The sequence below is a fragment of the Falco cherrug genome, chromosome 11 (assembly GCF_023634085.1).
Source record: "Falco cherrug isolate bFalChe1 chromosome 11, bFalChe1.pri, whole genome shotgun sequence".
Classification (NCBI taxonomy): Eukaryota; Metazoa; Chordata; class Aves; order Falconiformes; family Falconidae; genus Falco; species Falco cherrug.
Genome location: NC_073707.1, coordinates 10,709,615 through 10,815,470, shown reverse-complemented (window position 1 = coordinate 10,815,470; position 105,856 = coordinate 10,709,615). Strand labels below are relative to the sequence as shown.

General features: G+C 42.9%; 2 protein-coding genes across 10 annotated transcripts; one reads left to right on the top strand and one right to left on the bottom strand.

Annotated features, from left to right (window-relative positions):
- Positions 1-19,583: 19,583 nt before the first annotated feature.
- Positions 19,584-70,924, top strand: PER2 (period circadian regulator 2). 8 transcript variants are annotated; one of them, XM_055723518.1, is made up of 27 exons: positions 19,584-19,671; positions 27,358-27,414; positions 28,453-28,506; positions 30,618-30,784; positions 36,099-36,200; positions 37,483-37,957; positions 38,508-38,576; positions 41,721-41,875; positions 42,404-42,525; positions 44,134-44,335; positions 45,957-46,008; positions 47,408-47,550; positions 47,889-47,967; positions 52,665-52,771; positions 53,382-53,535; positions 53,960-54,068; positions 54,443-54,574; positions 56,449-56,545; positions 57,490-57,646; positions 57,729-57,856; positions 59,506-59,679; positions 59,935-60,195; positions 61,558-62,405; positions 64,883-65,069; positions 65,585-65,777; positions 67,426-67,576; positions 68,465-70,924. In XM_055723518.1, exons 6-27 carry the CDS (start codon positions 37,584-37,586, stop codon positions 68,612-68,614), a joined length of 4,044 nt encoding a protein of 1,347 aa, XP_055579493.1. In that variant the 5' UTR covers positions 19,584-19,671; positions 27,358-27,414; positions 28,453-28,506; positions 30,618-30,784; positions 36,099-36,200; positions 37,483-37,583; the 3' UTR covers positions 68,615-70,924. The 8 variants fall into 8 exon arrangements, with proteins under 8 accessions (XP_055579493.1, XP_055579492.1, XP_055579496.1 ...); XM_055723517.1 differs by having other exon boundaries at positions 30,532-30,784; XM_055723521.1 differs by lacking the exon at positions 36,099-36,200 and having other exon boundaries at positions 30,624-30,784; positions 37,690-37,957.
- Positions 70,925-85,397: 14,473 nt separating this feature from the next.
- On the bottom strand, positions 85,398-87,115 carry LOC129737080 (transcription cofactor HES-6-like). Of its 2 annotated transcripts, XM_055723992.1 has the most exons (4): positions 86,988-87,115; positions 86,822-86,908; positions 86,665-86,746; positions 85,398-86,580 (listed from the first exon to the last, which is right to left on the bottom strand). In XM_055723992.1, exons 1-4 carry the CDS (start codon positions 87,066-87,068, stop codon positions 86,141-86,143), a joined length of 690 nt encoding a protein of 229 aa, XP_055579967.1. In that variant the 5' UTR covers positions 87,069-87,115; the 3' UTR covers positions 85,398-86,140. The 2 variants fall into 2 exon arrangements, with proteins under 2 accessions (XP_055579967.1, XP_055579966.1); XM_055723991.1 differs by having other exon boundaries at positions 85,398-86,746.
- Positions 87,116-105,856: the final 18,741 nt, after the last annotated feature.

Here is a 105,856-nt window from a genome sequence, read left to right as displayed (position 1 = left end):
CATCTTACAATAAAGCAGAAAAACTGTGGCAGTCCGGTTACATGCAGTTTTGGTGGAGTAAACACTTGATTATTCAACAATGAGTCATTTCTGCAGTAACCTCATTCTGTCATGACTGTATCACATCTACTAACTCTCCAAAGCAAAAATCATAACCTGTACTGGTTTAAAACATGAATACAGCCTCGTGGTTCATACATAACACTCTATTCAACCAAAGAAACCATGCACTATAAGTTTAAAAGGGCAAAGTACTTGTTCTCAAAGAGAAAATATCATCGAGAACAACAAAGGTATTTATGAAAAAAGCTTCTCCATTCTTCAGTTCTTCTCACAGTGTCTGGCTTCTCCATTATTCTTGAAGTCTCTCTTCATTCTCTTAGAAAGCCTTTTTGTTTTGGAGCGTAGTGTATTTGGAACATAGCATATTGGGGCTAGGGTTGTTCTGCTGCCCTCTGAGCTGACCCCTGCCTTCTGCCGTATGGTTCTTGTTAACCCCAATCAGAGCTGAGGCAGGCCTGAGTGGAGCTGAATCTCCTCCCCGTAATGCCCTGCTGTCCACAAACCAGCCTCCACCGATGGGACGAGAACACTGGAGGCAGGATATAGCTCCTGGATCTTCAGTTGTTTCAAAATGATGTAATACAAAAGAAGGCTCCTTGACTGCTAGACAACAGCATTTTTGCTACACTACTTCAGCTGCAACACTGGACTTTTAAAGTATTTAGCATTTCTTGTAAAAGATGTTTCATCAAATTTGATGGAAAAGAGAGGATGTGACAAATAAGGATAAGCGTGATAATGACAAGATAGTAAATTGGGAAACAGTTTATGTGAAATGTAGCCAACATCCAGTAAACTAATTTTTATAAGTGTCTATACCTAAGAGCACTTTTCGTACATTAAAACTAAGCAGTGCTAGTGTATTGAAGTGCATATGGACTACTACTTAAAATGAACTATGACAAACAGCTGAATTTACTTCCTTTCACTTTTCTCTTGGAAACACAGGAGAGAGATGCAGGAAGGATGAGCTAGTATTTTTTGCGGAGTGCACCATTTGGGGTATACCATCCAAAGACATTCTGCTGTTGTCAGCTGCAGAAGTGGTCGAGGACTTCAAGTCAAATACGGGCTCCAGCATGCTTGCTGCAGTAAAGATATATGCCAAATGCTGGCTTTCTTGTATAGCATTTTGGTCTCAGTAACAAAATCTTGACGCAGCATCATTGTTTCACTTACCCTTGTTCCACTCTAGCATCTAAGTATCTCATATCTGAATGGTCTAAGGAGAGGATGGAAAATCCATTACATTCCTGTCGTGTATATGTGAACACACGGTGGTGGTCTGAGCTTTTATAATGAAAATAGTTTAAAAGAATTGAGGTCTCAGTATTTTAGTCTATTCTTTAAAATTAGTTTCTCCCCCTGATAAGCTGTTTAAAGGGTCTATTTTAAATAAGAGTAAATAATGGCAGCTGCTGCTGTTTTCTCTGTAACATCAGCGTTTGAGATAGTGCATGTAATGGAGCTATAAATTCATAGATGCACAATGCATAACTAATTTCAGAAGTTCAGCTATTAATACTTACAGTTTGACCTGACCGTTTGCAACAATTTCTCCATTAGTCATACTAGTGTTGGCTGAACCTGAAATTCAGTGGTCAGCGTGGCTACCGTGCAGCCAGCAAGATACAGTGTACTAAATAATGAAAGTTCAGCCTTTCATGAAACTTAAATGGAAAAAAGATTCTGAATAGCAGTAGAAATATATAGTAAGGGCCATGGGTATACAGTTTAACCATTCCTTATTAAAGTATTATTTATCTATTATTTAAGTGATTAGCAGCTATACAAATAGTTGAATAATTAGCTTCCAAAGCCTATTTATTGATGAAAGAATGTTTTTTTCTCATTAGAAATGCTAAGTTCAATCTATGTTCCATTTGCTTTTTCCCCAGATTGGAAATAAAATAAAATGCTATTGTAGCTAAGACACACAGGTCTGCACAATAAAATGTTACTGATAGCCCACCACTTGTCATGAAAAATATCATTACTTTGTCATGGAAATGAAAAGTCTTCCCTCCCCCAACCACATACGTGGTAAAATATTAGTCACATTATGTATATCAGCAGCACTGAAAGATTAGAAATTAGTACCTCCTACTTAAGAGCGGGGCTTAAAAACATCCTTTGTTGCAAAAATACATTTTGAGGGGGAAACACCAACTGTTGTAGAGGTTAGATTTTTATTTGACAATTCCTGTTCTCTTTTCTTCCCCCTTTCCAAAAGAAGTGATTATATACATAGACATTCATTTGCCATTTGGGTGATACGTTCTATTTCCAAGTATGAAAGAGATAAAACATAGCCAGTATCTACTGTGAGCAACCTTTAGTTTGTTTTGCAGCATAAGAAGTTCTCTTACTGGCAACATATGAACTCTTATTATAAACTTGTTTTAGTCATTGCAGGAAATGAGTTTGTAGCCAGGTAATTAGTACTTTCCTTAATGACTTATGCTTGCGTCTTAACACAGAAGACCAGCCTCTGGAGGTGCTATCCAATCAGTTCAGCACTGTAGACTTAAAATGAACAGATGGTTAAGTATTTCACACTCTCCAGCCCAGAGTGAAGAGCAAAGCACACCCTGTTCGGGAAGCGACTTCAACATGTGCCTAAGTATATAGAGAATTTCCATTTTCTGAGTAGAACAACAAAACCCTCCTCATTTGTCCTTACTAAATCCAGGCCCGATATGGAATCTGTGCTGTGTTCTAATTCAAGAAAGGAAAAGCCTTTTCTTTGAATGACACAAAAATTAGGTTGAAAAGAACTCCTGGGGTTTATCTAGCCCAATCTCCTGCACAAAGCAGGGCCACCTTTGATGTTGGATCAGGTTGCACATCATTTGTTTCGATGAATTTTGAAAATCACCAAGGCTGGTGATTCCACAGTGAATTTTGCCATTGGATATATTCTCTGCCCTACCAAGGCTGATAAAAGTGCATTGCATCTTCATAAATGCATGCAGTTTATGGTTTTGCCTTTATTTTTTTCATTCACTGATCTTAGAGTCAAATTAAGAGCTAGTGGGATTATGTGCAACCCCCATTTTTCAAAGAGCTTCCTTGACATCAAGAATTTTTCTTTTTTTCTTATTTACACTGGAGTAAGCCAGATCTGATCAAGCTGAGGGTATCAGTGCATTCTCTCCCCTCTGTGCATGTGAAACTGGCTCCTCTGACACTGAAGACTGGTACAGGATCAGATTCAGGACATCTAGTAAAGTCTAGTTCTGAGGTGAGTGTCAAAATCTTGATTGGCTACTAAGTTACTAGACTGGCCCCAAATAAAGAAGCGGATTTACTGAGATCACTATTTCTCCTCACAAGCAATGCCACCCCTCTTTCAAAAGGTGCTGGAATGGCAATACAAACAAAACTCTTCCCTCTACCTCTTTCCTTTTAATTCTTTAAGCTTTACTTCCTCTAATAGGAATAACCAGAAGTAAGTTTTCAGTTGCCCTTTTAAAAAGTAAACTCCAGATCAAGTCTTTAATTGCATCCTTTTAAAGGCCACACAACAGTGTTAAGCTATGTAGTAATGCACTCAGGACCTGAAAGTCTGTGCTGAGAACAGCACCTCTCACCTCATAGACTCAGCTGTACTAAGCAAGAAATTGTGAGTTGTGCCTCTACAGAAAACATTCCATTTGTATCATATTAGAGATACCTGGGGAGGAAAAATAATGTGGAGACCAGGAAATTTCTTCAAGTGCTTTCTTTACCTGGAGGTCAGTGGAATTCCATTTATAAATAATGAATGCATGCATTTTGATGCGAAAATTGTGATGACTTACACAGTTTGATATTACTGTACTTTTCTGTGGACAGTGATTTTTTTTGAAGTGGTGAACATATTTTCCAAGAATATCATAGACATTTGTAACATGTATGTTTGTGCCAATAAATCTTGTTTTAAGAAGTTGCTTTTTGTATCATATCTGTTCCCAATACACACAGTTTAAGGACAGTGAAGCAGCTTTCATTCCCTCTCTGTGTAACGTGCTAAAGACTTCTGGAAAAAAAAAGATTTTCTAATTCACACTGAGTTTTTACATATTCAGTCCAATAGAACAGAAAAAAACCACTTCAGTTGTATAAACAACAATGAACTCCCTACAAAAAGGCAAGAGGAGACAGTGGTACAACGATTAAAGAACTATGAAGAGGAGCAGATGGGAGAATGTTTAGTGCATTTGACCTTATTTTTAACTTTCCTAATGGTAACACAGGAAAGGAAATTTTCCGTTTAATAGGGCACAGTTAACTCAGGGAACTCATCGCCACAAGATACTGTTAAGTCACAAATTTGGTGTACTTTGGACACATCTTTTAAATGAAGAAGGATTCTTTGTGAGAGGGGATACAGACTCTCTTGTGGAGTCATCTGCCTCAACTTTAAACAGCTGATACTGGCCACTGGTGTCATGGCTTAATGGGGCTTGGTAACTGCTGTGAACATTATTCCTAATAAGTAATTAAGCTCACCGAAGGGACAAGGGTTGGAAGCTGCTTTTCTTCCCCTCCTAGTGACTACACCTACATTTTTAAATACATAAGCATCACAGTAACTCCTGACTAGCTCTGCACCTTCATGTATATGAGGTTTCATACATTTCAACAGCTCTTCTAATTTTGTTGCAAATCAACTCTTGGCACATATAAAGGGTGCTATATCATATCTCCCCACCCAAGCACACCAAAACCAGGTAATGTCAAGATACTTTCTTGTATGACAGTGCTTTATTAGTAAGAGTATAGATTTTTCCTTGGTAATTCTTAGCATACTTGGCAATAAACTGGGGGCAATTTGAGTCTATAAGGAGAAGCTGGGAAAAAGCAATTATTGATTTAATACAGTGCATATTCTGGTCTATGTAAAATAGCAAATAAAAGACTAAGTGAGAGGGTGAATTAGGTTGATAGGCGCATATGAATGTGATATTGAAGAACACAGGAAACTGATCAAAGCCAAAATGAGGCTTATGCTAATAATTAAGAGAGCACAATGGGCTAATACGCTGTTGGCACTCTTACAGCCAGGTTGCGTAGTTAGCTCTGTTTTGTTGAAACAGAATGTCCTGGTTCCTGACTTTCAAGCTTACAAAGAATTCTAGCAAATTATAAAACCAAGTTAAAAAGAAATTATGTGTAATGTAATGGAGAGATTAACGTGGACATGGCAGAATCGGTAAGATTACATGACAAAACTAATGTATTTTTGCATGCTGTTCAGATAGCAGATTTGCATAATTCATGGAAGTTCAGGGAGCAAAAAGAAGGACGGCTGCTTAGGAGTTACCAGATTATGTGGAGTGAAGAGCTCTGGGAATATGCTTTGGAAAATCAACAGGAGATAGTTCAAAGACAAAAAACCTTGACGTGGCTGTCTATATACTTTGCTTTGTGAGCTGAAGTACACAGAGGTAAGTGAATGAATAAGATGCTTTTAAGTGCTCCTGACAGATGTAAAATTTCAAAAAAATGTCTCGGATGACTGAAGATGGTCAGAACTGCATTCTGAGAAGCAAAGCAGGTAATCTTGAGACTGCTAGAGCTCTACATGAGAGAGAGCTAGGCAGTGATGATGACTACTATAAAACCAAACCACCATTTTTTGCTTTCCCAGTTATTTCAAATCTAGAGGAACACAACTTTGTAACACCACCTGTGGTTTGAGCAGCTATCATCAAAAGCTCTTACCATGAAGTGGTAGACAAATGCATGTTACTATAGAATCATTCAGGTTGGAGTGAGAATTTCCTGGTACCAAATGCACTGAGTTATTACACATTTAAGCAGCTTTTAGAATGATCCTGCAGAAATAACACCCTTGCCTTCTCCCTTAGCATCTGAACAGTCTTAATTATAATTTAACAGCCATTAGCTGAACTGCTTTACAAAGGCAAGTAAGCCTGGCTTTTCTACCTTCTGTTGGCCGTAATGCAGCTTTACTATGTTGAATGTAGTAAGTGGATTTGATAATTAAAGTTGTAGTGCTTATCTAGTAACTGGCAGGTTGTTCTTTTTACTAGAAGATGTACAATATAGTCATGTTATTTACATATTCTCTGAGTTAGCCTAGAAAACACCTGCTCTATAGTCCAGCTTCACCAGGGACCTGGAAAGGCTTCCCAACACCACACAGTGCATGCTCCTGTGATATAATCTGTAGTGAGCCATAAAGACAGTGCACTGAAAGAGCTGGATGGATCAAGGGTGTCACCAGCATCATACAGCCCTGCAGCAGCCCAGGCTTTGTTAAACTTCCTTCCTAGTGATCCAAGAAAACTACAGAGGAGAAAAAAACCCCAAAATTCTCCCTAGTTTATGTCAAATGACCAGGGGGGTGGGGAGGAGTTCCTTTTCTCAGCTCAGAATCCAGTGAGTTAGTGTGAATAGGATGCAGAAAGGAAGCGTCTGAAATTAATGCCACAGGGAATACTAGGTTAATAGCACCTGAGTAGCTGGAAAAGTAAACCAGTTTTATATAGCTTTCTAGACAAAGGAAGCCTTGAAATACAGGGTTATTAAAGTGTGCATGTTGTACTGGCAAAGAACTCCTTTCAAACCACTTTGGAGACACCTACACATTCCAGTGACACAGTGCAATTTGGTTTTTGTCACCAGGAACTGTCTGGATTAGTTTTGCCATCCTTTTGCCTGCTTCTCAGGCACCATGTGATAACTGCATACACTCTTGGCCCCCCTTCAGTCCTCTAGAAAGCTCGATCTGAACTTCATTCCTGAGCTGGCTAGAAAACCCTTTCTCATGTCCTGGTTACTATTTGGGAACCATGTATAGTTCTTACTCTTTTGTTTGCTATTTTTATTCAGTTTGAGTAGCCCATGTCCTCCTTAATCATCCTGACAGTCCATCTCTGCACAGTTTCCCCATTCCATTGCTTATGACCAGAGTGGCAGCCAATGCTCGGGTCCACGTAAAGGCTTGCCAAATGCTGAATGTGGTGGCACGAACATATTGTTGTCTGTATTAAAGAAACCTGAAACATCCTACTACCATATTAGTATTTCTCACAACTGCATTTACCCTCCCATCCCCACAGCAGTCATGCAACATCATCCTGTGTTACACCTTTTGCTTTTTTTGATCATTCTCTTATCTCTATAGTTTAGGACCCAAAATATTATCATTGGTGCAACAATAGTAAGGAATATCCTCAAGGATGAATTTGATCCAAATTCTCCTGCCTCTACCACCAAAACAAATCCTATTGATACCTCCAGTGCCTAGCCAGATGACAGCTAGGTGGCCTGAGACACCGCCTATGTCAGGCAATCAATAGTTTCATGTCAGAGTCTTGTTTAAATTAGAATTCTCAAAGTTTGAGTATTTTTCCCCCCCAGAGGTGTTAATATACCAAAATAAAACTCTTGCTTACTGCACTCACCAGCTTAAGCATTTTTTGACTACCCAGACATCTCTGTTCTCGTTGAACACAAATACCAGTTGAAAGCCTATTATTTTTGAGATGCCTAGGGTTGGCAGCTAGGTGGAAAAAATATAGTAGCCGTCTTTGCTGAGGAGAAAAGGTGTCTGTGGGGAGCTGTAAGTAAAAGCAGTATTCTCAAGGTCTGTCTTTAGATGAAGAGCCAGCCCTCACGTTCTTCTACAGCTGAGCCTAGAACTTGAAGCCCTATGGAGTGAGAAAGCCAAGCTGGCTTTATAAAGCAGCATTGCTGCATTTTGGTGATGCTGTGCCCATTATGAGCTTCCCTTGGCTATATGTAGACTTATCAGCCCTCATGTAAGATATTGAAGTGATTTCTGATGCCATTAAGACAATGCCATCTTACAGGTATCCCTGTGTCTGGATATTATTTAAAAAATGGTCTTTGGGCAGTTAGGTCATTAATACATGATTAAGTGCAGTGTGAACTGTTCTTCAGCCTTGTATAGCTGTACAACATATCAGAGACCATGATACGTCTCTGAAAGAGAGAAGAAGCAAAAAGACACAGAATCATTGAAAGGGAGCCTGTCAGCATGTAACTTGTCTGCTCCTATTTGACCCAGACACAAGGGAAGAATCAAACCTCAGCCCACTCAAACTAGCAGCTTCTATTCCTGATTTGTTTTCTCTTTGCAGACCATTGCAGAACCTGTGGGAGCTTCTAGTAGAGATTTGCGAAACCACTCTCCCCTCCTGAAAATGTGTTGACAAGAGTGGGCACATGCCAAAGTATCTGTGATGCCAGAAAGCAGGTTGTCTTTTGAACTTTGTTTTCTCTTAATAAGTAAATACTTGAAAAGAAATCTTGCCTTGCTTTTAAAACCACCTTAATCGGGGTGGTGAAGACATGTTTTCAGGTTTTAGGTCGCCAGCCCTGCAGCTGCCTGCCTGCTGCAGTGCCTGGAAGTGAGGTTGTGCCAGGCTCAGGAGGCATCTGGCCAGCTGAGCTGCGACCACCCTGCGGTATGCAGCCTGGGGAATGTCAAACAATGGCAGCCGATGTAGGAGGCATCATCCTGCAACAGCATGGGCACCATCAGTCAATGCTTATCATTCTAGTGAATTTATTCTACAAATGATGCTAACATAGACCAAGTGTCAGACTCAACCTCAAATGTAAAACAAATTTGGTGACAATTTGTCTACATGGGGTTAAACTGCATTGTCCATCCTTCGGGTTAGCCATTCTGCTGTAACTGGCATTCATTTTAACAGTTTCTCAGATCTCTTTTTTTTTTTTTTTTGTCTCCTGTACATCAGTTACTTTAGCCCAGGCTTCAAATTTCTCAGGCATTCTCAACACATTTCTTGTTGTGGTTTTGGCGTTGTCTCATTCTCCCTCTCTGCTTCATCCCACCTGTTCTCTGTTTCATGGTGCTGAATGAAATATTGTTCTCCCTCTTGTCTACAAGGGCTATTACTTCTCAAGTAATTTCATTGAACTCTTACGTTCCCCACTTTCTCTATGGAAAAAAAGAAATGAGAAGATTTGTGTCTAGCCACAACAGTTGTGCACTTGGACTAAGCCACTAAGGTCTTTGTATTCTCCTGATGCTTCCAGGGCTGCTTCCCACACACTGGCATTCTCCAGTTTGGCGTTGCTCAGAGCGGCTGATCACGTTGTCTCATTTGTCCCTAATAAACTCTTACAACTCTTGTTTAAAAAACAAGTATACAATAGAAATGCACCTTTGTCTTAGAAGGAAAGGCTCTAAGTTTCTCATGTGTTTTAGGTCTTTGTTGTACTTTTGCAAGTATCAGAACACACGGCATCAATGTGGAGAAGTCCCTGTTGATGCCTCCATGGAACATCTCTTAAGTCAGGAGCCTACATGAAGCACGTTGCCTGCAGCTGTCTGTACAAAGGCTCTCTGTGTCATGTGCTGCATGGGAATGACCTCACCGGTTGAATAGAGCTACTGAACCAGTTACAGATGTAGTCTGACAGTCATAGAACAAACATGACTCATTTAAGAACATTCCCTACCTTTCCTTTTAATAACTGGTTTTACCAAAGTCAGTAAACTAGAACTGAAGGGAGAACAAAGAGTTCTTCAGTCTGCTCTGCACAGCGTTCTCACACACTACTTGCTCTGCTGCAGGAGCATGTTTGAAACAACTGTCCCTCCACAATTAAGTCTTCTCTGATGATGTCCGAGCTCTCACAATGAAATCACCTCCAGCAGCAGATACCGACATGCCAATACTAACAATACTAATACCAGTACTAACAAACGAACAGTTCTATGTCCTGGACTTAAAACCAAAAAGCTTTAAAAATGCAAAATGTCAGTGTGCTGAGACATCATCATCTGTGATTATGATAATAGTAATTGTGTTGAGATGAGCACAGGGTTCCGCAAATAGGAGATTTATGTGGAGTTTGACCAAGCCATCAAGGCTTGGTTGTGTGACGTCACACCCAAGAATGCTCAACTTCCACACTCAGTTTTCTTAACAAGGTGCTAAGAAATTAATTCCTGCTATGCCTTTTCTTCTCCGCTTTGTGGTATATCAATACTCACTTCGATAAAGCTCTTTTTGAGAAAGTAGATAATAGAAATTATAACATGTCAGTGTTATATTGAAAATATTGAAAATGTGAACTTTTTTTGTGAAATATGTTTAGTATTACTAAATCCTAACTCCACTGATAACAACAAGATCTCAATCATACAAGTGGAACTGAGGCTTCACCTCAGATTAAGCTATTGCAGCATGCAAAAAGCAGCATAATTTTGTGAATGTACAATACATTAGTTTTCATACTAAGTCTTCTCCTGTTGTTTCAATTTGATTGTAGTGGACTGACCCTACATAATTAACTTGCAGTGGCATCCTAAGCTGGAAATAATGGAGTGCATTCACTTATTCAAAAGCCACCAGTAATGGCTGTGTCCAGATGGGCACAGTGCAATTTTCAAGTATATTTTGTTACTGGTCTCCCTATACAATTTGTTGTACTGTAATCCACCACATGGCTGGGGAAAAAGTTTGTCTAAATAGATTTGGCTCCTGTAACTGACATTCACATGAACTCAGTGTGAACTACAAGATGCTCCACCTCAAGATCTAAGGCACGGTTACTTCTAACAGCCTCATGACTTTGTGGAGTGCCATGTCTCTGGTCTGGAGCACTGATCTGCATTTCTGAGGGACCTGAGTCCAAGCTCTAATGATCAAAGCTTGCAGTGAGATAATGGCTTTTAGATAGTGACACAATGCACTTTGACTGTGTTTTAGAGCTTGAGGAGATGTTGTCTCAGCAGCCAGTTAGTGTATGACAAGAACAGTTGATTCATTGGTTATTGGGTTCCAGTGAACTATAAAATCTGTCATTTTTAAAACTCCCTTTTTTGGTTTGCTTTCTGAAGTGCCTTGAAGAGTAGCACATGTCCTCTCTGACTAGGCCAAAACACCTCAAATTCTGCTGGTGTTCAGACCTACCTTGCTCCTTCTACAGGTAAAGCAAGCAAAGGCTTAAATTGGCCTGACTGATTTTTACATTCTTTGACTTGCAGGTAAGGGCAAACTGATGGCTTGGTTTGAAAATTATTCATTTTTTAGTTTTGATAAAGTTGCTTGAATGTCACAGGAGGGAAATTACCATATATATACTATGCAGGGGGGGTGGTGGTGGTGGTAGGAATTCTGCTGAAACTCAGATTTGCCTTCCATGCTGTAAGAAGAGATGTGCACATGCCTTGGGCTAATTCAGGTTGAGAGCAGCGATGATAAAACTTAGCAACTAACTTTGGTTAACAGTTGAAGTAGATAAGTAGATGAGCCTAGTGTTTAAATACAAGCTATTAAGTTTAGTCAAAACATGTTTTATCACTCTTCTTGACACAGTGAGGTAACTCTGCTAGTGAATCTCAGTTAGGACCATATGCAGACTAAAAAAGGCATGATGTTTTTTTGCAGAGGGAAATTATGCTCCTTCTAGTAGTCACATGAGCAGGAGAACACATAAGGAAATACTTCAGCAAACTTGTTAGGCACCAGCACTCAGAAGGATACCAGCTGCAAGGGCTGCAGTAGAGAGCAGTCTGCTCAAACCTGCTATGTGCTAACCAGCTGGAGGAACGCCCTAGCAGAATGGGTTAAGTGCCTCGGCACTGACTAGGCCCCTTGGGTGGGCTTTGCATCCACAGAGCCCTGGATCTATCCAGGGAGTTTCCACGATTTTAAAGCTGGCTTGAATATGCCTCCATAGGCTATCCCTACAGTGCAGATGTACTCTAAGGCTGCCCCAAGTCACTGTTTTCCCTGCACTGTGTTCATTTAAAAAAGAACAAGAATGCTATTACTGCATGAGAGGAATTGGCCTCCCTAACTAAGCGCTGCTTTCTGCAGTGTTAAATGAAGCCAGCAAAAGCTACTAGCATTATTAACAACAATAGCTGGTTAGTAAAGCACAGTGAAAGAGCAGGGCTGGGGACACAAAATAATAATTGTAAATTACCCAGATCGATAAAAGGGCTGAAAGGCAGCTAGATATGTTTTTCAGACCCACTAGAAAAAAAGAAACCCTGATGCTTACCCAGCTTTCTACCCAGACACCAAGGAAACCATGAGCCATACAGCATTGTCACAATTGCTTACAGGAGGCATATCTCATGGCTCTGTTTTTTGGCAAGGTAAGATTTCTTTCAAAATTGTTGTTTTGCTTTAACTAACCTTTTTTTTTTTTTTTTCATCAAATGTATTTCCTTACCTTTCCGGTAGCACAGTTCTTTAAGATGACAACAGCTTTTCCTCTAATGAGCCACAATTAGCTAATATTACTTAGGATTACTAGTTCCTGCTTCCCTTTTATGCCCTTTAACCTTTCTCTTTTAAGGAGTGTAAGGGGTGTTTTTTCCCCCTTTTGACTGAATTAAATCACTTGTTTATTTTATTGTGTAGTTACACAACAGAAGCATTGAATTCCAAAGTTCTCCTACCACAGTATCGCATGTTACAAGTGGATAGAATGTGTCTCATTATGACAATAAGTACTATATTTTAGTGGTTTTCTATGGAAGTAAGGCTTATGTGATCACTTTGATTCTTTCTGCTGGCATGCTTCTCCCCATTCACCTAATAATTTTAAATTTATTGGCTGCTGTCTACAGATGTGACAGACAGGTAGAAGTCCCAAGGATATTTCAGCTACACAATTTCCAAGAAATTATATACCTGGGAAACCAGGTGGATGAGGAAAGTCTTCCTAGAGCTGCACTGAGGAAAGAGCTGTAGTTAAGCTCATACCAATTAAATACCAGCTAATGCACAAAGATGGGAAAGATTTCTGCCCTCTTTGTTTCAGTCACTGTCTCCTTTAGAGCAAGTTCCCAAAGGTATTTAAATCAAAGGGAGTTATCCTAATAGAATTTGTATCAATCCTTCACTCTTTGGTGCGGTGTATCAACAAAGTGAGCTTCCTTTCTCTTTTTCTTTTATTAAAATTAGAAGAATTTCTGATTGCTTATCAGAAATTTCTAATTTATTTATGAACAATCTGTGAAACTTTATTTACTGAAATATCTTGAATTGACTTAGTCTACAGGGGACTTCTGCAGTGCCTGAAAGACTTATTAAAATCCCTACTTTGTTTTCCAGTAGTGTAGCCGGGTATGTCAGGCTTCTCTTGCTGAAGCAAACTCAGCCGGTCAGCATACACCCTCTCCTGAAAACAAGACCAAGCTTCCACTGACTTCAGTAGCAGCAATGTTCAGTTCAGAACAGCTTATGTGTGAACTAACGCTGGAAAACTAATTGAGGCAGAACAGTAATGGGAAACTGAATCTGAAAATGAAGTGGTTTTAATTAAGAGACACTTCAGAATTATACAGAAAGAGGCTCTTTCTCATTTAAAATTTAGCTCTTCCTTCCTTACCAACTATAAATCACTGATCTATAATTAGTATTCTTGGTAGAAGCAATGCCTGATTGTCTGGCTTAAGTTAGGCCTATGGCTGCGATGGGGAGAGCTGTAGGTGTGCTGGAACAGATTCTAGCTAGTCTGCTACTTAGCATCCAATTTCTTACGAATGTTTCTGTTATAATCTGTTAATGTTATAATCCGTTTCTTAAAAATGAGAACAAATTAAGGCAAAAGTATGCCTCTAGATTCCTAGTAGCTAAGACCAGCAGTATGACTCTGTGGCACGATGACTGGGAGCTTAACTGGAAGGAAGAAAAGAGTCCAGCTCAAATCCCATGCCAAGACCTAGTGCAACATTTTATGTACTGACTGTTTAATAAAAAAAGCATAAATGCTCACTGGTGGGGAAGCCAGTACCCAGATCTTCTCTCTCTGTCCTTATTCTATTTTTAAAGGAAGGTGTGACTCTTACTCCATTTTGTAAGAGACTGATAACACTTCACCGAAGTAGGTCTAAAAGGAGATCATAAATGCAATGGAGGACAGTAAACTGACTCTGGTCAGCAAATATGGAGCTTAAACCAATACCAAAAGCATGCATTGGTGGTTGTGGGGAGTCAAGGGGTGGGATACATAGTGTTACTGGCCCAGCACGAGGTCATAGGCCCGGCTGCTTAGGTGCTTGAGGAGTCCGGGCGTCTCAAGCTATGTGTGGCCATGTTTAATCCAGAAAGCAGTGGAATCCATCAAAAGGTGTGGAAATATTATTCATTGTATCATTGCCTTCAAAAGAGCTTTCCCATGCCCTGTCCATGCTATGCATGGACTTGGAAGCGTACTTTCTCACCAAGGGATCATTCAGTTGCTTGGCAGGCAGGAAACGAACTCAGAAAGCTTTCTGACAGATTGACAAATCAAACTGCTGACCGAGAGGCCAAGTAACTAGCAGCGTGGGCAAAAGGGAGGATTGAGACCATGTAACCATGAGTATGTGGTAGCAAGGTGGTAGTGGTGGCAGGGATAGTGTCCCTGAGCAGCACTGCCCCCCTCTTGATGAAAGCAAAATGTTAGATCAGCTCAGAAGCCTTGTGAAAGCTGCCTTTGTCCTCTAAGTCTGGATAGTTTTGAAATGTGAACCACTTTCTTTCAGGGCAGAAGAGGTTGTATAAATCCAACGCAGGAGGCAGGAATGAAGATGTAATTTTCCACTTGGCACCTTTACCAGCTCTCTTATGCTAGTCTAATGACATGCAAATTTCATTTTAAATGACTGTCATTCCATGTACAACAGGTCATGGACCCTTGCTGCAACCCAAAACCTATTCTTCCATCCTATTTTGTTTTGACTTCTGTGCTCCTGCAGCTGTGATGTGATCCAACCAAAAACTTATTTCATGGGATGTTTTCACTCAAATCAGTTTCCTAATCTGGTTGACAGTACAGTTGCATAATCTCAAGTTTTTAACCTGGTGGACGTGGTAGGACTGTTCCTTTTGGTGAATGTTTAAGGTCTTTGATCACCTTAGGTAGGCTGCAAAATCACAAACTAGCACTCTCCGAGTTATACAAGAAGCTTAAAATCCCTTTTCAGCACTGTGGATTCAACTTCAGGCTCTCTTCAGCCTTCCATGAGGCTGACTGTAGAAAATGAGTTGCTAATAACATTAAACAGCAGGATCCCGGATCTGGAGTGCTTAGAGCTGTATTTTGCTTCTGAACGGACTTGAGGATCAGCATGTGTAGTTACAGTGATGAGATACACCCCTTCCATTTGTATCCTTCTAGTTGTTTTAAAACAGAGCAATTTAGGGCTCCTTTATGTGTCACTTTTCAAGACATTTAGAACTTAAAATTACCTTGAAGTTGCCAACAGAAACTGAATTTAATAAAAATAACTCGAAAACAGTAAGAACAAGGACAGAATGAAAAACTACATTCCCCAGAACGCCTTATGGAAGGTTTTCTGGCTGGGCACAGCTGTACACTTTTGCAAAGGTCACCTGAGCTGCAGCATTCTTCAAGAACTTGCTACTTGAGTTGGAGTTATCATGTTTCCTACGCTCCTTTACATTCAAATTTTTCAAGACTGTATGGATACTGCTATCTTTCTGCTTTTTATAGTTGGTTCCTACACTTCGTAATGCTTTTAGAAAAAACTGTCCATATAGTCACTGGTAATGAGGAAAGTGGTTTATTTCTTTCCCTCATGCTTCGCCTCTACAGAGAGTAACAGTGATGCCTTTTGCTCATTAGCAAAAAAGCCTTTCCGGATCTTTGCAAGAATCAATGACTGTCAGCGTCACTCTAAGTGATGAGTAATTAGACTCAGGAAATGAAAAATTAGATGTGGGCTCCAGCTGCAAAATATTGATTTTTTAAATTTTTTTTAAACAATATACAGTTCCATCAGTGCTGTGATACAACTTACAACAGGTAACTTCTGCAAGAGGACAAGTGGGTAGGGAAGCATAGTTACTTGAAAAACATGAGCCCTATTTCTTTAACAGTAGCAAACCCAAGCAAGAAGTCCTCAGGTAGCTCTTCAGGAAGTCTCAAATTCTCATTTTTTTTTCTTTACATTAAAAGACTTGATTATTTTTTTCTCCCCAAGAAAATGTTGATACTGCCAATATGTTGCTGCTTATCAGAACTGATTGAAATACTTTTGTTAAGCAAAACCTCTTTTTTTTCCAAGTATGCTGGGAAAAGTTTTAGCATTTTCTCTGTGCGGGGATGAAGTCTCATAATATTGGAAAGTGGGAGAAGCAGGGGGAGTTTCATAGAAAAAGCTTTTCTAAATGACTTTTCCCCATGTAAAATCCTTGCAGTAAAAAAAAAAAAACAAGAAAAAGAAAAAAAGACATGAAAAGGCCTAGTTCTACCAATTCATCTTTTGTGATTTCAGAAAGATACTGTGCTGGAAAAAAAGCTAGGCAAGGAGGATATTCAATAGCACGTGGAAACTACATATTAGCAGTGCAGTTTGAGCAATGCTAGTTGTGCAGTTAAGAGAAAACAGCAAGGCCCAAACCTGCCTGCTTATGGATGGACTCTACCTAACAAGGCCTGCTATCTTCCATGGTGTTTCATGGAAACCTTTGCCTTGCAAAACCAAATAAGGGAGCCAAGTACAACTTAAAGCAAGCCAGTGCCCCACATCACCAACTGCTTTGGATGAAGGTTAGTGTGAGATGTGATGTTACATGGTGAAACAGATGTATATAAAGGGCTTTGCCTTATATATGAATGACTTGTTCTCACCATGCTCCAAGAGCTACAACTGAACACAAACCCGTAAACAAAGCTGGAAAAAACCCCCACAACCACGTTGTTTTTGTTACAATCTTTGTGTTCTTTAAAACTTTTTGTCTACGCACACAAAAATGCCTTTTACTCATGCTGCTATTAAAATCCTTATGCCACATCCACTTTACTAGAGTGACCTTAAAATCAAAACAATATTGTCCTGTAGTGTTTTGCAACCGTTTTCTTTTGTCTTGTTTCTTAGCAGATGAGCCACTGAGTCAGTAGTAATAATCACTCCTCTAGAAGCCAAGTGCCTGCCGCCTTCTTATTTCATATTGGTGTTGCCTGGAGTAACTTGAGTCTCTATACACAATTGCAACTTTCAGAAAATGGGCATAACAGTAAAATTAGGACTGAACTGGTTCAAGATGTGCAATCCAATTTGAATAACACTTGCTTCTCTTGTTTTCTAGAAAATTAAATAGAAAGTTGTAAACACTAAAAGGTGGCAGGAATAGAACTTTAAAATTATTCCTGTAAGCTTGATGAAAATAAATGTTTAGTATCCCTTTAAAAGAAGCAGAACTCAAGTAATGCCTCTGGTAGTTACTAGGAAGGAAAAGGCTGTTTCTGGTGGTGGTGATTACTGTTTGCCTGCTAGAACTGGCATGCTCTGCTACAGTGATGAATGTGTCTCCTCTTCTGTTTGTTCTGGAAACTCATCCAGCTCTAGTGCAGTGCCATAGTTTGCATCCAGCTCCTCGTGCTTGTGCTCTGATGGGGCGGGGTGGTGGTGGAAATCCTCAAACTTTTGCCTTGGTTGAAGTGTCTTATTTCTAATCTGTGGTAAGAGGTATAGATAGCCCTTAGCACACAGCCAGAGACTATTTCTGGCACATAAGGTAACAAAAAACATCCCATGGAAACCAAGAATGTCATTTTATGTCCTTCCAACCCAATCAACCCTAAAGCAGAGAACTTAAACAGAAAAGATGATGAAATTTTGGATGTGAAGTCCTAACAGCAACAGCAAGTTGACCAAACTGTACCAAGAATATCTAATTAGGATTAGCCTTTAAATTAGACCCCTCAGAGGAGCGCAAACTAAGAATGGGATCCTGATAAGCTGACTTGTGCATCACAACAAATCCAGTTGAAGAATCTGGTCCTAATGCTTCCGCTGCCCACCCCCTCTCCTCTCCAGCAGTTAAATACTCCACCGTACTTCACTTACGGGCTGTTTCTGTAACAGTCATAGCTTAAATATCTATGTACCTAATGGACTTATCCCTAACACCACAGAGAGGGAGGCAAGCGGCATTAACCTCATTTTGCAGATAAACAGTGGAAGCCCTGATGGCTCTCTACTGCGTTACATCCTATGGAACAATTGCACATACGCAGCAAGTGTAAAAACGCTGTTACACCAGGCTGCTGTATTCACACCAAGACTGGCTGAGCTTCAGCATGTCCTCTGTTCCTTCTTTGCACAGCCACGTATGACTATGAAGATAAATGAAGTTCAGAAGGTGGATAAGTTATCATAAATTTCTCAGCTACTGATTGCTCAGCTTTGGAAGATGTGGAGACTAGGAGAGTGCCACTCGAGGTGCTGAACTGTTCACAGTGGGTAATCTCACTGCTGAACTGGAGCAACTCGAATCTCAGGTTCTCTCCCACCACAAGTCAGGATGGCACAGGGGGCTGAGCAAAACGCTGTGTGACCAATGTGACAAGAAATGTAAAAAGAAGTATTTTTTTTTACTGTAAGAGGGAAACGTCAATACTCTGAATATTCTCCCTGAACAGATGGGGAAAGGGTTGGGGTTTTTTTGAATAAATATGAAAAATTGTTTCTTATACATTTGGAATGGGAAATAATCGTATGGTAACGAGCTTGTCAGAAGCTGGTTTTCGACAAGAGAACAGTACATACCTGCAATGCCTTGGAAACTCAGTCTAACCCTTTTTGCAGTTACTCAGGCTGATGCTAACTGGAGGGTGCTGGCGGGAGGTGGGGCGCCGCTCGCCTCGCCTGCCCTTTGCTTTGTGACCCGGCAACCCCCGAACCTACACGGGAGCAGTTTCGAAACTTCGGGGCGTGCACCCAGCGCGGGCGGCGACACCAGGAAACGGGATACGGCCGCTCCTGCCTTATGTAAGCGAGCCGGGCCCCCGCAGGCCACGGGCCGGCCCCAGCACGGCAGGCTCCGGCGGGCCCAGCTGCGGCCACCGCCAGCGCGTCGATGGCCCCTCAGCGGGGGCGCGGGGCTGCCCCATTTCCCCTTTGCCGCGCTCCGGGCCCCACCCGCCGGTGGCGGCGCTCAGGCCGCGCAAGAGCCTCTGCCCGAGCGGCCTTTTCCTGCCGGCGGGGGCGGCCGCCCCTCACCGGGGCCACGGGCCACGCGCCCCGCCCGGCCCTCGCTCCCCTCAGCGGGGCCGAGCGCGCGCCCCGAGCCGTTGGCGCCCGGGCCGCGCGCACGCTGGCTCGCTAGCTGAGGCGGGGCGGGGCGGGGCGCGCGGCCGGCCGCCAACGCTCACCCGCGCGCCGAGCCAGCGGGCGGGCGCGCGCTGACGTCACGGGCGGCTCCGAGGGGGAGGGGCGGGAGCCGCTTCCCTCAGGCGTGATGTAACCTCTGCCCTCCCGGCCCGGCGGCGGAGGGGCAGCGGGGCGGCGGGCGGCGGTGAGCGCTCCGGTGGCCGCGCGCGGCCGCGGCCGCATCGGCGGTGGGGCGGGGGAGGGGCGGGCCGGGCCGGCGGGGCAGGCTCGGAGGCGATCGTGGCTGCCGGTGGAAACATGGTGCCACACGTGAGGCTTATGTAAAATGAGCGGCGTCCGGCGCCGCCAATGGGGGACGCGCGCGCCCCGCCCCCGCCCCCGTCCCCCGCCGGCGTCACGCGGCCGCGGCCAATGGCCGTGCGGGCGGGGCGGGCGCTCCGGGCTCAGTCACGTTTCTGCCTGTATGAAGTCGGTGCCGGGCTGCGCCGGGCTGGGCGGACGCGGTGCGCGCGGTGAGTGGGGCTCCGCCGGGCGCTCTCCCCGCGGCCGGCCGGGGCTGGGGGGTGCTCCGCGAGCGCACCGGCGGGGATGGCGCGGGGCGGCGAGCGGCGGCCGCGGGGGGCAGGGGGGCTCCTCGTCCTCCCCCTCCTCCCCCGCCCGCTGGGCCGAGGTTACGTAACCCCCGCGCGCCGGGGCTCTCCCGTTGCCGGGGAGACGGGACGGGGCCGCCGGTGGGGCGGGCGGCACTGCGGGGGTCCGGCCCTCTGCCCCCGCTGGGCAGGGGGGCGAGGGGGGCTCCCTTCAAACCGGGGAGGGGGCGGCCGTGACACGCCTCCCCCCCCCCGCCCCCATCTCAGACCGTAGCGGGGGAAGGGGGTGCCGGCGGCTCGGACTCGCTGCTCGGAGCGGGGCGGGGGGCTCCGGGGGCGCGTGTGGTACGGCTCCCGCCCGCCTCGGAGCTCGAGGGGGCGTCCGGGGGTGGTGGGGGCACACGCACCCCCCGTCCCGCAGCCGAGGCCGGGGCGGGAGCTGGGGGCTCCGAGGGGTGCTGTCCCGCGTTCCCCCAGCCGTGCGGAGCTGGGGCAGCGGGTCCCCGCTCAGCGCGGGGCGGCAGTGCCCCCGCGGGCCGGGGCGGGGGGGCCACCGCTTCCCCGCCCCGCGGCCGGTGGGGGCCCGGGGGCGGCGGGGCCGGGCCCGCGGGGCTCCGGTCGGGCGGCCCTGGCGGTTGCGGGGCGCGGGCTGCGGCCGCGTCTGTGCCAAAGGTCAGCGGCGGGGCCCGGCGGGAGCGCGGAGCAGCGCGGGCAGCTCGCCTGTCCCGCCCGCTGCGCATGGGCCGCCGCCCCCTCCGAGGGGACCGCGCTGTCCGCGGCTGGAGGGTGGCTTTTCTCACGTGCGGGGCGGCGTGGCACCAAGTAACAGCCTCAGCTCGCTGCTGGCTGTGAGCGCTACAGGTAGAGTGGGCAACAGGTGCCTTGGATTTCTTTTTTTTTTGCTTTGCCTGTAGTTGCAAGGACACTTTGTTCCTTGAGACCTTGTGGTTGTGCTGCTGTTGACATTAGTAGTGTGCTATTACATGCGTGATTACAAAACACTTTATGTAAGTACAGTTTCATGCAAATAAGTGAGCAGTATGGTAACAGTGAAGCTGACACTTCGTGACGTTTTGTAATAGGTTAGGGTGGGATATGGCATTTCTCTGGGTACCGTGGGAGCTCAAAAAGCCCCCGGTGAGGCTAGCGTGAGGCCTCTGGTACTTGGAAATTGAAGCACTTTGAAATTGTATTCCAGTAAAACAGTAACTAGCTTTGAGATTGTGCATATGCCTTCATGTTGGTTTATGATTTTAGGCTGTGAGATGTCTGTTGTCTTTTCGAAATGTAAGACTCCGAGGTTTACAGTGTTGTACGTCAGAGACTGAATAGCTGCAGCTCATATACTTGCAAGGGGGAAAGGTGGAAATTCTGTAATGATTCTAGTGGTAAGATTGTCTGGTCAAGTCAAAAGTAGAGTAAAAAAACCCTGATTTAGTATAGTGAGAAACTGTTTCAAGTTGTCAGTATTGTTTTAACCACAGAATTTGTTTGCTGGTAGCAGTTAATGTCAGTTAACATTTTTCAAAACTGCAGCTATGTTTTGGAGAGTTGCCTTTTGGTGGTTTTTAAATTAAAATCTACATTAATCTCGGTGATGGCAGAGAGGAATATCTACTTGAATGCGAATGGTTGGTTTTGATAATGCAGGGTTGTTGGTAAAACTTAAGGATGTCAAGGTGACAGCTAAGGCCTCGATGGTGTGGCCCCATTCCGCAAACAGATCCTATTCTATATTAGTTAGTTTTGGGGCGTTGAACTTCATGCAACTTAAACTTCTCATACCTTCTAGGGTGCCTCAGTGTCTGTGTGTGTCCTTGATCTTCTCAGCCTTGGGCACCGTGTTGTGTTTGCACTTTACACAGTGGCTCTTAAATACAAAATCTGGGAGCAGGGCCTAGAATTTGATTCACGTTAGGGAGGGTGCCCGCATCGTTGTGCTGTAACTTCATCCCTTCTTGCTTATGCTTGTGTGTGTTTGCATGTTCTTGTGATCTTTCTTTTTGCTCTTTCTTGCTGAAACTTGCATTATTTCTGTGAAGTGAGGAAGTTTCAGTGGAGAAGTGGGCCATGTCCTTGCTACATCCAAGGCTTGCTGTTAGCCTTGTGATTAGGACACTGTTCTGAAGTGTAGAGTCCTTATTCTGGACTGTGGAGGGTTCTTGCCTACCTCTCTAGTAAGGCCTGAGGGAAAGAGAGGGCTTTTGGCCTAGAGTAGAAGAAAAAAAGTAATATCCTTCAGTTTTGATAGATTTTTGTCTGTTTCAGTTGTTTATGTCAAGGTAGAAAGGAGAATGCTTTAGTTGGGTAGTTGGTATAAGTGTCCAACACTGCGCAGTGAAGCAGCGTGGCCTGTCCTGTGCTGTGAAGAAACGTACTTTGACTTGATCTAGTCCAGAAGGTAAAGGTATGGAAAGCAGGATTGTGGCTTTCGTGCACTTTCTGGTTTCGTTTATGATCCAGAGACTACATGGTTTTGGTGGGCTTTTTGTGTATTTGTTAGTTGGTAGGACTTGTCGTAGGCTTCCTATACTTGTCTTAACACATGAATGTTATCTGTGAAAATCCAAGTAATCTTAATTTGTACAGTTTACTCTTGCTCCTTTTAGATTTCCGTACAGAGGTTTTAAAGGGAGCATATTGTGGCAGCTCTTGGCGTAATACCCTACTTCACTCTTGCTTCCCTCTGCCCGCTGGTCATAAGGTTAAAATATGGAATGACTTAGTTTATCAAGTAAACTTACTTGAGCCTGTCCCTGGAAGAATCACCCTGTGAAGAATCGTGTTTTTCACATAAACTGAGATTTTGATGGTGTTTAGCCATAGTATGGGAATAGAGAGAAAAGTGGAAACTGATTGGAAGTAAAGTTACAGATTTTCCTTCTATCTCAGACTTTATTATGACCAGGAAGTGTTTGGTTTAGATAGACTGATAAACCAAGTTTCTTTTTCCTGGGGTCTTTCCTCACCTGTATTTCTCCAACGTCTTTACAATATTAAAACGTGTTTTATGGCTTTCTTTAAGAAAAGCTTTTTTTAACCCCTTAAAGTTGCTCATGAGCAAGTGACAGTGGGATGAGGTACAATTGGTGTGGTTTAAAAGCAAGTAGAGTGCTAATAGCCAGTAGAACAAGTAAATTATCACTAGCCTAGATCAACTGTAGTGTTTTATGTAGGGTTGCTATGGCTGGCCTATGTTAAAAGGGAACATCGTGTTCTTAGTAAGGCGTTGTGTAATATTTGGCATGAATGTCCTGTAGACACTTTATTATAATGTTACCACATCATAATTACTAGGTGATCAGGTGTTCTGAAAAGGAATTTTTGTGTCCGGTTTTGGTTGCGTGGCCTAAAATTCCTCTATGAGGATGGTGGGTTACAGCAATTTTTAGCAGGGTTGTCTTGCTGCATTCATACTTTCTGCATCCAGTTATATCCCTGTTGTGCAAGTTTTTAAACTGCTTGAATATTTATTATGTTAACCTAGCTTGTCAAGCACGGAACAGCAAATGGCTCAATATCTGTATTATTATTTGTGATTTAGTTTTATTACTCTGAAGGGCTTCAACTTGCACTTTTGGGTACACATGAAGTTGGATGCAGAAAATGTTGGTCTTGAAAGTAATACCACTGATGTTTTGTGTACTGTGCAAAAGGAGTCTGTCCCCTCCTGCTTTAACTGCTGCCTTAAACTTAACCACTGCTGTAGTCATGGGCTAGGCTGTTAATGTTTCATGTGTTGCTGTAGTAAGGCAAAACTTCTGCTTGCTAGTTGTTGGTTAGTAAAGAATGACCTCGCCTTCTGATGTTTTAGAAGAGGTTTTTGGGGGTTGTTTCTTTTTTAGCTACAGGTAACATACTTCCTTCTGTGAAATATGTTTAAAGGGCATGGGAAAAGAGAAGGCAGCATTCAAAAACACACTTCATGGGCTAATGGTTTTGTGATCTGTTGCTGAGATTTCTTGTGGCCCCAGGCCACTTTTGCAAAATAATATTGCAGAGAAGACCAAAATGAGGAAGGGTCAGATGGTTTGGGGATGTCTGCAAAGGCTACAGAGAGGCTCTGAAGCTGCTCTTTAGAGCACGTTCTGTTCAGGCTGACAGTGAGCTAGCAGCCATATGTAGTAGGAAAGCCCCGAACACATGGGAATCCACATGCCTGAGCATATGCACAGTGATCTGGCACTCTAGTAAGTGGCTTAGTAGATCACCAGGCGTGCTCGTGCAGCCTGCTTGTACTCTGCCTGCCAGCAGGGCTGGAACATGGGCAGATCAGGCTTCTGTGCTTCTATTTTGTATTTCTGAAGTTACCCTTTATGTGTAGACAGGGTCTTTATATCTGAATGCCTGCACTGGACCTGTATGAAGTCCAGTAGAGTCCTGTTACTTGGTTCTCTGGCCTTGAAGATTGTGCTGCTACAGTCCTGCAGGGCCTAAGTTTCATGTGAGTTGCACAGGCAGTGGTTTTGAAGAGTGTGCTTTTCCTTGCTTATCCACATATGTGAGAAATTTTTGTGTGTGTGAAAGCTATTGTAAGGTCAAGAAAAGATTTTGTACAGGTGTTTTCAGCTGTGGCTGAAGTACTGTCTGGTGGTCCTAGAGGAGCCTTCTGATTTCACTGACTTTTTTTTTGGTAGTCTGATTTAGACATCTTTGCTGGTAGGACACAGTAAAAAGTGAGGCTAAACGTATCATCCTCGAGATACGTAATTGTGGAGTATGATCCCCCTGCCCCCTTCATTTTCTCCCAATAGAAAGCAAAATTTTATTGGGGGTGCTGAAGGGGTAGAGACTCAACGTGCTGCTTACATGACAAAGTGAACTGAAATACACAGGGAATGTGTTTCTTGGGGCAAGAGTACAAGGTTATTCTGAGAATTATGTGAGCAGGCTGCAGAAATTCAGTGCAAGCCGTACTGATGTTCATCCTGAATAGATGTGATAGTGGGAGAGAGTGCTCTTTTGAACATCAAAATCTCTGGGAGACACTTTGGGGTTTGGCTTCCAGCTGTTTTGAGTGTACTATAGTAATTCTTAATGCTTGATTTTTTCCTATAGATATAATTGTTAGATATTTCCTTACCTAGATGGCTTTTAAAAGTAGAACTGGCTTTTTGAAAGTAGAACCAAAGCTGTACTGGCTTTCAAGCATCCTGTCCTAAAACAGAGGCACTTGACTGTTAATTAACACCTGTAATTTTTCATAATTGAAGCTTAGGGAGACAAGATGAAGTGGTGAGGATGTCCAGTACTTCTCCTTTTGTTGACCTTGCTTCCTGTGCTCCTTATTCCTTGCAGCTTTTGTATCTTAGTATGCTTTTTGTGCTTGACCTTATTACATGTGCTTTTATGTTTCTGCTACTTAGTGTCTTTAATTGTACAAAGATCTTCACTATAGAAAGCGCTTCTTTGATTTTAATTACATCTCTACCATGGGTTCCTCTTGTGACTTCAGCTCTTATTTCAGTACTAATATAGCCAATTCACAGGGCAAGTACGCTGTGTTTGTTAGGTTGCCACACTTTGTGGAGTGTATTACTGAAGGCAGTGGGGCTGTATTAGTAATAGTCAGAGAATTAACTTGGCATAGAGCCTTCCAGAATGGGACTTTCATTCTGACTGAAATCGTTAACTGGGTATGAACTGCAGCGATGTCTAAAGAGCAGCATTAGCGTGGAACTTTGGTAAATGTAATACCCCATGGTGAAATTCTGCCCCTTTTTTAAGGGAAGGGAACAGTAGGTGTGCAAATATACTCTTTAATGGAGATATCAACAAATATTAAAAGTTGGAATACAATGTTGTAGATATCTTGGATCTAGTTTCACATATAATAAAGGTCAAATATGTGACTGCATGGTGGGGTGTGACAATTTTTCCCTCCTTTTTGTGACAACACTTCCTCAAATGTATCCTTTTTGTTACTTAAAAGGACAGGAGTTCGCATATGCAAATATTAAAGAGTTCTGACTACTGATCTCCTGCTCAGTAATTTCTCCAGTTCCACTTAAGAGGAGAATAGTGTTTTCTGTTTACAATCAAATGTCTTTTTAAATTCACACTTAATACAAAGAATTTTAGTTCATGTTTAGGAAGGGACCTGTTGTAAGACTGGAAGGAAGTACATCTAGAAGTTTTCATGGGGCAGGTAAAGGAGACAGTGTTTAGTTTCTTCACAAGATGTTTTGGCACAGGCTGTAATAATCTTGTCTGTCAGGGGTGGTTTTTTTCCTCTATGGCAAGTACCCAGCCTGCTGGCAATTAAACTTGGCTCTGGACCATGGCTTATTATTCAAGGTGAAGGAATAAACTTGAGAGAGACAGTTTCTCTTGGCTCCTGGGGGTGATCAGTCCACATCCACTGTGGAGATGTGAGCCCAGGTGGTGGGCTTAGCAGAACAAGGAATAATATACATGAAAGGGTAAAATAAGTGCTTCTAATCTGGCAGAAAAGAGAACAATTCCTGCCAGATAATGGAGGGGTGGCTCTGATTGCTTTTTTTGTGGTGGTGGTGTGGCAAGAGGCTACACTAGTACGTGGCTTCTTATGGTTACAGGAAAGCAAATGATGAATCAGGAGCTAGCCCAGGTTGGTCAGCACAGCACAGGTGAGACTGACCCTCCACGAAGTGAGGTTAAGTTCAACCATGTGCTGGTACTGTGCTATTCATAGTAGAACTGAGTTGACTTTGTCCTGTTACCTCGGGCTAACTTACAGCTATTAGTTACTCCACAGGGAGAATAAGCTGCTTTAAAAACAACAAAACCAATCTAAAACCGGAAATTAAATCATAGCGGTGCCATGGCTGCTTCAGGAATAGAAGTGACTGGTGACATAAGCTTAGGTCCATTTAGGAATCATCGCTTGAGGACCGAGGGATTTATTTTTTCCTGTTTGGCCCTCTGGGACATAGCTAAGGAAGCTTCTTTCTGTGATTTTTTTTTTCTTTTCTTTTTCTTCTTTAAACAGATGAAAGAAGCATAAGTTTCAGTAAGCTGCAAACACCTTTTGCTTTAAGAGTGCATACTTGTATTTTGGAATATGGAACTAGTCTTGGTCATTATGTCAGTACTTTAACTCAGTTGACTTAGCTGTCTGGGGAGTTTTTTTCATCTCCGAAGGCTAATTTGGAATTTGTGTTTTGGTGGTGAAATGTTTTAAGATTGTAATCTGTGGAAAAAGAAACATAACTTGAATTCAAACATGTGATCTCAAATTTTGTGCTAGATAATACTCATTCTTCTGCTTGGATGTGTTCAGTTGAGTGAGTGGTTGATTTTGAAATACTGTGTTCATCTTGGTATTATCTAAATGTTCTAACAATAAATGAAGATCATGGAGATGGAATTTTGGGGGGTGTCATGTTTATAAAGGGAACAGAATTCAGTGAACAGTTATTCTGTGCATTGCTCAAGGAACCAATTTAGAAGTAATGTTTTTAATCAGTAAGATTTCTTGCATTTCCTCCCATTTTGTATTTGTAGTATTTATAACTGTTCTTCATCTGCATTTTACAAGACGAGACTTGTATTGCATTGTTAGATGGACTTGATTGATGTTTCATAAATTTTTGTCTTATAAAACTTGGTGTGTTTTTTTTTTAATAGGAATATATTGATGACACTTTCAGACTTGGAAAGATAACGATTAGTACCTTCATTAAGGTGAGTGTCTGATGCTGTCCCCAAGAAAGTGATTTATAGTGTCGGTTCTTTCTCAGTGAGTCTGAACTGTTTTTTTGTTTTTACTTTGTATGCTTCCTTTGAGCTGTAATGTCAGAGTGACGAAAAATAAAAGATGTTCAGAGCATTAAATTTGTAATGACCTGTTGTACAACTCATGGAAGCACATGGAAGTTCTGCTAAATCTCTAAATCTTCAGGAAACAAATTTAGTGTAGCATCCAGTATCAGGTGCTACATCTGCATTGCTTGCTGTGCAGAAGTTTTTAATACCTTCCCGTCTTTTGATTGCTCTTGCAGGTGTCATCAGAAATTTGAATGATGGTGAAAATGTTGGGGTCCAGAAAACAAAGTAGCTGGTGTTAGATAATCAGGGTGATAGCTCAGGAGAGAAAGGAAAATGTTATGCTTCTAAGGTTTGATTTAGAAAGCAGGTCATAGGTCCAACGGTATTTTTTGGTCAGTTGTGCTCTACTTTCTAACAGGCTGATACTATTCTAATCTCTGAGAAGTTGGACACGGCATCAGAGATACTGACTTATGCATGTTTGTGTGATGTGTGAGAAGCTGACAAAGAAAAAGCTCACTACAACTCAGGTGGGATGTGTGGTGGATTAAGAAAGCAGAATAGATAGTCAGAATTATGGACATATTTTGAAAAGGAAGAGAAGTTGATGGTTATTGGAGCAAAAAAAGGAAACAGCTGAGAGCTTAAAGGAGATCAGTGGAGGCAAATAATCTGTGATGCAAAGAAAACCTATTAAATAGATTTTGTTACGTATGTGATCTGATGATGGGACAACATTGGCCCAAGAGAGGAAAGGAAAGCATAGCAGTTATGGACAGTACTGTAATACTGCACAAAGATGAAATTCTGACTGAGATTTTGAGGGTTAATACTGTACTGTCTGATTAGTCTAAATGATTGGGGGGAAAAAACCCCATACTGTGTTTCTAAAGCTACAAAATGTGATCTGAATAGGTTGTTAAAGCTGACAACATTCTCTTTTCAACGGTGTAGGTGTGACTTCAGTTCTCTACAGAAAATGAACTTGGTTGGGCTCCTGTTACACAGGTGTGTTCCCTAAAGCACCTTATTTATTCTTTTCTAATATTTGAAGTCTTCAATGCTTAGAATAGATATATTTCAATATCAAAGGAAATGTTGTTACGAGCTCTATATTCTTTGTATACTGATGAAATTAAACTTCCTTTTGTGGAAAAGACCTCCTTGAGATGCCATACACGAATAAATTCTTCTGGTTCTTTGGGATTTGGGCACACTCAGTTACCTGTAAGTTTCCTCTGATAACTAATAGAAAACCAGAAGATTAGATTTAACTGACTCTAATTCTAATCAAACTGATAAAATACCTGGTTTGAAGGACTTGTATTTAGTTTCAGATAAAAATCCTTTTGTAGTAGATTTGTTTTAGCTTTCAGTTAAAATGTAGAAAGGCTTACGAGAATTTTAAGTAGTTTGCAAGAAGTTTTTTTTTCTTAATGTTTTCCAAAATGCCTAAGTAGGTGAAGCCAATGTAACACCCAATTAAAATGGTACATACTGCTGCTGCAAATATCCTCTTCAAACCTAGACTCTGTTAAAACTTTTTTCACCTATGAAAATGTCATGATGGAGGTCAGCAAACTAGAGAAGTGCTATGTCACTTCATAAATAGTCAGGCAAGACGTTGTGGCTAATTACTTGTAGATCTTGATTAGCGAAGGCAGAAACTTTACACTATTGAGGAAATACAGACTACAGGGAGATGATGTAGTGTAAGGGAATTGGAAGAGCTGTCTTTAAATCAGGATTTAACTAGTGTTGAAAGACATTCCACATTTTCAGTGTCTAAGCTCAAAACTGAAATCTGCAAATAGCTCCAGATATGGCAATTTCTAACAGCTCTTGTGGTCAGAGATAGAGAGCTTATAATTTAAATCCTGTTTTATCAATTTATGATAAAGATTGGTTCTTTAAATGTTTTGCCTCTATGTACACAGATTTTTATCATAATCTGAGATTTGTAGAACTTGTAGCAGCTCTGCAACATTATACAGAATGGAATGTTGTGAATAAATTCTTCCTTAGGTCTGGCCAACACAAATGTACTTTTAACAGTTGGTAGACGTGCAGCATTTTAAATTAAGGCATGTTAACATGGGCTGTCTTCCAAAATGGTTAGCTTGGGATTTGAACACTGTTCCAAACATTTTTGTTCCAAACATTCCTTCTGCCTATTCAAATGAAGCATTTAAACTGACATAATTGTTTGCCATACAAATGTTGATCTTCTGGTTTTTGTTCTACTGTTTCTTTGTGTTACATGTCAGTGGCATGTACCAACAGACTTAGTTTCCTAGACTTAATAAAATAGGTTTCAGATTTTCTTTCTCCTGTTGAAGTTCCCAGTGTCTTTCTTGGGAAAGTTTATTAGGAAGAATAGTAATGTTGATGGACATTGCTAGTACAGACTTCTAAATGTAGTCACTTTTTTTTAAACTGTGAAGGTGACTGAGCATTAGCACAGGTTGCCCAGAGAGGCTGTGGAACCTCCATCCTTGGAGGTATTCAGAAGTCATCTGGAGGTGATCCTGGGCAGGCTGCTCTTGCTCAGTGACCCTGCCTGAACAGGGCATTGGACAAGATGACTTGCAGAGGTCCCTTGGGACCTCAACTTTCTGTGAATTTAAACTTTGTAACTGCCTAGTAAACTCCTTAATGCTCGTACCAAGCCTACAGCTATGTAGATGAGTTTAGATCAGGTGTTAAAATGGTGTTCTAACGAAACTTCTTAAGCACTTGGAGCTCCTATTGACCACATGAGGCATTTTGCTCTATTATCTACTGGAGAGGTTGGCCCTTCGTTCTTGGTGGCTGTGTCAACCCATGCAGACTATGTACATACTACACATGTACACAGCATGATACCATACCGACAGTGAATCGGAAGGGTTATTTTTTTCTGGTGTAGAAGATTCTGTTATTTTAAAGCTCTGTAAGACCTTATTTTAGAACAAAAGTGTTTAAAATGTAGACTTGTATCTGATTCTTCTGCTGGCTGACAGTTTCATGTTTAACCAACATTTATCTGCATAGGCATGGCATAACTCTGAGCATCTCTCTGGTATCTGTTTGAAGAGGACACTGTTGGGGGGCCCAGGTATTTCTTTTATATTTTATAGTTGTAGAGGTGTCCGGACTCTGTAATGGTCAAAGATTTCCAGTGGAAGAGGATGAGACAAGAATTAAATGCATGTGGGAGACTCTGGACCTAGAGACTTCATGCTTTTGATGCTAGCTGGGAGGGAGCTTGATAAACACTTTAACCAACTTTTCATAGAAAAAACAGGTAAGAAACATGCATAACTGTTAAAATTCACGTTAGTAGAAAGGTGCTTTCCCTCCTGCCCCCTCCTAGAGCTTATGTAGAAAACAGATTGTTCTGTGTTTATCTTAGAACTGTGGTTTCAGTCATATATACAAATTCAGAACTATTTTTTGGGTATAAACTGGGAGTTACCTGATTTAAAGGTGAAACATTTTTAGTCTAAAACCGTACTTATTTTATAATTCAGATTTGTTTTTTGTTTGTGTGGGGGTTTTTGTGGTGGTTTTTTTTTTTTTTTCTTACTGAGGTAACAATCTGGTTGGAAGTATCCTGACTTATGGATGCAATGGCCCTGGCCTGGTGCTTATGCTGACCTCTTCCTGTATAGGTCTGCTGTAAATTCAGGATGGTGCTTGGATGGCTCTGGACCAGGGCTATGTTTTGATCAGTTCCTCTTGTAAAGTGGCAGCTGTAAGCAGTGGTTAATTAGGATCACCATTATAAAGATATGGCTAACTTTTACTTAAATAAGAGTCCTGTGCTCAGGATTGAACTGAATGGTAAATTCTTATCAAAAATTGTGAAATCAATGCTGCAAAATTCACATTTTATGGAAGCACTGGTGATATTCTAGGTGTTATTGATATAAATAGAAAACTGAGTTATACCTCATGCCTTGTTAAGAAAAAGAACAAAACCTGTTTATGATGATTTGCAGTGAGATGAGGACTCTATTAAAAAAACCTTTCTTTTTTCATCCAAAAAGTCTTGCAGGAAATTAAGCATCTTTTGTGGTGCTTTTTTTTTGTTTTTTATTTTTTTTCCTCCCCCTTAAAGTGAAGTCTGGGAATACTGCCACACTCCCCCCCCCCCCCCCCCCCCCAACATGTCTTAGCGAAGATACTCTGTTAATTGTTCCATCTCCTGCCACAAAGCAAAGCTCTCTGTTATTGCTGGTGAAGTTGTGCAGTTAGACAAGTCACTTCTTGGGTTATTGTTTGTTTTTCCACATTTTTTTCCTAATGTTTTGCTACTACCAAGCATTTAATTATTGTCTAATTGCACAGGGAGCGTACATTCATTGTAGATGTTAATTTTCAGTTTCTCTGAAATTGCATGATATGATTAAACCCCTGCTAGTTGTTTGTCATACAAATGAGAAAACTTGTACCATTTTTTAAAGCAACCATCCAGAGGACATGTGGAAAGTCTTATTGTTAATAAGATCTTTAGTAAAATTGAATCCTGACCCTTAGGAGTGGCACCTATTCATGCTAGTACAGTTAAGAGTCCCCAAATATTCACCTGTCTAGAGTCATAAACTGTGGTGTGCCTCTTGCTTAATTTGGGAATATTATTAAGTTCATATTAGTTGCAGATTTAGACTTAAATCTTCAGATGTTCACCTGTTATTCAGTTATTGAACTAGGTAATTTTCACTCTGGATTAGTTTTTCATTCTTTAAATGCCAATACTAGGCATATTTTTTTGGTATGAAATCTGGAGAAATATCTGTTTTCTGAATGTAACCAGATCTCTGATGAAATAAGATTTTTGAGTTTAAATACTGTAATTTCAAAAGAAATTTGCCTCCTTGGTATTCTCAGTCCTTCTTAAGAGGGTTTTTCAAAAGCATAAACTTGTTAGTTCTTCAAAAGTTTGTCCATACATATTTTGGTGTGTTTTTTCTGGGGATGCTGAAGTTCAGGCATTTAGGAATTAAAGTTCCATTGTTTTACGGCAGGATAAAGGAGCTGCTGTAGCTAATGAATAACCAGAAGACATTTTCTGCGTATCTAACCCGGCATATTAATGCCTACTTTTGTCCTTCGTGCTCAGTGGAAATACGTCGCCTTTTTCTTACACTGCATCAGGATCTTAAAGGTTTCTGGTCTTTGCCAGAGTGACTTTGGGAGGCTTGCTCTGTCTAGAAGAGCAGAATGGCTTTTGTGAGCCAGTTGCCTTAAAATCAAGTTTAACTGGTGCCAGTTTAAGATTTAAAAGGAAGTTTTTATTTACAGAGTCAAAATAGGCAACATCCCTTAAAAATTTGGAAAGATGGAGCAGAAAATAAAGACAGACTGGCTTAATGGACTTCTCTGAAGATGAAACCTAAAAGAGCTAGCTCTTCCTTTGTTTCCACGTGACTGTCTGCACTTGCTTATTGAACTTGGTATACAATGCAGTTACCTTCCTCAGACTGTGGTCACAGGAGAGAACCTCAGACTGGGAAAGCATGCTAGCTTTTACCTTTTCATTCTTGATTGGAAATTTATTCATGCGTATAAGTGAGATGAATATTTGCAATTTATTATGGCATTTTGACTCGCATTAGTTTCAATGCTAATGAATTTCTCTGGGATGACTGACCCTCTGTGCTCCTGAAGTGTTTGCATGGTGCTTGCATATGCATGCAGATGTTCCACTTAAGGTTGTCTTCTGTTTGAGAGTAAAGTCTAGCTAGATGCATTCGTTCTTATCTAAAATTACAGACGCAGAGCATGGTGTAGGGTAATTGCCAGTCTGTTCTTTTTCCACAGTTATTCCAATCTCTTCCTAGAAAAATCTCTCTGAACTTATGGCATGTCTTAATAATATTGCTGCTTTGGGAGACCTTGGGTTTTTTATTTATTATACAAGCTCTCGTTTTAGAAATGCTCCTCTTCCTTCTTTTCCTAGAAGCTCTTAGAAGTCTGCCATAATGTTTCCCCTATTCCTTCCTATTTATTCTTCCTGTATTCCTTACTCTGGTATGTGCCTCTGAGGCTTTTGAGATTTTGAAACAGAAGACATTTTGTGCAAGACCGACTTTCAGTGACATTAATCTTCCAGTCCTGCCTAAGAACACCATTCCATCTCAAGGAGTTGAGGCAATTGTTTTTGAAATATACCTTTAAAAAGGTCAAAATTGTATCATCTCCATTACTGGGATACTTATTTTTGGTTTTGGCATTGTTGTCTTTGGGCTCCAAATTGTAGTCACTGTAACGTAGTTATGTAGGAACCGCATAGATGCTTACTGCGGGCAAAGCTGCAGAAGCACTGGCATGTTGCTAGAGACAGAAATAATGCAACTTAAGCATTTTGTGGGCACAAGTTCCTGCCAGGTATCAAGAGGAAGAAAATTTACATGGTATCTTCTGTAGGTCAGTACATATTTCTCTTCCGTTGGCAATTCTCTTAATTTGAACTCACTGCTTAATATAAAAATAATTTTAACCTCCCTGAAATCTTGACTGTTGTTGAGTTACTCAACTCTTGTTCAAGGAGGCACAGGGAAGCCCTGAAAAGTTATTGGACAGTTTATATATCTGTCTATCTATCTATATATATATGAAATTATTCTCTCCCACATAAGGAAGCACTCTTGAACTTTCCTACAAATACCTGGTAGAAGCTACCCTAGGTGCCAGGGAAAGAACAGAGGAGACAATAAGTGATACTTGGAGGTGGAAAAAATTCCTCATTAGTTGTTCAGAATTTCAAACTGTAAGACTCTACGTGCTAGCAATGGCACAATTTCAATGACACTTAAACTTTCAAAGTTTACAAAAAAGACTGGGGAAATAATTTCCCAAGTAAACATTGTTCCAAACAATATTTGTTGACAACTCTTGAGGCTAAAAAATACTATGGCATATGTCATACTCTTTGGCTTCAGAATTCAGCAGAAGAGGTTTCTCACACTTACAGACTGAAATAAGAAATGTTTGCATTCGAAGTAAGAAAGCTGTGGAGCTGTTAATTGCTCCTCCCATAAATAGCACAATTTTCCTGATACATGTGTTACTGCAATGTTGGGCTAATTATTTAGAGAATTTGGGGCTACGCTAAGAGTCTGTCTTCTGCCAGTTAATGCTTATGATCCTATCAATAGTGATTTATATGATTTTCTTTAAGGGATTTAAGTATAGCAGCCTAGAGTTGGTCTGTGGGTTTTTTGGTTTGGGTCTGTTTGGTTTTTGTGGGTTTTCTTGAGAGCTTTTTCTTTACCTCTAAGGAAATTATATAGCATAGTTCACTAGCAGATAATGTTGTTTCAGTTATGGCAGTATGTTTTTCTCTTGTATCTAAAGCTCTTTCTGAGTAGCATTTGGTTAGAAAAATAGGAGGAAACCCCTGCCTTGGGCACAGAATATAGCATGAAGAATATTAATTTTCACCTTAAAATTCCTACATGTCAGACTTCCTTTTCAGGTGGCTGTCTTTTTTTTCCCAAAAGCTTCATTTTAATCGTAATGGGGTTAATTGGTGTAATTTTGGTATGCATAGGATATTTATTTGAAGTGGGTAAAATGCTGTAGATGATCTCCAAGGTTAGCTTTAACCTTCTAAGGGTAGGTAAAAAGCCGTCCTGTTGCTAGCTGAGTAGTTTGCTGGAGTACCTTTACTCACTGAATCCTCTATACAATACTATAATCTCAGTGCCCTCTCGAGAAACAATAGTGCAGATGACATGAGAAATGGCTTCTTGAGGGTGGGCTCAGTTATTTAACTAGATAGATGCTCTTATTTCTGCAATACTTGAAGTAGTGGTAAGAGCCTTTCCTGTGTGAGAATGTATTACATTTTAAAAATGCTCCTTACCTTTACAGTAACAGGAGGCTTGTCTCATATGCTGTCCGTGTAGGTATTCCCAGTGCCACCTTGAGTCTCCTGAGCCCTTTGATGTTTTTGGTCACTGTCAGACAGAATGAGATGTGGCTAGTCCAGCGTTGTTAAGCACGGGCCATGATGCTGCAGATAGTAGCATGGGTACCACTAACCAGTTGGGCTCGTTAGGAGCATGTGTGGTGAGAGTAGACTATATGCAGGGACAGAGCTTCATTAAAATGTCTCACTAAGTAAAGCAAGTGAAAGTGCAAGCTCTATCTGCCAGAGAGATTAAATTGGAGATGAACTGTCTGATCTAGTTAATCCTTGGCCGCCAGAGTATGTGCCATTATGAAATAATACTATAATTTCATCTAAAAGTAAATATTTTGTTGCATGTTCCAGTTATGTAATTTTAAAGACAGAAGTGGCTTCCTTAGTGCAGAAAAAAACTTCATTAGAGCTACTAAAGTGTAATTTACTGCCTTTATACTGCTGTTCAATACAACAGCGTAACAGGAGGTCTGTTTAGTCTGGATTAGACTACTTGAAGTGAATACATGCGGAAGTGAAATGTTGTTACTTTTTACTCTTCCCAAAGGGGTATTTTTTATGATTACCTATAGTGAATTACTAGTGAATAATCTTGTAAGGAAAACAAATATTTATTTATTTATATACCATTACTGATGGCTTTAAATGAATGTCCTTAAACTACACTTCCTCTTTCAAATGAAAACAGATATCTTGCGTATTACTCTGGCCAAACGAGGAGACGAGTAGTATTTTCTTCTGAAAAACTCAAAATAAATGTAAAATGTCTGGAAAAACAGCAATTAGGAGGGTAAGAAAATAGTTTCAATGTTTTTTCTGGAGGGGGGGAAGTTGAATCATAGTGTGTTTTAAATGAGTATTAAGTTAATGTTTTCTGTTACAGGCTTTGTAAAAAAATTTCTAAAAAAAATTGTGTTTAAAAGGAAGCTGTTGCAGTTAATATTAGCTGAACTTAGTTGCAGACTTTCTCATTGACTTTGTCATTCCAGTCAGGGGTTTATTAGTCAACAATTGTGATCTTGAATATTTTAAAGGAACAAAGAAGGAAGAACAAACATGGTACTGTTCTTTTACGAACAATCCTTTTTTTTTTTCCTGATGATGCATTAAATTGTTCGAGAGTCTTGATTCATGGTTTTGAGGTATTGGTGTCTGTGGATTGCTGAAATATAGAGCAAATGAGTCAGATTGAGTATCTCTTTTTTTTGTTTATGAAGTTGAACTGCTCTCTAGTACTTCTCCTTTGATGGGTCTTCATTATTAGTCTGTTCTTAGCTCATTTCTGTATACACTGATTTTTTTGGGGCCTGGTGCATTGGAATTTGCTTTAAAAGCAGGGGTATTTTTGTTTTGTTTTAAGATTACTTTTTTAAACAATGCAGAATATCCCCCCACAATTAGTGGTAATCAGTAGATAAAATTATTCTTAGGCTTATTTGTTGATAAATAGGTGGGTTTGTGTACTTAGTTTCCCTGTTCCTGATATGTGTTCAGTCTACCTACCTATGTAGCATACAAAAAAGAAAGTGAAGAATTTGGTCAAAATGGCAGAACAGCTCTTAAAAGAAAAAAAATCAAGACTATGTATTAAAAAAAAGACAACAAAAACTCCAAAAAGCCCCCCCCCAAAAAAAAACCCAAACAAAAAACCTCCAAACCAAGTAAGAAATCCTCTGATGTCTGAATGGAATTTTTTTGTTTGTCAGGGTAAACTGGAAGACAGGGGAATACTTTCGCTGAAAGTAATAATAGCTATTGTTCAAATTGAGGCAGTAAAATTGTCAAGTATTAAGTAGGAGAATAGAAAACAAGGATTTAACTTTTAAGGAGTTATTCATGTTTATTCCACTTTTTGTGTGGGTTTTTACCAAAAAATAAATACCTTTTCTACGGTAAAACACTATTAGGTGTGCAATTATGTTTAACTTAAACTTTTCACTGTTCAAATGCTGAATATATTAACCATGAATATCACTTATGACTCTTAATTTCATCAGTCAGTGAGAATTCCAGTTTGTCAGCAAAAGCAAACAAGGAAATTAATTTTTTCCCCTCCTTTCCTTCTTCCTCAGATTCGTGGGTCTCTATGTCCAAACAGAATTTGTAGAGAGAGAAAATTCTGAATATGGCTTGATTTGCTCTTGATCTTCGTGGTGTTTCTAATGAGTCTCCCATGGACTCTATCAAGTTCAGGGGGTTCTACTCTAGCACTGAGGAGCAGAACCCTGAGCAGCAACCTGGTATCAGTGAAAACATTTCTTTGGCGTTCTCTTTAAAAGAGCAACAGAAAATGAGCGATTATTCTGGACTTGCAAAAAGCCATAGCCAGATGATTGCAGAAGATTCAGAAATTCAGACAAAGCCTGAACACTCTCACGAAGTTCTTCAGGAAGATATTGAAATGAGCAGTGGATCCAGTGGAAATGACTTCAGTGGAAATGACACAAATGAAAACTACTCAAGTGGGCACGATTCTCATGGCCATGAATCTGATGAAAATGGGAAAGATTCAGCGATGCTCATGGAAACTTCAGACTGTCATAAGAGGTAGTAGCTAATATTAAATAAATTTCACTTATTTTTGTCATAAAAGTGTTTTCCATTTGAATATAATTTTTGAGTAGCAACTATGCTATAAAGCATATCTTCAGATTGAAGCTGAGTGTTCTAGTTAACTTGTAGTCTTGTATGGTGTAAATTGTGTAATACGTTATAATTCATAAAGAATTACAGTGTTCTGCAGGGCCACTCAATTTGAGTCTTCTCATCATTTCGTAGTTAAGTGGCCTTACTTATATACTTTGTTGTAAACCAACTTCTATAATTGTATATAAAAAGTGTCAGTCTAATCTTATACATAAGGATGCAATTGTGCTATTTAATCTTTTAAATAATAGCTTAGTGTACAGAGCAAAGCTGCAACAAGAAGAATCTTAGACAAACATGTAACAACTATAGTTCTTATTGTGCCAGGCAGCTTTTAAAGTAGTCTTTTCTTCTGGATAGCCAGTCATGAATAGGAAAATACAAAGCTAAAATGAACCAGAAGTTGTTAGGTTTACTAATATTAATCTCTTTCTATTTTTCCTTATTCTAGTTCAAGCTCAAACGCATTCAGTCTGATGATTGCAAACTCTGAACACAATCAGTCTAGCAGTGGGTGCAGGTAAACTAATGCGCATATACTTTCAGTAATTTGCATGTATGTAATGCTAAATGCTGAAAACTAAATAGTGTTGTATTTTGATTTTTTTGTTTTGTTTTGGCTAAACCTGGAGGAGTATGCAAGAAATGCTATTTTTTACTCTCTTCCTGTCCATAATCAGTAGTGTGTCCTATTAACCACTTGCATGGAACAGCAACAAAAAGCTCTAATTCAATCAAGTTATGTGATAACCTTTCAAGTCATCTTACTTTGATTTGGTAGCTTAACTCCGTAGTTTTGTGTCATTCACTTTGAATATTGCTTCAGCCCTAGTGGTTCGTGGTTTGGTTGGTTTGTTGTTGTTTGGTTGTTTGGTTTTTTTTTTTGAAGCTTTGCTTCAGATTTTCTGCTCTTCAGAATTTAGTCTGAAGACCTTGCCTGGGGACAACCTTAGTAGTGTGTTTAACATCAGAATTCACCCATTGATTTGGATGTGTTCTGATGTCCAGCAGCCATATCATCTACCTCTCCTGTGTTCCATTCGCCAGGATTCAAGCCTCAAGTCTAAGGATAAACCAGCATCAGCTGCAGGAAACCCTCTGTATGAACTCTGCTTCTGACCCTGATAGCCTTGAGAAACCTGGTGGCACTGAAGGCTCAAATCTGGACACTTCAGAGTGCCCTACTGTACTTGTTGGGTTTTTTTTAAGTCAGCTTTTGATCAGGAGACCAAAACCTGATCCTGAGCAGGTCAGGGATATTTAGCTATAGCATACTGATGTTAAGACCTCTATCTACATGTACCTACCTGAAAGTGTTTCTACCTGATGCCATTCCTAGAGAAGTGGTAAAATAAAATTACGCCTTTGCACCATTTGGTGCTTGGTGAACTTTTTTTCTGTCTGCCTTGCAGGCACCTGGAGATTTTGGTCTATGCTGTATTTTTCGATTGGAAATTGTGTTCTGGATTTCGTGTTGCTTAGTGTGAAAGACAGAGTGAACCAAAGGCGTTTCTTAATCTTCCTCTCCCATTGATGCAGTATTGTTCACTGCAGGATTTTTGGGGGATTACTTATTACAGTTTTTCTGATGCCTCTTTATTTTAAATTTCATTAATAGCTCTCTGCTCAGAAATGAAGAAGAACCCAGATAGTACAGTGTCTTCCCCAACTGTCAGGCACAGTGCTGGAGGGTTACAGAGCAGAATTTGATCATCTTTTGGGAATGAGGGTATCTAGAGAACGATCTTCAAAGACAAGGCTAAAATAGGTTGATAAGCTATAGGTTTAGTCTTTAATTCAAAGACTACTGGGCTTTGGATTCACTATTGGTACCAACTGCCTATCAGTTTAGTATCTGTAGGTACTTTCCTAGTTAACTCTCCATATAAAGCATAATGGAATGCTCCTCTCTTTATAGAACTGGCTTATTCTGTCCTCTGCAAGTCATGCCTTGCCTGTAGTTTTGGCTACTGTGCCTGATGCTACTGACCTTTGGAAAAACATTTTGGAGTTGTATAACCTATTTTCCAAGGAGGCCCATCTTCTATATTTGCGGCTGCTGTAGACTAATTTGGAAAGGTTTCTTTTCTTGCACGAGTCCGCTTTCAGGAAGCATACTCCGAGAGTACAAAGACAGCAGTATGCTTGGTTACTTCATAATCTTTTTCTTCTCTCTTTTTCCCTACTGCCAGCATAGGGGGTTCTTTGTTAACAAGGCCCTGTTAGATTGCATCAGTCCAAACTGTCAAGCCACATTGTAGATGTGGTTTTAATATACAGCATGAACATAATGTTTCCCCAGGGAGTACTATACTCTTTTTGTCTTATCCCTGGCCATTATTTCTCAGTACAAAATGACCACTGATGAAGTGAATGCTAGGTTTCGCGTAGTAAGTTGTGATGTAAGCAAGAACAATGTGTATTCTCTAGTACAAGCCAGCTTTGTCACTTTGCAAGCATTTTTGGTGAAATATGCCCAACACCTGTCAGATGATTGATCTACCAGAAGAACTTTTCAAACTTGTCAGAAAAATGTTCAGAATCAGTCTTGAAAATTACCTGCAAGTGGAAGCCACTTTACTGAGCACTTCAGACAGTACAGAGCAGTTTCCAAATTTATTGTTTCTACAGTGGTTCTTAGGGTTGCAGCTTAAGAGACTAACAGCTATGACAATCAGGTGGTAAGAGAAAACCTGCCTTTTGATGGAAAAGAATTTATTTTCAGGAAGGTTTATGTAAAGCTCTAGAACCCTTTTGATTGTTGGGACTGATTAGCTTTTAAAATCTACTACAATGAGAAAGACGAGGTGATTTTTTCCATTTTAACTGCTTCCTACCCACCTGCCACCCATCTTTGTCATCCTCCTCCTCCCTTCACTCCTTTTCTCTTCCTCTTTGGTTTTGTCAGTGCCTCTTAATAATGGGGAGAGATACAAGGAACTGCAAAGGCAGGCAATAATTCTCTGATGTTGGCACTAATAATCTCTGTAGTTTGACCTTCTACACTGAGATAACGCTCCTGAACATGCACCTGGGAAATGTCAATGTAGTTTGTCTCCAGCCTCCTCTGATTTATCCCCACCCCACCCCCACCCCATATTTAGTCAAGTTTCTTTATCCTTTCTAATGTATTGCCATGCTTAACTGGGATACGTTGTTCCAAGGATTTCTCCATTTGTTTTGTTAACTTGATGCTCTCCCACTGCCATTCCCTTTTCAGGGACCTTTCTTATGAGAACCTGCTTGAACAGGAGGTGAAGACTTGAATGGACCTCCTGCTTCTCTCCTTTGAAGTCCATGAACATTTCTATTCGTTTGAATTTGAAAGAAACTAAGGAAAATACCACTAAAAAGGGAGGCGGGAGACTGGCAAAAACCCCTAAATATTATCTGGTGCTTGGATATATGTACTGTTGTACATGCAGAGTACATTTTACAATAAGACTTCAGGTGGTGGTAAATCTTTCATTTCAAATGGTTCTAGCTAATTTAAGAATGATTGTAAGTTCTGAATATTGATATGAAGTGCTGGAAGGGTTAATGTGGCTAGCTGTATGAATTCAGGTATGTGACAAGTGTCAGAGTATATTTGGGTTTCTATGAGGATTGTATGTCTCTTCAAGCATTCAAGTGACATTTTTGTTTTTTGTCTTTAATCTTACAGTAGTGAGCAGTCCACGAAAGCCAAAACACAAAAGGAATTGATGAAAACATTACAAGAGCTGAAAGCTCACCTTCCTTCTGAGAAGAGAATTAAAGGCAAATCTAGTGTCCTAACGACATTGAAATATGCCCTTAAAAGCATTAAACAAGTTAAAGGTAATCAAGTATGATACTACCTTAGATAATGCCAACCACGATAAAATTAAATTTAAAATAGGAATCTAAATGTGGTTGTCTGTGTAAAGCTACATTTGTTATGCTTGAAAACATCTCTAAACAGATGTTTTCATGGTGTTCCCATTTGTTGGCTCTGTTAACTTGTGTTCCTTTGGGAATTAAAGCAGCTCTCTAGTTGCTTGACGTTTTACTGATTTTTTTTTTTTTTTTTTTTTAGTTAGAAAATTAATTTGAAAACAATTTACAATTTCATATTATTTGAACTGTCAAACAGACCAAAATTTACAATCGTGCACATATGGGTTTATTAAGATGAGTTGATTTGTTTGGCTTACTGATGAGAAAACTCTACCAAGGAAAAACTAATTTGGAGTGCTACCTAGATTTACAAGCTCCCTGTTCTGTGCTCATGCCAGAAAAGATTGTGACCATTTACTACTCCCAGGCTGGATGTTTATTGATGAAATTTTTAATTCTGCATATAATTTGTTTAATGTTCACATGTAGCCAATGAGGAGTATTACCAATTGCTGATGATAAATGAATCTCAGCCTGCTGGACTCAATGTGTCATCTTACACGGTGGAAGAGGTTGAGACTATAACCTCAGAATACATCATGAAAAATGCGGTGAGTATGGTGACCCAAGTCTACAGTGTGTATTGAAAATGTTTTCTAGAACTGGAATTCTTAGACATGTCTTAAACTTTCTTACCCAAGGTAAGGGTTGGTAGCTAGGCCAACAAGCTGAAGAAGTTGGCTTTTGCCTTCCAGGGGGTGTTGAAACTGAGCCTTTGCAGACTTTGCCAATAGCAGCTGGCTCTAAACATTTTTTTCTGACAGTTAGGTAGAAAATAAGTAGTCTAAACTCCTTGGTCCTCTGAATTTTATTTTGTGTGTAGAGACAATGGTGTGACGTATCTCAACATCTGTGTGAAATAATGCACTGAGAGACAGTTTTCATTTTAGAATAACCTCTAAAGTTTGAGAGTAACTCTTTACAAATTTTAGTTGAGGCATGCTGTGAATCGCTTCAGCTTGCCATTATCAGAAGGGGTTATTTGATGTTTCACTAGTTCGTTGTGTTAGTGTGACTAAAAAGTGATGAAAGTGTTGGAATTAGTGTTGTGCCTTCTTCTATGGTATTTGTCTAGTTCTTGTAGCTGGTATAGGCTTACTGTGTGATCCAGTGATACTGTGTCTTCTTGCCCAGATAAGAATAGCTGTGATGATCAGCATAGTTTTTAGCAGTAAAATGTTATGGTGAATGATTTTTTTTACTTATTCTCCACATTCCTGGTACTTTAGGTATATATTATGGAGTATTCAAAAAATAATTGCATCCAAATTTATTAGACTACCTTCCACTGTTTGGTTTGGGTTTTTTTTTTCCCTGAAGCCTCTGCCTGAATGTATGAAGTTCTGAAATCAATAACATAATGTCATGATGGGGGGTGTTCCTTAGCTTGAAGTAGGTGGGTTTTGTTGTATCTGTGAATAGTAAACGTTGCCCATAAGGTAAAACAAGTAAGAAGTCTAGAGTACAACTGAGAACTTCAGCCACATATCATAAACGTTGCTCAGTTGATTTGAAGCATCTGAGTGTTTCAAACTGGTGTTCTGATGACAGCTCCTAAGTTTGTGTATATGGTTGTGTTAGTGGATGGAGCACTAAAGGTTATGACGCAGGAATCTCTTTTGTGTCAAGAAGAAAACCAACATGAAACAACACAGGTGGGAGCGTGTATGGTAGTGTGGGACTTCTCCCCACCCCCACCTGCCTAGTCATTATTTTACCAAGTGGTTTAGAGCACTTTTTTGATTTTTGCAGTGGATGAACAACGTAAACAGCCTTTTACAAAACAGTTGAATTGCATAAATGTAAAATATGCCTGTAACAAGCACAAGGAAAATGGGCAGTTTTATAGCTAGAAGCTCTTTAGTTCTTAATTTGTTAATTCGTTCTGCATCATAAAATTTTAGGCAGTGATATTTAGGGCTTGTAACCTGGTAAGGTGCTAGTGTGTTATTGCATATTTCAAAAAGTGTACTGTCTCTGTCTACTTCAAAACCAGATTAATTTTATTGCTCCCTAAACAGATGCAATTTAACACTATTTCCTTAAAATTTGTTTTAAACTTATTAATGCTTTTACATCTTCAGTGCTTTTCTAATACATACATACATACTGGATTGAAGAATGTTTTCAACTAAGTAACTTGAGATTTTTGTTTTTAGGATATGTTTGCTGTAGCTGTTTCTTTGATTACTGGGAAAATTTTGTACATCTCTGATCAAGCTGCTTCTATTCTCCGCTGTAAGAAGGGTTATTTTAAAAATGCCAAATTTGTGGAGTTCTTGGCACCTCAGGATGTCAGTGTGTTCTATACTTCTACTACACCATACAGGCTACCATCATGGAATATTTGCAATAGAGCTGGTGAGTAGTCTCAACAGCAGATATTCTCTGACCTTCTTTCAGTCATGCAAATAATTGAAGATTTTTTTTTTTTAATATTCTATCCTTCTCCATCACTTTTTGAGGGTATAACGCAGATGCATTATTAGAACATCTCTGAACCATACATGTACACTTCTATAAATCAGCAAGGATTGTCTGTTGGCTAAAAGCCTATGAATGTCATTGTTTGTTGGTTCTCATGCCCCTTTCATCCAGATAATGAATGAAAACCAAGTAGGTATTCATGATGAATAGTGGGTTTGCTTTCCACTTTTACAAGCAATCAAATGACCACCGTTTTTCTTTAGAATGTCTTTCCTTCAGTTGTAAGGGGGATAATTTTCTGCCTCCTTCCTTTTAAACAGGTTATGATTTGAATACTGGACACCTTGAATACAGTGTAGAAAGATGTACTTCAGCCACCACTACTGTGCACTCACCAAGTGTAATCATGTCTCTGTTCTTTTAGCCTTAGAAAAATTGTTAGGCATGCTAATGGTGAGAATCAAATGTCTTGGGGCTCTTGACATTTGTTTGTGGAAGGATTGTTTTACTAGTGTAGCTACAGCTGTTAGGAATTAAGAGGTAGCTGCCAACTATTTTAACTAAACACTTGAAATCTGAGGTCTGCTCTAAATATTTGAAATTCCAATCCATTGTATACTAAGTCTATAAAGTCAGTGTGAACCATATTTAATCTGAAAAAAGAATTAGCAATTAGTATATACTAAGTAGTGTGTGTATCGAGCAGATCGGAAGGGATCTTGTGAGGTCTGTAGTCCAACCTCTGGCTCAAAGCAGGGTCAGTGGTGTGAATTCTGACCATGTGGTCCAAATTACAGGTACTATTCAGTTATGCATTTTTTTCTGAAATATTTTCCGTAGTTTAATTATGTTTCTGTATAGCTTCAAACTTCAAAAATGCAGTCATTAGAGCCATGTACGCTGTTCCATATATCAGGTGCCATAGATTATAATATCCAAAAGTATTGCGTGCTGAGGCCTTTGAAAGACCAGAGCTTGCCTTGAAAATCAGCCAGTGGCTACTCCGGAAAAGGAGGGAAATAAGCTTAAAAGGTGAGGGGCAGCCTTCATGAAAAATACTACTTTATTTTTTTCTTTTTTTTTTTTTTTCCTGGAGGTAGGTGAAGGGATGGGAAGTGGATTTGATGGTCTAGCTGTCCTAGTGCCTTTCTAGGGAAAAGGTCAGATTTTGAGGTCCCAGATAATAAAACATTTTTGGTCAACATGGTCAACACTATAGAGTACACTTGGGAAAAACTACTAAGACTGAACAGCTCAAACTGAAGAACTGTTTAGGTATGTTTTTGGCAAAAGGCTGCCATGTTTAGATATGTTTTTGCCAAAAAGGCAAAAGGCAAAAAATCATAAGCAAGCAGCTGTGATTCACATGCCAGCCTCGGAATCTGAGTGGTATTCAGATTTAGTTGCCTCTGAAATATATGGTTTAGTAAATAAATGTGGAGACTTCAGGGATCACAAAGAATTCAGCCTTATCATCAAGGAAGAATTCCTGTTTTAAATATCATATTCTCATCGCAATTTGTAACTTGTTATGAAATATGTTTAATATTTCTAGAGTCTTCCACCCAGGATTGCATGGAAGAGAAATCTTTTTTCTGTCGCATCAGGTAAGACAACAATATTGTAAAGCTTAGTATTGTATTATGAAAGCATGCGTTACAAAATATTTGACTTTTATAAGAACCATATGGTGTGTAAGTTTCTTACTTATCCATAATGTGAACGTAAGGCAAAACATATGCATGTCCTCTAGTTGATTAACTCCTAGAAGCTACAGAGAAAACTGCGAAGTGATCTCGGGAAGCTGCACCTTGGAAGTTAATCAGTGTGAATGTTGACCTTTGCGCCATAGAGGAAGCTGATTTGTTGTCTCCCACTGCTAAGGAAAGACTTCAGTCCATGCTAACTGGACCGTGCTGTTCAGCACCTGCTAGCGTCCCTTTCCTTCTAGAAGACAAATGTCTAATCTTTCTCTATGGGACACTTGAGATGAATTTACATGAGGGTAGCTTGACTTGTCTCTCTTGCAGTTACTAGATGACACACTTCCTTTTGGTTTTGTGTTTTTTCCCTTCTTTGCCTGCCCCCACACCCTGTAGTTGCTTTTGTTTAGGAAATGCTGGCAACTTATTCCATGTTCTTTCTTGCGCAATTTGTTCTTGCTGCTATATTACCTCTGCAAGCATATCTGAAAACAAAATATCATGGATCCTATTACTTAACTACTTCTGGAGTAAATGAATATTTATCATTAAGGTAGTATGAGTGGCCTTAAACCAAAATAAAGACAATGTGCTCACCACTCCAAAGCGCTGAATTGAATGTACTGTAAAAGTGCTGCTGATGTTATTGCAGACTTTTTTTTTTAAATCCAACTAACATTGGTTCCAAAAGCTTTAGTTTTGTAAAGCTTTGCTGTTATAAACTTAGTACAACTGAAATATATATATATTTATATTTTTTTGGTCATTGTGTGAATGGTGGTTATTTTCATTACGATGCTTTTGATTCTTAAGCAAACAACTATTACTTTAGTCAAGAATTTCTGAGTCGTCTTTCTTTTTAAATCAGGATAAATATTGAGTAAAAAAAGGTCTTTATGTTAACTGAGGGCATAGAGCAGTTCATAAAATACAACTTTAAATTCATCCATCTAAAGGGTCTAATATCACAAATTAAGGTTATAGGATCAACAAAATAACTTAGTCTGTCATAGGAGGTGGGTTTTTCTTTTTCCATCGGATTTCCATTTAAAGCAATTGTGGATCTTTTTATTTCAGGCAGTTGAGAGGACAATGTATTCTTTATTGCACTTAGTATGCAAAGGATGCCATCAGAATTGGCTTCTCTTCTACCAAAAAAAAAAAAAGAAATCAGAAATTTAAGTTCTTGGGTGCTATTTTAGGAGCTATCATGCAGTTATTGTCATGAGGGAATTACAATAGATAAAACTTTGTTTAGCATAAGATGAATCTGTTGAAACAATTAACTCTGTTTAATTATTAGTGCGGGAAAGGAGCGTGAAAATGAGATTTGCTATCACCCATTTCGGATGACTCCTTACCTTATCAAAGTGCAAGATCCGGAAATTGCAGAGGACCAGCTTTGCTGTGTGCTGCTTGCAGAAAAAGTACATTCTGGTTATGAAGGTAATCCTTTGAATGCACAAAAATCACTTTGGTTTCCTGAAAGTAGGACCTGTTCTATGTTCTGCTACAGGAAATTCCATGTGGTGTAGCGCAAGTGAATTTCAGACTAAGAAAGCCAACTATATGAATTACTGTCAGTGATCTCAAGTTTTATTAAAGTGAAGGATAATTGGTTCTGTTCTCTGCCCTTGCTGAGGAGCTGTGGGCTGGCAAGCTATTCTGTATGCTCTTAGGCAGACTTCTAGGCTTTGCTCAGTATTGAACAGGAACATGTAGCTTGAAGTGCTTTATATATGCAAAAACCCCAACTTGTTGATCTGCTTTTATCTTTCTCTCAGCACCCAGAATTCCTCCTGACAAAAGAATTTTTACAACTACGCACACACCAACCTGTCTGTTCCAGGATGTAGATGAAAGGTAACTTAAAAAAATACTTTTTTTTTTCAATTTGCTGATAAGCAAGCTATCCAGTATCTTCACAGGTATTTTTAGAACTTAAGATATCTGTGTAGGGTTAAAAAATTATGTGACTCCGGAAGAGGGTTTAACCCAAGCAAAGTACATCCCCCAATATTGACTAAGCATGAAGACACATTGTGGTATTTTAAGTGGAAAACTATCTGTCTGCTAACAACTTCTTCCATTTTCCTCCCATCTGGGGCAAATCTAGACATAAACTCAATGAATGAAACCCATGGTCAGGAAAATTCAGGTGTTAACAACCATTACCAGCATGAGATTTATAGTTTTTAAAGTTCGATCTGATTAATAAGAAACAATATGCTGCTTTCCCAGATACAACTAGAGGTGTGTCTTTTAAATGCAACATTAGGTCTTAAAAAAAAAAATAAAAAATTGTGTTCTCAGTTCAAACCACACTCTTCATAGTTCTTGCTGTTGTTTGTATACCAAAACTGCTCAAATTCTACTTGCTGAAGACTTCGCATGGCTTTGACAGTCGTGGAAGCTGATTAAGTGTTCACATTTCAGATCTGCTGCCTGTGATCTTGCTTCAAGAACTAAGGTGTAAACCAAGCTTTCCTTTAGTCTTCTGGACTGCTTTCGCCTGAGGCCTTTCAGGGAGTGTTAGGTGATGAAGAGGCGAAGTCTATGGAAAGGAGGGAAGATAATCCTTCAGAGTTAGGAGTGTACTTGACTAAGGAGGATTTAATAATCTCAACAACAGGAATGCACTCTGGAATATCGCCGGATTTTGAAGACTTGACTTAACAAGAGAATTCACTTATTCCTGAGTTGAAAACAAAGGCTACCTTTTCCCAGTCTTTCTTTTCCCTTGTTTTACTTGATATTTTCTTCATAATATTTTCTGATGTGCCATATGTGGCATTTTTTTCTTTTTTTTTTTTTTTCCCTCCTTAGTGAAAACTAAGTTTGCTGCAATAGCAGCATCTGTATTCTGAGATTCTCCACGCCTCTTGTTTTTAAGCATTCTAAGAATGCTAGAATTTTCTTTGTAGGTCTAGACGGGGGGAGGGTGTCTGCAGATAGAGTGGCGATACAATGAATAATTTTGGAATTCTGTAGTATCTTTTGTGAAGGAATCTTCTTGTTTCTGAAGAAACATGCTGTTCATGGCAAAATCTTTGCAGAAGAGGAAGGGATTAGGGGAAAGGAGGTTACTGGGAAGCTTGGCTAAGCTGAAGTTCATAAGGCAAAAAAAATTACTGTTGCTTCTGAGGCAGTTTATCTGCAGAGAGGTCAGACACATCAGTGTTACTGCAGCAAACATTTTTTTTTATTAAATGAGAATTGCAAAAGGTAGCTGTTGGAGATCACTATAGAAGAAGACTATGGCTAATCAGTGAGGGGTAAATTTGGACTTTAAGGTACAGCTGGTTTGGGCTAACTTGTGTGGACATTGTAGCTTGGCATGAAGAGTTCCCACAGGATAGAAGACAATGTAATGCTGACAAACAGAATTTCCATGGTGTAATTTATACAGTCTCTCTAAACAGTTTCAGTTGACAAAAGAAGTGCTTAGTCCAGTATAGTTCTGTCATCTTCACGGATTTTTCTCCCTCCCTCATTCTCACACGTGCTCCAAGCCAACTGCTGCTTTGCAGGGTAGGTTTATAGTCTCAGATAGGCTAATGGCACAATGCAAAGCTTCCCTTCCTCCATGCAGCCCAGTGTGTTTATTTCCAGTAGTCACTTAACAGAAATGGCAAGATTACTGAACGGAAAACTTTGCCCTTATTCTTGGGCTTGAGTGGAGTGAGTACAGTAAATCCTTTCTCGATGACTACTATGGAAGCTTCTTTCCAGTTAGGCTGGTGTTGTCACTTATTCTCAGATATGATTTTTGAACATTCACAGTGAGGGTTGATTACATCTTGGTCTGATATTAGGACTTTCTTTCATCTGTTTCTGTCTTCTGATATATGTGGTTGATTTTGCTTATTTAACTCCTGAGAGCATTGGCAGCCAGATAAACATTTACCGAGATAGGCATATGTAGTTTATTACTCTTAAGCTCTCCAGGGTTAGGTGGAATACACAAAAATAGATTCTTGGAGAAAGTGGAGTCTAATATTTAAAAATATACAACTGAACACCTGCTGCCGAGTGAGAATTGTTCATAATACAACACTGAAACTGTTGCCTGACTTGCATAAAATAAATTCTGTAATCTGTATGTGTTAATGGGTTGGAAAACTGCTTATTTGTCCTAAGTCTGCAAGTGGATCTCTGCATAGAGTATGTTAAGTACAAATAATTTCCCCAAAATTAAATGGATCATTCCTGTATATATTTGTCTTTGAAATGTATTTGATACTTGATGTGCATGATGGTTGTAAGGAGTTCTCTATAGTTCACAGTGGAGTGAGTGATCTTAGTAAATGAATTTAAAGCAGTTTCCTGTTTAGCTTGCAATCATATAAAGAGACTTCCTATTCATGTTGTTCTGACACTTAAAATGTAATTGTATAAAACACTAACCAAACTTGCTGCCTCTCCTCATCAGCTGTTCTTTTGCCATATGTGCATTTGCCTTCATAATATGAGTTTAACAACTTAAACTCTTGAGTTATTTTTCAGTTATTCATTATGAGGAAGCATAATGATGCTGAAGTACTGCCACTAGTAGATAGTAAATTAAGTATTCTCAAATACAATACTGTATAATCACAAAAATGCTGGTTGGAAGGGACTGCTGGAGGTCACTGTTCCATCCTTGTGCTTGAGATGGAACCATTGCCCAGTTCTAGGTTAGGGCAGCTGTGACCTTGTCTCAGTAATGCCTGAAAACCTCTTAAGGACGGAGATCACACAACCTGTATGGGAAACTGTTCCTGTGTTGAACTTCTTGTTCTGTTAAGAAACTCTTCCTAACATCCAACATAAGCTTTCTGGGCTGCAGTCTGAGGCTGCTGCCCATAGTTTTATTGGCTGGCATCACCAAGAAAACTTAACTCCATCTTTGTAAGTCCTCTTTCCAGTAGATGTGGGAAGCTCCTGGATCATTCATTGTTCTCCTCTGCGTCAGAACAGATGAGCCCAGCTCAGTGTCTACTCATTGGTCTTATATTCTAGATGCTTGACTCTTCCAGTGATCTTCGTATCTGTATAAAAATGCATAGGGGACTTCTTACTTTTAATAGAAGTGACTGAATTTGCATCTTTCTTTACAGCTAGGTTAATAAATAACAGTTTAAAGTTTTATCCCTTTTACGGTAGGTGTTCTGTCGAAACTCAAACGTAAAGTTTGCCAGGCTTTAATTAAGCAGGTGGCAAAGAATAGGAACAGTGCTGAACAAAACATCATGTTTTCTTCTACTTCTTACAATGTTATTTGAAGTCCTAATTGAAGTCGTTCAGAGCTGATTTGTTATTTGTAGCTATTGCTACTCCTCTAGTAGCATAACTTTCCTTATGCGCTTTGAATTGGGCAGCTTTTCTAAATGTCGGTGTGTCAAAATTATATCAATTGGTATTTCAGCTTTGTGAAGTCATTTGCTTTAGATCATCCACAAGCTTTTAAGACTCCTTAACTAGTTGATAGCAACCGATGCCTTACTGAAGGATCATTTCCCCCTGAATATGTCAGCCTCTTTGCCAGAAGGGGATGTTTGGGGAGCTGATCTAATTCCAGTGGGTTGTTTGGAAGTGCGATATTGAAGCGTTTGTCCCATAACGCTTTAGAGTTGCAATGCGACACAGGTTCTGTGTCTGTGGTGCACTGCAGCCAAGTTCTTTGTTAAAGCTGGTCAGACACTTGCTTTCTGCTCCTGGGTGGGCCTTTGTCATTGAATGGGGCTGTGGGGGAAGTTGTACCGCACTCTGAGTTTACAAGGTGACTTGGTGGCATCTGGCAACTTCTCAAACATTACTGAGTGGTGTTGGCTTACACCTCGGAAAAAAATAATGCATTGGTTTTGGCAGTTAGCTTGCAGGGTAAGGTGCAAGCTAACACTCGTGAACTTTCACTCTTTCTACTTTAGTGTGAATGCTTTAAGTGATCAATGAAAATCACTTCATCACAAAAATTAGTCATTCACATTGTTAGAGGTAATAATGTGCAGGAATTTGGTAACATTATTTTTAATTCACTGTTTTAATTAATAAGCTTGCTTCCTTGCAGCTCCGTTATGAGTTGAACTCTTAACCTGCCTGTGAGAGAGTTTTCTGGAGTCCTAGTCAGCTGTCCTGTTGCTAGTTCAGCTGTAGTAATCCTGTGATCCTTAGCCTTGGCTTGCAGCCCGTAGATTGGGGTACTATTTCCCTTCACAGGAGCTTTAACAGATTAAACTTTATTAATGCTCTTTTAAAATTAGGGTAAGTATTTATCCTGTAGAGCTAGGTAGCATAGAAAAGACAGAACTGCTGTAGCAGACTCCTTGATTTGGTCTGGTGGTGTACTTTTGTAAAATTACTAAAAAATCACAACCATGCCACAAACAAACAAAACCCCTCTTCTTCAAAGAGTACTACTGATATCAAGTTGGCCCTGCTATTTCCCCAAATTTAAGCTTAAACTTACTCATTCTCTTTTTCCTGTAAAGAGCAAATAAACTGAATGGAAACATTTTAAAGTTTAAATATGCTTTTATTCAATTTGATTTTAATTTTTTTTCATTTTTTTCTTTCTCCAGAGCAGTACCTCTGTTGGGATACCTACCTCAGGACTTGATAGGAACACCAGTCTTGGTGCATCTTCACCCAAATGACAGACCCTTAATGCTAGCAATTCACAAAAAAAGTATGTAATCTCTTACTGTGCAGAAATATAATTTTTCTAAAAGAGGAAAGTGACTACAAAGACCTCAGCAAGTAGGAGGTGAAAATTAATTGTGACTGAATTTTTCTGCAAGTAAATAATGAGTCCTTTATTCTACAACTTGGTTCTTGATGCAAGTAGATGAAAATGAGAAATCGCTCAATGTCATTTTTCATAGGAAGCTTATGTGTCTGCTGTAAACAAATTGACTGTAAATGAATATTTGAGACATAAAGAAAATTTTCTTGGGAATGCAGTGATAGAAGTTGTCATACGTTAAACGTAGTTTTCTTATTTCATAAAGGAGAAAATAGGAGCGATCCTGGCAATGTTCATTTATTAAACTTTGCAAATGTAAAGGTGTTTCTTCAGTCATCGTTAGCTTGTATTCTGAAGGTGATTTTCTTAACGTAGTCCAGTAAATAATGAAGGTCCGCTTATTCTGGTAGCACAGTATTTCTAAATGTACAGACACGTCTGGTATTTTTTCCTTCAAATATCATTTTCCTTTGCAATGCATTGTGAAATCCTGAATCATTAAGTAGCGTTGTGCAAACATTGATCTGACTCTTTTTTTAACTGTTCCCTGCAGTACTGCAGTATGGAGGACAGCCTTTTGACTATTCGCCAATCAGGTTTTGCACTAGAAATGGAGATTATATAACCATGGATACTAGCTGGTCCAGTTTCATCAACCCTTGGAGTCGAAAAGTTTCATTTATTATCGGAAGACACAAAGTTAGGACGTAAGTCAACAAACTGTTGGACTTTAACATCTTTCTTTATTATATTTTCCCTCTCCTTGAGTTTATATAGTGATCCTTAGGAAAGACATAAAGGATTGCCGGGGGGGGCAGGGCAGGAACTACACATAAAAATTACATCCTTTTAAAATTGGATTTTGTGATGTACTCACTGATTTAAAAAAAAATTAAAGTCCTTCAAATGCTGCTAGTACTGTGAAGAGTTGCTTCAGAAGAGGGAAGTCATGGTCAAAGTGAGTTAAGGGTATGTATTCTAGATATGTATTTTATATAAAGGTTGTAGATGCAATAGAATCAGAATCAGTTTCTGTTGACTGTATATAGAGATGGTAACTTGAAGTTGTCGTCTCTCTGTGATGGAAGTACTTGCATTGGTAATGAATTGGCTTATGTTTGGTTTATGCAGTGGTCCCTTGAACGAAGATGTCTTTGCCGCTCCCAACTATACAGAGGATAGAATCCTTCATCCCAGCGTTCAGGAAATCACTGAGCAAATATATCGGCTATTATTGCAGGTACAGCATGTGCTTTAATGTTACCCTTTTCATTTCCCACTGAAGAAAGGTCATTTATCTTTGTGTGATGTTTTGGTTAGCTCTCCACTCTTGTAGTCGAATTTGTGGCTATAATCCTGGAAATTACTTTACACTCGTGATAACCAGACAAGACTTAATGAAGTATCTTAAAGCTCCAGTTATTATTTTAAGGATTTTATGCAGCTATGGAGTCCTCACAAAATAAATAAAAAAACAAAAACAAAAACAAACAATTAAAAATATCCTAAAATAAATCTTTTCCTCAGATGGAATTGCTGGTAACAATTTCAGTTTTGTTTAAAGCTGGTTTGCTGAGAAATATGTGTTTATATATATTTTGTTGTTGTTAACAGCCTGTACACAACAGTGGATCCAGTGGCTATGGAAGTCTGGGTAGCAATGGTTCACATGAGCACTTAATGAGCGTGGCATCCTCCAGTGACAGCACAGGAAATAATAATGAAGACACTCATAAGGATAAACCAGTAGGTTTGGTTTTTCTTATTCAAGTGTGTGGCACAAAACAAATGTGTAAAAGTGGGCTTTTTTTACTTTTAGCATAACTCTTTCAAATTAGAGATGGAAGACTGTATAAGGAAAAAGTGATCTATTTTTCGCTTAATATGGACAAAATCTGTCTAGGGGAATAAACACTTCTGATGTAGATGAAGTCTCAGGATACTGAAGCATAGTTATAGGTGTGAGAGTTGGTGTGCCTAAAGAATTTAAACCTGTACAGTATGTTAACTTACTCTTATGTCCATTATATGCGATATGCTGTGTTTCTGGGAAAAACAGCTGGATATTTGAAAGAAGTTCCTTTTGGGAGGGGAAAGTCTAATTACTATTTTCCCACATGAAACTAAAGATAAAATAGTCATACATGCATAGCCAAGTGATAGCTTGACCTTGATTGCTTTTTATGTTGCAAAATCACACTATATAATATGGAATTAAATAAATGGAATGCAATAAAATAAGGGGTTTTTTCCAGCTTAAAACTTACCTTTACCATAGATTGGGCCATTGCTACATGTAGTTGATAGGGAGATGTAACTTTTTTAGCTCCATTAGTCTGAACTAAAGAGCAGCGTTAAATTTGTGCCTGTGCTTAACAGAACTATTCCATAGGCAAAGTAAATCAGATGGATGGTAACGTACTGAATGTGGATGTAGTCAAAGGAACCGCACCTTTTAACATCTCGAGTCATTTTGGCTTTCCTGTCGTTCTTGGCAGATTTGCTGTAAGCTCATTGAGTTGCATTTAATTCTGAAAACCAGAATTCCTTTACTTAGTTATATTGCTTGTAGGATAATTCTCCAAAATCTGTTTTCTGCTTTTGTGATCAGGCATGGCAGACTGCTGCTCTTGCCAAGGTGGTCATCTTCCTGGCTTTCAGTCCCTAAACACTGGTGGCTTAAGCAGATGAAGTGTCTGGATTTTTTGTTTAACAGATAACTCGTTGTATTTCAGAGCTATGCAGAAAAGTAATGTTTAAGGAGATCTTGGTTTTGAGGAAAATAGTGAAGATGGTTATCTATACAGACAGTGAATACTGTTACAGTATAGTTCTATTAACATCCTGTCAGTGCTTGGTTAAACTTCTAGCACAAAAAGTTCTGGGTCTTAGGAGCAGGTTTTTTTTTTACCAAGCGATGCTCCTTTTTTTTTTTTTCTTTTTTTTTTTTTTTTTTTTCCTCTTGGAGTCTTCTTTGTAGTGTATCCTTATATTTTCCTATCCAAGCTATTCAACCATATGAAACAAAATACCGAGTAATTGTCTACAAAGAACATGCTTTAAATTTATTCTTTCCAATTCCTGAAATTCTGCTGCTGCACAATAAAATTCTATACATCAGGATTTCTCCCATGATCAGACTAATTGTAAAATAAGAGATTAACTAAGACTAGATTTAGTCTACTGAGGAATCGCTATGCATGAAGAGAAGGCTCTGGGGAGACCTTGTAGCAGCCTCCCGGTACCTAAAGGGGACCTACAAGAAAGCTGGGGAAGGACTTTTCACAAGGGTGTGTAGCAATAGGACAAGGGGGAATGGCTGGAAGCTGAAGGAGGGCACATTTACATTAGATATGAGGAAGAAATTCTTCCCTGTGAGGGTGGTGAGACACTGGCACAGATTGCCCAGAGCAGCTGTGGGTGCCCCATCCCTGGAAGCGTTCAGGGCCAGGCTGGATGGGGCTGGGAGCAACCTGGTCTAGTGGATGGTGTCCCTGCCCATGGCAGGGGGGTTGGAACTCTATGATCTTTAAGGTCTTTTCCAACCCAAACCATTCTATGATTCTATGATGATTTATGTCAGAATTTTGTAATAACTCTTTTCAATTATCTGCTTTCAGGAAGTTTGTCAAGATGCGCGTAAGGTCAAAAATAAAGGACAGCGTATTTTTACCGACAATAGAGCAAAACTGGAACATAAGAGAGAGTCTTTTGCAGGTAAGACATTAGGAAGTTAATTATTAGTTTGTTGTGCTGGTGTCTCGTAGAATATGATAGTAGGATTTCTTCTAGTTTAGTTCTATTCAATGCATAAAGACAGCATTTTTATGAATTAAAACTATAGACTTGTGTGTCTCCACTGTGTTCAGGAAAATATTGTGCTCAGCTATATCTGAATTGGTAACGGTGTAATACAGAGTTAAGGCATGTCCTAAAGCTGTTGTTCTGAAGTACCTTAACTGTAGTTTGTTTGACTTTGAAAACATTTTTCTTTACTGTGAGGATGGCAAGATGCTGGCGCAGGTTGCCCAGAGCAGCTGTGGGTGCCCCATCCCTGGCAGTGCCCAAGGCCAGGCTGGACGGGGCTGGGAGCAACCTGGGCTCGTGCGGGGTGTCCCTGCCCATGGCAGGGGGGCTGGGAATGGATGATCTTTATTTTCCTCCATCTAACAGAAAATCCTAGAATCGTAGAACGATTTGGGTTGGAAAGGACCTTAAAGTTATGTATGTCATCTTTCCTGTTTGTTGTAACCTCAGGAATTTTTAAGTTCATAAATGAAAATCTTGCTAATGAGATTTTAATTCTGCATACATTAATGTATTGTTCTAATAACTTTTTATAACTTAATGCACTGGAGTTGTCCTCATAATGAGTGTGTTTCAACTCTAATGATATCTATTCTGTTATAGCTGTAACGTCTGTTCCCTTTGAACCCATATGCATCAACTGAATTAAACTTCACGCCTCCAAGAATCCATAAGGACAGGAAAATATTTACAGAATATTCATCTGTTAGTGTGGAAACCTCTCACTTGCTTTACAGTGGTTAACTTGTGACTGTTAAGAAATATGTTTAAATGAGAAATTTTACTGTTGCTCTTAGGGGAATTTGCAAGGTTTTAACGCCTTAATTGCATAATAGCCGTGTTTCTCTTCACAGAAAAACAAAGTGTTCCTGGTGGTCAGGTGAAAGACGTAGTGGGAAAAGATACTGCAGTAACAGCCGCTCCTAAAAACGTGACTACTGAAGAGTTGGCTTGGAAAGAACAACCTGTATATTCTTATCAACAGATTAGCTGTTTGGACAGTGTCATCAGGTAAGCAACAAGTGTGTAAATTACTCTTGATCTCCGGACTTAAGACTTCTGTATCTAACATTACTAAATTATTATGTTTTAGGTACTTGGAGAGTTGTAATGTGCCTGGTACAGCAAAAAGAAAATGTGAACCTTCATCAAGTGTTGCATCACTGAATTCTGGAGTTCATGAACAAAAACCAGCTGATAACGCTGTACAGCCCTTGGGAGGTATCTCTACATCACAGCTTTTTTCTTGATTTTTGCTAGCAGCCGGTTGGGTTTTATTTCTTTGCAGAATAATGATAAGTGTAGCTTAAGCATGACCTCATAGCCCATTGCTCAGTGTTAGATGTTGGGGATCTAACTCTTACAATAAAAATCTTCCCTACAATCAAACTACTGAGTAGTTGATACAATATCAACATTGATACAAAAGTTGATACAAAATCAAAAATTGTAGATGCAATAAGTTTATTTGTACTATACAAAATACAGCAGAATTTTGAGTTCTAGGACTTGAATTCTTATAAAACATAACAAGTTTGCTTCACAGTTGGGATTTTTAAGAACAACCAGATGAGGAACTTGGTTGAACCTGAAGAACCTAGACAGCTAATTAATTGCAACAAAAATATGCATATGACACTTCTGTTTCTTTTTGTGGACATTAAAAAAATATAAGGGAACAAGAGAGGGTAAAATGCAGCATCGGACTGCTCTGTGCTGTGTTAGGCACAAGAACCCATAGGAAAGCAATGTCCAGCCATGAAAATAAAAGATGGGGATTACTGGGGATAGCTATCTAAAAAGTCTGCTGTAGGCAAAACCATTAACTTGATTTGTTAGGACTTAGGGACTGTCAAATGCTACACTTGTCTGGGTGGGGAGCTAAGGTGAAGAACATAACTGTTTTGTTTTTTTCAGTACAAGAACTGAGAGATTGTTAAATTGGATATGCAAATGAGAGACATGCTGATTCAGCCTTGCCGTTGTATGAGGCTGAAGGGGAAGCGTGTAGTGGAGTTGCTCAAAAATTGGTTTTGGGAATGATCTTGTCTATATTTCCTTTTGATGAGCTTCAAGAAAAAGTTCGAATGCAGCTTTTAGAATCAAAGTGTAACGTATCAGCATAGATAGGAACAATGTCCTGTAGAAGGAACTGAAAATGCCTCGAGAACTAGAGAGGAAGAAATGGTGGAGCTAGCATCATGCAGTTGGGAACATAATTTCTGCTGTCATTTGGAGTCCATGCAGTTATGGAGGTGTGGAGTCACTAGCTTTTTGGTGCAGTCATGACTGACAACGACAAAACTACCAGCATACTCTAGTCAGGAAAACACGAAACTTTAGGTCTTAGATATGTATTATGCCAAGTATTCCTACTAGAGAAGGAATGTTTTAATACTGTTTTGTGAGGCAGTGGTATGATCTCTGGTAGATTGTTGTGTTTAGCTTTCAGGTGAGAGAATTAAGTAGAAGGATGCTTAGAAGCAAAGCTGTTAGGATGAGCAGCTAATGACATAGATTAGTGTACAACAACATGGGAGCTAGGTGGGACTTAATCTTAGGCTGGAAGAGGCTAGAAACTTCTTTCCAAAATTGTGCCATGAAAGAAGAGTGAAGACCAGAAAAGAGCAAGAAGTCCTTCGTTGGAAAGATTTGGTTTGGCTCTGTGTGAAAGTAGAGGATTGGATTTGGTTGCTTAGAAGTCATTCTATTCCTAAAATGTTCTTGGTGGAATGCATTAAGTAAAGTAGCATGTTAATCTTGTGTCTTGTCAAGCACAGTTTAGCCTCTACTGTTTTGCAACCATAGCAGCATATAACTTGTATTTGCTCTTGTTTATGTTCATAAACTACAACTTTGTCATTTAATAGATCCTGCTGTGTTGAAGGCATCTGGTAAATCAAGTGGTCCCCCGGTGGTTGGTGCTCACTTAACATCTTTGGCTTTACCTGGCAAGCCTGAAAGTGTTGTGTCTCTCACAAGTCAATGCAGCTACAGTAGCACCATTGTTCACGTTGGAGACAAAAAACCACAACCTGAATTGGGTATGATTATTTTTTTTTGCTAAAATTTTCTCCAAAATGGCGATTGCAAGCAAGTGTAAACTTCAGACATGTGAACAGCTAGCTTCTGCTTGTAATCTGTATTTTTCTTACAGCTAAAATGTTCCTATGGAAATGGAATAAATAGGGACAGAATGTATATCTTAAACTTGCAGCAGAATTATTACAGGATTGTCGTAGCTTAAATGCATATACAGAGCTTTCTTCACTTTATTTTTTTTCCTCCTGTTTCTGTAGAAATGATAGAAGATGGTCCAAGTGGAGCAGAACTCTTAGATGGCCAACTTCTTGCCCCTCCATCCAGCTCTGCACATGTAAATCAAGAAAAGGAGCCATTTAAAAAACTGGGACTTACAAAGGAAGTCCTTGCAGTGCATACACAAAAAGAAGAGCAGAGCTTTTTGAATAAGTTTAAACAAATAAAGAGCTTTAATATTTTTCAGTCCCACTGCAGTTACTACTTGCAAGATAAACCAAAAGGACGGCCTGGTGAACGAGGTACTGCAATAGTTTTCACAATAAAACTTTTATTTATATAGGAAGTAAATCCTGTTGAGAGAGCATTTCCATAGTGACAGTTGCATGCTATTTTTAAAGTCCACAGAAGAATTCTTTCTGATAAGTTTTGCTCGAAGATTGAGAGTAGAACATAGCTTTTAATGTAATAACTGACACTTTAGTTACTAATGTTCTGATTTTTCTGTTTACTATATTATTACTGTTATGCATCCATTTTCAAGAGACAAAAACCATGCTTTAGCATGTTTGCTTTATTGCATCTATGCTTTATTCCCCTGCTTTTCTTTCTGTCTTTCCATCTGTTTTTTCAGGTTTGTGATTTTGTTTGTTTTCAGCCCCTTCACTTTACATCCAGCGTCCCCCATTCCACTATTATGTAACTGGTGAAACAATCTAATAGTTGTTTGGCTGCCTTTAAGTTAATAATGTGATCAGTGGGATGGAAATGGCACAGGCTAGCTGTAATGGTGAGGTGGTTTTGTTAATTAGGACTAGGAGCTCCAGTGGCATTTTCAGAAGTGCTTGATACTGATCTGACTTTGTTCCTGTTTCAGTCTTGACCTGACTTGGGACAGAAGTTAGACACTGCTAAGCATTTTTTGCAGACTCTTATCTTTCATTTTTTATTTAAATATTTATGCAGGTCCTTGATTTAGGAAACCTGTTCTGGAACCCTTTAGTCCCCTTGCATTCTTTATACTCTATAAGCTTTCAGCCTATCTAAATAAGCTTTAGACAAACTAAAAATTTGAGCAGCTTTTGGTGCCAGAGGTATTTTATGGATTTTTGTCATATCTGTAATCAGATGAACTGACAGGCCTTTACCTAGGGAGGAGTCATTTGGTGAAGGTTTCTCCTAAAATAAGGTTGCAAAGGTAGCATGCTTTTTGCCCCTCAGATTTTTTTTTCTTTCAGTACTTCATCTCCTTCTGCTTTTTTTTACTCACCTTTTTCAATTACAGACCTGCATGACCTTAACACTCTAGAAATGCTTTCAGTCATGTCCCATACTGCTTTCGTTGTAATTGCTGGAGTAATTAGAAGTCTGACCCTCTGGGAGCCACTCTTTTGCAGCTTTGTGCTGTTTGGGTGACACACATTTGAGCCTGAATTGATCCGTTGCTGCTGTCTTCCACGGTGTGTCAGCGTGGTTTTGATTGCCCAGTTAGCTCAGCTCCTGTGCTAGAGGTAAAATGAACCTGACCCCTTCCCAAATGCTTCCATTTAGGTCCAGAGCTGCAGTTCTGAGCAACTTCTATGGTTGACAAGGTAAAAGGAATCCAGACTGCAAGTAGAATCCTTCCTGATGCCTGCATTTATTTTTATTTTTTTTTTCCACAGGTGGCCGTGGACAGAGAAACGGCACTTCTGGAATGGATCAGCCTTGGAAGAAAAGTGGAAAGAACAGGAAATCCAAGCGCATTAAACCACAGGAGTCTTCAGACAGTACAACTTCTGGAACTAAACTCCCCCATCGGTTCCCCCTTCAAGGTTTAAATACTACTGCCTGGTCACCATCAGACACTTCGCAAGCGAGCTATTCCGCGATGTCTTTTCCCACGGTTATGCCTGCATACCCGCTTCCTGTTTTTCCAGCAACAGGGACTGTGCCACCAGCTCCTGAGACTTCACTGTCTGGTTTTAATCAGTTGCCAGAATCTGGAAATACTTGCCCTATGCAACCACCCCAATTCTCTGCGCCCCTCATGACACCTCTTGTAGCTCTTGTGCTCCCCAACTATGTCTACCCAGAGATGAACCATAACTTACCTCAGACGCTTTACCACAGCCAGCCCACCTTCCCTGCCCATTCCACGTTCTCTTCACAGACAGTATTTCCGACACAGCCAACATTTGCTACACCCAGCCCTTTCCCACAACAGGCGTTTTTTCCAACGCAGCCATTCCATTATAATCCGCCAGCAGAGTGTGAAAAGGTTCCTGTCGCAGAGCCACGAAATGAGCCATCCCGTTCTTGCACTCCACAGTCAGTGGGTCCTCAAGAGCAGGCTTCACCACCTCTGTTCCAGTCAAGGTGCAGTTCTCCTCTGAATCTTCTACAGTTAGAAGAAACCACAAAAACGGCAGAAAGTGGAGTTCCTGCAGGTTTACATGGAGCTTTAAGTGAAGAAGGAGCCATAGGCAAAATCGTGACAACTGATAACTGTAGTGGAAAGGGATCCTTACCAGTAAGTGTGCTGATGGGTTCGGTGGTGTTTGGTTTTTTTAAGTATTCACATTCTTGAATGTATCTGAAGTTGTTAATATGCATAGATACCTAAAATAGATAACTTCCCCCCCACCCCACCCCTCAACCTTTCCTGTCTCTGCTACATCATCTTCAGTTCTTTCACTTGTGGGACCTGCTTATTAATGATAGACAGTAATTGGTCAATATAATGCCAGGAGATGGATTCACAACTGTAGTTAGTAAATTCAAACTTGAGCAGCCTGAATAAACCATTAAATCCAATCCTTAGAATGGTCTTAACTTTCAAAAAATTAAAACCACCTTGTTCTTCTAAAGTTACTTTAGGAAGCTTGGAAATACATCCTGAGACAGTTTTGTTCCAGTTTTTAAAAAAACTATGGATAAGCCCATTGAAAAGCAGTGAAATAGCTTTAAAATAATAAGACCATTTTAATTTTTAGCAAAAAGTTTTGGGGTAGTGAATTCGTGTGGAAGGAGGAAATAATCCTTAAGTGGTCTGAAAGAAGCTGACTTAAAATAAAATCACATCTTTGTTTACAAGCAAGCAAGCAAAGTAAAGGAAGAATGGATTGTTACTTGCAGACCATAACTTTTTTTGTTTGGTGCACTAAAACTGTGCCGAGCTATTTGGTAACTTCAGGGTTTTTTAATTTTCTGGCTCATTCAAATTTGTGGAATCCGTTCAACAGATAACCTTACAGAACCTTCAGCTGGAGCAATATGTCCTAAAGGTTAATGTGACAGAAATATATAGTCTAATATTAGTGATTTTTAAAGGCAGTACAGCATGTCTTTATAAACGCCAAGTCACTGATGGGATGGAGTTGTCTAAACCTTTTAGACTGGCTCCTTTCTCCCTCCTGCTTTTCTTGTGCTGTGGTTTGTAACTGGTCTCTGCACCTAATGGTACAGTTACAAAGTAAAACTTGCATTTACTGATGATTTAAAAAAAAAAAAAAAAAAGGCAGGCGTTGGAAGGTGGGGGTGGCTTTTACTTTTAGGAGTGCCTGAGAACTAAGTTAATCTTAAGTAATCAGTAAAAAGCATTGTTAGTGTTGATGCTAGCAGCTGATTAGATTACTTTCTTTGCGCAGTGAGTTATAAGCATGTATCTACATTAGAAGTTATAAAGGAAGAGGAAGGAAAAAATTCTGAAAAAGCTTGTTCCTCACGCTGTGGGGAGCATTTAATCTCCATGTTAAACTTTTCTCCCAGGATATTTTCCAGATTATTTATTTTACCTATTATTCTTGATAGTGATCCTTAAGGGGGACGAATAGAGGGAGAACAGAGAGAAATGGATTTTTGTTATATCTATACTTTGCTAGAGAAGCTTCCAAACTTGTTTGATACAGTACAAAACCTTGTCATATTCTGTTATTACAAGCTTGTTATCTTATGATCTTGAGAGCAAATACATCTGGCTTTCATTTTAAAAAATTCTCTAGCATACTAGTTGTGCAAATGTCACTTATGGAGAAATTTCCAAGGATATATGCCTCCGGTGCCATATTTGGACTAATGTATTCTGTGCCCTACGTAACAGCTCTGGAATCTTGACTAAAAAAACTTTTGACTTGCCCTGTGGTATCGCAGTGTGTCTGTGACAGCCTGTAACTTATCTGAGATGCCTCAGCTGGAATAAAAAGAGGCTTGATAACAAAACTTAACAGTAACAGTTTTGCTGGCAATTTCTTTTGAATTTCCTTGAACTGTTAGTTCCCATAATTTACAATCCTGCAAAATGTAGCTTTCTCCAATTTCCTCATCACTTACTGGAAAATGAAGACAATATGGGTATTTGTTCAGGAATGTGTTAAGGGTAAAGCTAGTGCTTTCCATTATTATGTATTTTGCTAAGTTCTGTCAAGCTTAATTTCTAATATTTAGTCTTCAAACTGACTTGCAGTGAGGTTTTGCTTGTGTTAGAAGTCAGTGTAGTTAATGCTTTTTCCCTTAAAAACATATAAATATATTATCTTGCCTAGGAAGCTTGCATCTGGGAACACCTTCCTTCTCATCATGCTTTGAGAGTAGTAACAGTGATTGGACCACTGGTGCAAATCTCTTTGAAGTAGATTATAGTAGGAGCAACTGCTTGTCTTGGGTGGCTTGGATAAATTCTGACTTGTCCAGGGTAGCAGGGGCTGTCAAAACTGAATAGCAAACACCATCCTTACATCCTCACTAAATGATTTTTTTTTTCTTATTTTAAGATAAATTGAATTCAAATCTCGTTATTAGTGGAAGACCACTTGTCTGCCTATCAGTCCACTTCATTATTTCTCAGTTGGTCTTAGCACATGTTATTGGTGACAGTCTTTGAATAACTGTGTAAATATATTAGAATATAAAGTGAATTGGATTAAAACTAAGTGTAAATGATTAGTAACGAAATAGCCTTGATATTTTTTTTCATTATTCCCCCCCCCCCCCCCCCCTCCTCACTACTAGGCTGAATCTCCAATGGATGCTCAAAATAGTGATGAACTCTCAATGTCTAGTGTCCTGCTTGACATTTTACTTCAAGAAGATGCGTGTTCAGGCACTGGTTCAGCTTCTTCAGGGAGTGGTGTGTCTGCAGCTGCTGAATCTCTGGGGTCTGGATCCAATGGCTGTGGCATGTCAGGGAGCAGAACAGGTAACACTGGCAGCAAGTACCGTCTTTGGAAGAGTTGGAGCGTGAGGGATTGCAGACACCACTTGAATATCAAGTGCTTTATGAAAAAACTTCATTATCTTTAATCTTCATTGTATAGTTTATTCTTTCTTTTTTACTACATAACAGGAAAATGTTTGTTGTTGCACTTGATTTACAATATAGAACCATTAAGTGTGTGTAAAATAGCCATTAATATATTATTATTCTGCCATACCTAAATGAAAATAGCTTACTCCATGTCTCACTTCAGAGTTTTTAATTAAGCAAGCTAATCATTCTGTTGAAATGTAGTGCAGACTTATCTCGAGGATTTGAGTTTTAAAAATATTAGTGCAGTTACTTAGGGTTAGAAATTCCCTCTGATTAAAAAGCGAAATAAAATAGTGGTTGTATTTACACTTTCAGTTTTCTTTAATCATATTTACTTTCAAAAGCATTCAGATCATTTATGTATTTGACAGTTTATAATGAAACTTTGAATTTCCTTTTTAAAGGTAGTAGTGAAACTAGTCATACCAGCAAATACTTTGGGAGTATTGATTCCTCAGAAAATCATCATAAAACCAAAATGAAGGCAGAAATGGAAGAAAGTGAGCACTTCATTAAATATGTCCTTCAGGATCCTATATGGCTTTTGATGGCAAACACAGATGACACTGTTATGATGACTTACCAGATACCTTCACGGTAATTCCAATGTTGTAGTCCTTCATGAACTGCATTTGTGTTGGGGGGAGCAGGGTGAACAGAAATAAAAATATATTTGAATCTCTGTCTCAATAGAAGTAAATAGGTTTTAATGTTCAGCTTGGTGTCAAGAAGAGCTCTTGCTTTCTTTGTATCTTTTGTATATTACACAAGAAGCTTGCAAAAAGTAAAAATTATTTCATTAAGCTTACCTGTATTTTTAGATCAATTACCTGAGTTGAAATTAACTGTGTATATTTTTTGAAGCTGTTTTACAATTAGTGATTTGTAACTGCTTGCCTAGAAATCCTTGTAGCCTGATTAATAGATCCTGGCAAGTCTGCCTAGATCTCATGATGGTCTGTAGTGTGGAAAATCTGTACACCCTGGCAGTTGTCCTTGAGATGCCACGTTCAGTTGCATGCTGCTTTCTGTGCCTTGTGGCTTGGTGGTTTTTTTCCCCTGAGTTATTAACATGTTCATTCTTCTCCATAATTTCCCATCCAAATATAATAGGGAAGCAGAAGGTAAAAATCGTAAGGCTTCTAATAGGAAAAACTTTATTAAAAAAAAAATTATTCCTTGCTTCAGTAGCGAAGACAGATAGGGGGAGAGGTGGTGACAAGTATGCGTATTTTTTTTATAATCTTGTTTATATTTCTTGGGAGCAGTGAATGGTATTTTGGAAGGAATAGGAAGTTTCAGTGAAGATGCCTTTTGGAAGGGAAGGAAAACAAGCTTTTGAAATACGGAAGCACAGGAATGATGGGGGAAAAAATAAAGAACATGTAAGAACTTCAGAACTTTTCCCTAGACTTAAAAGTACCTTGGCATTTCTAGGTTTTTGAAGCCTTAATAGTTGACAGCTATAGATGGAAATTCCAGTAGACTGTAAGAGTAGCAAAGCCTGCCAAGGAGAAAATAATGAAAACAGGATATTGTGATAAGAAGAGTTAAGCTTACTGTCAGTGTGATGCCCAAGGAGAGAGGTGGAAAGCCAACCTGTCTTAGGTCTGTTGTAAGGAGCAGAAATAGTACTGGGTTTCTTGGAACATGCTTTTTATTGTCATCTTTTGTAGAGGTATACAGCTTGTAAATATTTTGTGTGGTGTGGGTGGGTTTTTTTAACTTTCTGAATCAAGGTGTGGCACCAAGGGGGGAAGAGAGCTTTGACTACTGAAATAGAGCAGTATTTTGTAAATCTCTCCCTCTCAGTCCTGAAATTTAATCCTTTCCTGATGACCTTCTTAAACATATCTTATTACTTCTGCTTTATTATCTCATACGTGCGTATAGCGTCCATTTTGGGTTGTCCTCCTAGTGAGAGGGAACTTGGAACTTGGTGCAGCAGCAGCAGAGGGAAACAAGTTCATGGTTTCACCAGTGGTGCTGCCTGAAGAGCTCTAAGGAAACTGTTTTCACTGATGGGATTTGAAAAGACAAGGAGCCAACAGATGTGTTAAAGCTGTCTGCAAATGCAGAAAGCTGCTGAAATAACCACACTTAATTTTCTTCCAATATGATTTGTAAGCTTAACATTCCAGAACAAAAATAGTCTTTAAAAATGTCAGTGTTTGACTGTGTAACCTTATATAGGCATAAAGCCCAGAAACTGTTGAACTCAATTTCTAAATACATTTCATTTTAGAGATTTGGAAACAGTTTTAAAAGAAGATAAGCAGAAATTAAAGCAAATGCAGAAACTACAGCCAAAATTTACAGAAGAACAAAAAAGAGAGCTTATTGAAGTTCATCCATGGATACAGCAAGGTGGACTGCCAAAAACTGTTGCTAATTCCGTAAGTTTAAATGAGTTGGTTATTTTGCGTTGCTTAAATTATTAGCTGCCTATGTTAGATTTTTCCACTCCTGTTTCTATGAAAGCTTGGTCAATTATGCAGAGAAAAAAAATTAATTCAAGCTTCCATGCAGTGTTTTCTGGCTTGATTTAATTTACCATAAGCCTTCTTTCCAATAGGAGTTTAAAGTAGTGATGAATACAACACAAGAAATTTCCTTCCTATTTCTAAATTTTTGTGTATGTTTGAAATCCTTTATCAACACAGCCAGAAATTTCACTACATAAAAATCTGTATTTTGTGCACAGAAATTTATGCCTGTTGCTTTCTAGGAAGTACAAAATTAATGGGAATATGCTGGTCCTTTTTTATATCAGACTTCTCACGTAGGATCATCTCTTGCTTTAATTCTAGAAATAGATTAATGGCTAGAAAATAAAAAAAGAAAAGAGAAAACCAAACCAAAACAAAGCCTCCTGGCAGTTTTATTTGTTGTCTGTTTTACTTATTCACACACAAACACCTGATGGCATCAGTCTCTTCAGCACTGCAACTGACATGAGCATAGTACTGCAGGGTTAGTAATCAAATGGAGGAAAAGGTGATTGGAAGTGCATGTAAAATGTCAGCGCTGTAAATGCTCTCCGACAGAACTGCTTCCAGTAGAGTTCTCAAGTACTTGCATTGATTCACTACACGTTATAAAATGATTTTGTGGGGGAAAAGTCGGGGAGTGGAATATATCTGGTAGTTGCAGCATGGATGTAAAGGCTCCCTTGGAATCGGGGATCATATGCAAGTGGGCTGTTGTTTGGAAAAGCTTTCTTGCTTTTTTTTTTTCCTTCCTTTGACTTATGAGTGTCTTTTTTTTTTTTTTCTTCTTTTTAGGAATGTATTTTTTGTGAGGACAATATACAGAACAATTTTTATACATCGTATGATGAAGAAATCCATGAAATGGACCTTAATGAAATGATTGAAGACAGTGGGGAAAACAACTTGGTTTCCCTGAGTCAAGTCAGCGAAGAACAAGCATAGCCTTGGAGCCTGTTGTTTTCAAAGCTGCTTCAAAACTACAGTGATGATCCATAAAGGTTTTAATCTTGCGTCCAGCGAGATGAATCCGGTTCATAAAAACAAATGTGTGTTTTTTCTTGCTCTAGAAGAGTCACTTGTGAATGAATCTCTTCTTAAATGGTGGCAATCTCTTCCCAGTAAGGACATTGTTGAAGATGGTATAGCTTTTCTTTAAAAAAGACTCATATTTTGCACTTATATGCCTCAAGTATTTCTTTATAAACTATAGAAACTGTCATTGATGCCTACTGGTTTTTGCAGAGTGGGTTAATGAGTACTGAAAATCCCCCTACATACATACAGTTCTTCAATTCTCCTTTTGATAATGATTCAGCATTATAAATTGTTCTAGCAGTTTTGCTTAGTGGCTCTTTAGCATTGTTCTTTAATATTTGAAGTGGTCCAGTGTAGTTGTAGAAATAACCTTCAAACAAATCAATTCACATTTTGCCCTTCTCATACCAGTTGATCTCATCCTCTTTGTTTGTTTCCTGTATAGTTTTGAATGTAAGAACCTTTTCTGTCCAAGAGAAATGTTGAACTAATTTTGAAAGATGGTCTTGGGTTAAAATACTTAATGTGAATGTGTAAGTATAGATGAGTGCTGACAACTTTGTAGCCTTTTATTTAAATGGACGCTGCAATACTATGAACTGTTTATTACCTTGAAGCATCATTTCTGAGAATTTATACACAAGAAATCTTTATGCTTAAAGATTTTAAAAACTAAGACCACAGAGGATGACTGCATATGCTCCAGTGACTGTTAAACAAAGCTTGGTACAACTTTAACCTTTATTTCTGATTTGTTCTGTCAGGAGATTGGCCATCAGTTTTTCCTGTGTAGCTAAGCAAGCATCAAACTTGCATGTGGCAAGAGAAGGTTAGACATTTCTTGTCACTTGAAGATAGTTCTTATGAAAAAGTGATTTTGAGAATAGTGTTGACTTTCACTATATTTGAATTGCATAATCTAAAAAACTTAGCGTGGCTGGAATCCTTTGCTGTCAAGGATTTAATTTTAATGCCTCTGAGATTGTATTGACTTGAGTATGTGTACTTCATGTTCTTGTGCTGTTTATATGTGTTGGATGTGGGAAGAGAACACAAAAGAGCAACTTTTAATATATTGGTTAGTTAAAGGACATTTAGTTGCAGTAGTGCTAGATGTCAGCTGTAGGTCTTGGGGTGAAAAACATACGGAGAAATTCAAATAACTTTGATCTGTTTGTCTTGAAATATTTTTCATGGAAAGCATTTCCTTTTTTTATTGAGGTAAAATTTCTATTCACTGAAACTTAAGGTTATTTTCATTCTATAAAAATACTTCTCTTTGCATACAAAGAGGATGCAAAGTTAGATCGGACACCACCAAAAACATGCAGAAGTGGCTGGTATTTGCTTAGTGAAAGAAATAATTTGTGTAAAGCAATTAGTTATTAATTGGACAGTGTCATGACGAAATTTCCATTGGAGACAGGTTCTGCAGATAGCAGAGTGTGTGAACTTGTGAAACAAGTAGAATCACAATGTAAAAAGTATCTTAAATGTAGTGTGAAGCACTACCCAGCAAGATCTGATTCCTGTCTTTAATAGCTTAGCAAAGTCAAACTTAAATATATGTAAATATAAACTGAATGAGAAATTTTAAAATGTTGGTGTTCAAGTATGATGTATTAAATGTTTTAATCATAAATGGAACAGTGCAGCTATACCAACATTAAACATATTCCGTTTTTACATGTAAACACGAATAGTTTTAATTGGACCAGGGTTTGGGAAAAGTAAAAGCTTTATATAAAAGGAGTGCATCACAATTATACAAATTATTTTCAGGGACTTCTCAACCACTTTGAACTTCTTTGCTTTAGCATGCTTTTTTTATTTGTTCTCATTTCATATTTTTTTTTTTTTTTGATGACCATCTTGTAACCATAACTTAGTGAAAGGAAGAGAAAAGTATATTTAGAGCATTTTGTGGATGTGCTTACCTACAGACTTAATCTTGCATCCTTAAAGTGTTTGCATTTACAGGGTGGTATTAAAATATTTTCCTGTAACTTTAAATCTACATGCCTCCATTTATAGATAAGATTCTGAAGCTGTAATTTTTCCAAACTGTTGTAAAAGGATTTATTTGTGATGACACTTTGTCAACATGTCAACAATGTTTTCTGTACACTGTGCAATATATTTTGGTTTTGCCACTTGTGACTAATTTTTATGACTTTGCTTTTTAGAAAACTGGTAAATAAAACAGATATATTTTTAGTTGCCTTTTTGTTCCTTGAGGCTTCTACTCCATATAAGAAGCAAAAAATATATGCATTACTGGAAAACATGTGCAAATGTACTACCTGAAAGAGCATATGTAGCTGGTTTCTCTGTGTGTTGTTCAAAACCACCAGAAGATGTGTCGTCCTTTTTGTTTTGTTTATTGTCAGTTATGGATACCTTTTCTCCTGCAGCTCTCTGGTTTTATACTGGTAGATTAGAGGTAGAGAATTCCAGTTATTGCCCTTGAATTTGCTTTGTATGATGATGATTACTCCTCTGTTGTGAAGTGTCGTGTCTTCTGAAGGTTGCTGAAACTCATCAAGCTAGTGTACTTTCTTGTTGATGTTCTTGTTTCATACTCTGATGAGTGGAGAAAGCAGGGAGGCTTATTGCTGTTCTCTCACTTTGAGCAGAGATGTAGTTTAGTGGATATGGGATGCTACTACTTTGGACCGCCCCTCCAGTTTAGGATACTCAAGTTATGAGACCCTCATTTGGTCTTTTCTTCCATGACTCTGTTTTGAGAGGTTTGAGGTTTTTTTAAAACAGAACAAGCTGGTGTAAACCCTAGTTTTTGGTCATGGGGCGGGGTACCCAGGTATTTGTGAGCTGCAAAATCGAGGCGTTTCTGTACTGCAAAACAGTTCACCACACAGGTGAATTGCCTTCACACAGAGGGTAGAATTGTAGTGTTGTGCACGCTGTTGCAGAGAGATGCATTTTAAAGCATGCTTGTTCAACACATCATCCAAGCGCCTTTGAAGTCTTCCGAATGGACCCTAAATACATGAGCAGTTCTGTGTATGTGAAGTCTGAAAACACTTTTGCCCTAACAGCACCTTGGTTCCTTGCTTAGCCAAACATGCAGGGGAGAGATGTTTTGATGAAGCAGTTTACAGAACTGCCAATCTGAGCATCATGCACGTACACGTGCTACCTGTGCAGCTCGGCAGAGAAGATACGGCGCTAGCATTTGGATGTAAGCTTTGGTAAGGAACATGTAACGTTGGGAGAGCTGAAGTGCTGCTGATGCAATAAATTACCAGGTGATATTTCACAGTTATTTCTGTTTCTGGTAATTTTTTTGTAATTGTAAATGTAATAAGAGCACGAGTTAAATGTGACTTCAGGTGTTCATGTTCTCCTCCTTGCTGATGTGCGTATGTCAGCACTCGGACAATGCTTGCTTTATTTACACTGCAGAGCTTGTTGGGTGTTGGCTTTGTCAGAGTTTCTCACAGCTCAGTAGCCCCTAGGTGTCACTGGTGTCCTGTGATTGTAGTTGCCAGGTTGGCCACCCTATTTTTACTCTTCATGTATTTGGGGGGTGTAGAGTTTACTGTGACATTGTTTGATGTAAAGGGAAAGATCTGTAGCTTGAATTTCAAATAAGGTGATGAGAAAATTCACAGGGAAGAGTTGTTGGCCCAATGATAGTGAATGTAAATACAGGCCCTTTGCTTGGAAAAGGGGAATGGGCTATGGAAAAGCATCAGATTTTAGTCCGCTTAAGAGTTGTCATGAATTTGGAGGGGGAGGGGGGAAAAAACTCTCCTTCCTGAAAACCAAGATCCTTGATTGTTCTTTCGTCTCTCTGACAAGGTTGGAAAGAACGTAACGCATTGACAAGCCTCTGACTCAAAGAACATGGTGAAATGAGTTGCGTGCGTCTGGCGAAGTGACAGACAGATGGCTTAAAAGGAGATTAATGTTTGTAGGAAGTTCCAGAAATTCCAGTGTTTACTTGTTCACAAGTGGCTAGGAACATGATTCAATCTACGAGGTAATGAACAACTTATCAGCTCTTTATTTTTTTTTCTTGAGGCTGTGGAAGAGGACAGTATTTTTAGGGGTGGTATGCAAGGCTGTAATAACTTTGTCGGTGTGCTTCGTTGGTGCGACTTTAAAAATAACCCACAAAACCCCAACTTATTCTAAGTTTCTACCCAGTATTAACCTTCTTTTTCCACTTAGGAAGCCAACACAACTGAACTCTTAATCACGTGTATTTCTCTTGGAATCTGCTGAAAGATCTGAGGTGCATCAGGCTACTATGTGCAATAGGAGTGTGTGTGATGGGGCTTCATTGTAGTGTATTTCTGGCTCTGGATTATAGCTAGTAGTTGCAGACAAAAAGAAGCTGCTGTGGCAGCACATGGATACTGGTTAAACCTTAGTGGATAAACGAAAGCATGGTAACACTTGCTGTTCATTAATAAAGTGAGTTTTAGCTGAGGCACTGGGTTTTGTGAGGCACTGGGAAAGAGCAGTTCAGGTGGCAGGCCCTTTGCTTCTGGTGTTGCTCACAGGACATGTGTTTACATCTTTTAAAAAAACCCAAACAAACAAACCAACCAGAAACCCCCCAACAAAACAACCCAAACCAACCAAAAAACCCACACACGACACCCCCACAACAACACCACCACAAACCAACCCCCTGAACAGCTGTTGTCAGCACTGGATTTACCCAGCTGAGCAGGTGCGTGGCAGGCTGTGATGCGTTTCCAGTGGTGGGTACAATGATTTCTGTGTAATACAATGTGGGGAAATGCAGTAATGAGACAGTTCTTGAGCACCTGCCATGGCTGGGGCGTGGCTCAGTGGGGGAGCCCTCACGCCATCAGCCTGAGGGCTGTGCTGCTTTGCTCTGAACTGGGTAAAAAGAGACAAATCTAAGGATGGATCAAAGTTCCTGGGTATTCCAGGGTCTGTCAAGGTGTACTCTCTGTGGTCTGTGTATTAATACAGTAAGACAGAATATAGTGACTTTATTACCTTCTCTACACTGTTACAATGGTCTTAAAAGTAAATGGCTCGCGTTGCTGTTGCACTGTCAATTTCAAAATTTGTACTTCCATCCAAGAAAAATACTGGCTGTATTTTTTTTAAATTTATTTGGCCATTGCTTATCTAAAGTAAGGTCTGCTGCTTTCCCTTCTGTTGTCACCAGCTGACTCCCTTTGGAATCTCCTGTGGCCTTTTCGCCTAAGGCAAACAAAAGAAAACCAGACCTAGAAACCAGAAAACCCAGGAACCCGATCATAAAAGTGCTGGATAAATTTAGGAAATGCATTTCTCTAGTTGGCTTTAATCTTTTAATTTTCTGAGCTGCAGGAAGCAGAAGAAGGTTTGAGTGCCCTGCCCTTCACTCTGTTCCAGTTTAGATGAGCGGTAGGACTGGAGCGGCCGGCGCCCTGGCGAGACAGACTCCGTCCTTTCAACTTTCCAGGTAAGAGCCACGTCCGTGGTGTGGGTTGGACACAGGTATTTATACTAATAATTTAATGTGAACCCTCTGTCTGTTCTGTGTGCTGTGACTTGGGCTCCTGCCGACTGCACCTCTCTGGCTTTGAAGTGTTTGCAGTTTTGTTGGGGGCATATACAGAATTCCTGCAGCGTATAAAGACTGAAGCTGATACTTAAATTGGCCTCAGCACTGTTCTTATGCTGGTGTTAATAAACTTTTCCCACCTCTCTTTAACTTTCGGTTTGAATTTTGAACACTGAGAAATCTGCCTTGCCGTATTTTGGAAAACTCTTTTTCTCGTGGTTTCTAAATTTAATTAGATTGCAGACCAGCTTCTTTGTGCGAAGCAATTAAGAGTGAAAACACCTGCAATGCAGAGGTACTATTGCTTCTAGAGTCCTAAAATACGTAGTTTGTTTCTGGAGCAATAGAGAATCCTAAGAAATAATGTCTTATTTTAATTTTGCAGTGACAGAACATGTGAATTTGTTATGCTAACTAGTATAGTTTAGTATTAGGTGGTATTTAAGTGAACTTTGTTGCGTTCTTTTTGTTGTGTAACGTAACAGCTATCTGCTAGAATTATTTCTATTCTTGTTTGGGTGAAATGAGGTTTTAAAAAATAAAAATCTCCAGGAAATAATGGAGCTGAAGAAAAATACGTGTCAGCATCAGGGCATGGAAAACCCAAGAATGACCTGAAACTACTCTGGCTGTAAGGTGGTCTCTGGAGCGGTGTAAAGGACCAGCCCTCCAGCTGAGCTCTGCGAGCCTTCAGGCCCTCCTGCAGAGCCTGGCTTACCAGCCTGGGGCCAGCAGTAGCCTCTGAAGGATTGCAATTTGTGCGTTGAAACAAGCATATGGTGTGACACAATGCAGAAGGAAGGGACAATGTGAAGAAGGTGACCACCGGGAGTTCTTCCCAATGTCTATACGCAGTTGTCTTTGCAAGCCCCTCCTGGTTTTGTGTTCTGAAGAGCTGCTGCCTGCCTGTGAATAGAGCAGACTTTGACCCAGCTGCTGAGGGCAGGGGAGAGGGGAGGATGAGGAGGAGTGAGTGCCTTCTGTTGTGGTCTGATGCCTAGGAAGATGCATACCTCTTCGGAAACCCCACCTCCCTGCGGCGGCTGAAGGCTGGGAGACTTTTGTTCGCTGTTAGTTGCTTTGAAGTTCTCTTTTGCCTCCCCTCCTTTCAGAGGCAAATCCAAATATAAATACATATATTTTACCATTTGTAAATTTGTGACAGCTGATATCGCACGACAACAATAAAGGATTGCTGCATCGCGTAAGGAAATGGGAAATTCCTCCATTGCCTTTAGCTACATGTGTACAGAAAGATGGTTACCAAACCACTTCAAATGAAGGCTCCTAAAGCTGTGGATGTAGTCAGGAAGTGTATTTAATGTTCTTTTAATAATAACTACAATAATATGATAATTTAAATGAGATCAACTACAAAGACCTGATTACAAAAGCACACACAGCGTTGTGCTGTCAGTCCTGCCAGTCCACCAAAAATCCCTTCCCTGTCCGTGCTCTGCTGCTGTGGGGTGATGCTCAAGTCTTAACGAACAGAAGTTTCAGGGATTTCTGAGGAAAATCTGCTTGCTTGTTTGTTTTTTGGTTTTTTTAATAAAGTTTGTCTGATAGTCTGCTAGCTAATAGATTAGCAAAATAAAGGTGTCGGTATCCTTATCTGAGCAAACAGCTTATAGCCTTGGATCGATTTCACAGCAGAATGATACAAATGGAACTAGGCTGTGTACTGTAAATGGTTTTACAGATTTCGCTTACTGACAGAATTAGTTTGACGAAGTGATATATGACTACCTTTGTCACCTAATTTAGCATTCATAGGCCTGTGAAGTTTATGGCGTTAACTTTTACTCATTACGCTGCCAGCAGTGGCTTTACAGGTAGGGTCTTTTTGAATGTATTTGACAGGATCAAAGGGTCCAAATGCTCAGGAAGTTGTTGAGCAGCGAGGCTGCCCGTAGTGCCTCCGAGGGGACAAACTGAAGCCATGCAGGGGAAGGCTGGCGTATCTTGGCCACCGTAATGTAAATCCTCCCTGTGTCTGAATGAGCCGGCAGTGCATTAGGTCCGGGAAGCGTAGCGCTGTGTTCAGATTTGTTTTAAGAAAGGTCTCTAAATGGAGATGGTATTTATCACCTAGTCGATTTATACAGTCTTACTCAGCCTTCTCCAAAGAAGACTCTTCAAACATTCTGATATATAGAATTTGTTTCTCAATGGAGAGAGAAAAATCCCCGTTGTTCTGCAGGGCTCTCCTCACGTGGATGGATGCGAACAGCCTTCCCCAGGCTTTGCAGGCTTTACCGACTGGCATAGTGACGGCAGGCTGACTGCCAGAACTTACTGCGAGTCAATTGCTGCAATTAAACGTACCCACAGCCTTCCGAGCGTTGTGTGTTGCCATACCTCTGAGCCTGTTAGATAAGGCTGGGGTTGAACGGCGACACCTGGGCTATATATAGAAGGTGACAGTTTGCTGCTCTGGAAACATTTGGGTGGTTGCGCTCTGGTTTGTGACTTTCGTGAAAGAATTGGAGGAAGAGGATACTAACGCGGTTCCAAAGGGCACTGCCTCTTCTTTGAAATCACGTAATGCTACTTTCTTAAAACTAGTTTTATCAACGGCAAAACACAATTTTATCTTTCTCTGGGCGAGATGTAGCAGTTCCTTCTCAGAGAAAGAATTTGAGAAAGAGACGAAGCCAAATGTCTCTTGAGCCATGTGGATATTTGGACCTTTAGAAACAGTTTAGTTGAACGGAGATGGGGAGTTGTTAAAATACAGAGACAAAAGGCAGGCACAGGGTTAAACCTGTGTGCCCCCATGAGCTGCGACCACAGCAAATGAGAAAGTTGTCAAAACGGGGAAGGTTGGAATTGCCCTGTCTAGACAAAAAGAAGGAGATTTTTATTTTTTTTTTCAGGAGGAGAGAGAAAAGTGATGTTTAGAGCTTTTGGTAAAAGAAGCTCCAGCTGCAGAACCCAACCCCACAAAGGGCTGTGTCCACCCGGGTTCTCTGCTAAGCTACGTTCCCAATTTGTCAGAATCTCAATACAGATCTGGGCTCAAAGGTAACGTTTATAAACTGAGCTAAATCAAAATGATGTGTCTGGACACTTCAGGTGTCTTTGAAAACCAAAACCCAAATAAGTAATTGGGCCACTCGGATCCGTGTATGGCTTTAATCAGAGCAACGTGTAAGATAATTTTGTCTGAACAGTTTCTGAGTGTTGAATGTTCTCTAAAACCAAGACCAGTAAGTACAAAACATGTAAAAAATTACACTCTTTTTGTTTCAGGGGAAGCGCAGGGGAAGTGGAAGCCCTTCCGCTTTTGAAGGTGTGCGGTTTTTATTTCTCGCTGCTCAGATGCCATGGTTACAAGCACTACGGAAAACAGGCTGCTGATACCAGGTGGGCTCCCCTGCTATTCTCCAGCAGTCAGGATTTTTTTTTTTCTGCCCATTAGTGGGTTTCTAACAGCAAATGGAGCGAGGCTGGACACTGATGCATTTCAGCAATGGAAAGGGCCAGATGTCAAAAACTTCTGATTCGGGCCAGAGCGCCGAACCCTCCCCATTGCCCTGTTGGATTCTGCTACATTTCTAAGGGATGTGTCTTGTGAGCAACAGTTTTGTTTGGGTTTTTCCCCAATGAGAAATGAAGGAAAGGTGAAGGCAACACACTTAGCTGGAGGCTTGCCCACAAACTGATGGCTTTTCCCAGAAGTGGTGAAATGAACTGGGATCCACAGCTGAATTCCTTACTTCTTGCTTGGCCAGGACCTGTTTGTTACAGGTGATTAATGTGTTGAATGACTCTGTTCTGGCGCTGGCTATATATGCTGGACTGTAAAAGTAACTAACAGAAGGATCGCCAGACTAAAGAGGCCACCTGTGTGCATAGACAAGATGTAAAAGTACTCGGTGTAGCATCTAATGTATTCAAGGAAAGGGGGGTAATGCTTGAGAATTCCCTTGGTGTCACCAGCGCTGCGGGGATCCATTTTCCCAAAGCAGGCAGGCAATATGCTGCAAGCACACTATTCGGGGGCAAAAAGGGAAGAATAAAAAATGCACAACCAAACCAAACAACGCTTGAATGCACGGAGCATTTATTCATTCCTGATCTACTGATTTTACACCACGCTGATTATGTTGGCTTGCATATTTCATTTCTCATCTGGCCTGTGTCACTTACATCTATTTTACATGCACATGTGTGGCAGAGTCAGAGTGGTCAGTGCAAGGATGGCCCGGGAGAACTTGTCTCTGAAGTGTTCAGGGTTGGATGGGACTTCCAAAACCTGTTTGGATGACCAAACACAGCAAGAAGATGGAGTGTATGCATCTGTCATGCCCCCTAGATATGACAACACTTGCTATTTATGCAAAGGCTAAAGGTTTTTTGCCCAATACCTGAGTCTTACAATATTATAATCATAGGAGACTTCAGAACATAACTTTTTAGGAGGCTTTTTTCAGCTGAATTGGCTAGTTAGGCAATAAAAGCCCTACCTTGAGAAAGAGGTGAGCAATTTTTCATTCATTAGTTCTGGAGTTAAATCCAAACCACATGAATAGAGAATAGAGGGGAGGAGTGTCCGGCAGCAGACTCCATCCTAGGAAATGGAGAAGCCTTTGCTTGCTTTGAGTGTATTTACTTGAATTTCATGCATAAGACAAATTAAAGCACAAGAAGTCGTTGACTACATTCAACAGCAGTCACTGCTGTGACTGGCAGGAAGAACCTTTATTTCAGGGACGACTTGACAGTTTTTAGAGATGAGGAAACGCTCTGGCCTTGCAGGTTCGATCTCCCTCTTCATCTAAATAGAGAGTCCTTCACTGTAGCCCCCTTCCCTTGTTCCTCTGGCAAATAAGAAAGCTTTCTCATCAGCACCTTTGCAGGGTTTCTCCTCTTGTAGCTGTGCTATAAAATCATTGATTGTAACAGCTGTAAATTGGTGTGTAACTGTATAAGCCCACGAAAGACACAGGTTGGCAAATTCTCTTTTTATTTCCTCTTTCCCCCTCAAAAAGCCCTGAGATAATACTTCTCCCTTCTTTGTGAAGCCTTGCTAGAACTGTACAAGAGCAAAATGTCATTGGTGGTTGCAGCAACTGGCATATCAGTATAATATTTTTGCTGCATCTTTTAAACTTCAAAAGAATTAAATAAATCCCAAGGTGTTAAGGCAAGCAGATGGATATTACTACTTGTCCTCTTTGGAAGTGCAGCTAATAGACCTTCTAGCAAAAAGCCAAGAGGTAAGAATCTGGCTGGTGTTCTTTGGTTTGGGTTTGTTCTGTTTTGTTTTATAAAGGGGTTCAGGGAGTAGATTATAATTTCACAAATAGAGGAGTGGTGCTTCTGGGAAGGAACCGGGGTGGGAACAGACTCCTGAGTAAGCACAGAGCATCAGGATCTTGGGATTTTGCATTGTATTTTGAAGAATCCCCTTGTCACTGGAGTTTTCTAGCCTTGCAGTGACACTCTGGTTTGGTGTTGGCTGGAAGGATGTGAATCATTTTTCCTGCTTCCTGCAGCAGCTGAAAGCACGGTCTGTCCGGGTGTTCTTGAGTCACCCCAGCTGGTGTGCTCCGTGGCAGCCTGCGTGGCCACCACTACGCAGTGAGGTGCTGCTGGTAGCACACACAGCAGAGGGGTAGCTGCACGGGCCTGTGGGTTGCCGTGGTTGTCCCTCCTGTGCATGGGACAGTGCTGCCCTGGTGTGGTTGTCCCTCCTGTGCATGGGACAGTGCTGCCCTGGGCAGCTGCTCCTGTGCACCCCCCTATGATGTGGGGAGTAGATGTGCCTGTTGGGTCTTAACCTTCTTTTTAAGACCAAGCACATTCAGGAGCTTTGCAAATTATGTGCCACTTCATATGAAGCTTTCCAGGAACTAGAGGATGTCCTGGGTGCTCGGTACAGGCACCCCAAAGCTCCTGAGGAGCATGTCATTGCTCACTTGTAGGCTGCGGTTGTGGAATTCACTGAGAACCTGGGTCAACTTATTAAGAAACTGCTGGTTGAATGGAGGGGTAACAAGGCTTGCAGCTGCTGTGAGAGTAGCAACTACTCGGTGGAGATTTACTCCAGAATCCCAGATTTTGGTAAGAAGCTGTGCACTCCCTCTGCCTGGACGAGGGGGGTCACAGTTGTTTTCTGCCCGGTTCATCTGCCTCTGTGAAGGACAGAAGGAACCTGGACAAGCCTCAGGTGTGTGTAACGCAGTCATAGACTCCTGGTACTCTGCAGGCATCTCTTGAGGGTCCGTTGGGTGGGAAAGGAACCTGTGCATGTTGTTTTGGAAAGGGGCGATGTGTAGGTAGGTACCACCCGTGTTAGGGGTCAGCTGCGAGTAATGAAGACACCCTTGCTTTATGAAAGCTGGTCACAAACACCAAATAGCATCTGCAGGCCCAAAGGAGGTGAATTTGCTAGAAACTGGTGTGATTCAGACCTTGGTGAGGCACGTGGGTGCTGTGAAGAACCTCTGCCAGTTGGTGGAAAAGCTTGATGGGGCTGGTGGAAGAGCTGATGTGTGTCTTCTGGGCTTTCCCCCCCTTCTCAGCCTGTGGAACACCAACTGCAAGGGCTGTTGCATGGTGACAGTGGAAGGTGTTTTATAGTGACTGCTTGGCACGGGTTGGTTCTGGTGAGCTCGGTTTAGGGTGAGGAGAATGAAATTCCGAAGCTATACTGGTGTGCCCGAGTCACGGACGGTGCAAAGCCCAACACACAGCGAGGCTTCCACAGTGGGGGCCGCTGGCAGCTGAACCCCATTTGGAAACCCACCTCTGGGTGGGTGTTCAGGCTCTGCCTGGTGCCCGGGAGTTTCCTCTCAACAGGCACATCATTTTGAAGAATACTTGCCTCTTGGGTGATTTTATCATGAGGCTGCTTTACTTTGTACTTAGATGGCCCAGGAAAGCAGAGTTCAGCTGAGGGTGAACAAACCTGGGCAATTCCTGAAGCTGTCTGCAAACACGTGCTTGAAGATACCTTAGCTCTGCACTTCCTCAGGGGCAAAGAAAACTACTCGCTGTGCTTTCAACCTATATTTTAGCCTGAGATCAATGTAAAAACCAAAAAACCACAAACTGAGGTAATTTTAGACTTAAGAACTAAGGCCAGAAGGGATCATCTAATGTAATTGCCCTATGTTGTTGTTTTACTAAGGAGTTTTTGTTTGCAACCAAAGCAACTTGTATTTGCTCCTAGAAGGATGTTCTTCTGTCTCACTTGACCTGATGACACTAAGAGAAGGGAAATTCATGGCTTCTTCCAGTGTCTGATTTAAACCTTTTCCCTTCTCATCTCAAACAGCTTGGACCCACTACCTAGCTCTTGGCATTCCAGGCTCTACTTTGTTGAATTAAAAGACTTTTTGAACCCATGGCTTCCTCGGCTGGTAAGTGAACAATATAACATACGTATATGCAGTATAACTAATCATATCACCCTCAGTCACCAGCTTGTAAGCTTAAAGTCTCTTGCTGTAAGGTGTATTTTCATGTTTGAATATTTTCTGTGCAGGCTTTGATTTTAATTTTTTTTTTAACCTTCTTTAAGTGCGGTGCAATGAATTGCACTTGCTGAGAACAATAATGAAATGCTGTTGTTGTTTGGGGAGCTAAAAATCCCATGGAAGGAGGGAGACTATTTTTTTTTCCCCTCTTTACCTTAGCTCATGCAGAACCTGAGAGGCTTGGAGTGCATAGTTTAGTGACATTATCCATTTAGGTAACTGTGGCCTCAGGAAATCTCTATCAGAAAGAGTGTAAATGCAACTTGGAACCAGGCATCTCATGCAAGAAAGTTCATTGTCTTATTCAAGACTTCCGAAGTATGTCTTAGGAAGCGGAGGTAGGATAGGCTTCTGTTAAGACAGCTGGATGAGTGGGTTCTTTGGATCCTTGGGTTTTCCATGACCTGGTTCAAACCATCGTGCCCACCTGTGGAGCAAGAAGCTGGCGATGTCAAGACGGGACGGCCCCTTGGGGATGTTATCTGTGGAGAGTTTACCTGATAATACTGGGGGGCCAGGATTAACCAACACTCATCCCACCACGCCTCTTTGAGAAAGACATTCTTTTTTATGCCTTTTTGCAATAACTTACTGCTACTGACGGCATCTCCAAGGGTAAGAACTGTAAGCTGTCTGTCACAGGCAGGAATGAGCTGCCTGCTTGGCAGAAATTTCCCTCATTCCCGGATTCCCTAACCCTACTGCTAAGGGCTGGGCTGAATTATGAATAACATTCTTCTGGTTTATTTTTTTAATTGGAATAGAGACTGAAACGTGTTTATTTGGAGATGAAGACTCTCTAGAGACCTACGTGATACTTGGTGGTGGGAGACAAAGGAAGATGTAAGTTGATTTGGGCAGTTGGAAAGCTTGATTTTTGCCTCCTGGCCAGAGGGCTCCAACAAAAGCCCTGGTGGTGTTGCCAGGAGGTCAGGAGAAGGTTTGAACTGTAAGTCCTCCCAGCTGACCTGGTCTAACAAGGAGCAGTTTTTCCCTGCAACAGGTGTGAATGACTGACATGCAAAGAGAAGGGAAAACGAGCCCTTCTTTCTGTTCTTCCACTGCATATCAAACGAGAGTCCTCCTGTTAGTGCACTGCCCCTGTCTCCTTTTACAAGGCGGTGCACTGTCAGATCAGGTAGTCTGTTTGTATTACTTTGGAATGGAAAAGAATAAAGGCAGTTTTTATAAAGAAGAACTTGAAAAGGCTTCGCTGGTTTTTCATCAGAGCTGCTGGAAACCACCTTTTCCTCCCACTGCCCCTTCCCCAGCCCCGCCCCTGAAATGCTCACCTCTTCCTGCCTTTGTCAGGGAAGTGTCAGATTTGACACCTTTGCAGTAAGGTACAGAAATGCAAATGGAGAAATCCAGCAACACCTAATCAGAGGATGTAAACTTTCTGTGAACCTAATTTGTGGATTTTAAAAAAAATATAAATATTGCTAGCACATTTCTAAAATGCTTTTGATGCTTAAAAAAATTTCCTAATAGTACTGCTTTGACCTGACTTTTTCTTTTCAGCTAATAAAGGGCGGAGAAAGTGCACAGGGGAAAGGGGCTATTAGCCCTCTGCTGTGGCTCTTCCTAGCCATCCTGGCTTTGGGAGAGCTGCTGGCTCTGGCCAGCAAGCTCACAGCCCCTCTGCCCATTTCCTTCTGCAGCGGTGTGGATGTGGTGAGCCAGAGTCTCCAGCTGCTGTGGCAGATGTGCAGGGAGCTGTGTGTGTTACCCCAGGTGTGGGAAGTGCAGCAGCACTAGCAGTGATATACATAGGAAAAGGAGCAGCAGATAAATGGGGAAGGCCAGCTTCAGCTCGGATTCTCCAGGGTCAATATAGGAGGAGTTAAGCAAAACGGTGGCGATGCTGCTTTAGCAGAGCTGACTCTGCTGCTACCCCTCACCCCCGTATACACTGCTGAGCCAAAGCTGCCACTTTTATGTTGACTCTTGGCTGTGTTTCTGTCACCAAAGTGTCAGGATTTGCACTTGCTTTCACAGGAGCGTTATAGAAGAGCCCTAACCTGGGGGTCTTTCATCTTGTGGAAATGAAGCCAAGGCAAGCCGCCTCCGGTGTTCCCGCAGCTGCGGAGGGGCTGGAGTGGCTGCACCAGCTCAGGATCAGCCCTGGCTGTCACACACAGCCAGCTCTGGCAAGTGTCCGCAGCGTTAAGGCTGCTGTGTGTGTGTGCTGCTGCTGAGAGCCTGGGCTGGGCTGTGTTACTGTGTCAAGGAAGGAGGCTGTGGCTTCACCTCCTCTCCAGTGCCTTACAGCAAGGAATGTTTTCTAGATGTTAAAAGCAAGGGGCTCAGTCTTAGTGGTGTGGTAAAAGCAAGGGGTTCTGTCTTAGCGTAGCAGGGTAACATACTGCAACATGTATTTAATGTGTGAACTTCCCCTGGTGATTGTGGCAAGGTAATGAGAGAAGTGCAGAGCCGAGTATTGAACATGTGATACCTAAGGGAAGTAGCTTTATAAAAGTAAACCCGGCCCTAAGCTGGGGAGAGAGAGGTGCAGGGTCAGTCTAAGAGGTCATCTTGTCTGTAGGGTGTTACTTTTAGTGCAAGTGGCTCAGGCTCCTTTTTCATTTACACTTCAAAATGCTAACCTCCCTCCCTAAAGCAGAGAGGTCACTAGAGGAGCTCTCACCTCTCTCTGCTCAGCTGGTTTTTTTGCCCTTCTCCCCCCAGTTCAAAGGCAATTTAGCACAAAAGGGAACAAGAAGGCCCCAAAAAAACTGATGGCCATCTGAATAAGAACACCCACCTCAGGTAACTTAAAGAAAATTACAAAGGAGAGGTCTTACTGGTATCTTAAGTTTCCATTTTTATTATTCCATAGGGCTTGTTAACAAAAGAAAGTTACATGTCTAGTCCCTTGGTAGTTAGGTTGTTTCCTTTCTTGCTTGTTCTGTGTTTGGGAACTTCCACATATTAAGCAACTTCACAATCCTTTTTGTTTTAACTCTGTACAATGACAGCTCTCTGAAAGGCATTATCACAGCATAAGTAACCTAGCATCTCCCAAAGGTAGTAACAGGGGAGGTGTCAAACCTCACGTACAAGAATGCTGGGTGTCCCTCCCCAGCCTCCTGGAAACTTTTTTTTTTTAATTTCAAAGAATACTTTCCAAATCCATTGCACGCTCTTCAACTCCGCATTCAAGAGAAAAAAAAAAAATAATCACCAAACAAAAACAACCCCAACTGCAAACAACCAAAACAAAAGAAAACCACCGAACCCCAAAAGCCTGTGAAGTCATGCCCCAGGACACGGTTTGCCTAGCACTTCTGAAGTTAGAACTGCAGCTGGGTATGAGCAACACCTTCAGACGGCAGATCCAGTAGTGTAGGGTTGAGGCTGGCAGCCAGAGAAAGCCAGCCCAGCGCTCTGTGGCCCAAGATCAACCTCACAGCAGTGTGACCTTGCTCCCTGCGACAACTTAAGTGTCCTCCAGTATTAAACAAAAGAAACATTTGAATTCCAATAGCCGAGCTAACAATGCTTAGTACAAGAATTAAGTGCTTAATTACCAGCATTGTTTCCACAACCTATACATATTTTTGTTAATTAAGTTAACAACAGGGAACCATATTCTTCATTTAAAAACCGGCCACAAGCGCTTCATGCTCAGCAACACATGCCATCAGTTGTGAATTCAGTATTTTTTATTAAAGATTAAAAATAAAAAGCATTTGACACCCTAATATACACAAAGTCACAATAAACTCAAATGTGCTAAAAGCAAAATGTGCATGAAGACAGTCATTTCTAAAAGGCACCCTGCCACCAACATCTTTTAAATGTTTTCCTAATTCCACCAGGTTTCTAGTTTTTTCTTCCTTCACTGAAGGCGAGACTCTAGAGTGCTACGGAGCTCGGATGCTAACCCCGCCAACCCCTTTCAGGGATCTTTTTGCTATCACTAGAACACCGAAAACAGACTTCACTCGAGCTTCTCACGGAGTTAACCCTTACGGTTTCAAAATGCACCAGGGCTTTTTCTTAAAAAGGAAAAGGTAGGGCTAGTCGCACCATTTATAAGGGCCAAGAGAAAGAGTTATAAAATAACTGCTGTGTCCCCACCGAATAGCTTTGCTAATAAAAACCCAACTCCCTCCTCCCACCCGTCCCCTCCCAACCTCTCATAAAAACAGCCCCTAAAGTTACAAAATGCCACACACGCACACAGAGGGATGCAATGTTACCGCGCTCAGCTATTAGCCTGTCAGGGCGTGACAGTGTGTGGGTACCAGGGATGCCGTGCCACGGATGCAGCAGTCCCGCAGCCACGCATGCAGTCCCGCAGCAGGCGATGCCTGCAGCGCTCAGGGGGGTCCCCGCTGTCCCCACTAGGTAGGTCTGCGTCGACTCCCGCCTGCTCCACCGTTACCAGGGTCTCCACATGGATTTGGGGAAGCTAGGCGATGGCAGGCCACGGGTCTGTGAAGCGTCCAGCCCATCGGTGGCCGTCTGGCCCGGCTCGGCCTCCGCCTCATCCGAGTCGGAGCAGGTGTCCTCGCTGGGGCAGGGTGAGGGGGCAGCGGGGGGCAGCGCCAGCCCCAGCCCCGGGGGGGGCCGCACCGCCGGGGGCAGCGCCTCGCCGCCGGGCCAGGGCCCCATGGCAGCATCCGCCACAACGTCCGCGATGGAGTCCGGGCAGCCGCCCTCGTTGAGGGGCATGGACTCCAGCAGGTGGTTCAGCAGCTCGGCGGCCGTGGTGGCGTCGATGCCGGGGCAGCTGGAGACGAAGGTGTGCACCTCGTGCATGCACTGGATGTAGCCGGCGGCGAAGCGCTCGCTGGCCTCGCGGTGCAGCCGCCCGCCCTCTGCGCCGCGGGAGACAGAGAGGGGCGCGGGGTGAGGCGCGGCCGGGCCCCGCCGGCCCCTACCGCCGCCCCGCCGGCACTCACCGAGCGAGCGGCGCTCCAGCACGGCCTGCACCCGCCGCACCGTCAGCTCCAGCACCTCCGCGTTCTCCAGCTTCGCCTGAAACTGACCGGGGCGCCGCGGGCCGTCAGCGCGGCCCCGGGCCCCGCCGCCCGGCCGGTCCCCGCCCCGCCGCCTCACCTCGCTGTCGGCCAGCAGCAGCCGCAGCTCCTGCAGGCTCTCATTGATCCGCGCCCGGCGCTTCTTCTCCACCAGCGGCTTCCTCGTCTGCGGGGGGGACAACACCGCCCGTCAGCCCGCCGCCCGCCCGCCCGCCCCCGCCCGCCGCAGCGCCCCCACCGCTCACCCGCCGGTCGGCCCTGGCCTCCGCGCAGTCCTCGTCGCCCCGCGGCGGGCGGCCCTTCCCGGGCCGGAAGGAGGGCGCCATGGCGCGCCCGCCCGCCCCGCGCTGCCGCCCTCCGCTCCCCCCAGCGGCTCCGCTCCGCTCTCCGCCCCGCGCCGCCCTACTTATACCCTCTCATTTGCATGTCAATGAGCCCATTGGCCGCGACGCGCGGGCAGCCGCCGGAGCGTTGGCCGAACGGGCCAATGGAGAGCGGCCGCTTTGTCTGCGCCGGGGTGGGGCGGGGTGGGGCGGGGCGGGGCGGGGGGAGCGCGCGCCGCCAGCCTTTGGTTGCCGTCGGCCGCCGCGCTGCCCCCGGCATTGTTGGCCCGGCCCGGCGCGGGCTCCCCGTGGGCTGGGCAGCAGCGCGGGGGGGGCGCCCGGGGAGCGGCGGCGGGGGGCGTCGGTCACCGGCAGCGGGTGCCCCGGCAGCGGCGGGTGCACAGCCTTGGGAACGGGGAGGGTGCTGGGGCGTGGGGGCTGGTGGGCCCGGGCCCCGTGCCAGCGGGCCGGGGGGGGGGCGGCTGGGCTGCCCGTCCCATCCCCTTCCCCCGCCGGGGGGCCGCCGGGCCCGGGGCGCACCGCCGCCCTCCGCCTGGCGCTGCTGCCGGGCCGGGCCGCGCTGTGCGGTAACCCGATGCCGCCGGCAGTTGGCAGCTGCGCTCCCCCGGCAGGCCGAGGCGCATAAAGGCGCCGGGGCTCGTCTCCGAGGAGAGCGACAGGTGTTCGCTCCCGCTCCCTTTGTTCCTCCTTTTATTCTCCCCCCTCACGCATGTCGCGGTTTTACCGCCCCAGGAGACGGGAGCCGCGGCCTGAGGGGGCCTGGGGGGCCGGGCCCCCGCCTCCGCGCTCCCCCCTTATGCCATCTAACCGGGGAAAACCCTCTGGTTCGGGGGGTGCTGGGCCCCGGGGACCCTCACCTCTGTGGCTTTGTACTGCTGGCTTACGCCGGTGTTGGGCCCGGTGGCCCAGCAGCTAGTGGCCTGGTGGTCCAGTGGCCAGCAGCCCGGTAGCCCGGTGGCCACGCGCTCCAGGAAAGGCCGCGGTAGCTCTCCATCGGTCCCGCCGTTCCTTAATGCCGCTCTTCATCTCCAGCGCGCCTATGCCAGCAGCCGTGCCAGCCACATGCTGATCCGTGGCTGGTGGAAGAGCAAACTGGGATGGAGATGTTCTGTGGGGTCCACAGCCAGCATGGGGGGCACCCAGCTGCGGGCCCAAGCCCAGGTCACCCTGCTCTGCATATCACAGCAGACCGGACATTTCCCAAAAGGTGCCCCCCTTAGGTTTCATCCTTTTATTTGAAAGTTTGCTCTGCGGGTGACGTGCCAGGCCGGAGCAGAGCGGCATGTACCTGGGGCTGGGTGATGGTCCTGCTGCTCCTGATGGTGCCGGCACCCCACGCATCGCGCCCTGGAAACTGGCTCATCCTTCTCATTGATGCCATTAACACAGAGTAAGCAGAAATGCTATTTAGGCCAGGCCAGGCAGGTAACATTGTTGTCTTTTAAGCAAGCAGAGACACTTGTGACTGTGTTTTGTGTCTAGTTTATTCCTGGTTAGCCTAAATGGGAGAGGAAAAAAAGGCAATTGTCCAGGCTGCAACTACAGCGAAGTAAGGGGTGTCACAATTTTGGAGTCATCTGCTCTGAACCAAAACTAGGCACGTAAGGTCAGCAGACATGAAAACACACACACTTTATAAAAATGTGCAGTACCACACTGAAGGTACGGTAATCACATGGTAAAAACAAAGTCCCAGAGCCTGTGACCTTGTTTTCTTTGCAGAGACAGCTCAGCTTTTCCTGGTGTATGTAACGAGCGATGCTCAGGCAGTGGGTTTTACACTGGTGTAAATTCTGCTGATTTGCATGAGAAACATTGCACTGCTGTGGTTGCAGGTGCAGTCCCCAAATCCATCAGGCCACTTTACTGCAGTTGTCTTTATCTGTTGTGTTTCAGATTCAGGTTAGAGATGCTGCAGTGCTAATCTGGGAAAACGGGAAGTGAAGGAGCTCCTGAATTCCCCTCGGTCATGGTTTGGATGTGTCAGGACTTGGGTGATAAAATGCTGGCGGCTGCTGAATGGCACTGATTTCTCACCAGCCTCCAATGTGCATGTTTTTGAGCAGTAAGGAGCCACAGGTGCAGGGTGTGAGGACTTCTGGATGCACGAGAAGAGGAGGATACTGCAGCAGTGGGCTAGCAAATCTTGGCCAAGAATAGCCAAAGAGCTGGCCGTGGCTGTAACATCCTATTTCTGTTCTGACTTGGTGGGTGCTGATGGCAAGGTATTTTATACGTTGCTCGCTCTTGCTCTGCAGTGTGTCTTTTTGTATTTTCTTTGAAAAGTTGCAGGTCAAATAAGTTGACAAATGCTGGAGCCGTTTGTGCTGGGCATTAAAAACGTATGCGCCATAAATATCAATGCATTGCTAGAGCTGCCGGTCTGGAGGAGGGAGTCACTGCAGGCTATCTGCTCCAGCCCACAGGGATAATGTGACATTTTTGTGCCACTTTAAACAAGTTCTGTCACATCAGGTGAAGCGAATCATGGTAACCTCATGCATTTTAATGGAAATGTCAGCAGCAATCTAGTAAAAGAAAATGTTCTTTAGATACCTTGTCCAATACCTCAGTGCTTGCCCATGCATGGTGGTTTCTGGAGATTTCACTAAACCCGTTGGCTTACCCGTATCATTCTTTCCAGGTTAAACCCATCCTGCTGTCTGCTGATGGGAATGTGTACGGGCCCTGCTTTCTGCTCAGCTGGAGGGTGGAAGTTTAACCTCTGCTGGAGCAGGGAGCTCTGCCTGAGGCTGGTGCTCCCACACATGATATAAATTACAGTTTAGCCAAGGAGCAGCACAGTTTTAGTGGTGGTAACTGGACCGGTGCCTCACTGCACGTGTTTTCCTGCAAGTCTGTGTGTAGAGCAGCATGTAATAACGGGGTTTAATTCTTTGTAGATCACATACGACCACTAATGCAGCTACAGGGACGGTGGCTGAGGCAGCTGTGGGAGGCAATCGTGCAGCCTCAGCTACTTGCCGCATGTTTTGGGGACGCGGGTAAGTGGCAAATCCTCATGAGATGGGAGAGTCTGCCACGTAATGCCTCATGCACTCCTGTCTGAGCTCTCGGGTGTGTTTGAAAGGCCTCAGGCTCCCAGATGAACATCCACAGAGCCATAATGCAACTCTGAAAAGTTTTAAGGGCTCTACAGGCAAGCGTGCTGTCATCCGTGTCCCTGGGCCTGAGCCAGTAGTCACCCAGGCTCGCCGTGGGTCACAGAATCAGAGCATGGGATAAAGACATGATGAGCGTGGACAAGGTCCATTGGAAATGGTTGAGTAGCTTCTTTCATGAATGGTATAACATCTGTTGTCGGAGGCACAAGTTCCTGTCAAAGAGACACGTCATCCTCATAAATATTAATGGTGCATCTAAATGGTGGTGGGTGTGAGCTGTGGCGGATGTTAGGTTAATGGGTGAACTGCTTCTTAGGCACCAGTTTGCTGTCAGCACACCTACTTCTGCACTAACAGATACAAACCGTTTAGGTGACAGAGCCAGCACAGAGCCATCTTCCCCCTCCTCCTCTCCCTGGTGTCCCTTCACAAACGAAATGTGTACTGTAATTAGTTCCTGCCTTGTCTCTGATGAAAATTAGTCCTGCTCGCAGAACCGAGGTGGAGGGAGCATGCCTGGAGCTGGAGAGCTGGTGGCTGTAGATGATAAATGAAGCGAGTAAGGAAGGCTGTTGGAAGTTTACAGCATTTGCTGTCGGTTTGGTCCTAGTTGCCTTTAGTGCTATCGATTTCTCTGCTGTTAAAAGCAGATGTTTAAGAGGGAAATTGGGTTGACTATCACCACTGAGCTGCTTTTGGGCTTGGATCTGTTTGTTACTGCAAACTGTGTTTGCTGCCTTGAGCGTTGAGTTTCCGTTGCCCCTTTCAAAAACCATAAGGCTTTTCCTATCCTTTTTTATTTATCAGCAGACTTGGCAGTGGTGCTCGTGTTCATCAGCTGGGGCACAGAAGAACAGTTCATGCCAGCCACGACGCTAATGAGTACCATTCAAAAGGGTCTTATGTCCGTTCACAGAAGAGCCCCACGCCTGCCTGTGCCGCCTGTGAAGGCTCGGGGTCCCCTTTGGCTGGGAGGCTGGGAGCTCTCTGCCGTTTCGGAGGTACTTGTGGTGATGCCCAAATGCACTGTGCTGAGCAGGTGGTGAGGACGGCAGAGCCTCCCCCCATGGGGGAGCGATGGATGGGGGTTGTGCGCTGGGGGGGCTTCCCCCAGCAAAACCCAGTGTGCCACTTCAATTACCTTGTCGTTCTTTCCCCTCAGCCCGCTGGGCTCTGGTAGGGAGATGTCTGAGCTCGTGCATCATTGCCAGCTGCTCCAACTTGTGCCATTTAGCCTCTCGTCCCTTGTCAGTGGCTGTTGCAGGGCCCCAGGTCTTGTGAGGCTGGAGAGAGCGGCACTTGGTCACGTTGTGTTTGTGGAAGTTATTTCAGGGAGGTGAGGACAACTGTCTGAAACAGGTAAAGAGGTTTTTTTTCCAGTTGGATTAAAAAAAAAAAATAAAATCTGCCTGTGGCACTTCAGGGAGAATTTTTTTGGTGTTTCCAGGGAAGCGCCTTGTGTTTGGTTTCTCTAATATTTTTGGTATTTGAAAGTTACCCCAACTGCAGGGCTGACTTCATCATAGGCTTTGTCCTATCTTTGTAGCACTGATGCATATATCACTGGTCCTCCTCTGCAAGATATTTTTATTAATTCCTAAATGACTTACAGGCATCCTCGTTAAAGTACATTTTCTTCAGAGAAGACGCTGAATCCCTTAAACACAGTCCTGACTAAGGCTGAAAGCTTTTTTAGAGTGTGTGCCCTTCAGAGCGTATTTATTCTGACATGCAGTGCATGGCCAGGGTAACTCCCAGTCCGTACCTCTGGCAATGACACTCTGAGTTTGTTGACAGGACACAGGTTTTATTTTTATCAGATTAACATGTACATAATCAGGCTCTGAACTTTGCTCCCCTGTGTTTTGTGAAATGCTCTAGAAAATGCCTGCTTTCACAGCCTCTCACGGGTTTGCATTCACATTGCAAATTACATGTCTGTAGGTGGGAGAAAAAAACAACCCTGTGCTCTCAAGGGAATGTTTGTGAGACCCTTTTTGGCGATGACAGAATACGTTTTACAGTCAGTTTTGACGAATGCTGGTCCTTTCTAAATCCAAATGAGAAATATTTTACAGGGAGAGACTAATCCCCTTTACTTGAGAGTCCTGGCACCCATTTTTGTGTTTTGTGTAAATATTGGGTTTGACCCTGTTGCAGGAGATGCCTGATGCAGTTTGACTGCACAGACGAGTTTCCTGGAGGTACCCATGGACAACCTGGGACCCAACCACAGTAACAGGTATTTGTGGATCTTGCCTTATCCGTGCCATGCTCCCACTCCGGACTGGTTGTTTCTCCAAGGAGGTGACGCTTCATACCTGAGACTCCCTTTAATGATATGGAAAAGGACCTTCCCGAGGACTTGGTCTGTTGTGTACTATCGAAGAGGATGTCTTTTAACTACTCTAAGTTTAGAACGGATTTTAGCCTTGCTGTCCTGCACAGCGCACACTGCTCAGCTGATTTATGTTGGTGGCTGTGTCCCTTAATCTGCTGCAGAAGCTTCTTACGTCCATTTTGGTGAGGAGCCATCATTTGGAGGGATGCTGGAAGGCATTGATAGGAGGTTGCGTGAAGAAAGCATAGCAAGCAGACTTAAAAGAGGTGACGAATGCTGTCATTCCTTCCTTTCTGTATGTGTTTGCCCTTCTTTCTGGAGAAGCTTAGCATAGTTTAAGAGGAACGTAATGTTTTGGAATACTTGGACTGAGAAATAGCTCTGGAGCTTCAGCACAGAGCAACATAAGCTCTGCAAGGTGCTTCTTCACAGCTTTCCGATGCAGGCAATGCACAGTTGAACGCAGCCAGCTACAGAGCAAGGGGCTGCTGCTGGCTGGAAACCTGCTGCCTCCAGTTCAACTGGGAGACTGGCAAGTCAGTTCCAGTAAATGTCGTTTGGCCTACTTGTCGGTGTCAGAAATGGGGTGGAAGCAAAAGCATTCAAAGACATTGTAAACTATGGGTAGACGTATTCTCTCTGGATGGGGCCGGTGTATGGTACCTGCCTGGGTCTCCCATTCCCAGAGGCTTGATGGGTTCCCAAGGCTCGTGAACGTGATGCAGGATTACAGCTTGCAGAGAAGATAATTCCTCGGCTTGGGTAGTCATTTTCCTTCGTGTCTTTTTCTAGTGGGACATAGGTGTTCGCAGGAAAATGCGGAACGCCTTCCTGCTGCGTTTCGTGCGCTGGCTTTGGCCGTTTGGGACTGCTCCACGCTTCAGCTCACCTCTCTGCAGTCGTTGGGACCTTCGGGGGGCTGTGCCTCCAAAATCTGTAAGAGACGCCTGCCGTTCCCATGTTATGCCTGCGGCAGTAGGCACAGGGCACTGCAGCTGGCTCGTGTGCCTAGGCACAAATCATGTAAGCAACGAAACTCAGGGAAGAGCAATGGAATCACAGGAAGTCAGGAGCATCACATGGAGTCTTATTTGTGCTGTGCAGGGTGACTTAAAAGAGGAAAAAAATGCTAGTTGGTGTAAAACAACATTGTTTTTTCTGGAGAATTAAAATGCCTTTATTCTATTTTGGGGGTTAGCTTGGTTTTTTACGCTCTGGAGGAGGGGCAGCGCTGTCCTCTGCAGCTTGCCTTGTTTCGTGGAGCATGTGAGGGAGGAGTTCATTTACTCAATGAATTCAGGATCCAGTTAACTGGACTCTGAAATGGCCAGTTTTGGGGGGAAGCCATTTTATGGGCTTCTGGGGATTCCTTGATGTTCTCTCAACTCCAGTAAAAGTGTCTTAGCACAGCCGTAGCTTCTGTGTCCTTGCAATTAATAGACAGAGCAAACACCGAATGTGCACACATGCACAATCTGGGACTTCTGAGCAAAGTGGTAGGACTAGATCCACTAGAGGCCAGTGCGTGTTGCTGTGTCAAATAAAAATCCCAATGATGTACAGACTAAAACTGTAATTAGAGGGCAGCTCTGAAAAACGATACACAAACTGAAAACGCAAGCAACTTTGGTACGCTGTCTGAGTTACTCTTCGTGGTTTCCTACCCTCCAACCCCTTCCAGACGTGTGGTATGTGATCTGCCAGGGCTGCATGAGAGCAGGGGTGGCTCGTCCCCAGAGTTGCCGAGCTGCCTGCACCCCAGCCAGCTCATCTGACAACACTGTGCCATCTAAACCGTGTATGGATAAAAGTAGGGCAAGGAGAGGTAGAAGACCAGGCGTTTGAAGAGCTGCTTGTCCCTGGTTAAGTATTTGGTGAGTAACAAGGAATTCAAAGAGCAAGATGTTGGGGAGCAAGAGCGCTGAGGTTGTGGCTGGTGACTTCCTAAACACATTTGTGTCACAAGTGGAGCATGCTGGAGAAGGTGCAGAAGGTGGCCCTTGCTCCAGGTGGTCCTTAAAATGCCCTGGGCTTATAGGGGTACATAGCACAAACTTTGTTAGGGATGTGGTTTCAGGCCATAGGAGGGAAATCAGTAAAGCTTGGCTTCAGAGATGCTTCTAGCCCCTGCTCTGCTGGCCACCTACTCTGACGCCTCCCTTAGCTTTGCTCTTGGAGGTTTTCTGGCACAGCTTGGCTAGACTTCAGAATCTGAGAAGAAATCATCTTGGTCCCACGCCTCCATGCTGTGTGCCTGGGATCAAACCATTCACCTGCAAGATGCAAGCTCAGTTGGCCGACACCAAACCCACAGTTGCCTGGTCTTTGAGCAGAGCCCGCTTCTGGTCTCTGGCACCTGTAATTAGAGGCAAGCCCAGAAGGAGAAACAGGACTGATTGCTTGAAGATCTCATCTGGAGGATCAGGAAGGACAGAGCAGATGGCTTCTGTACAGGCTCTGAGGTAGGCTTAAGCTGGGTGGTGTCAACCCTCAGGCTTGACCCTAGTTGTTGGTGTAAACAGTTCCTCTGGGGACTTTCATTATGGAAAGCATGGGCAAAACTGCAAGTCCCTACCTGTCAGTGCTTGGAATCCAAACGGATTGGGCAGGTAGGGCTGAGCTGCCTCCCGCCGTGCCGGGGCACAGCAGCCTTGGCCTCGCCTCACCAGGAGTGGGGAGCTGGCTCAGCCCTGGGCCAGGGGGGACCAGTGCAGCGCGGCATCAAATGTGCCTCTGCCGGGCAGGGGATCAACAGGTCACAGCATCCTCCAGGAAAGAGTCCTCAGAGATGTTGGTGCTGTTTCTTACGGAGCAAGAAGGCAGGCCCTTTGGCTTGGCACCGGGCTCCACAAGATTAGAGCCCTTCTGTCCGAGCGGGATGTGTGCCTGCCCCGCTGCGCACCAGCTTTTTCTCCTTGTGAGGAGCAGGAAGCCCAGGAGGGCCGGCGATGACACGTGGTGGTGGCAGATGCCTATTGAACATGTTTCTGCCTGGTGCTGTGATTACGGTCTCTGTTGTGGGCATGCCATGTGTTGTGGCATTCTCAGCTCCTTCAGCTTCTCACCTTTCTTCCTCCTGCCTCTCCTGGACAGCTTTGCACCCGCTGGAGCTGGGTTAGATGGAGGCATGGAGGTTCTAGCCACACTCTTCTGCGGCTTTGCCTCCATCAGCTGATAGTCATGCATTCCTTAGAATTCTCTATACTGCTCACAGCATGTAATGTTTTTTTGGGAAACTCCTTTGGTAATAAATGCAATCCAAAGGGCAGCCAGGAGAAGCTGTCACAGGTTCCTGCTGGCTGTCGTGTGGGTTGTTTAGCAGGTACTGTGGGTGCAAGAGCGTGTGGTTTCCTTCAGTGTCTCCCCACAGCTCTGCTGACACAGTCCTCTCTCCAAAAAACCTTCTTCTCCAGGATTTTCTCTTCTAGGAAAAGTTCCTTTATTATGATGAGTGTTTCGGGTTTACATATTCATTTATATCTTATGGCTTTATATAGAATGAAAGAGTTGCAAAGACAAGAGTTGAGCTCCAAGAAGAAACTTAAACATCTACCATCCAAACATTGTCTGAGAGTTAAGTCTCTTGAAAGGGACGTTTGACAAATCTATGTGCTTAGCAAGAAGCTGCTTGGGAATTGTTGGTAGGAGACATTGTTTGGATGTATCTGAAGCCCCCCTGACCCCTGGAGTTGATTTAGGGCTTCAGACGGGCACTTGGCCATTTTGTATCTAGACCCATCTTGTAAAGGGTGGGCACGCACCGCGCTCACGAGCAGTACTGCTCCCGTCGGGATAGCTACTGCCTTCGCTGTCGTTGTCTCTAGCCGAGCCCAGTCCTGCATCAAGCAGGAGACTGGCTTTCAATTTCTCCTTTCTGGCCAGGCAACCCACCCCCCCAGGGTCTGTGAAGGCAAGGATGGAAGGGCAACGTGGGCTGTGGGCTGGGTTGAGGCGAGGGGAGCTGTGGGTTTGGGTCCTGACTCTGATGCCTACTTTTATTTTTTTTTTTGTGTTGTGTTTCCCAGGAAAAGGCTTTATGATGCTTGTGTTCAGGCCCACGTAGGGAGGGCAACTGGCTGATTTACTCCGGTGCCATCTGTCACTTTGTTGTATCAATGGAGTTATTTGCATGGAATTCACCTGAAGGAGGAAGTGATCTTGAAAGCTTCTGGTCTAAATCAGAATTTCCTGCTCCTTTTCCAAACTAAGCCTCTACCTAAGGCTCCCCAAGGCCAGAGGGGCCCCATCATGGTCTGTGGTGAGTCCCTGGGGAGAGCAGGAGAAGGACCCGTTGGTCCTTGAAGCAGATGCTGTCCCAGCGCAGCAGCATGAGCAAGGCTGACATCATGGACCCACACACTTTGCATTGGAGCAGCTCATCGCTAGGTGATGGAGCAACCCTCAGTGATCCTATTCTCTTTATTTAACCATTAGAAGTTCTCTTTTCACCCTAGGCTGCCCAGTATTTCACTGCAACACCTCTTCACTTGCGCTGGATGGAAACTGCCTGTGTGAGACTACCCAGCGTCGGGCTGCTTCTGAGCTCCAGAAGTGCTGAGTGCTGGACTATGGGCAGGACTGTGGGATTTGTGCCAGCGGTGAGTGCAGCAGTGTCCAATTTTGGGACCCTGGGGTGAGAAGGGTTGTGAGAACATGGAGGGGGGGCCGTTAGGGAATTACCAACATGGTCAGGACCTGGGGGAGGTGGGCTTGTTCAGTCTGCTCAAGAGGAGGCTGAGGGGGATCTAGCAACATCCCACAAGTGCTGGAAGAACGGTTACAGAGTTGGTGGAGTCAGGCTCTTCGCATCAGTGGCAGGTGATAAACCAAGGGCCAGTGGCCACACAGTGCAGCTTGCAAGGTTCAGGCCAGATATTGGGAAGCCCTCTGTCCCACGGGGGTGGTGCAGCACTTGGACAGGTTGCCCAGAGAGGTCGGGGAATCTCCCTCCTGGACAGCTTTTGAGTGTCAGCTAAAAGCTACAGTCCCTCTCGTCTCCTGTTGGCGATGGCCATGCTTCAAGGAGGTTTGGACTGGAGACCTCCAACAAGCATTTTGGTCACTCTTTGCATTCTGGTAAGACCATCAGCATGCTGTCAGAGTTTCAAGGAGAATTTTGGATCTCAATATCTGACATTTTTTGTTTGACACAGTAACCCAGATCTAGACAGATGCTGTCTGCTCCAGCTTACTAGGGTAGCATGATCTCTGTATGAAGAACATTGGTTTGGGAAGTGGGGTAGATGTGGAAAGGAGTCACTTTTGCCCCCTGACCAGGAGGTGGGTGCGAGGGAAGGGAGCTGTTCTAGGCCCCTTCCAGGTGGCTGGAATTCCATTTGAACCCACTCTGAATTTTGGAATAGGAGCAAGGAAAAGTCTACTGTGGCAGCAGACCTCCTGTTGTGTGTGTGCAGTGGTACATGCAGGAGTCACTGGGGCAGTTACCAGCTGCCTCTTTAGCACTGGTGCAGCACAAGTAGCCAGTGAAGGCGAGGAGGGGTGACATGGAGCTGTCTAGTAGCTTTCTTGATGTACTGTGAGCCTCCAGGAGAAAGTCTCCTTCCACAGTTGCCAGCTAGCAAGCTTTTCTGGGAGCAATGAAGCCTGATTCCCCATGGCTTTGTGTTGTGCTTGCACCCCCTCTCCTTTGTGCCCATACTTTGTTCCTCTGCATCCCAGCAAAAGGCCAAGTCCTGCTGCAGGACCTCTCATCTCAGCCCAGATGCCCACGTGCACAGATTTTGCAGGAGCTTTGTTTCCTCATAGTTTTTTTCTTCCTTGGTCCTTTGTTAAACTTAGCTAGAGAAGCTGTACATTGTGGGGGGGGTGGACTGACTGGGGCTTGCAGCAGGATTGTTTCCTTAGGGCAGGAGAGGAGAGCAGAGGTAAAAAGAGAGTCCAGGGAACCCAGCAGCTTACCCATGTCCTCTTATCTGCAGATCTTGAACATAATCATCACAAATATGTCATCATGGCTGAAGTCATAATTAAGTTCAGCATTTTGCTGTCAGCATAATTGCATGAACCATCTTCCTTTCTTGCTATGTCTTGAAACACAGCCTGTTTTATAGACTCTTTGCCAAGTTATTCCATTTTAATGCCGTCGGACTCAGGTTTTGAAAACGCACCTCAGACACAGTGAATACATTGAGTTCCCAGGCCCTGCCTTGTTTTTGTGTATGAATGAGATCAACCGACCAAGCCAAGCATGAAGATGTACGGTTGAGCCCTACGGAGCGGCTGTGTGCTTGGCGGCACCAAGCCGTCCCGCCGTCCCCTGGCTGTCCTGCAAACAGCTGGTGACACTCCAGCTTTTCCAGGAAGACCTGCAAAAATCTCCTTTTTCCTTCTTAAAATCCAGGCTGCCAAAAGAAGCTTGCCCTCTAGTGAATTGCATTCCTTCAGCCTAAATATGTTTTCACAGCATAGCCTGGTCTTTGGGGAGTTAAAATGAAATGGCAGCTGGCCCTGCAGGGTGTCTGGGGGGAGGGTGGCACCAGGGGCACCCCGAAGAGAACCCTTTTGCCCCTCTGCGCTGGTAAGCTGTGCTGGGATGTGATCTGTCTGGACAGACAGCCAGCTCCCTTTGCCAGGATAAGCTGTAGCTCAGCAGGGGGCTTTTCTGGCAAACACTGTAGAGTTCTAATTAGCCTTTGGTTGGCCTCCAGCGTTTGTTTGTTTGTTTGCTTGTTTGCTTGTTTGTTTTTCTTGCACTGAGTCTTCTTACTCCTAAGATACAAGCAACATGTCCAGCCAGCATCCTGAGCTGCCTGTTTCAGATGTTACCCGTGTTGTTGCTGATAGAACCATCCTGTAAAGAAAAGAGGGGTAACTGTCATCTTCCCCCCTCTTAATGCCTGTCCCCTTTTGGAGTCCTTACGGCAGAAAGCTGGGTTTGGAACACGGCTCCCCCCGCTCCCCCCTTTGCCTCAGCTGCATCGGTGTAGGATACGCATGGAGGAGCTGAGGTGTGGAGAGAAACCCCCGGGGTCTGCATCCCCTGGCTGCGCGGTGGGATTGTGAGGAGTAACGGTGGAATTGTGAGGAGTAATGGTGTGTGGCTCCCCTGCCTGCAGGGCCTTGGGCACCGGAGGGGGATGGACCCAGGAGAGCCGAGGGAAGCGAGGGTGTCTGGAAGGGAACCACGCACGTTGCCCCATCCTTGGGGTGAGGGCGAGAGTCACCTCCTCTGGGTTACATCCTCTAGAGGCTTGGGGGCTGTGCATGCCGTTGGCAAAAGGACGGATAGCCTGTGCCTGTGCTTGCTGCAGCGTGCGGGGAGGGGGGCTCGGGGGGTGGGCAATGCTGGCTGGCGGCTGGCTGGCCTCTGTGCCTCTGGCCAGCTCTCTGGCTTGCTTTGGGTGGCGCAGGCCCAGGAGAAGCTGCACTGTCTGCCCGTGAGCTCTTGAAAATCACCTCTCTTGTTGCAGGAGATGGCAAGAGGAAAAGCAAAGCAGAGGTAACCTGCCCCTTCCAGATCGTAAGGTCGGGCTACATCCCCAGATCGTGGGCTACATCCCCAGATCGTGGGCTACATCCCCAGATTGTGGGCTGCTCATGAGCAGCAGCCGCATCCTGCACCTTCTGGGAACTGTCTGGAGATCACACCGCGTAGGTGAAGTTTAGAAGTGCGATGTGAATTCACTGCTGCCCTTACAATCGGATTGCGTGACCCTTTGCTTGCAAGCGTACCGATGATACTTGTGAAACCGTATCCTCCATCAGGGCTTCCTTACTGCTGGATTGCTTTGTTAGAGCACTAAAATTGGATGTCTCGTCTTCTGTCTCGCGGCAGCCGTCTCTTTTGTTGGATGGTTTGTCAGCTGCTGTCTGACGTCCATCCTGCCATTCCTTCCCCTCTTCCAACAGAGCCATTGCATTACAGCGGCAGTCACACCTCTGTGTATACGATGCTGTTGATAAATTCCAGTCTGGCTCAAGCAGGAGGCATGGTCCTGAGACAGCCCTTTTGAAGGTCTTCTGTGATGTCTCCCTGCCAGCTGGCTCAGGGGTATGTTCTGTATTAACGCTCCTTGATCTGTCTGCTGGTTTTGACACCATCGACCAGGATGCCCTTGTGGAATGCTCTGAGCAGATGGTGCATCTGGCTGGGGCTGCTTCAGGTTGATTCAGATCATATCTTGGGGAGAGCTCCTCATTTGCACATTCCATTCCTTCCAGTGGGTTTCTGTCTGCTGCACGGCCCTCTGAGGGGACCCTCCCATTTTGGTGCCAATTGATCTGTTTTGGCTAAGCTGATTAAGCACACACTCACTTCTGGCTGCCTTTGGGCACTCCCCACGCTCCCCGCTCCTCTCCCCAGCCTGTCTCTCCAGCAAAGCAGGGGCACGTTTGCAGCTTTTGGGAGGGTATGTCAGTGCCAGTAGTCGGTCTTGGTGGATCGGTACCCTAAGAGATCCAAGCAGTGCCCAGCCTGTCTGAGGCAGGGAAGGATCTGAGTGTCTTCCTTGTGTACATTGCTCCAGATGTGTACACCTGGCTGCTAGTATCTCTACTGCTATCTCCACCACAGTGCCAAATCTGAGTGATGCTGTCAGCCGGTGGCTGGTTTGTTATGCCAGGCGCTGCCTCTGCTGTTGCAAATCCTCGGGGGATGTTCCCCTGGGGTCACTGTCTGACAGAGGTGTGCCAGCAGCCCCAGGTACTCGGGCTGTAGGGTTGCTCACTTATCACCTGCTTGTTGGTATATGTGGGGGAATTTTTGGCTCGGCATAGTATTTGGATGCTGTTCTCTGTGTAAAACCAGAGCGGTGTGACATTACAAGGATTGACAGGCCAGTATACACCTTTGGGCTTTAGATGTGTGTGAGAGCTGTGGCCAGAGAAAACAGCTCGTTTCTGAATACAGCAAACAGAAGTTACCTGGGCTTGAGTAGGCCTATTTTATGTAGAGGATTTCTGTTTGTGAATGTTGTCATCTAAATACTTCCATAGACTGGGAAAGTGAGGTGGAGAGGTGACGTGACTTCCCCCATAGTCACGCAGCAGGCAGCTGGCAGGCGTAGTAACGCCCCAGCCCTACCCACCGGAGTGCATTGCCGCTGTACTTTCCCTTCCTGAGACGCAGCCCATGGTATTCCTTCATGTATATCCCCTTCCCTTGTTCCTTCTTCCAGCCTGTGGGGCGAAGTGGAAGGGGGGGGATGGATTTGGAAAGTCTGGGTTGCTGAGCTCCATCTGGAAGACAGAGCTCCACAACTCACCCTACTTGCCCCCAACACCCTGCTCCAGGATTCCAGCGGAGGAACCAGGTGTTGACAGGGATCAGCTTGGTTGGTATGTTCTTACCATCTCCAGCAGTGGGCTAAAAATCCCCCTTCTCCCCAAAGGTGACAAATGCTGCCGGTTGTTGTGCTGTGCATCCGCGCTGTGCAAACCCTCGTGCCTCAGAGCAGCAATTTCAGGATGAAACTCCAGAGGTTGCTTCTTTATGGGCTACACATTGTACCTGAGCTTTGTCACGAGCGAGGTGATCCTACCCTCTCTGTCATTATGTTCCCCACCTGGAATTCCCCACGCAAGCAATAGCAGCGTAATAAAAGCCAACAGACGAGCGGGTTGCTTGGCTCGGCTTTGAAGTGGGAGCGTTTGGAGCTTTGCCACGCTCACATCGGGGCTCCGCCGTGTGTCCGCGTGGGCCGTGGGGCAAGCGGGTGGGTTTGGGTGCTGCACAGCCCCTGCTCTCCCGGGCTGGAGTGGGGGGCCGTCAGGTGGGAAATAAAGAGAACCTGCTTGCATCCCTGCTGCAGGAGACGCTGCAGAGGGAGCTCAGCCCCGCTCAGACAGCAGGGAACCCCACACTGTCAGCACGGCACAGGTCCTGGGGTGCTCAACAGTTTCACCCTTCGTGGAGCCGCTTTGCTGAGTTTTTCTCTTTCAGTTCATCGTATTTTTTCTTGGTGAAATCTGTCTCCTGAAACTGCACTAAAGGTATGCACCAGAATCACCTGATCCTCTTGAAATCTTCACGCATCAGCTCTGGCTTTAAATTAGCTGGTGTCCAGTGGAAATCTCGGCAGCATCTGTCATGCCTCCCAGGGGGATGTATTTTGGCAGCTTTGCCTCTGAATCTTCTTTTATCTGGCTTTTCACCGAGCCTAGCTTCACCAAATTTAGCAGGACTTCATGTGGGTTAAGTGCTGTGTGCTGTAATTTAGCAGAATCCAGCCTGCTCAAAGCAAACCTGGGCCATTTTTGCTCTTCATTTTCCTTAAGTAAAACTGTGCTGCATAAAAGCTGGTCCCGGGATGGTCTGAAGCCAGGAAAGGGTCGGGAGCATGGCACGATTGCCTTTCACGCTTGATGCAGTGTGCAAAGGAGGATGGGGGAGAAACCGATCATTCAAACAGCAATTAAAAACACCCAGGGGAAAGTTTGTGAGCTTTTGTTTGGGGTTGTGCGAGATAACCTCTCTCTTGCACTTTCAAGGGGAACGGGACAAAGTCCTCCCTGCCTCACATGCAGCACCAGGAGCCGGGGTGAGGGGCAGTGCCAGGGAGGTGGGGAGGGGGCTGCACATGCAGGAGGTGAGCAGAGGGAAAATGGATTACTCCAGCAGCATCGCAGAGGAAAGCAGTAGAGAGCTGAGGGCAGGGCCCAGCCATCCTGCGTGGTGCTGTGGGACTGCATGTTCTCCCCCAGGACACCGAAGGGTTGCTCCGTTCTTGAATGACTGTGTTTCTTCTTTCTCCAGATCATAAACTGGGTGGCACCTGCAGGCAGCCAGCTCCCGCTCGGTACGGAGGTACAGCCAGGGCCACACATGCCCACACCGCCTCAGAGCAGCTCCCCTGGGCTGGAATCTGGCTTTGCTCCGCTTCTACAGGCATCAGTTGCTCTTGCAATCAGCAGTCGCAGCTCAGCTGTCACCTGTGGGCTTGTTTCCTAGAGCTTGTTCCACTGTGATGTCAGGGTTTCACTAGGCTTTTGCAAATAACACGCTGACTTGAAGGGGAGAAGGAAGGGATGCAGCTTTGAGAGAAGAAAATACCTGTGGGCATCGCTTTTTGGTGGCTCCTTCCTTGAAAACCTGGTAAAAATCCCTGTGCTCTTTCTTTTCAGAGCCCAGCAATCGCATGGAGTGTTTGCCCTAGCTGCCAAGAAATTTTGGGTAATCCTATGCTCGGTTTATTTACCTTCCAAGCGGTCTGTGATGCAGAGGGCATGCAGCAGCTGTCGTACTGCGGTGTTGTACAAACACAAGGCAGGTGTGAGCTGGCATCCCGTCTCTCGTATGTCGGGTGTAATCGCAGGAGCTGCCACATTTCCGCCAGCTGGGCCAGTCCCCAGTGTATTCTTGTGGATATTGTATTCCCGTAAATATAGATCGTCATACCACGCTGAAATGCTCTCCCCATCGGGATGCTCCCCACCAGTTACCGCGGTGGATGAGCCCCTGGCTGCGCTCTGGTTTCAGATACCAGAGGGGAGAGGTTGCAAACCCTGCCCACGCTGAGGTTTCCCTGTGGGGGGCACGGGGAGCTGCACCGTAGGGCTTTGCAGACTTGAACGTCTGCAAAGGATGCAGCACAGACTGGGTTACCTTGGTTTGGAAGGGGCTGCCCATGGTCGGCACCGTGGCAGGCTCTGGTTGCTGCTGGAATTTCTGACTCTTGTGCTTTGGAGTTGGGATGTGGTCCTAAGTGGAGCACAGCCTGTACGGGGAAGTCTTTCTCGGTGGCAGTCATTCCCATGCTTGTTTTTCTCACAAGTGTGATGTACATGTATTATTGTTGGCCTCCCAAAGCAGGTTTTGCAGTCAGCCATACCACAATTACATGTGAAAGGAGATCTTTCAAAGAGAGCAGCGTGGAGTTTCTGCTCCCCTGGCCTGCCTGTGCTGCATCTCCTCCAGAAGACACTTCACCTCCTTTTTGGCAAATCTGTGCTCCTGTAACACAAATGAAGAAACCACCTGGAAAGCCAGTGAGTGCTCCCTGTGGGCTGAGTTGTTGTGGGCAGCTGGGGAATCATGGATCTGGTAAAGGGGTTGGTTGTGCAGACTTTGGACCAGATCAGAATCCCAAATTCCCCTGGACTGGGGAACAGGTAGGGTGCCAAAACTCAACTCTGAAAACAACCTTTCCCCCTGCGAACAGCCAGTGCTGGTGTGAGCTGAGAAAAGCCTTCAGCCCCTGAGCAGACGAGGTGAGATACGTTCCTCTTTGGGGGCAAACCTGCAAAGGAGGATAACGTGGCAGGAGCACAAGGTGTGGCGAAATTGCTGGAGAAAATGGTCCCCAGGAGTCAAACTGGGAGTTCCCGCGTGCTGCAGGCATCAAAGCAGCCCCCCGAGTGCAGGTGGGAGCCTGAGCCGGCCCCCGCGCTGCGGCCAGACTCCACATGCCTCTGGTTTTCTTACTCATGCCTTAATCTTTTTATTCCCTTAGGGAAACTCATAAAAGTAATTGTAAAAGCTTTGGCAAGGCAACAGGAGGAGAGGAGAAGCACAGGGGAGATCTCTGCCCCAGCTCCCCCCTTCCTGGGGGCACCCATGCAGGGACCTCCTGCCTGGGCTCCCCCAGCTCCCCCTCGTAGCTGTGTTGGCTGATCAGGAAACTTTCCCTGGAGAGAGTGAAGGCCATGGAAACAAAATCCAAGTCCTCAGCCCATCAGGGGTCCTCACCGACGGGCCGCCTGATGGACTGATGGAGAGATGATGCTGCCGTGGCCGCATCCCCCCGACATGGCAATGCACCAATGCACCCCAGGGGCAGGCTTTGCTGCAGAACGGCTTTTTCACTTGGAGGCTGCACCATCACTTGGAAAATAAGATCGGGGCAAATACTTTTGTTATATCCCCCAGACAAGGGCGCTGAGCTGCTGGGTATTCGGAGTGATGGGTCTCGCAGCCCTCTGCCCTCGTGGCAATGGGCAGCTAAGCCGGGGTGCTTAGCATCAGGAAATGCCTCATAGTGCAGCAGTCTTTGAAGGCAAATGTGACCCTTTGATTGGCAGCCCTAAATCTGACTGGACTTAAAATAGGAACACTAGCGCTAGCTATCTATCTGAAATTTAAGTCTCCATAATCTTCATTTTTTTTTTTTTGGCCCTGCTTAATTCTGATTTCAACATACAGGGATTATAAATAGGCAATCTGCAAATGGAAACTGTATAAAAATGGTAAGGGGGGTGGTGGTGGTGTGCTGTGGAATAACAGCTCTGTGCTCGCCTCATCTGCTCTTTCCCTGGGCCATCAGAGATGGGATGCTGTGTTAGGTGGGCTCCCGCTTTCATCTAAAGCCATTCTTACACACTCGTATCGTAATAGGTTTTTCAAGCAA

Coding starts and splice junctions, on each gene's coding strand:
- PER2 (XM_055723520.1), top strand. CDS start 37,584: ATGGACTCTATCAAGTTCAGGGGGTTCTACTCTAGCACTGAGGAGCAG. Junction 41,876..42,403: donor AAGCATTAAACAAGTTAAAG/GTAATCAAGTAT, acceptor GTTCACATGTAG/CCAATGAGGAGTATTACCAA. Junction 65,778..67,425: donor ACTTACCAGATACCTTCACG/GTAATTCCAATG, acceptor ATTTCATTTTAG/AGATTTGGAAACAGTTTTAA.
- LOC129737080 (XM_055723991.1), bottom strand. CDS start 87,068: ATGGCGCCCTCCTTCCGGCCCGGGAAGGGCCGCCCGCCGCGGGGCGAC. Junction 86,909..86,987: donor AGGCCAGGGCCGACCGGCGG/GTGAGCGGTGGG, acceptor TCCCCCCCGCAG/ACGAGGAAGCCGCTGGTGGA. Junction 86,747..86,821: donor TGCTGCTGGCCGACAGCGAG/GTGAGGCGGCGG, acceptor CGCCCCGGTCAG/TTTCAGGCGAAGCTGGAGAA.